The sequence below is a fragment of the Euprymna scolopes genome, chromosome 46, assembly GCF_053919585.1.
Source record: "Euprymna scolopes isolate OS-2025 chromosome 46, ASM5391958v1, whole genome shotgun sequence".
NCBI lineage: Eukaryota > Metazoa > Mollusca > Cephalopoda > Sepiida > Sepiolidae > Euprymna > Euprymna scolopes.
In genome coordinates, this window is record NC_136527.1 from 29,462,219 (window position 1) to 29,606,397 (window position 144,179).

The 144,179-nt window shown below is 32.7% G+C and overlaps 1 protein-coding gene across 1 annotated transcript; it reads right to left on the bottom strand.

Annotated features, from left to right (window-relative positions):
• Nucleotides 1–14,668: 14,668 nt before the first annotated feature.
• Nucleotides 14,669–62,775, bottom strand: LOC145270715 (uncharacterized). The gene is made up of 2 exons (XM_080126327.1): nt 62,557–62,775; nt 14,669–19,404 (listed from the first exon to the last, which is right to left on the bottom strand). The coding sequence occupies exon 2, from the start codon at nt 19,223–19,225 to the stop codon at nt 17,564–17,566; it is 1,662 nt and encodes a 553-aa protein (XP_079982453.1). The 5' UTR covers nt 19,226–19,404; nt 62,557–62,775; the 3' UTR covers nt 14,669–17,563.
• Nucleotides 62,776–144,179: the final 81,404 nt, after the last annotated feature.

The window sequence follows — 144,179 nt, forward strand, 5'->3', positions numbered from 1 at the left end:
GAAGTAGCTGACCTTGTCGCTGGGGAAATAGTTGGTATTGCAGTCCAGGTAAGTCCACAGTAGGCAGTGAAATGTCTTCAACAATGATAAGGTCAGCTCACTCATTCATTAATAATGTCACCTGACCGTTCCATTTTTCAGTGTGTGGGGGTGTTAGTTACATACAAATGACTGAAGTACCTGCTAAAACAGCATTTATGTCGTTACACGAATAGGCAGCAACTGACCTAAAGTTTAATGTCTTAATACGGATGTAACGGACTAGTGGATATATTATATCACCCAGTCGTATGAAATAGGAAAAATGTATTGAATTGAGAAAGAAATGAACAACGCGTTTATTGAAATAAACGAACTAGAATTTATTGGTGAGAGGGAAAGTCTATTGTTGTAGAGAGAGAGAGAGAGAGAGAGCGAGAGTGAGAAAGTCAATCCAGGCCATGGAGAGAGAAAGCGTATAAGGTGTACATACTGTTTGTTGGCTCTTGCCCCACACATAGTACTAAGGGGCGTGAAGCGCACGGGCATGCACCCTGAAAGGGAGTAGTTGGTCCGTCGACTGCTTAGGTATGTTCAATGACATGTCACACACATATTCACACTTAACAGCATATGAACATATGTAATAGAAAGACCACTAGATGATCACACTCCCAACGACATTAACTCTGGTAAGATAACTAAACACTCAATCTTTTATAAATAAACACGTTTTAATATACCATCTCCATTCCAATTTCAACCAATATACAACAAATGCTCATTTTATGATACGACAACGTAACAGCTGTATGGATTGGATAGTCATAATGGATGGTGCATAACTTATTTCCAACTGTTATTTCTGGTAAACATGTTCCCATGATTTGCTGCTACATTCAATATTCAACCTTTTACAGATGGTCCAGTGGAGACATTTACACACCCCATTGTGTCGCATCGCATACGTTTCCACAGCAGAAACTGCTGAATGTAAAGTGGCTGAATCGAAACAGCTCAGGTCTCTTGCTTTTGTAGTTGTTTTCGGCGTCCTTTGCGCATTTGTGCATTTCCTTTAAAGGGGAAGTGACATTGCCCATGTGTGCATACGTGTGCGCACGTTAGCGTGTGTGTATGCACATGAATGTGAGTGTATGTACATGAACGTGAATATATGTATGTATGTGTACATGCACATGTATGTTTGTGTGTGCGTATGTGTATGACAAGAAAAGTGGTTTGAAATGTGAACGCGTTTTTTTATATGAGACTAGAAAAGGCTTGCAGAATATTTCTCAGGAATAAAAATTATGCAGTGTATATATATATATATATATATATATAATATATATATAATATATATATATAATATATATATATATATATATATATATATATATATATATATATATATATATATATATATATAATTTAAATAAAAAATGTTTTGAGCAATTGACTTTTCGTCCTGTTTTTTTTTTTTGCTGTTGGTATAGTTTTTTTCAAAAACGGAGTGTGTTCATAAAAAAGTATTTACTTACACGTGGAAAAAGGCGTTTATACTCGTTTTTTAGGCTGACATTTGTTTGTTTTTTGTTTTGTTTGTGTGTGCTGACATGTGCAACGAGTTGCTTGGATAGTGAAGTGAATTGTTCACTTGGAAGGAAAATTTTTGTTTGTGTCAACGTGGTGTGTACAGTTGCCGGTGTCTTTACAAGTTAGTCTGTGGTAGTGTGTGAACATTGGCTGTACGAGTGCTTGTTGCGCATTCGTTCGTGTTGAACGGGTGTCCAGTTTCCGGTGTCTTTGCAAATGAGTCTGCAGTAGTGTGATTATATTGTCTGTATTGGTGCTTGTTGCACATTCTGTTCATGTTTAATGGAGGTGTCCAGTTGCCGGCTGTCAATGAAACTCGTATTGTTCATTCAACGTCTTTCTATGTGTTAATAGGGATGTCCTGTTATTGTTACTTTGTTGTTGCATCTGCTGTGCGGGAGAGAATGTGCATAGGCCCATGTGATTTTGCTCCTAACGTTTGTTGCAGGGTAATGTAAGGAAACCGTGAAAAATGTTTGTCGAGCTCAAATTTTTCTTTATATTCGGTACGAAGTCGACAGCTCCGTGTTTATTTATCTTAGCCTTATGCTTGTTCATCTCACGTTCGGGTCACCAATTTGGGGTTTTAATGCTTTTAGGGCACAACCTAATAAAATAAATGATTCAATACAAGCTTCTGAAATGACGAACACAACAACTTCAGAAAAGGTAACACAGAAAAGGTTTATTTGCGAGAATGTGATATGTTCCTGGTCAAACGCTGGACTCCAGCTACCTGGTGCTATTACGGTAGTTATTCCCAGTGGAATCGTCGATACCGGTAGAAATACCACCAGGTGGAGAGAGCAAAGAAAGGGTGTCCGTTCCGTTTGGTGTCTCTCTCAGTAAGGATGAGTTGTTATTCTCCAAACCGGATGCTGGCCAATTTCCTTAGGGGATAGAAAGGATCAATGCGCCGTACCCCTGATTAGTCAATATGTGGCCAAATAGCACAGGGGAGAAGCATTGATTTATGAAAAAAATTCTATTTTTTTCTGCTACAGATAGCTTGCATGAACATGAAGAACTATCAAATAATGTAATTAAAAACTTACATGTTTTCTACAAAAAAACACACACACACATACACAAAAAAGGTATTTTAATCGAAGGATCCGGGATTATTTGTTGATTAAATTCAAAATAAAGTTGTAAATTCATGAAATTAAATTTACTTAACACACAGTAGAGTTAAGTTCCAAGATTAACTCTTAAATCGTCTTTTCACTTTTTAAAATATAAACAAATTACAATAATTATAAAAGTTTTTCTTTTTTAAATAATTGCCTATTTTGCTAAATATATATCTTTACACATGTGTGCGTGTTAATTAAAAGGATTAAAAACATAAATAAATCGCGCCCGACTCTCTCTTTAACATGGTAAGTTTAGGAAAAGGTGCTATAAATAATAAACTAGACAAAATAGGGGAAGTCGGGGTAAGTTGAGCCAATTTTCCATTTTGGCTCGTCAGAATCCAAACGACTAATTATTTTGCAAAGATGAGTGTATTATTATAAAATTCTTTTATTTGGGAACATTTTGAAACAAGTTGCAGTTTTCTGCTAGTACACCTAAACCGACCATGTGCTTTACAAAAATGCATATCAAATGGCTCAACTTGCCCCGTCCATGGGGCAAGTTGATCCAACCTCTGGGGTAAGTTGTGCCACACAGGGGTAAGTTGTGCCACGCAAAAATGTGTTGCAAATAAAGAAAGAACAAGCCCAAAATTGTTGCTGTGGTTATAAAACAAATTATAACAATGAAGTAGAAATGTTAATTACAGCGAATGAACCAGCACAAAATTTGAAACATATATCTGAAAGTAAGTTAATGAAGTTGCCACTATGACAAGTCACAGCTGAAAACGAGCTGGCTAGAACAACGGACAGAACTGTCAACACTATTTGGCTGTGGCAGCTTGTAAACAACATCTTCTGCATTGAAACCCGCTTCGTCCTTTGGGTTTGAAACAAACACAGGCTTGTCCGTTCCTACCTTCCCAGCAACTTTTTGAAGGAAAACACCTTCAAACTCAAAGTCCTCCCCGTTAAGAGTGTCAACCCGGCCAATATAGTTTGCAGTTCGTGATTTGCTAGCACATTTGACAACCACAAAGTCACCTTCGATTATTGGGCTATCCAGATCAATATCACCATCAGTCCATCACTATCTGATGACACATCATCAAATTCAAAATCTGAATCATCAGTGTCACTTGAACATGGGGTTTTAGATCTCGGGGGACATGACTTTTTCCCACCAGCATTGAACAAACACTGCTTTGTTTTTGTTAATAGGCTCCTCTTTCTATTTTCAGAAAGGGCTATCAGCTTCTGTCGTTCAGGGCTGTCAGTCAAAATCTTTGAGCTGCCCTTTTTGTGACCACCTCTTTTTGCCTTTCTTGGTGCTGCTTTCATAAATTACTGAATTACAGATGGTGAAATGTATGAACGATGCATGACATCATGTGAGCTAGATGAAACACAAGACCCAGATGCGGATGGTTGCATAAGATCGTTCTTGCTGTTTTTGTGGTCGGACATCATCACTGTGCATGGGCAAGACTGCTCCAAGAACCTCACCTGATGGTCCTGCATCTTCCACAGTAGAATTTGCCTCAAGGCTTTCTGCAGCCACATTTTGCTCACGGTCAGTTAGAAGAGAAGGGGAAAAGTCAATTTCACTAAAGATGTCCCGGTTAAATGGATGAATGCCCGAGGCTTGGAATCCAGCAGCAATGTTCAATAGTGCCATTGCAATCATCTGGGCTTGGTTCACTAGAGCTGGGATTTCATATATTGTTACTGTTTTCCCTGGATTGGACCGTAGCCACCCATCCATGGCTCTGTTGTATGCTGTTTTGAAGGGTCCATACACTGACCGGTCGAGCGGCTGGAGACGATGGGAAGTGTGTGGTGGAATGATCAGTAAGACAACGCCATGAGATCTTGCTGTGTTCACAACATTCAAAGAAATGTGTGTGTCATGGTTGTCGTGGATTGAGAGGATTTTCTTTTCTGGTGAGCATCTGGTGTGCTTGATGATGTGATTTAAATATTCCACAAACACCTCTTCATTCATCCAGCCACTTCGTGTTGCCCTCCCTATGCACTGTGTTGGTCCACCTCTGATGAAGTGATCTCTGTAGTGGACTCTGGGTAAAATGAACAGAGGAGGCACGACTGATCCAATTGCACTCACAGTGTACACCACCGTTACCAATTCCCCGCGTTCAGCTGAGGTGATTGAGCCAACTTGTTTCTTTCATTTTTCTGTGACAACGGCTCCAGGGTTTTGAACGGTGGTGCATCCAGTCTCATCAGTGTTGTAAATGTCACTTGGTGAGAACTTGTACTTGTCCATTATCTGACTGAAGTTGTTGAAAAATTTATCAACAACTGGGCGGTTGAAGGCTGTGGCACGCCTAAAAGATGTTGCTTCTGCCACTCTAATTGCCAGGTTCCGGCGCTTCTTGAAGCCTAACCACCAATCATGTCCTGCTTTTTTCTTACGATCCCAACTTGGTGGCAGATTGAGACAGTTTTTTAGCAAACTCATATGTCAGTGTGCGACATCTTCTCAATGACAAACCATGAAACATGTCTGACAATTGTTTTACGTGGTCAGCCAAATCCCTTTCCATTTCAGGACTAAAAACCAATTGCCGTAAGGAAACAGGTGTGTAAGCAGTCCCTGCTAGTTGACTGTCTTGTTTGTCCATGTACCGCTTCAGTGTCATTCGATCAATGTTAAAGTCCTTTGCAGCACTCCTCACACTCTGACCTCCAGTAACAGCGGCAGCAGCCCGTTCCATAACGTATTTAGGAGTTTGTCCACGATTTGTCTTTCGCACGTAGTGGCGCATGTCTGGTGGGCTTTTTTCTGTGAAACACACAAAAAAGAAAAATGAAGTTAACACAATAAATCCGATAATGATGTAGAATATTACTAGAGTGAACTAGTTGATTCAGAGGAGTTCCTGGCATAAGTCTGGAACATTGAACAATGAATGCCAGAACAGCCGGCATTTGCAGAGAGGCACCTGCCTCTCCTGGCATGTTTATCCAATCAGGCGCCTCCAAATGGAATAACCCACCATGCCTGACTAATTGTAGGCTAGTCCATAATGGTGGAGAGGGGAGTTAAGTGCATTCTTGATTCTACAATGATAATAATAATAATTTTAAAAATAATAATGATAATAGTAATAATAAAAATAATAATTATTATTAGAATAACAAAGCGCATGTACAGCATGCAAATTCCTATCCAAGCACGGCTTACACATCTTAAACATTTACCAGGTAAGCCATAGATCTAATTCTTATACAAGTAGAGCATGTAACTTATACAACATGCATTTTGAATTCACTCTATAACAGGCCTACTGATGTGGTTGCACATTCATCTGTTTCTTGAAAACGTGTAAAAAGACATATGGGGCAAGTTGAGCCAGTGGCACAACTTACCCCATTAGCATTGGCTCAACTTACCCCAGTCTGACCTCATTGCATTGTCTGTTCAAATGCATGCATCTCATGTGTGGTGAATGTAAAAATCTTTTACAGGTATGAAGGCAAGTAATTGAACAAACAACTACCACATATATCTAATCAAACTATTACTACACACAAGAAACATGCACTCACCTCTGTAACGCTTTATTTTACTTTTTTGGCACGAAATCTGATTTTCTTTTACAGCATCAACCTCCGATATTGGTTCAGCAAAACAAAATGGTGGAGGTAAAGTCACGAAATCAGTTGTTTATAGATTGCATACAAACTTGGATTGGCTTAATCAATTGTGGTTAAAAGGGGGTGGCTCAACTTACCCCTATGCTCAATTTACCTCGACTTCCCCTACAGTTTAATCAAGACATTAAAAAAAATAAAAATATCGAAAAATGTTATATTATACGTATCCGTTTTGGACTGAAGATTTAAAAAAAAATTTCACTTTATTTAATCGAGTAGTTTTTTTTTTACAGCGAAAACCACATTTTTGAAGTCAGCTATCTTTGAATTTTTTTTACCACCGGGATATCATTTTTTTTAATTACATTTTCACCCCAAACAATGCACATTGCCACTTTGGTGTAGGGGGCTACTATCAGGGGAAACAACTACTGGGGTACTATGTAGGGATTTGGGGAGCAAGATGTATGTTCACATTGCACTTGAACTTCTGCATGTCAGTACATTTGGGGAAGCAGTGACCTGGAATGGAATTTCAAAGTCTAGCGGTTCTGGGGAAGAAACTACTAGAGTAGAAAGATCTTTTACATCTAGGGGTCTCTACAGTGTGGGGGTGGGATTTTGCAGCTTGTCGGGTCCGTCGAGGGTGCTCACGTCGTGGGGGCACAAGTGCTTGCAGTTCATCAGAGCATTCACCATTAAAATACTTGTAGAACAGGCAGAGGGAGGCAACGTTTCGTCGATGGGACAGAGGCTGAAGCTTAGATGCCAGTTTAGGGCCTATCAGATTTGCGACTCTCTTTTGAACCCTGTCAAGGAGCGAGAGAGCCGATGCACCAGCCCAAATATGACAGCAATACTCCATACATGGGCGAATGGTTGCCTTATAGAGGTACAGGAATAACTCAATTTAAAGCACCGACACTCCCTCCCCATCTTTAATACTAGCTTTTCTTCTTAAAAATCGGACCTTTTGCTTGGTATCATAACAAATTGTTAAAAAAAATGACTTGATGAAATTAAGAGAAATTTATTTTTGGAGAACTTCGTTCTATAACGGATATATACAATATAACCTTTTTTTCGATATTTTCATTTTTTAATGTCCTTATTAAACTGTAGACGTGTTATATAGGAAGGTGTATGAATACGTTCTATAACGACATACATGTTGAATAGTTGGGTTTTATATTTTATCTGTATATTCGTGTATGTGTAAATGCATGTATGCATATACGCCATATGATTTAGTTGATCGTCTAGTGTGTACATTTTTACATTTATGCAACAAAGGACATACTTTTTTAATGAATACTCAAAATTTCAAAGAGATAAGTACATTTACTAAGCGAATACTCATAATAATCAAGAGAAATAAGGAACGATGAAAACGTACACAAATTATTAGATTTTTATTTAAATATCTCTCTCTCTCTTCCTCTCTTTCTCTCTCTCTCTCTCTCTCTCTGTATATATATATGTGTGTGTGTGTGTGCGTGTGTGTTGATGTTTCATGAATTAGCTATACTTATGTCACTGTAACTATTCCGTTTACTTAGTTCTACCAATGTGTATTTTAAATCTGCATCATTTGTGATGTCATCCTGAAATAATACCAAAATAGTTCATCTATGATGAAGATGGGGTTGGCGTGATCCTAAGCACAGAAGCACCCTACAACCACCTTTGCATCAACCGTATACCAATCACACAATGATTATGGTACAGTGCTCCATCGAGGACTGAATATAAAATGGCCGACTTGGATGCTGTTATGATTGCAGAGCACCTGATGACACACACGATCATTGCAGCAGCTGCCTCCAAGTGTGGATTGAGAGACTTTGTCGCTGCAACCCAAATTACCGGAAATGACCTCATCGTTCAACTGCTAGAATGCTGCGATGAATCCTTATACTGCAGGCGGCTCATTAACTGACAAACAGTATGAATCCTCACAATCAGAGAGAAGGACACCATTGTGTCACGTGTTACTCTACACAACATGCACCAGCATCATGGCCCCAAAAAACAGTTCTTTTGGTGCTTATCTTCGGAGCCAAGCTGGAGTGTGCAAATTTATCATCAAGTGTAATATGGAAACTATCCGTCAAGATGTCTTGGCCTTGAGAACATCCAACCGGTGCTGCTCAACCTCAAAAGATGCCGTAAGTTGACGACATCACATCAGTTTCCAGTCATGAGAAACACATTCCTCGTCTGCCACCATTCTCTGTTCTCAACCGCACCATCATCTCCTCCGTACAATGTGTAAGAGTCTCTTCATTAATATAAGGGAAATATGTAGCGTAGCTATACTTGTAATGTTATGTGACTGTAACTAATTTGTTTATTTAGTTCTACCAATCTGTGTATTTCAGATCTTCATCATTTATGATGTCATCCCTAAATAATATAAAAATAGTTTTATTTATCTTTGATGAAGATTTAATTGGCCTAATTTTAAGCACATAACCATCCTACAACCACCTTTGCATCCACCAGTATACCAATCACACAATGACTATGGTACAATGCTCTATCGAGGACTGAATATAAAATGGCCGACTTGGATGCTATTATGGTTGCATAGCACCTGATGACACACACGATCATTGCAGGAACTGACTCCACTGTTGCAGTTGCTGCAAGTGTAGATTAAGAGACTTTGTCACTGCAACCAAAATTACCGGAAATTACCTCATCGTTCACATGCTAGAATGCTGCGATGAATCCTTACACAAGGTCCTGACTAACACTGCAGACGGCTCATTAACTGACAAACCAGAAACAGTATGAATCCTCACAATCAGAGAGAAGGACACCATTGTGTCACGTGTTACTCTACACAACACGCACCAGCATCATGACCAAAAAAACAGTTCTTTTGGTGCTCATCTTCGGAGCCAAGCTGGAGTGTGCAAATTTATCATCAAGTGTTCGAATTGTAATGAGGAGAACTATATAGAAACTATCCGTGAAGATGTCTTTGCCTTGATGACATCCAACCGGTGCTGCTCAACCACAAAAGATGCGGTTGGTTGACGACATCACATCTGTTTCCAGTCATGAGGAACACATTCCTCATCTGCCACCATTCTCTGATCTCAGCTGCACCATCATCTCCATACGACACTAATGTGCAAGAGTCTCTTCAGAACTGTGCTCTATCATCCATCAACCCGATACTAGCGATCACTTGGGACAGAGTTCGGGTTGCTTTTTTTTTTTTTTTTTTACACAGTGATCACCACTTATCAAGGCCCGGAAGCCACTCAGGGATAAGGGTTATTGCAAGTACATCACGTTAGTGAGGATATTTTATGAAGTGTTTAATTAGGGGGGCGGTTCATTAGGAATTTGTTAACATTAGACTTGAAGACATCCAAGTTGTAGTCCGGAGGGAAGCAGGCAGACGGAACAGAGTTCCACAGGCGTGCAGTTCTAAGAAAGAAGCTTTACTCATGAAATCCGTGTTTTGATTTAGGCACAGATATAGAGTGGGGGAAATTTTTCACAGTGGATTCAGCTAGACAGGTGTTTTTCGTGAAAGATTGGCGAGGGGGGACCAGGGATTGGAGTTCAGACGAGCACCTGCCATGAAAATAACGATAAAACAAGGATAGGCTCGCAACGTCTCTTCTGTGGAAGAGGGGTTGCAGGGTAGAGAAAAGGGCACCCCCCACTAAACCACGAAGTCTATTTTGTACTCTGTCAAGGCAGGATAGGCTGTTTTTGGCAGCTTCTGCCCAGATATTGCAACAGTATTCCATCCTTGGACGTACTTGGCTTTTATATAGATAGAGAATTGCATCAGTAGTGAGATATCTTCTGGAGCGGTAGAAGGATCCCACCATCTTTCCTGCGACCTTGGCAACAGACTTGATGTACGTGTTCCATTTCAGATCAGGAGTAAAGGTCAAACCCAGAAGCTTGTCAAAACACGGGGCCTCACCCAGACGAGAGCCATCCATCACAATTGATGCCAGCTGGGGATCAGAGCGTTGATGATGTAAGGATAGGAGTTTGGTTTTGGATGCATTAAAGGTAACTAGCCACATCTTCCCCCACTGAACCACGCGCTCGAGATCAGAGGAGAGAGAATCTGAGAGAACTTCGTCATTTACAGCCTTTGATGTGTTGCCGTAGATGGTCGTGTCATCAGCATAGATGTCAACGAATGATTTAAGTATGTGTTTAGGGAGGTCATTGATGTAGATCAGGAAGAGAGTTGGGCCCAGGATTGACCCCTGAGGGACTCCAGCATTTATATTGCAGGCCTCCGATTTTTGTCCATCTACCACTACTCTTATGAGCCTTACTCTTATGTTGCGATCAACAGAGATGAAAACGGGATGACGCTTGTTGAGATTATCGAATCTGGAATGCCAGAATCGCGCAGTGCATTACCTTTGTCCTTGTTTTTGTGTGGACCACCAGTTTTGTGAGGACCAGCACTTTCGTGAGGACTTTTACACAGTTGACAGTGTTGTTGTATACAAGCAGCAGCATATTGTTATTCTCTGAGACAGGACGCCATTCTGCGATGTTGAGAGCTGAAACATCCATTTCCTGGCCTTGGTCACCTCGGCTATCATGGCCATCAGAAACAACTGCAATCACTACAAGCAAATGATGCCCTTCCAACCCAGCTCACCACCGACACCACCTGCCTCTCCAGCATATACCTTTCAGTGTGTATGTGCTGACTTCTTCCACTACAAAGGTATTAACTACTTAGTCATTGTTGACAGATACTCAAATTGGGCCATAGTTGGAAGAACCTCATGTGGGGCATCTGCTCTAATAGACGCTCCCCGCTACAAAGAATGTCCACCCTATATTTTGTTAACAGCTTTTCAAGTCAAATCTTATTTAAAATTTTGGAAAGTGTTTCTACATGTTTTTAAAATGTTTGTACTTATGATCCTCTGTTCCTTCCTACCCCTTATCTGCTACCAAATTTGAAAAAGTGTTAACAATTTCATGTCTAATTGATCGCTGTCTGGTCAAGAAGTGAGTTCTCATTTTACGTTTAGTTGATAAAGGAAAGTGATGTCCCACTTTTAAATGTTAACTTTTTATAATTTTTTTCAAAATTCCTTCTTTCATATTATCTTCAAGCCCCTACCGTTGCGACTCAAACAAACCGAAACTGTGGTCTTACCATAGTCACTTAGGTGCGGAATCAAAAATATAAAATCCCCTGTTCGTTTTCTAACCAAGGACACTAAATAATGGAAGGACGAGCACGGTACACCTTCCACAAAACTCACACAACTGTGCTTACTTTATTAAAGACTTTCTATCTCATAAATGTTGATTGCTTGCAGTATATGGTCACTGAAACTCTGCGAGAAGTCACCAATGTCGCCAATCCCACTGCAAGTAGTAAATCTCTCCTCCCTTCCCATGTACGGTCAATATTCTCGTTCTCTGGACTTGGAATTATGAAGAGACTTTACGTGGTTCTTAACCATAGCGGATTTACCCCACCACATACTAGGCGCTGACTTCCTATACCATTCATATGTGCAGACGTCGGCTGATAGATGCGAATACGGAACTTTCTGTCACTGGTGTGAAAACTAAAACCCTATCAGCTCTGTCTTCTTCATTGCAATAACGTCCAATAACCCGTACCAGACCTTATTATACTCCTACCGAGAGTTGACAAAAATTTTGTGGTGAGCAAACCCACGCACACCGCATCGAAACCACATGTGCACTTGTGTTCTGACGCCCTTACCGCTTCCCTGCTGATAACCTTAAGGCAGCGAAGGCAGAATTCAACCATATTCTGAAAAACATGCCTGGGAAGATCAAAGTCAAGTATATGTTTCGTTTCATTAATCCATTATCCCAGGCATTATCAACTTATTTCGGATCACAAATGTTATATTACTTATTGCGTGAAGTATGGCGAGGGTACTAAGAAGTCTTTTTACAGCTGCATTAATTTAACATTGTTAGGAGCTTAATTCTGAATAAATGCATATAAACAAATCATCATTTTGTGGTAGTATTTCAGTGTAGTGTGTGTTCCATCGTTTTTGAAAGCTAGAAGGTTTTAACTATATATTAGCTATAAACATGAATCACATTTCACTACAAAATTATTACCAAGGAGTTTCTTACGGTGATTAAATTTTATTTAGTGTATGGATGAGCGTGCTATATTTGAAAATTGCAGAATAAACTTTGCATAATACCTACGTATAGTTTGTAGTGGTGATTAATTCCTTTCTTTTCCACAAGGAAGTTAGTTCTCACAAGAACGTGTTTAAATATTTCTAAACTTCGACAACTGCTTTAAACAGAAAAACACCTCCCTTAATTCTCTATATTTGAACAGTGCATCTGTGACAATTTTGTTAATTTGTGTGAATTTTGGCAAACAGAAATATGCCTCGTTGCAGGTTGCATAATTGACAGTTTTGTTCCCTAGATAAATGCATGAGAAATGTAAGTGTCGGCAAAATGAACTGAGGGGATAAAAGTTTTCAGGCTGAAATCTGAATTGGGATGCAAGACAGGCAAGATATCTGGCTGTCTGCGTCTCTTAATTCCCATCCTTAAGACTAACAAACAAAAACTGATTAAGAAGTAATTAGTTAATTATATATTCGTCTCTCCTCCCATGAAACATTTCTTTTTGAATAAAAACTTTGAAGCCAGCAAATATTTGTTGTGATTTACTACAATGAAGGCCAGAGGTCAAGAACCACGAGAATATAACGGTCAATGGAAAAAAGAAGCACAATATTTAAATGCTAAATAACGTTTGCACATAATTTTTTTTTAAAAATGCCCAATAAAACGTTTTTAATCCAATGTGTAAGTAATGAAAATGTCTCAATTTTATAAACTTTATTTCTCGTTTTCGCTCCTCAAAAAACAGAAAGAAGTTAAGAAATGATTTAAACCAAATGCTATGTAATATCACTGGTGACTTGGATGGGCACGGTTACACAACCTGTTTGTTAATGTTTTCAAGTCAACTGATTTAGATACGAGAGAAGTGTGTAAGAAGATCAGTAAAAGTTCACCCACAGAAAGTATTTTAATCCAATAATAATAAATAAACTATTCTAAGTAAAAACAATCCCAAAAATATAAAGCAACGCACAAACTATAACGTCTACACAACTTACTATGTCGAGGTTGTATATGGCTAATCAGTTTATAATTGTTGAATTTTTCTAGATATCCTGATGCTGCAACAGTAAATGATAATCAGATGTTGTTCAAGACTCTTATGTTCGCAAAAATATAAAATTGTTGACAGGCGTTCAGTACGTAGTGCCGTGGTCTAATTTCTCATATAAGTAGAACACCGAAAATTGTCACAGTTATAAGTTTGTTTTCTAGATAAGAACATCATAGAGTTACACATTTCTTGCATATTTTAAATCAGATATCAAGCTGTATCATTTGGCAAAGGCGTCCCTTTCAAAAACATTTTCAGACATAAAACTGTTAAAATAAGATCGTTCAAGGTGAGGCAAAGTTTATGGCAGAGGATTTCATAGACATCTCCACTTCTGATCTCGAACAATGTGTGTTGTGGATTGGGGTTGAAAGGAGATATTTCCTGATCTGGCCCTGACTCTGGATTTTGATAGCTTTAATATATTTTCTGAAAATTGAAACGTAATAAGCTCCTGAAAATTGTGGATACCGGTTTAAGAAACCTAAAGTTAATACTTCTTCAGTACAGTAATCAACGCGGTTTTGCTTTTGGAAAGTTGTCAGCAACCTATGAATTCATCAGATAATTTACACAGACCCTCCACTTTTAGGCGATCTAGCAAATAGTCAAACATGGATCTTAAAAAAGGCTCACAATGGCTAACAGTTGTCTCATTAATGACAGATGGAGGGCAATAAGACCTAGCTGCTGCTGTTACAGATTTCGTGACATTGGAATTCACAATGTCAACGTTTTACAGGAATATGATGTGACATCATTTCTTTTAATTTCATCAAACTTTCTATAGTGTGTCTTGTGGTGTGCCTGATTGCAAAAATAGAACTGATCACTATACGATATTTGACATGCTCCATTTCACACCTAACTAATTTCAAACACTTGTAAATCAGGAACTAGTTCAGAGTTTTATTTTTATTTTGCAACATGATCCACAGAGATATAAATCATTGCATATGCAACATTTCTACTAGATCAGACATACTTATTGAACCTGAATCGTATTTAAAAAATCTTGCACAATAAAGATGTGTATGAAAATAACAATAATAAAAGGCTAAAACATGAAGTAGATATTTAAACATGAAAACTTGATATAAAATAGTCGTTTTATTGAAATATATTAAATTAAAAAATAAAAGTAAAAAACTGTTAAGACATGACCTCAGCTCTTTTGTGTGATTTTTAAGATTTACATGAGTATAAAAACTTTGTTTTTAAAAGAAAATGATTAACAAAATCAAAATATATTCGTTTCTCACGTTTTTGCATGAGAGAATAAGTTTTTTAGCACAAGAATACCAACACACATAACAAGAATATGGTTTTTAACTTTTTAAAATTTTTATTTTAGTTCTCACTGTGGATGGACGTGTAAAAAAAGCATGCTATATACGTAGTCGTGTGCAACTCCACTTGAAAGAGTGTTGAGTTTTATAGTTGAAAGTATGGAACCAAGTGTCGAGTTTTGGAATTGGAAGTTTGACAACAAATTGCCAAATTTACCTGATAAATAGTTTACCCATGCATTTTAGTTAGTTTGAAGAGATCCTCCTCGAACTTACACATAATTTAATTAGAATATATAGATATTTATAGACAGTTATTATTCCTGCTATCGCTTCATTGCAAACGTTTGCTTTTCTAGAAATTGTGTGTAAATATTTCTTAGGATTTTTCATTAAACCAGTTGGTATATGTCATACACTTTTCTCCTTTCCTTCAATTTTCATCAGACGAAGTTCTCCGAAATCAATAGGCTCCCTACATGGGTCTCACATTTAACTCTATATGAAATGCATAGATATTGAATGTTCTATTAAAGTTCTTTTGTTTTCTGTATGTTTTTGCATATGATACAACAATTGTTCCTTCTATGAAAAGAACCACATACGTCAAAGGAATGTGGTTTGGCTAATCTTAATTTACATTTTTTGTTTAAGCTGGTGATGGTGCACCCTACCGGATGCCAGGCATTGACCTTTTATCTCATACATTTCCAGCAAACAATCATTTTAAGATTCTAACTCAGTTTTTGAGCAATTGTTTGAATCTCTCTTCCACTTCTGGAACTTACACGTGATTTTCTTTTAGAATATATAGATATTTATAGACAGTAATTATTCCTGTTATCGCTTCATTGCAAAAGTTTAGTTATCTAGGAATTTCGTGCAAAAACTTTTTTCATTAAACCAGTATATTTCCTACACCTTTTCTCTTTTCTTTCAATTTTCATCGGTCGAAGTTCTAAGAAATTAATGGGCTCCCTACGTGGGGCTTACACATTTAACTCTATATGAAATAATAAATATTTGAATGTTCTAATAAAATTCTTTTGTATTTTGTATGTTTTTACATATGACACAACAAATGTGCCTTCTATGCAAAGAACCACATATGTCAAAGGAATGTGGTTTGTCTCTTTTTTAATTTAATTATTTTGTTGGCACATCTTACCGGATGCTAGGCAGTCACCCTTTATCTCATACATTTCCACTGGACAATCATTTTATGATTCTAATGTTCCTTTCTGATCAAATGTGTGAATCTCTCTTGTGTATTTGACAGGTAGTTTTTAAAATTCATTTTTCTAATTTAAGTTGCTCCTGTAATTACTGTGGATGGGCGTGTAAGAAGAAAGCATGCTATATACTCAACTTGAAAGAGTGTTGAGTTTATGAGTTTGAAGTTTGGAAACAAGTGTCGAGTCTCGTATAATTATGTTAAAGCACGTAGCTTTAAGAATCATAAAGAGTCATAGCGGATGGTGTATAATATGTTCAACTGCTGTTCCCATGACTTGCTGATATTTTTTACTCTTACTCTTGTAACATAGTATTATTGAAGACATTAACTTCTAAGGTTGTGACTTTCTAATTATTGTCTCTTATAATTATGTCAGGTTTAACAGCTCCATTTCAAGGCATGTAGTTTTAGGAATCATAGAGTCATAGCGGATTGTGTATAACATGTCCAAGTGCTGTTCCTATGATTTGCTGCAGCATTCAATATTCAACATGTTATAGATTGTTATGTGAACATATTTACACATTCCATTTTATTCCATTGTATAGTAGCCATCCTCTTGAAGAACCTAAAAGCTCAATATCAAATGGCTTAGCCTCACTATTTCTGTGTATTTCAAACTGATATAGTCCTTAAAACTTAAACAATCCTGCGTGAATGAATCCAGAAAGTACTTGTCACAATATTGTTTGGCCCATTTTCCCAATTTTCTGTAATGGAAGTTCTGGAGTATTTTTAACAACTCCTTTGAGTGATTTCCGTAGCAGACTTGTTTCCTAATTCGGTCATATTTGTAAAACAGTCTTGATTAAAATAGTTGGCAACTTGCGTGATAGAGGTTGTTCTTCTGGCTCGTTTCATAAGGTTGCAATACAATGTTGAGATATGGATATTGGAAGATTATCAGATACTGTTTCTTGTATGTGTTTTGATATAATGCATCAAATCTCACATCTGTGCAAAAATTTTTAATTTTCTTATCTTTTTAGCATCCAGGCTATAACTTTTACCTCCCTTCAAAAGAAGAACCATATACTTAACAATAATGCGTTTTTTCTGTCTTAATTTTCTTATTATTTTGTTTTGGCTGGGGATGGAGCATTCTACTGAATGCCAAACATTCCCCCCATTAATTTATATGCTCCAACCGAAACATCCCTTTAAGATTCTAACCGTCGCTTCAAGTGCGATTGTTTGAATTAATTTTCCACTTGGTTCACTGATTATATTCGTCAGATAGTTTTTGAAATGTTTTTCATTAGCCTGCTTAATCCCATAATGAGAGGTATGATTGCTACATTCGTAAGACTCCAGTTGCTTTTTATGTCGTACATAAGTCATTGGTATTTTGTTATTTTCTAACTCTCTACTCTGTTAATTCCATATTCTCCTTCTTGTCCCATATCACTATGTCTGGCTTAATAACCACATTTTCTAGGTATGTAGCTGTAGGAATTTCTTAGTCATAGTGGTTAGTGTATGACTTATTTCCAACTGTTCTTTGTGGTACATGTTCCAAGATTTCCTAATACACTGGATTTTAGTTTTTCTAGTGGAGATATTTTTGTCCAGGATGTGTTGTCATATGACTCAACAAAGCTGACTTATGTACAAAAGAAGAACCACATACTTCACAAGAATGTAGTTTATCTCCCGTATGTCTTTTAATATGATACAAAAACTGTGACTTCTGTGCAAAAGAAGAACCACATACTTCACAAGAATGCGGTTTCTCTCCTGTATGTGTTTTCATATGATCAAACAGAGTGTACTTCTGTGCAAAAGAAGAACCACATACTTCACAAGAATGTGGTTTCTCTCCCGTATGTGTTTTCATATGAGTCAACAAATTTGCCTTCTGTGCAAAAGAAGAACCACATACTTCACAAGAATGTGGTTTCTCTCCCGTATGTTTTGTCATATGACTCAATAAATTTGACTTCTGTGCAAAAGAAGAACGACATACTTCACAAGAATATGGTTTCTGCCCCATATGTGTTTTCATATGAGTCAACAAATTTGACTTCTGTGCAAAGGAAGAACCACATACTTCACAAGAATGTGGTTTCTCTCCTGTATGTGTTTTCATATGATCTAACAAATTTGACTTCTCTGCAAAAGAAGAACCACATACTTCACAAGAGTGTGGTTTCTCTCCCGTGTGTCTTTTAATATGACGCAACAAATGTGACTTCTGTGCAAAAGAAGAACCACATACGTCACAAAAATGTGGTTTCTCTCCCATATGTGTTTTCATATGAGTCAATAAATTTGACTTCTGTGAAAAAAATGAACCACATACGTCACAAGAATGTGGTTTCTCTCCTGTATGTGTTTTCATATGAGTCAACAAATTTGACTTCTGTGCAAAAGAAGAACCACATACTTCACAAGAATGTGGTTTCTCTCCCATATGTGTTTTCATGTGACGCAACAAGCTTGACGTATATGCAAAAGAAGAACCACATACTTCACAAGAATGTGATTTCCCTCCCGTATGTGTTTTCATATGGTTCAACAAAGTTGACTTTTCTACAAAAGAAGAACCACATACTTTACAAAAATGTGGTTTCTGTCCTGTATGTGTTTTAATATGAGTCAATAAATTTGACTTCTGTGCAAAAGAAGAACCACATTTGTCACAAGAATGTGGTTTCTCTCCCGTATGTGTTTTCATATGACGCAACAAACTTGACGTATATGCAAAAGCTGAACCACATACCTTACAAGAATGTGGTTTCTCTCCCGTATGTGTTGTCATATGACTCAACAAATTTGACTGCCTTGCAAAAGAAGAACGACATACTTCACATGAATATGGTTTCTGCTCTGTATGTGTTTTCATATGAGTCAACAAATGTGACTTCCGTGCAAAAGAAGAACCACATTTGTCACAAGAATGTGGTTTCTCTCCCGTGTGGGTGTTCATATGACGCAACAACTGTGACTTATATGCAAAAAAAGAACCACACACCTCACAAGAATGTTGTTTCTCTTCTGTATGTGTTTTAATATGATCCAACAAATGTGACTTCTCCACAAAAGAAGACCCACATACTTCACAAGAAGTTGACTTATGTGCAAAAGAGGAACCACATACTTCACAGGAATGTGGTTTCTCTCCCGTATGTCCTGTCATATGACTCAACAAAGTTGACTTATGTGCAAAAGAGGGACCCCATACTTCACATGAATGTGGTTTATCAACCATGTTAGATATATTCCACAAAACGCGTATCTAATGTAGTGTATGATGATAACAAGGCTTGTATATTTTAACTTTAGAAAATGCATATGAATATATTTATAATTTTTTTAAACCTTTTAAAATCACCAATAAAGAAAGCTACTTCTTAGCCATTAATTACTTTCTTTTCGTTGCTGCAAATTCTGAAAATATAAAATAAAATAAATTAAAAGAATAATATTTCATGTGGTTGACTTGAATTTTTTTGTTTATTTTTATTAAAAATTTCCAAAACATCTATTATTAATGAAATTCAAAAAAGAAAATTAGTATAGTTTTATGCAATACTGGTCAGTCAACAAAATTAATTTTTCTCATATTTAACGTTTAATTAAAAATATTTACGTTTCTTCATTTTCGAGATGAGGATTGCTTACTCATATTATTCGAATTTTTCTATGTTACTGTCGATCTTATTCAGGTGTATTTTGTCATAATGGCATAAAAAAGTTCGCACTTATCATTTTTTCAAAAGCTGCAAATGTAAGCTAAATTGAATGTAACAGTTAAAAAATTTGTGTCATTTTTTTAAATTTTACCTATTCACATTTGACTTTTAATTGAAGTATCCTAGTGTTCACGTCAATTCACAAAATTAACTTCAAATTGAGAAGGCATAAAGAAACTGCACTATGGAAAAATGTAATTTAATTTAGAATATTACTGTAACACAAATACAATAGGAACACAATGAACTAGTAAATATTTAGTAATATACCCCTTCTGCAATTTGACAGCCTGCAATCTTTTGCCATTCCTTGAATTAGTCTTCAGTAATACTCTGGTTAAAGGGGTATAATATTTCTCTTTCATTTTTGTCGAAAATTCTAACCGATTTGAAATGTTATCATTATGTAGCTGTAGCTTGATATAATGTCATACGTTTTTGATAGGATTGATGTCTGGAGATTGTGCAGGCCAATTAAAAAATGGAATATCATGCCCTTCAAGTAACCTCTTGACACTGTCAGTTGCGTGAAGGGGAGCATTAACCTACATAAAGATGGGATTATCATCTAAATTCCGGCCAAAGTAGGGTGGAAAATGCCAAGTCAACATATTAATGTACTTGCTCGAAGTAATTCGACCATGCTAGTGAACTATAGGCAATAATAATACGCCTTATTGCTAAAAATCACTTTTGATTAATATGAAAAGTCATGATCTTCAATATATCTGACAGAGCCTAGAAGGAACTTTCTGTTCTTTACAGTAATCATTAATCATTGGCTTGTGTACTGCAACAGAGACTCATGAATTAGATTACACTGTTGTTGGATTTGGGAAACGGTTTCAAATCTGTTTCTGACGCTACGGATCTAGATAGCATTGTCTTCCTGTAAGAAGTAACCCCATGACGACCACATATAGTAACATCATAAACAATGTCAATTTTGGTACTTTTGCACAGTCACTCCTACTGTTATCGAATCACATTTCAATCTATGGCCAATTTCTCGATTAGATATACCAGAAAGGTGAAGATAAGTGAGCTCCTGACAGTCACTAAGAGGAAATCGAGGCATATGGACTCGATGTTACATTGTCTAACCTGGAATGACAACAGTTATGATTAGAGATGCTTTGTTGCCTAAAAGGTGATATTTTAAGCTGGTTTAAAGCTTATTTGTTTTCTTAAGACATTAATTACTTTTCACTGTTTTTCTCAATCTATATTTACTTCATCCTATAAGGGTCAATGGTTTCCTTTTTCCATCAATCTTTCCACATATTACAGCTTTTCATTGTTTTTCTAACCTTAGTGTTAGTGAATGACATGGCTCACATTTGTATTATGTTCCACACCTACATGGAATATCTTAGTCATGATTTTTCCATAAGCGCCTGTACATGCACATGTTCCTGGAGAGTCGAATCACCCTTGAATACTCTCGTGCCTACCTCTCTAGTGGTTTCTCTCAAATTTTCCCTTCATTTTGATATGTATTGTTATTAGTGCATATTGCTTTTGCTCGGTGTTGTAGGAAACAAACTATTATATTGTTTACATTATATAGATTGTAAGAATTGACTGGCTACATAGTTAAAGATATTAAGAAATATTTTGGGTGTTATGAAAGTCTTTTAATGATGTTAACCCCACGTGACATCATATGACTTGGAAAGTAAAAGAGACAAGAATTTAATTCCTTGTAATACGAGGGGTGTACAATAAGTAATACACCTGACCCACGTCCAGTTGTCTGATCTAGCTGAAATTTTGCATGTGCAATGATTTATATCTCTACGCGTTATGTGGCAAATTACAGCTCTGGACTAATTGTGGTTTCTGTTTCACAGGTGTTTGAACTGAGTCAGGTGTAAAATGGAGCTTGTTAAATGTCGAGCAGTGATCCGTTTTTTGTATTTGAAAGGACGCACATCACAAGAGACTTTTGATGAAATGAAAGAAACTTATGGTGATAATGCCCCGTCTTATGACCTTGTAAAACGCTGGCATTGTGAATTCAAACATGGGCGAAAGTCTGTGGAAACAGCTCCCAAACCTGGTCGTCTCCTTCTGCTATTGATGAGGCATCTGTCCGTCAAGTTGAGGCTGCCATTATGGAAGATCGGCGCATTACTATTCGCCAAATATCCCAAGATGTCAAGATGAGTACAGGGTCTGTGGAAACTATCATTCATGACCATTTGCATATGCATAAGGCTCTGCTAGATAGGTTCCCAGGTTGCTCACACCATTCCAGAAATGAGAAAACATCGAGTCCTCGAAGATGAATTTGGATATGTGCCAAGAAGATCAGTCAAAGTTTTTCAAAAGACTGATTACACAGGATGAAACCTGGGTTCATCACTATGATCCAGAGTCCAAAGCCCAGTCAATGCAATGGAAGCACTTGTACTCACCACCTCCAAAGAAGGCAAGTGTGCAGCCCTCCGCTGGCAAGGTCACGCTCATAGTCTTCTGGGACCAGGACAGAGTAGTGATGACAGATTTCCTGGCAAAGGGTACCACAATTACAGGAGTCTATTTTGCTTCGCTTTTGAGGAAATTAAGGGAAGCTATCAAAATCAAGAGGCGGGGCAAGATCATCAAAGGTATCCTCCTCCTGCAGGACAACACTCTGGTCCACAACTCGCATGTCGCCAGATCAGAAGCACAGGCGTGTGGTTATGAAATATCCCCCATCCTTGCCTACTCTCCTTACATTGCACCCTCTGACTTTCATCTCTTCCCAGCAATGAAGTTGTATTTGAAAGGAAACCGTTTGCCATATGCTGCAGCCTTGATTTCTGAAGTCACGTTGTGGTTGGAGAACCAACCTTGGGTGTTCTACAAAAACTGTCTCCAAAGTTGCATCAAACGATGGGAGAAATGTATTACTCTGTGTGTTTCCTATGTAGAGAAAGACTAATAACTGTGCCAAGTTTCGTTGCTATACTCCTATGGGAAGTGGGGCAGGGGCATTACTTATTGCACGCCCCTCTTAGCGTGATGGTGTACACATGCAAATGCATGCATGACAGCAGGTAGCAAATGCACAGGACGATGAGGTTAGTTTATCATAATTGATATTGTCAGTGGTGTAAGGTCAACTTCTTGACAGACACAGGTGTCGAGAGTGATCTCAAAAAGCAGGTCATATATATAGTCAATGACAGCAAAACATACATTTCATTGGCTGAAGGTTTTCACCAGTTATTCCAACAAATATTAAGGGAAACTGAACGAACTGTAAACATATGACAAAGAAGGGTCCTGTGAAGTTGAGGAAAACAAAAACTAAAACAATAAGGTACATGACATTCCATTTTTTACCCTCCTGTTTCTGCTCGAAAGCAACAAATATATATGCATATATCTGATGTGCATAATAAAAATCAGATATATGTGCTCAGAATTTTTTAATCTAATTTTTTCTCTCTTTAGTGTTTATTAAAAAAAATAATTTTGAGTTGTTTTATTTTCTTGTTCTTTCGTCAGTAGCATACTATTGCTATAATAAAGCAGCAGCTATTTTCAAATTTTGTGCAGGGACTTCAGAATTGAAAACAGCAGTAGGGTAGGTTAAAATGGATACAGGACTATATGTAAAAAATAGATTAGCAGAAGGCGCTTATAGTGGGATAGACTGGAGAAGCAGACAATTCAGAAAACAGGTACTGGCATTTTTAGAGGGTTTAAAGGATAGGAGAGTGAAGATGGTTGTGATGAGACACAAGCCACAAGATCTACAAACGGCTTATCAGAAAGCTACAGCAGAAGTTAAATGGAAAATCTGGCTTGATGCAAACTAGGAGTATGAAGACAAGCCCATGGAGGTTTGTCATACGAGACGGCAGATTCTAGTTGAGGCTATGTGTTTAACTAGTCGCCCAACATATGGCGACAGACATAAAAGAGGAAACAAAGTAGAGAGAAAAGGACTAGAATTTAACACGAAAGCAGGGAAAAAGTAGATAGGTGTTACTAAACAAGGGTGTACAAATGGTCATTAATAAATATGTGATACTAAACCATTACTGGCTTAAGAAAACTGAGGTGAGGATATACTTCGGTTTAGGAATGATAAGATTATGCCCATATTAAATCAATAGTTAGGTCAGCACAGAAAATTATTTTAAAACACCAGCATCTGCATAATTAGTGTGGGTTTTAGAAATTGTTGTTTGTAAGTTGTAAGTTTCAATTGCTTATAATGAACAATACCAACCAATCACCTTGAGAACAGGTTGTTAAATAGCTAAGTGGCTTTTAACATTACTATGATTATTATGATTGATGAACAAAAGAATTAAATCCTCGAGAGGGTAGACAGTCAGCTTAAAAATGAAGCTCGCAGATATTGTTATACTGGCTTATCACAATCCTGAGAAAGACAACAGACTGTACACGGATCAGAGGGAGCAGAGAGGTTGAAAAACCAATTTACTTCTTATCCCATAAGCTTAGTGATATGCAGACAAGATGGTTGAGTATAGAAAAAGAAACATACATGATACACTTAATAATTACACGATACACTATGCCCTTAATAAGTTGAATAAATATTTTCATAGTATGAAGGTCACCATCTGTACAAATCACATACCTCTAGAATATTTATTCAATATTAATATTAAGTCGTCTAGTCAATAGTTTGATTCAATAGAGTTATTGGGTTTTGATTTGATTGAGTTTGGACTTAATTATAAAACAAGAGGCAGATGAAGAACGGTAAATCGTCTAAAATGGAACAAAAACTGTTTATGGTGATGGACAAGCTAGTATATTATTTATTGGAACCCGACGGCGAACAATTGTAAAGGTTATATGTACCACAGCATATGGTCACAAAATACACATATAATACAAATAGATAATTTACATATACAAATAGATAATACACATATACAAATAGATAATACACATATAATACAAATAGATAATTTACATTGCATAAGCAAAAATATTTCTGACCATGTTTATTTAAGGTGAATGAATATGTAGACAAATGAATTCCATGCTAAACTAGAAATATAAGCAAGTAATAACCTTGAATGCAGGAGTACAATCTGCTTCTTTTTTTCCTTTTGCAAAACTGGCATTGGATATTTCCGCCCCTTACTTTACAGTTTTGCATAACCAATACATAGTGATGTTCATCAATATGTATAGTGGTTGGCCAATACATAGTGGTGTTCATCAATTGCAACCCCTTACAAGAAGGGTGAAACTGTGGTTCATATGGTCTTGGATGCAATTTTCCTCAGATTCAGGACACCATTCTAGCTGTTCACAGACAATGGGTCCAAAAATGTTAACAAATTGATGAAGAAGGCATTGTAGGACCTCAACATACATCATGTGAGCACATCATTTTATCACCACAAACTAACGGCAAAGTAGAACGTTTTAGTGAAAAGTTGGGAACAATGAACTCTCATGGGATATATACGTTAACGAAATGTTGGTGGCTGTCAGATTCAATGTGAGTGAAATGACGAAATTCTCACTATGCTTTCCAATAGATATATGATCTTGCCCTTACATAATATATTAATGCCTTGTAAAATATGCGAGGGTGATGAGCAACACGAGATCGCTCTACAAGAGATGCATCGATCGTTTGCATTGGAAAGGAACAACATTCTGAAAGCTAGGAAAAACTGATAAAGAGTTCGAATGAGAAAACAAAGTTCATGGATTTTAAGATTGGAGAAAAAACACTCACGTCTCATATCCATCAATCAAGGAACGTGAAAAACCGTTAAGAAAATCTACATTGGCTGCTCTGAGTCGGATAGCAATTCAGCCATGTAATAAACTGATACGCCAATATGGAGGAGTCGACATCAATGGAAAAGACCGGATGAGGAGTCTAGCTTACCATTGATGGAGAGGAGAGTCATGACACATAGCATAATGATAAACTTGCAAATAGTTTGGATGTGATTTATCCCCTATTTGCATCACTTGCAGATGTCAAAGACAAAATAAGGATTTGTTCAGAAAGTTCTAAATAGGTTCGGAGTTTGGAAGTGGGGAAGAGGAACAAGTGAGAGGGAATAGTTTAGCTTGTGTAAGGTCTATATTCTGTTTTTAAAAAAATTCCGTTTCAGGGTTCATTACATTCAGGATACTTTGGGAGGTGAGTGCAGCTAACGACTTCGACACAGTATGCAAAGCGTTAAGAGTGAGTAAAAAAAGATTATAAATTTATTATTAACTCGAGCAGTATGCACACACGGTAGTCCTAGATTATGATAAAACCATTATTTATGATCAATGGGGTCAGGTTGTCAAAATTGATATTTTCAGTGGTGAAAGCTCAACTATTTGACATACACAACTTTCAAAGGTGAGCGCACTGCTAAAAGCAGGTTACATATATAGCCCAGAAGAAAAGCCAAAAGAAGAGAGAAGCTTACAGTCAGCTGACAATCACCATCACACATGTGTGACTCCATCAATCCACCTTCCGGTCCACACCCTCTTTATTTAGAATAAGAGGGAGTAACGAAACAGAAAATAAGTTTTTACATTTTTATATAAAAACGAAATGTACAGATTTTTTCTGCTGATGAAAAATGTACTGTGAAGCATATGTTTCACTTGGTAGCAATGTATGAAAATGATAATTGAGGGTTTACTGTTTCCCCCTAGCACACTACTCAGTCATTTTGAATGAATATCAAACTGAATAAATCTCTTCTGTATTCCATTATTCTTGTTTGACTTAATTTTGAAAGAGTAAAAAAGATGGCAGACATCAGTTTAGACGGATCACAGAGAAAACGGTAAATAACGTGCACCTAAGCTTAATATAAATCAAGTTCCTCGACAAATTTAAAGTCAACTGAAGCATAGTATGCTTCTGAATATACTGACATTCAAATCCTGTAAGAGCCGACAATCAAGCCTTTCTAATCCATACGAGCTAATCAGAGTGCTATTGTGTTGGTTAAGAATATCAGTAGCATATCTCATAGAATATTGGCCCATTTTAACAGTGATAATATCAGTCTAGGACTTACCAGCAATACCCACAGTGGATGTCAATTTTAAAGTTTAGTAAAAGTAGTCATGTATTTTTATTAGAACACTCTTAATACATTTTCTTGTTTTTAATCACATAATTTTTGTGATGGCTAAGAGAGGTGAAATATGAAAGTAAACAACATTTGCCTCCGCTAACACGTTTGATATACCATTAGACTCTAACCATAACCTTAACGCGTTTCATATACCATTAGTCTCCAAACATAACCTTAACACTTTCATATACCATTAGACTCTAACCATAACCTTAACACTTTCATATACCATTAGACTCCAACAATAACCTTAACACGTTTCATATACCCTTAGACTCCAACCATAACCTTAACACGTTTCATATACCATTAGACTCCAACCATAACCTTAACACGTTTCATATACCATTAGACTCCAACAATAACCTAAACACGTTTCATATACCATTAGACTCCAACAATAACCTTAACACGTTTCATATACCATTAGACTCCAACAATAACCTTAACACGTTTCATATACCATTAGACTCCAACCATAACCTTAACACGTTCCATATACCATTAGACTCCAACCACAACCTTAACACGTTTCATATACCATTAGACTCCAACCATAAACTCAACACTAGGATCAATCATGCAGCTACCATTACATTCAGTGAGTAACTCGATTTTATAATGATTGACCTACTGCAAGAGAATTGTTCAATTTACATTTTTGATTGCATATTCTTAATTTTCTCTTCTTTCTCTTGTTCTTCCTTTTTGAAGTAAGCCGTTTAACATAAGATATATAAACGACGCCCTTTTTAGCATGTTTTTCTTTGCAAATATCGAAACCGTCTGCATGGTACAAGTGACCGTCAACCATTTTAGGCTTTCTTTCTTTCCTTTCTTTTTTGTTACATGACCAATCTCTTGAAGCACACACACATGCTAGCCAATAAGTTACGATTTTCCATACACAAATTCAGAACATCTACTTATGAAGCCCCATTTATAATAACTTCCTTTTCATCTATCGCAGCTAATGTCCCCAAAATACAAAATAATTTAATTTTATGTCAACTTCACTTTTCAAAACAGAATTAAAATTAAAGGGTCAATATCACAATTATAGAATCTCCATTATTGCAAGGAAAGAAAAAACAAAAGTTTTTGACATGTAAAAAATACATATAAAAAAAAACATATTGTGATTTGTTCATATCATTTGGACTTTTGTTCTCATCTTAAGTTATTTTTACAATGTTTACACAATAAACAACACATAAGATGAGAACAGTAGTCTTAATAATCTTAATAATACAAAGAATCATTCCTCATCTAAAAAAATCAGAACCATAATATTGTCATTTGTTTAAAAATCATGATTATTTTTTAATGTACCTATTTACTATGCCTCCCCACGGGACAGAGTTAGACACCAGGGTCGTTTTTTAACGTGGAGAAAAGGTACAAAAATAAAAATTGTCTCAATCGTGAAGGATTTCTCCTCCACCATCAAAGTTATTTGTAAGGTTTGTTGAATGTATTTTTTTAGAATAATTAAAAATACAACATAATAAATTTCTTTAATTATCAACATTTTTTAAACAAACGAACAGAAAATTTGATAACTGCATTTCCAAATAAATTAACAGAAAAACTCTTTGGTACACTTACATGTGTAAACAGTTACTAATACAGATTGAAACCACTGGACGAGAATACAAACATTTAATCAAAGAAAGGAGAAAACAACTAAATATCAAAAAAGCTAAAAAAAAAAAACAAAGCTAAATTTGTAAAATTGGCTAAAAAGTCAATGTTTCCAAAATGGGGGATCGATTTACTAGAACTTTGTATTAGAAACAGAACACAACTAAAAAATTGTATATATTTAAATTTTTTTGATAATCTGGTAGATTAGTGACAAGTGCACAGGAATGTACCACTTCCATGCATGCGTTAAGCATTTTTTTTACTTTAAACCAGTGAAAATCATTTAAAATTCATAAATTATTTTCATAATAAATTATAAAGAAGTTTTTCTGGTCAATGTCTAGAATCTCTACCCCTCCCCCAAATCTTTCACGATTACGACATTTATAATTTATCGGAGGTACTGAAAGCGAATATATGCTTTAACAGTGGTGCAAAGAAATAGTTTTAATGATATGACAAAATGTACTTTTTAAAAAGTGGGGTATCACTTTTCATTATAAATTTAACGTAAAATGAGCAATCACTTTATGACACCCTAGTGAGTTGAGCACGAGGACATTAAAGAACAGAAAAAATTGTATACAGATGCGTGTCATTCCTTATGTTATCAGTGGTGACCATTTCTGTATATGCAAGCATAAGCATATTGTTGCCGCAAAGTAGTTTTCTGATTATTAAGCAGTGTAATTTTTTTATGTTATTAGTGGTGGCCAATTTTTTACATTGTATAATATTTGGAAAACAACTTGTTTGTGACAACGTTTAATGGGATATTCGTTTTCATCATACAAAAATCTTACAAAAATAGTCACGTTAAAAGTGATTGTTAAGGTCGAAAGTAACAGTTCACAAAAACGGTGTTCAGGCAGCCCCTTTCCTCAAAAAACATTATCACCGTGTGGCCTGAAAGTAGGTGTTCATTTTGTGCTAGTGCACTTATTGATCCGCGCTATTTTTAAAATAGTATTTTCAAGGTTAATTAAAGTTTAATTATGTCTGTTTTAATTGAATTGTAAGTTTAAATACAGAAAGGTACAGAACACCCTTCTCTCCCCATGTTAAGAATGGTTTTCTAAAACTAACAGTATTTCAGCATGGATCAATAAGTGTACTAGTACAATGTCAAATAGTGGTCCCCACTTTTGGAAAAAGTAATTTCCTCATATCATGAAATCTAATTCTCTGCGCCACTTTTGAAGTATATAATCGTTTTCAGCAAACCCGAAAAACTATAAAAGTTTTTTATTGTAAAGATTTTTTAGAGTTTTTTTTTCTTTACATCAGATTCTAGACATTGGTCGTTGTTTTTTTTTTTAATATTTAAGTATTGAAAATAAAATAATAGATTAATGATAATAATCCACTGAGAAAATTGAAAAAAAAAGATGAAAACAAAAACTATTAAACAATGAAAAACATTTAAGATTTATAGTTTTTTTTGTTTTTTTTTTAAACAAAAAACAACAATAGTTGAAAATATTTCAAAGTTATAAAATTATTTTTTCCTTTCTTAGACGATACAGAATTTATTTATAATTGTTGAAAACAAAAAAAAATCAATAATAAATCAACATTTTGATTATGATTTTTCGCTTAGTAAATGTAGTTACATTTTTAACGTATTCTGCAAATGCGCAAAAATCGATACTAAATTCATGTAGTAATACTTACGTTTTTGTTTTATAATCTGCTTTCGATTAACTTTATCTGTTTTTATAAAGGAAACGATTTTTCAAATGTGATTGACTTTACAAGCTCAAGTTAACATTCAAGATGACGAACGGAAGAGCAAGTTCGCAGAAAACAAAATTTAAGAGGAAAAATAAAAAAAGAAATCATTTCAAAATAGAGCCGATCTATTTGGTGAATATCATGGATATAATTAATATTATTTTATTTAACATTTTAATATTTACATGAGAGAGAAGAGATTACAAGTTTCATTTTTATTATTTTTCTAATTCGTTGCACGTGCAATTTAATGCCGGAAACTGATAGTTTTTAAAGCTGCCTTTTCGCATTTTTATTTATTTATTAATTTTACATTCCTGGTTATTTTTTTAATTGTGTTTGAAAAATAAAAGCCTAAAGTTAATCGGGTGCTTGTGCAGTTCACCAAACACATTAAAAATGAAGATATTGGAAACGAACTTTATTGTACGTGCCTAAAGTTAATATCGATACGGAAAAAAAAAAGATACAAAAAAAAAAGCGTTATTTTTAAAATTGTTTTTACGGCATCGACAGAAACTAACAAATGAAAATAACAAATTCAATTAAATTTAGAAGTTAAATAAATTCCTTGTAAGAATCCCATGAAAGATACTAGTTTTTTGGGACTATTTCAAAGATAATTTGTAAAGTCTTAAGATATTGTTGTACAAAAACAATTAGCCCCCCCCTCCTCCACACCAAGCGCGAGTTAAGTACAATCAAACACCGCATCCGTATTTGTCTTAATTAATAATTAAAACAAAATTAATCATTATTAAAATAATACCATTTTTAGTTATTTTTCTTAATGATCCTGGGTTTAAATTTATATATATATTTTTTGTTTTCGGGATTATAAAAAAAATATTACGCTGATGTTTACACCGTCATTCATACAAGAAAATAGGTACTTGTACAGTTTAATCAAGACATTAAAAAAATGAAAATATCGAAAAATGTTATATTGTACGTATCCGTTTTGGACTGAAGATTTCAACAAAAAAATTTCACTTAATTTAATCGAGTAGTTTTTTTTACAGCGAAAACCACATTTTTATGAGATCGCGTCGTTGAAGTCAGCTATCTTTGAATTTTTTTAACATACAACCGGGATATAATTTTTTTTTATTATTACATTTTCACCCCAAACAAGGCACATTGCCACTTTGGTGTAGGGAGCTACTATCAGGGGAAACAACTACTGGGGTACTATGTAGGGATTTGGGGAGCAAGATGTTGGTTCACGTTGCACTTGAACTTCTGCATGTCAGTACAGTTGGGGAAGCAGTGACCTGGAATGGAATTCCAAAGTCTAGCGGTTCTGGGGAAGAAACTACTAGAGTAGAAAGATCTTTTACATCTAGGGATCTCTACAGTGTGGGGGTGGGATTTTGCAGCTTGTCGGGTCCGTCGAGGGTGCTCACGTCGTGGGGGCACAAGTGCTTGCAGTTCATCAGAGCATTCACTATTAAAATACTTGTAGAACAGGCAGAGGGATGCAACGTTTCGTCGATGGGACAGAGGCTGAAGCTTAGATGCCAGTTTAGGGCCTATCAGATTTGCGACTCTCTTTTGAACCCTGTCAAGGAGCGAAAGACTAGTAGCCGATGCACCAGCCCAAATATGACAGCAATACTCCATACATGGGCGAATGGTTGCCTTATAGAAATACAAGAATAACTCAATTTAAAGCACCGACACTCCCTCCCCATCTTTAATACTAGCTTTTCTTCTTAAAAATCGGAGTTTGCTCGGTATCATAACAAATTGTTAAAAAACTACTTGATGAAATTAAGAGAAATTTATTTTTGGAGAACTTCGTTCTATAACGGATGTATACAATATAACCTTTTCTCGATATTTTCATTTTTTAATGTCCTTATTAAACTGTAGACGTGCTATATAGGACGGTGTATGAATACATTCTATAACGACGTACATGTTGAATAGTTGGGTTTTATATTTTATCTGTATATTCGTGTATGTGTAAATGCATGTATGCATATACGCCATATGATTTAGTTGATCGTCTAGTGTGTACATTTTTACATTTATGCAACAAAGGACATACTTTTTTAATGAATACTCAAAATTTCAAACGAGATAAGTACATTTACTAAGCGAATACTCATAATAATCAAGAGAGTTTGGGAATGATGAAAACGTACACAAATTATTAGATTTTTATTTTAAACTCTCTCTCTCACTCTCTCTCTCTCTCTCTCTCTCTCTCTCTCTCTCTCTCTCTCTCTCTCTCTCTGTATATATATATGTGTGTGTGTGTGTGTGCGTGTGTGTGTATGTGTGTGTGTTGATGTTTCATGAATGTAAGGGAAATATGTACCGTAGCTATACTTATGTAACTGTTACTATTCCGTTTACTTAGTTCTACCAATGTGTATTTTAAATCTGCATCATTTGTGATGTCATCCTGAAATAATATCAAAATAGTTCATCTATGATGAAGATGGGCTTGGCGTGATCCTAAGCACAGAACCACCCTACAACCACCTTTGCATCAACCAGTATACCAATCACACAATGATTATGGTACAATGCTATATCGAGGACTGAATATAAAATGGCCGACTTGGATGCTGTTATGATTGCAGAGCACCTGATGTCACACACGATCATTGCAGCAGCTGCCTCCAAGTGTGGATTGAGAGACTTTGTCGCTGCAAACAAAATTATTGAAAATGATCTCATCGTTCAACTGCTAGAATGCTGCGATGAATCTCTACACTGCAGGCGGCTCATTAACTGACAAACAGTATGAATCCTCACAATCAGAGAGAAGGACACCATAGTGTCACGGGTTACTCTACACAACATGCACCAGCATCATGACCCCAAAAAACAGTTCTTTTGGTGCTCATCTTCGGAGCCAAGCTGGAGTGTGCAAATTTATCATCAAGTGTAATATGGAAACTATCCGTCAAGATGTCTTTGCCTTGAGAACATCCAACCGGTGCTGCTCAACCTCAAAAGATGCCGTAAGTTTACGACATCACATCAGTTTCCAGTCATGAGAAACACATTCCTCATCTGCCACCATTCTCTGTTCTCAGCCGCACCATCATCTCCTCCGTACAATATGTAAGAGTCTCTTCATTGATATAAGGGAAATATGTACCGTAGCTATACTTGTAATGTTATGTGACTGTAACTAATTTGTTTATTTAGTTCTACCAATCTGTGTATTTCAGATCTTCATCATTTATGATGTCATCCCTAAATAATATAAAAATAGTTTTATTTATCTTTGATGAAGATTTAATTGGCCTAATTTTAAGCACAGAACCATCCTACAACCACATTTGCATCCACCAGTATACCAATCACACAATGACTATGGTACAATGCTCTATCGAGGAATGTGAATATAAAATGGCCGACTTGGATGTTATTATGGTTGCAGAGCACCTAATGACACACACGATCATTGCAGGAACTGCCTCCACTGTTGCAGTTGCTGCAAGTGTAGATTAAGAGACTTTGTCACTGCAACCAAAATTACCGGAAATGACCTCATCGTTCAAATGCTAGAATGCTGCGATGAACCCTTACACAAGGTCCTGACTAACACTGCAGACGGCTCATTAACTGACAAACCAGAAACAGTATGAATCCTCACAATCAGAGAGAAGGACACCATTGTGTCACGGGTTACTCTACACAACATGCACCAGCATCATGACCAAAAAAACAGTTCTTTTGGTGCTCATCTTCGGAGCCAAGCTGGAGTGTGCAAATTTATCATCAAGTGTTCGGATTGTAATGAGGAGAACTATATGGAAACTATCCGTCAAGATGTCTTTGCCTTGATGACATCCAACCGGTGCTGCTCAACCACAAAAGATGCCGTTGGTTGACGACATCACATCTGTTTCCAGTCATGAGGAACACATTCCTCATCTGCCACCATTCTCTGATCTCAGCTGCACCATCATCTCTTCCATACGACACTAATGTGCAAGAGTCTCTTCAGAACTGTGCTCTATCATCCATCAACCCGACACTATTGATCAACAGAGATGAAAACAGGATGACGCTTGTTGAGATTATCGAATCTGGAATGCCAGAATCGCGCAGTACATTACCTTTGTCCTTGTTTTTGTGTGGACCACCAGTTTTGTGAGGACCAGCACTTTCGTGAGGACTTTTACACGGTTGGCAGTGTCGTATACAAGCAGCATATTGTTATTCTCTGAGACAGGACGCTATTCTGCGATGTTGAGAGCTGAAACTTCCATCTGCTGGCCTCAGTCACCTCGGCTGTTATGGCCATCCGAAACAACTGCAATCACTACAAGCAAATGGTACCCTTCCAATCCAGCTCACCACCGACACCACCTGCCTCTCCAGCATATACCTTTCAGTGTGTATGTGCTGACTTCTTCCACTACAAAGGTATCAACTACTTAGTCATCGTTGACAGATACTCAAATTGGCCCATAGTTGGAAGAACCTCATGTGGGGCATCTGCTCTAATAGACGCTCTCCGCTACAAAGATTGTCCATCCTATTTTTTGTTAACAGCTTTTCAAGTCAAATCTTATTTAAAATTTTGGAAAGTGTTTCCACATGTTTTTAAAATGTTTGTACTTATGATCCTCTGTTCTTTCCTACCCCTTCCCTGCTACCAAACTTATGATCCTCTGTTCCTTCCTACCCCTTCTCTGCTACCAAATTTGAAAAAGTGTTAACGGTTCTCTGCTACCAAATTTGAAAAAGTGTTAACGGTTTCATGTCTAATTGATCGCTGTCTGGTCAAGAAGTGAGTGCTCATTTTACGCTTAGTTGATAAAGGAAAGTGATGTCCTACTTTAAATGTTAACTTTTTATCATTTTTTTTCAAAATTCCTTCTTTAATATTATCTTCAAGCCGCTACCGTTGCGACTCAAAAAAACCGAAACTGTGGTCTTACCATAGTCACTTAGGTGCGGAATCAAAAATATAAAATGCCCTGTTCGTTTTCTAACCAAGGACACTAAATAATGGAAGGACGAGAAGGGTACACTTTCCACAAAACTCACACAACTGTGCCTACTTTATTAAAGACTCTCTATGCTATCCCATATATGTTGTTTGGTTGATACTGGAGCTGTTTGCAGTATATGGTCACTGAAACTCTGCGAGAAGCCACCAATCACGCTGCAAGTAGGAAATCTCTCCTCCCTTCCCGTGTAGGTCAATATTCTCGTTCTCTGGACTTGGAATTACGAAGAGACATTACGTGGGTTTTAACCATAGCGGATTTACCCCACCCCATACTAGGCGCTGACTTCCTACACCATTAAACCTGATACTGGATATGTGCAGACGTCGGCTGATAGATGCGAATACGGAACTTTCTGTCACTGGTGTGAAAACTATTATTATACTCCTACCGAGAGTTGACAAAAATTTTGTGGTAAGCAAACCCACGCACACCGCATCAAAACCACATGTGCACTTGTGTTCTGACACCCTCATCGCTTCCCTGCTGATAACCTTAAGGCAGCGAAGGCAGAATTCAACCATATACTGAAAAACATGCCTGGGAAGGTCAAAGTCAAGTATATGTTTCGTTTCATTAATCCATTATCCCAGGCATTATCAACTTATTCCGGATAACAAATGTTATATTACTTATTGCGTGAAGTATGGCGAGGGTAGTAAGAAGTCTTTTTACAGCTGAATTAATTTGACATTGTTAGGAACTTAATTATGAATAAATGCATATAAACAAATCATCATTTTGTGGTAGCTTTTCAGTGTAGTGTGTGTTCCATCGTTTTTGAAAGCTAGAAGGTTTTAACTATATATTAGCTATAAACATTTCACTACAAAATTATTACCAAGGAGTTTCTTACGGTGATTAAATTTTATTTGGTGTATGGATGAGCGTGCTATATTTGAGAATTGCAGAATAAACTTTGCATAATACCTACGTATAGTTTATAGTGGTGATTAATTCCTTTCTTTTCCACAACGAAGTTAGTTCTCACAAGAACGTGTTTAAATATTTCTAAACTTCGACAACTGCTTTAAACAGAAAAACACCTCCCTTAATTCTATATATTTGAACAGTACATCTGTGACAATTTTGTTAATTTGTGTGAATTTTGGCAAACAGAAATATGCCTCGTTGCAGGTTGCATAGTTGAAAGTTTTGTTCCCTAGAAAAATGCATGAGAAATGTAAGTGTCGGCAAAATGAACTGTGGGGATAAAAGTTTTCAGGCTGAAATCTGAATTGGGATGCAAGACAGGCAAGATATCTGGCTGTCTGCGTCTCTTAATTCCCATCCTTAAGACTAACAAACAAAAACTTATTAAGAAGTAATTAGTTAATTATATACCCGTCTCTCCTCCCATGAAAAATTTCTTTTTGAATAAAAACTTTGGAGCCAGCAAATATTTGTTGTGATTTACTACAGTGAAGGCCAGAGGTCAAGAACCACGAGAATATAACGGCAAGTCAGGGACATATTTATATCGACTATAAAGGAAAGACCTTGACCACTTGATGGCAAAAACGCACGAGAGAAAACAACATACGTTTATGAAAAGATTGTGTACGAAGTTTGGTTGAATATTAAAACGTAACATTAAGTGTAATTAAAAAGGCCTATATAACTAATGCCCTGGGAAACAAAATCGAATTTTTTCAAATTTCGTAAGCTGGTTAGGCTGAAATTCCAAAAAAGTGTATATCATCACATTGTTATACACAATCTAAAAACAAGGTAAATCAACACACATACATAGTGTCATGCACTATTATAAAATTGTAAATATAAACGTTTTGTTATAAAATTTTGCTTTCCTCAATTTTGTATTTAAAAAAATCTATTTATGTTTTAATTATCACTTATTAACTGAAAACCGTAATATTTATTAAATCTTAATTTATTTTCTTTATAATAAATAAGCACTTCACAATGTGTTCATCCTCAACTAACTCAGTAATGGTCAATGGAAAAAAGAAGCACAATTTTTTAATGCTAAATAACGTTTGCACATAATTTTTTTTAAAAAATGCCCAATAAAACGTTTTTAATCCAATGTGTAATTCATGAAAATGTCTCAATTTTATAAACTTTATTTCTCGTTTTCGCTCCTCAAAGAACAGAAAGAAGTTAAGACATGATTTAAACCAAATGCTATGTAATATCACTGGTGACTTGGATGGGCACGGTTACACAACCTGTTTGTTAATGTTTTCAAGTCAACTGATTTAGATACGAGAGAAGTGTGTAAGAAGATCAGTAAAAGTTCACCCACAGAAAGTATTTTAATCCAATAATAATAAATAAACTATTCTAAGTAAAAACAATCGTTCACATAAATATAAAACAACGCCACAAAATATAACGTCTACACAACTTACTATGTCGAGGTTGTATATGGCTAATCAGTTTATAATTGTTGAATTTTTCTAGATGCTGCCACAGTAAATCATAATCGGATGTTGTTCAACACTCTTATGTTTGCAAAAATATAAAATTGTTATGACAGGCGTTCAGTACGTAGTGCCGTGGTCTAATTTCTCATATAAGAAGAACACCTAAAATTGTCACAGTTATAAGTTTGTTTTCTAGATAAGAACATCATAGAGTTACACATTTGTCGCATATTTTAAATCAGATATCAAGCTGTATCATCTGGCAAAGGCGTCCCTTTCAAAAACATTTTCAGACATAAAACTGTGAAAATAAGATCGTTCAAGGTGAGGCAAAGTTTATGGCAGAGGATTTCATAGACATCTCCACTTCTGATCTCGAACAATGTGTGTAGTGGATTGGGGTTGAAAGGAGATATTTCCTGATCTGGCCCTGACTCTGGATTTTGATAGCTTTAATATATTTTCTGAAAATTGAAGCGTAATAAGCTCCTGAAAATTGTGGATACCGGTTTAAGACACATAGAGTTAATACTTCTTCAGTACAGTATGGTAATCAACGCGGTTTTGCTTTTGGAAAGTTGTCAGCAACTTATGAATCCATCAGATAATTTACAGAGACCCTCCACTTTTAGGCGATCTAGCAAATAGTCAAACATGGATCTTAAAAAAGGCTCACAATGGCTAACAGTTGTCTCATTAATGACAGATGGAAGGCAATAAAACCTAGCTGCTGCTGTTACAGATTTCATGATATTGGAATTCACAATGTCAACGTTTTACAGGAATATGATGTGACATCATTTCTTTTAATTTCATCAAACTTTCTATAGTGTGTCTTGTGGTGTGCCTGATTGCAAAAATAGAACTGATCACTATACGATATTTGACATGCTCCATTTCACACTTAACTAATTTCAAACACTGGTAAATCAGGAACTAGTTCAGATTTTTTTTTTGCAACATAATCCACAGAGATATAAATCATTGCATATGCAACATTTCTACTAGATCAGACAAACGAAAGTAGGCCATTACTTATTGAACGCTCTTCATATTTAAAACAATCTTGCACAATAAAAATTTGTATGAAAATAACAATGACAAAAGACTAAAACATGAAGTAGATATTTAAACATGAAAAATTGATATAAAATAGACGTTTTATTGAGATATATTAAATTAAAAAATAAAAGTAAAAAACTGTTAAGACATGACCTCAGTTTTTTTGTCTGATTTTTAAGATTTACATGAGTATAAAAAACTTTGTTTTTAAAAGAAAATGATTAACAAAATCAAAATATCATATTCGTTTCTCACGTTTTTGCATGAGAGAATGACAGTTTTTAGCACAAGAATACCAACACACATAACAAGAATATGGTTTTTAACTTTTTAAAATTTTTATTTTAGTTCTCACTGTGGATGGACGTGTAAGAAGAAAGCATGCTATATATGTAGTCGTGTGCAACTCCACTTGAAAGAGTGTTGAGTTTTATAGTTGAAAGTTTGGAACCAAGTGTCGAGTTTTGGAATTGGAAGTTTGACAACAAATTGCCAAATTTACCTGATAAATAGTTAGTTTACCCATGCATTTTAGTTAGTTTGAAGAGACCCTCCTCGAACTTACACACAATTTAATTAGAATATATAGATATTTATAGACAGTTATTATTCCTGCTATCGCTTCATTGCAAACGTTTGCTTTTCTAGAAATTGTGTGTAAATATTCCTTAGGATTTTTCATTAAACCAGTTGGTATATATTTCATCGGTCGAAGTTCTCAGAAATTAATGGCTCCATATGTGGGGCTTACACATTTAACTCTATATGAAATACATAAATATTTGAATGTTCTAATAAAATTCTGTGTATTTCAGATCTTCATCATTTATGATGTCATCCCTAAATAATATAAAAATAGTTTTATTTATCTTTGATGAAGATTTAATTGGCCTAATTTTAAGCACAGAACCATCCTACAACCACATTTGCATCCACGAGTATACCAATCACACAATGACTATGGTACAATGCTCTATCAAGGACTGTGAATATAAAATGGCCGACTTGGATGCTATTATGGTTGCATAGCACCTGATGACACACACGATCATTGCAGGAACTGCCTCCACTGTTGCAGTTGCTGCAAGTGTAGATTAAGAGACTTTGTCACTGCAACCAAAATTACCGGAAATTACCTCATCGTTCACATGCTAGAATGCTGCGATGAATCCTTACACAAGGTCCTGACTAACACTGCAGACGGCTCATTAACTGACAAACCAGAAACAGTATGAATCCTCACAATCAAAGAGAAGGACACCATTGTGTCACGGGTTACTCTACACAACATGCACCAGCATCATGACCAAAAAAACAGTTCTTTTGGTGCTCATCTTCGAAGCCAAGCTGGAGTGTGCAAATTTATCATCAAGTGTTCGAATTGTAATGAGGAGAACTATATGGAAACTATCCGTCAAGATGTCTTTGCCTTGATGACATCCAACCGGTGCTGCTCAACCACAAAAGATGCCGTTGGTTGACGAGATCACATCTGTTTCCAGTCATGAGGAACACATTTCTCATCTGCCACCATTCTCTGATCTCACCTGCACCATCATCTCTTCCATACGACACTAATGTGAAAGAGTCTCTTCAGAACTGTGCTCTATCATCCATCAACCCGACACTATCGATCACTTGGGACAGAGTTCGGGTTGCGATCAACAGAGATGAAAACAGGATGACGCTTGTTGAGATTATCGAATCTGGAATGCCAGAATCGCGCAGTAAATTACCTTTGTCCTTGTTTTTGTGTGGACCACCAGTTTTGTGAGGACCAGCACTTTCGTGAGGATTTTCACACGGTTGACAGTGTTGTTGTATACAAGCAGAATATGGTCATTCTCTGAGACAGGACGCCATTCTGCGATGTTGAGAGCTGAAACACCCATCTCCTGGCCTTGGTCACCTCGGCTGTTATGGCCATCAGAAATAACTGCAATCACTACAAGCAAATGGTGCCCTTCCAACCCAGCTCACCACCGACACCACCTGCCTCTCCAGCATATACCTTTCAGTGTGTATGTGCTGACTTCTTCCACTACAAAGGTATCAACTACTTAGTCATTGTTGACAGATACTCTAATTGGCCCATAGTTGGAAGCTACAAAGAATGTCCACCCTATTTTTTGTTAACAGCTTTTCAAGGCAAATCTTATTTAAAATTTTCGAAAGTGTTTCTACATGTTTTTAAAATGTTTGTACTTATGATCCTCTGTTCCTTCCTACCCCTTCTCTGCTACCAAATTTGAAAAAGTGTTTACGATTTCATGTCTAATTGATCGCTGTCTGGTCAAGAAGTGAGTGCTCATTTTACGTTTAGTTGATAAAGGAAAGTGATGTCCCACTTTTTAATGTTAACTTTTTTATCATTTTTTTTCAAAATTCCTTGTTTCATATTATCTTCAAGCCGCTACTGTTCGACTCAAACAAACCGAAACTGTGGTCTTACCATAGTCACTTAGGTGCGGAATCAAAAATATAAAATACCCTGTTCGTTTTCTAACCAAGGACACTAAATAATGGAAGGACGAGCACGGTACACTGTCCACAAAACTCACACAACTGTGCCTACTTTATTAAAGACTTTCTATCCTAAGCATGTTGCTTGGTTGATACTGGAGCTGCTTGCAGTATATGGTCACTGAAACTCTGCGAGAAGCCACCAATATCGCCAATCACGCTGAAAGTAGGAAATCTCTCCTCCCTTCCCATGTAGGTCAATATTCTCGTTCTCTGAACTTGGAATTACGAATAGACTTTACGTGGGTCTTAGCCATAGCGGATTTATCCCACCTCATACTAGGCGCTGACTTTCTACACCATTCAACATGATAGTGGATATGTGCAGACGTCGGCTGATTGATACGAATACGGAACTTTCTGTCACTGGTGTGAAAACTAACACCCTCTCTATCAGCTCTGTCTTCTTCATTGCAATAACGTCCAAGAACCCGTACCAGACCTTATTATACTCCTACCGAGAGTTGACAAAAAATTTTGTGGTAAGCAAACCCACGCACACCGCATCGAAACCACATGTGCACTTGTGTTCTGACGCCCTCACCGCTTCCCTGCTGATAACCTTAAGGCAGCGAAGGCAGAATTCAACGATATACTGAAAAACATGCCTTGGAAGGTCAAAGTCAAGTATATGTTTCGTTTCATTAATCCATTATCCCAGGCATTATCAACTTATTCCGGATAACAAATGTTATATTACTTATTGCGTGAAGTATGGCGATGGTAGTAAGAAGTCTTTTTACAGCTGGATTAATTTGACATTGTTAGAAGCTTAATTCTGAATAAATGCATATAAACAAATCATCATTTTGTGGTCGTATTTAAGTGTAGTGTGTGTTCTATTGTTATTGAAAGCTAGAAGGTTTTACTTATATATTAGTTATAAACATGAATCAAATTTCACTACAAAATTATTACCAAGGAGTTTCTTAGGGTGATTAAATTTTATTTGGTGTATGGATGAGCGTGCTATAGTTGAGAATTGTAGAATAAACTTAGCATAATACATACGTATAGTTTGTAGTGGTGATTAATTCCTTTCTTTTCCAAAAGGAAGTTAGTTCTCACAAGAACGTGTTTAATTATATCTAAACTTCGACAAGTACTTAAAAACAGAAAAATACCACCCTTTATTCTATATATTTGAACAATACGCCTGTGACAATTTTGTTAATTTGTATGAATTTTGGCGAGGGTTAGACTCGTCCATCTCAGGATAAAATGTCAGCAAACAGAAATATGCCTCGTTGCAGGTTGCATAATTGAAAGTTTTGTTCCCTAGATAAATGCATGAGAAATGTAAGTGTCGGCAAAATGAACTGAGGCGATAAAAGTTTTCAGGCTGAAATCTGAATTGGGATGCAAGACAGGCAAGATATCTGGCTGTCTGCGTCTCTTAATTCCCATACTTAAGACTAACAAACAAAAACTGATTAAGAAGTAATTAGTTAATTATATATCAGTCTCTCCTCCCATGAAACATTTCTTTTTGAATAAAAACTTGGAAACCAGCAAATATTTGTTGTGCTTGACTACAGTGAGGGCCAGAGGTCAAGAACCACGAGAATATAACGGCAAGTCAGAGACAATATTTCAATCGACTATAAAACAAAAACGTTGACCACTTGGGGGAAAAACGCAAGAGAGGAAAAAGCATACGTTTATGAAAAGATTGTTTACATCTCACAAGGCTAACAGTTGTCTCATTAATGACAGATGGACGGCAATAAGACCTAGGTGCTGCTGTTACAGATTTCATTATATTGGAATTCACAATGTCAACGTTTTACAAGAATATGATGTGACATCATTTCTTTTAATTTCATCAAGTTTTCTATAGTGTGTCTTGTGGTGTTCCTGATTGCAAAAAGAGAAGTGATCACTATATGACACTTGACATGCCCCATTTCACACATAACTAATTTCAAACACTTGTAAATCAGGAACTAGTTCAGAGTTGTACTTTGCTACATGATCCACAGAGATATAAATCATTGCATATGCAACATTTCTACTAGATCATACAAACGAAAGTGGGCCATTACTTATTGAACTCTCTTCATATTTAAAAAATCTTGCACAATAAAGATTTGTATGAAAATAACAATGACAAAAGGCTAAAACATGAAGTAGATATTTAATCATGAAAACTCGATATAAAATAGTCGTTTTATTGAAATATATTAAAAAATAAAAGTAAAAAACTGTTAAGACTTGACCTCAGCTATTTTGTGTGATTTTTGAGATTTACATGAGAATAAAAACTTTGTTTTTAAAAGAAAATTATTAACAAAATCAAAGTATCATATTCGTTTCTCATGTTTTTGCATGAGAGAATAACACAGTTTTTTAACACAAGAATACAAGCACACATAACAAGAATATTAATTTTAACTTTAAATTTTTTTTTTATTTTAGTTCTCACTGTTGATGGACGTGTAAGAAGAAAGCATGCTATATACGTAGTCGTGTGCAATTCAACTTGAAAGAGTGTTGAGTTTTATAGTTGGAAGTTTTGAAACAAGTGTCGAGTTTCTGAATTGGAAGTTTTGACAACAAATTGTCGAATTTAACTGATAAATAATTAGTTTACCCATACACTTTAGTTAGTCTGAAGAGATCCTCCTGGGACGTACACACAATTTAATTAGAATATATATATATATATATATATATATATATATATATATATATATATATATATATATATATATATATATATATATATACATACAGTTATCATCCCTGTTATCGCTTCATTGCGAAAGTTTGCTTTTCTAAAAATTGTGTGCAAATATTCCTTAGGATTTTTCATTAAACCAGTAAGTATATTTCATACATTTTTTCTTTTGTTTCAATTTTCATCAGTCGAAGTATTTAGAAATCAATGGCTCCCTACATGGGGCTCACATTTAACTCTATATGAAATGCATAGATATTGAATATTCTATTAAAGTTCTTTTGTCTTCCGTATGTTTTTGCATATGACACAACAAATGTTCGTTCTATGCAAAGAAACGCATACGTCAAAGGAATGTCGTTTGGCTAATTTTAATGTTTTTTTTAATCTGGTGATATCGCACCCTACCAGATGTCAGGGATTCACCCTTTATTTCATACATTTCCAGTAAACAATCATTTTAAAATTCTAACTCTGTTTTTTTTTTCGTTCATCAGGTATATTTGCCAGATAATTAAAAAATTTCTTTTGTCTAATTTCAGTTGCTCCTATAATTACTGAAATAAACCCTTGAGTTGATGTATGTCAGCTCCGAACATGCTGCCTTACCGAGTAACATTGTGGCAATTAAGGCCCCCATGATGGACAGGTTGTCATCATTAACGGCACGTAACTGGTGCCTAGTGCGCAGCAGATGTTCAGAAGTGCATCCAAGATTGTTTAATAAATCTACACCAACTATACTTGTCTGAGCTCCCCTGTCTGCCAAAGCAGGCAATCGGACGGGTTGGTGTTTCATATTTGTATGTCTGAATCGTCCAAGGTGTTGGTGGGCCTTTGTATCTAATGTGATGGTAATATTAAAAAATGGAGGTTGCTCTGGTCGGCCTGGTGTGAACTTGTTGTTGGTCCATGCACCATGCGGGATTCCTTCTTCTTCCTCTAGTCATTCAGGTTGCACAGTCATTGTCGATATGAATGAAGAATCTTCATTCTGGTTGTCATTTGGGTAGTCTCCCATTATGGCATTTGACGATGCTGTGCTGTGGCACATAGTTTAGAAGTGGTTTTCTTTGCCACATTTGTGGCATGATTTGCCCCAAGCGGGGCATTGTCTTCGTCCTTTTGGGTGTGTCTTGTGTCCACAACCTTTGCCTTTGCCATCGTTATGTCTCGTCTTATTTAATGGTAGAACTTTTTTGATGCTGCAGATTTAAATTGGGCCACTTGTGTGATCTCTGCTGGCCGGAAGTGATTTGATGCTCTGGCGGTATATTCCAGAGTAAAGAGGCGTCTACTTAAATCATTCAGAGTTGGCAGGGACGTAATCTCTGGTAAAATTTTGCTCTGGTGGGAGATGTCCCTTAATCTGGCAATGATTTGAGATTTGGTCATGTCCTCAGAAAATGACATTGCACATTGCTGGTTGCCACAATTGAAAGCGCAGAGTATCGCTTGTGATTTCGACTGGGAAATAAAGAACAGGATAGTCTCCCCATCACTTTGCTTCATTACAAAGAATTGCTGACGGTATACCTCAGGATGGACGGTTTTCACTGCGACGGATTTAATATATTCTAGCAGTTGTTCCTCTTATTCAGGGCATCCGGACCAACGAAGTTGAACAACATTTTGTTTACAGATGAACTGGATACAACTCGTAGCTCATTTCGGATTTCTGTGGGGTAAGTTGCGTCATCTCTTTATAAAGAAACCATGCATCCTTAAAAACGACCCATTTGTTGTCTGACGAGTCAGGTTCTATCATAGGTCACCCGAATTTCACATGTGAATGGCGCGACAATGGGGTGGGGGCGTGTTGCTCGGTGGACAGAAAGCGTGCCATAAGGTTCGTCATTTGTTCTTGCATGTCAATTTGTTGTTGTTGCATTTGTAACATGAAAGAAATTGGGTCGATTTCTGTGTGTTTTGATGAAGCTTCGTTTGTGTTAGACATATTTTTGTGTTTAACTAGAATGTCAAAGTGTATAGAATATGTATAGTGACTGGATATTAAATAAGTGGATATTAAAAAAAAAACAAAAAAACAAAGAATAAAAAGAATACAGTTTACCACGTGGTAAGGGTACGTCCTTTATCGTTCGTACGTATTTTTAGGTTTCTTATTTAGGATGGGTCGTTGTATGTTTCCTTTGTTTCTAAGTATTTGTTTTTATCCGACTCCTGACACCATGTATAGTTATGGGGGAAGGGCCTCACTCATAAGGGAAAGACAAAAAGACACGGTAGTTAATCTCGATAAGCGACATACGTGTGTACCTTTATTGGGTCCGCCATTACAGTGCTTTTTCTCTCTCCTTCCTGGAGAGCTCGGGTCAAGGGCACATAACTCAGTATTATGTTTACAACATCAAGTTCCGCTTTTTGATACAACTTAGAGACGAGCTATTATTTGTCGTGGAGGCCGGTAAGAAACCTGTCAATATTACCATTTACTTTACTGAATATCTTTGAAATAGTCCCAGAAAACTAGTATTTATTTTTCAAGAGTATTTTGTATCAGGTAATATTGACAAGTTTCTTCGTAAACGAAAAGAAACTTCTTCCGTTTTTTTTTTTTTTCAATTATTTTTTCTTTCTCTTCATTTGGAGGGGAGCAAAGATAGCGCCATTTATTGGTTTTGGAGGTCCACCAAAATAAAAACAAATAAAACTGTTTGGTTTCATTTGAATTATAAGTCACTTAGAATAAATAAATAAATGAAATGGGATAAAGATCTTCCACCCTCAAAAAAATAATTTGAAATTTTTAATTAATGTTTTTGGTTGCACTGAAAACGAAAATAACGTTTTAAATTCAGAAGACAAATAGTTTCTAAGGTATGAAGAAATTACAGTTTCAAAAAGTGGCGGATCATTTTTCTATATTAATTTAATCTAATAGACCAACGAAAAACCTACTTTTTCGAGTGTGCTGAAAACGAACATCGGTACTTGTACAGTTTAATAAAGACATTAAAAAAATGAAAATATCGAAAAAGGTTATATTGTACGTATCCGTTTTGGACTGATCTCCAAAAAAATTTCACTTAATTTGATCGAGTATTTTTTTTTTTTTTACAGTAGAAAAACATGTTCTTTGAATTTTTTAAATTTTGTTTGAATTTTTAGGAACGCCACGGAGAGATAACTCAATTTAAAGCGCCGACACTCCCTCCCCATCTTTAACACGAGCTTTTCTTCCTAAAAATCGAACCGTTTGCTCGGTAACATAACAAATTGTTTTTTCGATGTAAAAAAAACAAAAAAACAACAACAAACTATTAATTGATGAAATTAAGTGAATTTTATTTTTTTCTCTGAGAACTTCATTCCATAACGGATGCGTACAATTTAAACTTTTTTTCGATACTTTCATTTTTAATGTCTTGATTAAACTGTAGAAGTATCTGAACATCTATTACATTTAATAAATGAGGAGACAACTCAGTTCGAACTATCGATGCCTTATAATGGATAAAATCAAAATTTCACGCTACTGAAAAGATACTTTTCCGCACGTTTTATGTAATGTAACACGGCGGCCATAGGCAATTTTTGTACCGAATAAAAGCATTAAAATACATTAAAATACATAACTTATCCAGGTAGGTAGAAGAGTAACTCATCTTGCTATGCCACTTTTTTGGTTTGCTGGCTTCTCTTAACAAAACTCCCAAAAACGTTGAATTATTTTAAATTATTTTGAATGCACCTAATATTTATTTATTTATTACAAAAAATTGTTCTACTTTAATTTCTGTTGCGGTGAAAAGTGAAGATACAGAGGAAAATAATTAAAACTAATTATTGCAGTATTTTTTTTTTTTTTAATAAAGGTGGGGGGGGGGCGGAATAGTTTCGTTTCGTTTCCGTAGGATATGATTTCATGTTTTCGTTATTACTTCAAGTTCTACTTCTTGATAGAACTTTGAGACGAAGAATTGTTCGTCGCAGAGGCCGGTAAGAAACCTGTCAATATTACCTTTTATTTTACTAATTTTTTTCACGTGTAATTTTTTACATTTAATCTCTTTAATTAATTTTTTCTCGTATAGATTAACTTTAGATTAATCTTTTAAACACAATCAAGAAATACTCGGAAATCTATATAAAAATAAATAAATAAAAATACGAAAAGGCGGCAGTTTCCGCTATTAAATTGCACGTGCAACGAATTAGAGAATTAATAAAAATGAAACTTGCAATCTGTTCTCTCTCATGTAAATATTAAAATGTTAAATAAAATAAAACTAATTTTATCCGTGATATTCACCAAATAGATCAGCTCTATTTCGAAATAATTTCTTTTTTTTTATTTTTCCTCTTCAATTTTGTTTTCTGCGAACTTGCTCTTCCGTTCGTCATCTTGAATGTTACGTCGAGCTTGTAAAGTCAATCACATTTGAAATATCGTTTCCTTTATAAAAGCAGATAAAGTTAATCGAAAACAGATTATAAAACAAAAACGTAAGTATTACTACATGAATTTAGTATCGATTTTTGGGTATTATTATACAAACACCGTGACAGCGTTAGGGTTAGGGTTAGGTTTAGGATTAGGGTTAGGGTTAGGGTTAGGGTTTAGGGTTAGTGTTAGGGTTAGGGTTAGGGGTAGGGTTAATTCGCTGTCACGGTGTTTGTATAGTTTTACCGATTTTTGCGCATTTGCAGAATACGTTAAAAATGTAAGGGAGATAACTACATTTAGTAAGCGAATAATCGGCGGGCGCACGTATGTGTATTTTTTTATTTTCATCATTTTTATTTTCATCTTTTCATCGGATTATTATCGAATGGTCACTAATCTATCAGATTTTGTTTTCAATACTGACTTAAATATAAAAAAAAATTGGGTTTGTATTACTGTACACATAGAGTCAAAAAACAAATATATAACAAATCAAAGGTAAGATAAGTTACTTTTCTACCAAACTGGATACATTTTATTTTTTTATTTTTATTCAATGTAACATGTTTATTCAGCTCGAAAAACATGCAGTGTTTACCGATGTATTGGAAAATTCAAAATGGCGCCCGACACTCTCTTTAACATGGTAAGTTTGGGAAAAGGTGTTATAAATAATAAACTAGACAAAATACTATTAAAAAAACACCGAATATATGTCAACTTATGTCACGGTAACATATAACGTATATAACGAATTTCTAACAGTATTTTGTCTAGTTTATTATTTATAACATCTTTTCCTGAACTTACCGTGTTAAAGAGAGTGTCGGGCGCAATTTTGAATTTTCCAATACATCGGTAAACACTGTATGCTTTTCGAGCTGAATAAACATGTTGCATTGAATAAAAACACGAAAAATATATCCAGTTAGGTATAAAGTAACTTATCTTGCCTTTGATAACATTTATTTGTTATATATTTGTTTTTTCGTTTTTTGACAACTTTTTCGAATCTATGTGTACAGTAATACAAACCCCCCCAAAAAACGGCCAATACGTAATTCTTTATGTTATCATTGGTGGCCAATTCTGTATGTGTTTTCACGTACAGAATTGATAACATTTTTCTTGATTTTTTTTAATTTCCCTGTATCTTTATTGAAACATGAAATCAGAAAAAAAGCAAATAATCCTAATGAAAATGTTGATTTATTGCTGAAAATTTTTCGCTGTAAATTGTTTTTATTTTAAACTGACTTAAACTTTATCGATTACCAAAAATAAATAAATAAATAATTTTATAAATGTAATTTTATATGTTTTTAACTGTTTCACAAGTTTAAAAAAATCAAATTTTGTTTTCAGTAATGACTTAAATATAAAAAGGTCAATTTCTAAAATCTTTCAAAATTACAAATATTCTTTAGAATGACGACTTTTAAAGGTTTTCAAGGATACTGAAAATGAATAAATACTTCAAAAGTGGTATAGAGAATTCGTTTTCATCACATGAGGAAATTATTTTTTCAAAAAGTGAGGATCACTTTTCTATATAAATTTAATGTAAAATGAGCACCCACTTTCTGGCCACATGATGATATTTGGGGAAGGGGCTGCCTTAAAGCCGTTTTGGTAAATTGTTACCTACTTTCAACATTAACAGTCATCTTTACCATGACGAATTCTATAAGTTTTCGGGGATGCTGTAAACGAATATCACATTTAAAATTGCCGCAAACAAGCAGTTTTATGGATATTAAGCTAAATAATTCTTTATGTTATCAGTAGTGGCCACCATTCATAACATAATTTACATAGCTTAATCAGTAAACTTATTATTGTCTTGTTACCTCAATTTTTATTTCCAAGAATAAGTTTCTTTTTTTCTTTTATTAAATGCATCTGATAATTTAAAATTAACATCGGTAGATGACACTCGATGACTTCGATGCTCGAGTTTATAAACAAGAAACAATTTCTTTTGACTTTCTTATAATCTTTTCTTTCATAACTTCTTCCTAACGCTTCGCATGCTCTGACAAAATGGTTAACTGAAATCATCTTCCAAAGTGTCACGTATAGAACAAACCCTGAGAAAAGAATATTTTTTAAAAAAAGAATATAGATCTTACCCAACCTAAACAATTCCCTCCCACTGGTTCTTCCCCACTTCCAAACTCTAAGCCAACTCTACGCCTTTCCAAATGGATTCTATTATTGTGGTTGACAACACAATTGATGCAAATGGGAGATAATTTTTGTCCAAAATATTTGAAATTTTTGATGTCATGCTATGTGTCCCGTTGATGTTGACTTCTCCATATTGGGATATCAGCTTGTTCTGTGGCTAAATCACTATCCAACTTATTGAACTTTCCTCAATCAACGTTGCCCACACTTGTTCTTGTTCTCTATCAGTTTTTTCCTAACTTCCTGAATGTTATCCCTTACCAAACCTTACACTGTATAACTTTCAACCTGAGGTTGTTCTCATGTAAACTGGCTAGTAGTACTCTATCTATGTGATCCAAGTGACTTTCCATAGAATCTTAAAATATAAAAACATCATCCAAATACAGTAATGCATAATCTTTCTGTCTGTCTAGAACTATGGACATTAATTCCTGGAAGACCACAGGATCATTTGCAAGTCCAAACCGCATCACATTAAAGTACCCAGACTTTAGATCTAATTTGCAAGGTATTTTGCTGATCCTAGCGATGCATATATTTCATCAATGACAGTTAACGCTCAGACATACTTCTTTGTGACGTTATTTAAAGTTGTAAAATCTATGAAAAATCTTTTATTAACATCCTTCCTTTCTAGTAACATTATCAGAAAACTCAATGGACTATTGGATCTTTCAATTACATCTGCTTACATCATTTCCTCGATTTCAGAATCTTTTTTTAAAATTACGTTTTCACCCTAAACAAGGCGCATTGCCACTTTGGTGTAGGGGGCTACTATCAGGGGCAGCAACTATGGGGTGGCTACGTTGGGATTTGGGCAGCAAGATGTCGGTTCACTTTACACTTGAACTTCTGCAGGTCAGTACAGTTGGGGAAGCAGGAACTTGGAATGGAATTCAAGAGTCTAGCGGTTCTGGGAAAGAAACTACTGGAGTAGAAAGATCTTTTACATCTAAGGATCTCTACTGTGTGGGGGTGGGATTAAGCTGCATGTCGGGTTTGGCGAGGGTGTCTACATCGTGGGGGCACAAGTGTCTGCAGTTCGTCATAGCATTCACCATTAAAATACTTGTAGAACAGGCAGAGGGATGCAACGTTTCGTCGATGGGACAGAGGCTGAAGCTTAGATGCCAGTTCAGGGCCTATCAGATTTGCGACTCTTTTTTTTTAACCTTGTCTGGGAGCGAGAGACTAGTAGCAGATGCACCAGCCCAAATGTGACAACAATACTCCATACATGGGCGAATGGTGGCCTTGTAGAGGTACAAGATACTTTCAGGTGTTAGTAGTTTTCTTGCACAGTAGAATATTTTTTTGTTCTAGCAGTGTTCAATACGGCCATCTCAGTATGGGCTCATGCATTCAAGTTTGTATACACATCTCCACCATATCGATTCTACCCAAGTCCTCATTCTCCATAACAAACCCTATTTTGCTTCAACAACGTATGAACTTCGGCATGGTAATCTTGGTAATGTTACCAGCCACACTAGACTCAGCAATTTGGCAGCCCTTCTCAATGTGACTTTTTGTTGGTGTTGTTCATTATGAGAAATGGAAACTTACGTGACCCTTCAATCTTTACCACTACATTAGTTACTGATACTCTGCTAAGATTGCTAATGAATCCACTATTTGTTCTATCTCATATTTTAATCCTTGACCATTTGTAAAACCCACACGAGCCATGCATGTATGCAGATGCTGTTGTTTTAACATAATTTCCTGTGCTAACTGAACTATATATGAAATATGAGCATCATCTTCCAGAGCTATATACTCATCAAATATTCTTATCACTCCTAAATCTGAATACATCCTCATTGCTTTTTCTTGAGCCAGTAATGATATAGTATCACATTTGTGTTGCAGCAGAGAAGTATTGGTGGATAGACTGACCTGCTATCTCTATCTTACAATTAATGGGGACCCATTAGCTGTTCTTAAACTTTTTTCTCACATAGTTCAGGTCATTGTCTAAGTGCTTTAAAAAACTGTTATTTATTACTGACACCTCTGCTCTCATATCCACCAGAATTCTTCAACTTTCTCCCACTTCTAATTGAAACAGAATTTGATGTGCCCATGTTACCAACTATGTGCATTGGTATGCCCTTGTTCCAGTTGTCGGGCATTGCATTAATGAAGTATCCCTAGTTTCCACAGATATGTTTCTTGCAGAATTTCTGTATGTTGCCCACCTCTGATAATTAGTAACAACTAATTATCTACCTGCTTCTTTCCTTCTCTAGTTTAAAATACTGGTCCTTAATTCTCTACTTGTTTTTTTTTACGTCTGTCTCCATGTTTCGGGAAACTGCCTGGATTCATAGCCTCAACTAGAATCCACCATCGTATGTGACAAAACTTCATGGCTCGTCTTCATACTTCTGGCTTGCGTTGAGTCAGATCTTCCATTTAACTTTTGCTAGGGCTTTCTGATAAGCTGCTTGAAGATCCTGTGGCTCATGTCTCATCACAACCATCTTCACCTTCCTATACCCCTAACATATGTTGCAAAGTTGATTTTTGTCACCAAGAAAAATGTACATTTTGTTTTTGTATAAAAATATACAAACTTATATTTTCTGTTTCATTACTGCCTCATATGAGTGCACCTAGCTAGAGATGGAGAGTGTGGACTAGGAGGTTGGTAAATGGAACAACGATTGTGTGCTGTTGATTGCCGACTGACTGTAGGCTTCTCGTCTTTTTTCTCTGTGCTATATATGTGACCTGCTTTTTGCTCACGTTTGACCATTGTATGCGTCAAATAGTTGCCATTTCACCACTGACGATATAAATTCTGACAACCTAACCCCATCATTTAGTGCATTTGCTACCAGCTGTCATTCCTTCATATCTTTTAATATGTAAACGGTATGTAAACTTCAATTGTCACAATCTATATCATGTAAACAAAGTAATATTCTGTGTCATACAACACAGAGCAAAACAATATGTACTAATAACAATATCAAAATTAGGTGGAATGTTTTAGAAAACAATCCACCAGAGAGCTAGACACAAGATATTATTCAAGAGTGATTCAACTTTACAGAAACATGTTGTGCATGTCAAGCTGCTTATTGAAAAATCATGACTTAGTGCTTTCATGTAAATGTGGAAAATTACAGAAACATGGAGAAAGAAAACCTATCTTTATTCGAACAATGGGATAAAGTATTTAACATATGGAAACCATTAATTATAAATAATATATATACATATAGTAAATATTAGTAAGATGTGTCTATACATATATATATATTTATATATATATATATGTATAAAAATTTAATTTTTAAATTAATTTTGGTTTTAATATTAAAAGCACTTAATATAAAATTTTTAATTGATTTTAAATCTAATATAATTTAATTTTAAAGTTAATAATATAATTTAATTTTAAATCTAATATAACTTAACTTTAAATCTTATATAATTTAATTTTAAAGTTAATAAAATCATCACCATCCAATAAATATAAAAGGGGGGTTCACAAAACGAGAGTAAAACATGAACTCGTGATGAATATATATTTCTACTTCTGGTTATAAAATAGATGAGTATTGGCTGAAGAGAGCTTGATATGAGTATCTAAAACGGTCATAATTATCGGGTTTGAAACCGACGGTACCAATGACTTGTGTCATCTAATAATTCTCAGTAAATAAAAAATATATATCAATACACTCTTATTTTCGGATTAAGCACTCTGCTGGATTTCTTTTTCCAAAAAAACTAATTATAATATGTAGTAATAAATAGTGATAACAAAATAGTTCCTAAAATTTATACAAGGATTGTCTGCTAGGACCCGTGGTGCTACGGTTAGAGTATGTGGTGAATTCACTTGTAAGTTAAATACCACTGAACATTGAAGTTTCAATCCTCAGTAATATTTAGAATATTTTTTTACCAATACAAAATCATGCAAATCTCAGGTATTAAATAAATGGTTCCATTCAGAATTATGTACAGATTGCAAAGTGCAAGAGAAAACTTCCCAAGTTGGACAAAATACACCAGATCGTAGATAGAAACGTTGCTAAAATAACACCCAAGACGAAAACAGTATTCTGAAGAATCCAAATAATATGAATAATGAATCCGCATCTCTAAAATGAAGAAATGTAAAAAAAATTTTAGTTAAATATTTGAAAATAGAAACAGATTTATTTTGTTATTAAAACAGCATTGAATATTCATTTTGAATATCATTAATAAATGTTTTGGATATTTTAAATAAACATCAGCATAAATTCAATTTTACGACATGAAATGTATTTTTTTCAAATTTGTTTTATATTTCCAGAACAATTTGAAATTTATGAGATTGTCTATCATAATACACTTCACTGCATTAACTTTTTCTGAATACATGTGCAAGCAAACATGGGAGAGAAACCACATTTTTGTGAAGTATGTGGTTTTTCTTTTGCACTGAAGTCAAATTTGCAGAGTCATATGAAGAGACATATGGGAGAGAAACCATATTCTTGTAAAGTATGTGATTCTTCTTTTGCATGGAAGTCAAATTTGTTGAGTCATATGACAACACATACTGGAGAAAAACTTCATTTTTGTGAAGTATGTGGTTCTTCTTTTGCACAGAAGTCAAATTTGTTAAATCACATGAGGAGACATACGGGAGAGAAACCACATTCTTGTGAAGTATGTGGTTCTTCATTTGCATGGAAGTCAAGTTTGTTGAATCATATGAAAACACATACTGGAGAGAAACCACATTCTTGTGATGTGTGTGGCTCTTCTTTTGGACAGAAGTCACATTTGTTGACTCATATGAAGAGACATACGGGAGAGAAACCACATACTTGTGTAGTATGCTGTTCTTCATTTACACAGAAGTCAAATTTGTTGCGTCATATAAGAACACATACTGAAGAGAAACCACATTCTTGTGAAGTATGCGGTTCTTCTTTTGCATGGAAGTCAAGTTTGTTGAATCATATGAAAACACATACTGGAGACAAACCACATTCTTGTGACGTATGTGGTTCTTCTTTTGCACGGAAGTCAACTTTGTTGAGTCATATAAGAACACATACGGGAGAGAAACCACATACTTGTGAAGTATGTTGTTCTTCATTTGCACAGAAGTCAAATTTGTTGCGTCATATAAGAACACATACTGGAGAGAAACCACATTCTTGTGAAGTATGTGATTCTTCTTTTGCATGGAAGTCAAGTTTATTGAGTCATATGACAACACATACGGGAGAGAAACCCTATTCTTGTGAAGTATGTGGTCATTCTTTTGCACGGAAGACAAATTTGTTGGATCATGTGAAAACACATACAGAAGACAAACCACATACTTGTGAAGTATGTGGTTCTTCTTTTGCATGGAAATCCAGTTTGTTTAATCATATGAAAACACATACGGGACAGAAACCACATTCTTGTAAAGTATGTGGTCATTCTTTTGCATTGAAGACAAATTTGCTGAATCATGTGAAAACACATACGGGAGATAAACCACATTCTTGTGAAGTATGTGGTACTTCTTTTGCACAGAAGTCAAATTTGTTGCGTCATATGAAAACACATATATGAGAGAAACCACATTCTTGTAAAGTATGTGGTTTTCTTTCGCAAGGAAATCAAATTTGTTAAATCATATGATAACACATCTGAGAGAAAGACCACATTTTTTTGACGTTTGTGGTTCTTCCTTTGCACAAAAGTCAATATTTTTGCCTCATATGAAAACACGTACGGTAGTTTTATGGAGCAAGAAGGAGAATGTAGCAATCGTAGTTGAAGTAAGCGTCTCTAATGATGCTAGCCGTAACAGAGAAGTGAGGGAGAAAATAACAAAATACCAAAGACTTATGTACTACATGAAAAGAAACTAAAATCTTAAAAAGGTATCAATCATACCTGTCATTATAGGAGCAACCGGACTAATGAAAAATAATTCTGTCTGGTTAATATACCTGGTGAACAAACCATATTTTTGTGAAGTACTTGGTTCCTTTGGACGGAAGTCAGATTTATTGCATTATATGCTAACACATATGGGAAATAATATCTCATGATCTTCCAAATTTCATACCTCAAAATTGTATACCAGCATCACAAAGAACCAGTAGGACAACCTCTATGACATAGTCAGTCAACTATTTGGCACAAGACTGTCTTACAAATATGACAGAATCAGAAAACAAGTCTGCTACAGAAGTGACTAAAAGTCTTTAAAAATACTCCAGAACTTTCATTACAGAAAATTGAACAAATGAGCCGAACAATAGGATGACAAATATTTTCTGCATTTATTTACTTTGGGCTTTTTAAATAAATAAAGAAGGTTTTATAGACTGGCTTACAAGAGGATAGCGCAACTAATATCAGGACAAAATTATGATGAGCCATTTTAATTAGATGAAGGATCTCAGCATGACAAGTGTAGTTTGTGCAACAGAAAAGTTAGTTTGAGCCATTTGACATTTGCTAGAAATACAATGGATTGTGGTAATATATCCACATCATATGTAAAATGTTGAATATTGAATGCTGCAGCAAGTCCTAGGAACAACAGTTGGACATATACACCATCGAGTATGACTCTACGATTCATACAGCTACATGCTTAGAAAATGGAGCGTTCTACATTTTGATATCATGTGTGACAATAGCTACAATTGCATTTAGCTATACAATATAACACTGAGATACGGCATTAAAAATTAGTAACAAAATACAGTACAGTATGAATTTATATATATATATGTATATATATATATATATATATATATATATATATAAATTCATATATATATATGATATGCAAATTTTCGGCGTTGGTTCCTGCCTAACTGCATTGAAGTTGCCACCGACAATAATAATTTTATGTTTCAACATAGATATGATGAGAAAATAGAGAAAACTATTTAAACGAAATACCAGGTTTTCATACAACATATACACCATTGACGATGACTGTACGATTCCTACAGCTATGTGCTTAGAAAATTAGGGTTTTATGTATGACATAGACAAGAAACTGTAATCTTTAGAAAATCTGTATCCCAGTACTTATGGGAGGAACTTAAATTAGACAAAAATAATTTTGAAAACTACCTGGCAAATATACCTGGTGAACCAAGTGCAAGAAAGATTTGCATAAAAAGAACATTTGTTGTGTCATATGCAAAAATATACTGAATACAATAGAACATACAAATATTTTTGTATCTCTTATAGAGTTCAATGTGTGCTCCAGGTAAGGAGCCGTTGATTTCTGAGTACTTCGACTTATCAGGTTATTTCGACACTTCGTTTTTAAAAACTTCCAATTCAAAAATTCACCATTTTCTTATTAAAACTTGCAACTCCAAAAATCTCCACTTTGTTTTCAAAACATCCAAATCAACAAGACACCTTGTTTTCAAAATATCCCAATCCACAAGGCTCCCTTTTTTTCAAAACATCCAAATCCACAAGACACCATGTTGTCAAAACTATTAACTCCACAACTCAATATTCTGTTGTCAAAACTATTAGCTCCACAACTTGACATTCTCTTGCCAAAATGTCCAACTCCAAAATTCAACACATTTCAAGTTTACTTACACATGCCTACATATGTAGCACATTTTCTTTTAACTCGTCCTCTATTCTGTACACATCTTTTTTAATTCATCTGTTTATATTTCTTCTTTTTATATTATTGTTACACAACCGACCCTTTGAAGCACATAAGCATGCTAGTTAAGTAAGTTTCTATTTTCCCTACAAAGACAAATAAGAAAAACTAAAATGCCATATTTTCGTAATGTATGTGGCTTTTCTCTGGCGAGAGAAAATAATATGATCCTTTGATTTAGTTAATAATATTCTTTAAAAAAACAATTTTTTTATTCTTATGTAAATCTTCAAAATGAAAGAACATACAACTTTTATGTCGAGGTCACGTCTTAACAGTTTTTATGAAATCAGCTTTAGACAAACATGTGAACAACCATTATAGTCCTTCTTTCTATTTTTTGTTACACAACCTACCCTTTGAAGCACACACATATGCTAGCCAAGTAAGTTTTGATTTTCCCTACAAAGTAAAATAAAAACTGAAAATATTTTTTTGTAAAGTAGTTCTTCTGTTTATATGAAATCAGCTTTAGACCCACATGCAAACACACAATTGTACTGTTTTGAGATTTTGTGAATGTCTAGCATCTGGTAGTTTGTTCCATTCACAAATAATAAAATTTTGAAAAAGTTAAAAACCATATTTAGGTATTCTTGTTATATGTGTTTTATTATTTTGTTAAAAATCTGCGTTAATTTCTCCTGCAAAACCGATAGAAAAGAATTTGATACTTTGATTATGTGAATAATTTACTTTTCAAAACAAAGTTTTTATTCTCGTGTAAATCTTTAAAACCACCCAAATGAACATACATGCCGAGTTCATGTTTTAATAGTTTATTATTTTGTTTTTAATTTAATACATCTCAATAAAACGTCCAGAAGCGAAAATGTGTCAATATCCATATTTTACCAAAGTAGTATTCACTCTAGGTGTGTTAAACCGGTATCCACATTTACAGAAGTTTATTAGGTTTCAGTTTTCAGAAAATATATGTAAACTATAAAAATCAAGAGGTTGGGCCAGCTCAGCAAATATCACACTGATGCCCAACACACATTGAATATTTATAAAAGGTACAAAATACAGATTCAAATCAAAACATAAGCGGCCAACTGTTAATTCATGAAAAAAGAGATAACAAAGGTGAAAAATGAAAGGTATTTTTATACTTTCTTCTCTCAATTCAGGATCATTACATTTCACCATTGAAAATAAAACATTTGCACGAAACATTATATTGGATATTTTTTAATGTAATACTCTTAATCTCAATAGACTGCTTTCTAATTTTGTCAATAATTCCATAAACATAAGTTCGTAGATATTGGAATTTATGTCACACCAGCAAATAGCATAAACATTAACACTAAAATTTATCAAACTTTATAGTTTGGTTGAAAGATTGTATGGGAATGCTCCACGAGTCATTAGACACATGAACCTGATGGCCAATGTTAACCAACTTGCCTGGTTTAACGGCGCAATTTTCCACGATACAAATCAAGGGTTCACCTTACTTCTACAAATACCAATTGTATAGTCATAGAGAAGTCTTTGCTCACAAGTAAGGCTATCCATATCTTCCATTTTAAAGTGAAACTCCATAGGATGCCGAATAGTGGAAAAAGATATTTGTAGTAAATTATGTTTAAATAGAGTTTTGAATGGAAGTTCATTTTGTTGTAAGGAGCAACCAATAGTCTGAAGATTTCTTTTTTTTTTGTAAAAGTTAAACAAGTCCACCTTCACAGCCAGTATTCGCATTTCTATTGTCAACAAGAACATCCTTAATTGTGCTCACACTTTTAAATTTGTGTAAAACATCGGTCACTTGCTCCACAAGAACATTATCATTTGCAACAATATCAGGAAGACCTCTGTGTGTAAAATATTTAGTCTGCTTTGTGATTGTCAAGTGGTGTTCAGGTCCCTTAGTTTTTTTCAGAGTATTACTTCCATTTTCCTCCATTGCTTCCTTGTAGAGTACTGTGGCCTTGTCTGTCCTCCGAAAGATTCTTCACATTTTCATTTTGTTTTTCATTGAATTTCTTTTGATTTTAGCTTTCCTCTATGCATTTTTCAATTATCCATATAGATATTTTTAGATCTATATTAGGTATAAGAAGACACATAGCCTTAAATCCAAGAGCAAAGCATTGGCGAGGTTGGATCCAATATTAGACGATATAAAGCCTAAATAATTCAAAAGAATGCCTTGGAATTTTTGTTAACTTGTAAGGTAATTTAGGAATACTATATGTTTATAATCCTCTTCATCATTTGAAATAGAGGAGTAGGAATGGAAAGAAACGTCATCCTGAACATATGATGTTGAAGTTATTGGTGATATCTTCATATTCTTTTGTTGCTTTAATCTCTCTTCTTCTTTTCTAATTTTTTTATGGCAGTTCTTTCTATTAGTCCAAGCTGGAACGTACACGTGGCCCCGAGTTTACGTCTCTGAACCTGAAATATCAGATTTTATTAATATTGAAAATACAGTTTAACAGATTGAATTAAAAATTATTTTACATGTCAAATAAAATAGGAAAATGGCTTTCAATATTTATTTTAACTGTAGAAATTCATTTATTTCAAGAGTTGTACAATTTAGATATTATGTTTTTTCCCTTCATAATGAATTAAAAACAAAATAACTTACTTTTTGTTTAAGAGGGCAAGTGCAGATGATATGCTTAGTCTGGCAATTTTCTTTGTCGCATTTTACATTAATATTGTCACAGCTAAAAATGGACAGCTTGCATGAATATGATGAGATATCAAATAATGTATTCAACTTTTCCTTCCAGCAGGGAGAGATTTCCTATTTATTTGTTTTCTAAAAGCATAAAATTTTCACATTGTTAACAATACTATTTTCATTTATCAAAGGCAAACGAGGATTGACAGCCTTCCAAATATCTATGACATCGTTTGCTATTCATTTCGAAATGTCAGAACAAGAAATGTAAGGATAAGTGTTCCTCAAAATATATTGGATTATTGGTACTCTTGGTTCAAGCTCAACCGGCAGTTAGCCGAGCAAAGTAACAGATGCAGACAAATTAAATATTGTCGGAATTAGCATACCGACGAGTAGGGGGGGAGAAAAGACGGTTTACGTCATTCAGATTAGCATCCTCAGAGCTCCTATATGTCAGGGGCGGCTATTTACTGACCTTTGCACATCAGACAAAATTGTTAGTAGACCAAAATAGTCTACTTTACCCCTTCCTATTGCTTTATATAAGCATGATTTTATGGTCTTGATAGACCTCTCCCAACTACCACCGTACCAAGGTGAAAACAGTGCAATTGAGCAATGTTTTAAGTCATATGGGCTAAATCTTTCCTTGAATTCGTCCGCTATCATGCCCCGGTTAATGATTCTGGCAGCAGCGTTAAATGTGCGACCATTATCTGAATAAAGGTGTGTAGGGATTCCATTCACGTTCGTGAACCTAATGAATGCTTGAATAAATGATTTTACAGTCATATCCGGAACCAGTTCCAAATGTACAGCCCTAATACTCATACATGTAAATAGAAGAATGTACATCTTGTAGTCTTTTTCTTGTCCTTTAACATAGATATGGCTGGTAAAATCCACGCCGGTATGTAGATAGGGCCTGGCAAAATTTACCTGAGAGGCTGATAAGTTGGTCGAATTTGGTATTGAAAAGGAAATGACATTATAGCGTTTACATTTCACACAAGTACTAAACATATTTTTAACAGCCTGTCTGGCTTGTGGTATCCAGTAACCTGCCAATCATATTTCATTCAATGTTGTAGCCAAGCCTAAGCGTTGGCTTCTTTGGTGATATTCTTGAATAACCATTCTTGTTAGATACTGCTCTTTTCCTAATAAAATAGGATTTTGGACATCATATGAGTGATATTCCGATTTTCCCATTCTTCCCATCGATCGTATAATGCCTATGTGGTCCAAAAACATATCCAAATTCTTCACCAGTTTAGGCATACACATTACTTATTTATTGATTGTGAAAAAAAAAAGTGGATTTATTTCTGCCGGGTGGCACCGTCATTTACAGAGGAGTAGATTTGTTTATTGTGCATGAGACGTAATTTTCCGGGGTTATTTCTATATTTTTATTTTATGTATGTGAGGATATGCCTTATCGAGATATAAAAAGTTGTATTATGCATTGTATTCTTTGGCGGACATCGTTTTTACGCACGTGCGCGCGCTCCATAAACAAATCTACGCGCGTACTAAAGATGGCCGCCAAAGAATACAATGCATAATACAACTTTTTATATCTCGATAACTAATTATTTCTGCAAAATTGCAATGCGATTTTCGTATTAAGCATGGCCGAAAACCTTTAAAAGTCATCATTTAAAAGAAAATTATGGAGGTAGACCTAATCTGAAAATTTACCACAAAAACAATCAACAGTGAAATATTTTCAACGATAATAATCCAATGAAAAAAAGATGAAAATAAAAAATACACATACGTGCGCCATGTAGTAATACTTACGTTTTTGTTTTATAATCTGCTTTCGATTAACTTTATCTGCTTTTATAAAGGAAACGATTTTTCAAATGTGATTGACTTTACAAGCTCAACTTAACATTCAAGATGACGAACGGAAGAGCAAGTTCGCAGAAAACAAAATTAAAGAGGAAAAAAAAATTATTTCGGAATAGAGCCGATCTATTTGGTGAATATCACGGATAAAATTAGTATTATTTTATTTAACATTTTAATATTTACATGAGAGAGAACAGGTTACAAGTTTCATCTTTATTAATTCTCTAATTAATTCGTTGCATGTGCAATTTACTGGTTGAAACTGATATATTTTAAAGCCGCCTTTTCGTATTTTTATTTATTTTTTTAATACAGATTTCCGATTATTTCTAGATTGTTTTAAAAGATTAATCTAAAGTTAATCTATACGAGAAAAAATTAATTAAAGAGATTAAATGTAAAAAATTACAGGTGAAAAAAAGTTATAATGAAAACTGTTATCACGTTGGGGTAATCTCCAAAAATACCGTTAGGGCTTACAACATGGCCGCCAGAAGAGTCAACAAAAAACTGCGAATAAAATATATAAAACTCGTAATTTCTGTTTTTAAAGTGGGTTGTCAATTTTCTTTATGAAATATACTTCCAAAATAAACTATTACAGTCGTTTAAAACATAATAGAAGTATTATTTTTTATTTTTTAAAAACAATGTTTACAAAATGTCTACGAACGTGCGTAGAAATTCAATTTTCTTTATGAAATATACTTCCAAAATAAACTATTAAAGTCGTTTAAAACATAATAGAAGTATTATTTTTTTATTTTTTAAAAACAATGTTTACAAAATGTCTTTAATAACAATTCACCGTTTTGGGGAATTTTATTAAGAGGAGCAAACAAAAAAAAAGTGACAAAGCAAAATAATTTACTCTTCTACCTACCTGGATAAGTTATGTATTTTTAATGCTTTTATTCGGTTTTATAAGTTACTCTTCTACCTACCTGGAATAGTTATGTATTTTAATGCTTTTATTCGATTTTATAAGTTACTCTTCTACCTACCAGGATAAGTTATGTATTTTAATGCTTTTATTCGGTTCGATAAGTTACTCTTCTACCTACCTGGATAAGTTATGTATTTTAATGCTTTTATTCGGTTCGATAAGTTACTCTTCTACCTACCTGGATAAGTTATGTATTTTAATGCTTTTATTCGGTTCGATAAGTTGCTCTTCTACCTATCTGGATAAGTTATGTATTTTAATGCTTTTATTCGGTTTGATAAGTTGCTCTTCTACCTACCTGGATAAGTTATGTATTTTCATGCTTTTATTCGGTTCGATAAGTTACTCTTCTACCTACCTGGATAAGTTATGAATTTTAATGCCTTTATTCGGTTCGATAAATTACTCTCCTAGCTTCCTGGGTAACTTTTGTGTTTCAATGTATTTAATTTATGTATTTTAATGCTTTTATTCGATACAAAAATCGCCTATGGCTGCTGCGTTACATTACATGAAACATACGGAAAAGTATTTTTCAGTAGCGTGAAAATGTATTTATTATGAGGGCTCGATAGTTCGAACTGAGTTGTCTCCTCAGTATTATTATCCCTCTAAAAACATTACCAGACCTCCCCCCAACTGTGTCCATGAAGTTGGTTCTGATTCTACTTTTAATTAATAAGTTTTGACACTAAAATTTCTTCGTAATTTGGAAACTTATTAACATATTAATTTTAAACGTTATTCACATATTAATTTAAAACGTTATTTACGTATTAATTTACAACGTTATTTACATATTAATTTGCAACGTTATTTACATATTAATTTTAAACGTTATTTACATATTAATTTACAACGTTATTTACATATTAATTTTAAACGTTATTTACATATTAATTTTAAACGTTATTTTCATATTAATTTTAAACGTTATTAACATATTAATTTAAAACGTTATTTACGTATTAATTTACAACGTTATTTACATATTAATTTTAAACGTTATTTACATATTAATTTTAAACGTTATTTACATATTAATTTACAACGTTATTTACGTATTAATTTTAAACGTTATTTTCATATTAATTTTAGATGTTATTTAGATGTTAAACTTAAACGTTATTTACATATTAATTTCAACGTTATTTTCATATTAATTTTAAACGTTATTTACGTAATCATTTTAAACGTTATTTGTTTGTCAGAAATGTCTAGTGTTACTGGCGGCTCACACATTCCATTTACTGATAAATCAATTAAATTTGTCCAGTGTAAAGCTTTAAAGTTGATCACTGAACATTTTTTCTGTCTCTTCTTGGTTTGCTTTCCTCTTCTGAAAGAAAATAACAATAATTCGTTTAAGTTTTAAATATAATCTGTACTGCCTTAATATATTTGAAATAGGAATCTTTAAAATGTTATAATAAATCGGCACAAGTAATTCAACCAGTTTTTCATGAATAAATATTAATTTACCAAGTTTTACCTACTTTTCTAATGTCAAGTCAACAACTGTCATAAACATTAACAATGAAATTTATCAAACTATATAGTTTGGTTGCAAGGTTCTGTGGGTATGCCCCAGGAGTACATAGACACGTTAGCATGATGGTCAGTGTTATCCATCTTGGCTGGTTTAACAGCGCAATTTTACACAATACAAATCTATGGTTCACCTTTCTTAGAGAATCTTTGGTAACAACTAAGTCTATCCATATTTTTCATTGCAAAATGAAACTCCAGAGGATCCCCAACAGTTTTCTAACAGTGTAACAAGTTCTCTTTCACAGCCAGTAGTCACATTGCTATTTCTTAATAGTACTTACACTTTTACACTTGTGTAAACCATCAACCACTTACTCCACAAGAACATTATCATTTGCATCAATATCAGGAAGAACCCTGTGTGTTAAATATTCACTCTCCTTTGATGACTCCTTTGTGATTGTAAAGTGGTGTTCAGCTCCTTTTTTTCAGAGTATTACTTCCATTTTTCTCCACTGATTCCTCGTCGTGTGTCTTTGTTTTTCCTCCCATCTACTCCAATACAAACAAGATTCTATACATTTTCATTTTGTTTTTCATAGAATTTCTTTTTATTTTAACTTTTGTTCTATCAATTTTGCATTTATCCATATAGATATTTTAGATCTATATTAGGTATAAGAAAACTCATATCCCTCAAATATTGTTTTAGACGTATACTAAGTATAAGAAGGCCCATAGCTATCAAATCCAAAAGAAAAGCATTGGTAAGGCTGACTCCAAGATTAGATGATATGAGAATATCTTGGAATTTTTGTTAAATTATGAGCTCATTTTGGAAGACTATCTGACTGTTTATAATTTTCTTCTTCATCAGTTGAAATAGAGGAGTAGGAATCGAAAGAAACATCATCCTGAACATATGATGTTGAAGTTATTGGTGATGAAATCTTCATATTCTTTTGTTGGTTTAATCTCTTTCCTTTTCTACGTTTTTATCTTTTAAATATTCACGGTTTTCCACAGAACCTGAAATATCAAATTTTATTAATATCAAAACACAGTTTAACAGATTAAATTAAAAATTATTTTACATGTCAAATAAAATGGAAAAATGGTTTTCAAAATTAATTTTAATGTAGAAATTAATTTCTTTCAACATATGTACAATTTATAAATTATTATGTTTGTCCCATTTCACAATAAAAAATAACTTATTTTCTGTTTCAGACGGCAAATGCAGATGATGTGTTTAGTCTGGCAATTTTCTTTTGTTGCATTTTACATTAGTATTGTCACAGCTTAAAATGGGCAGCTTGCATGAACATGATGAAATTTCAAATAATGTATTCAACTTTTCCTTCCAGGTTTTTTGAACATCAGGGAGAGATTTTCTATTTATTTGTTTTCTAAAAGCATAGAATTTTCACCTTGTTAACAATACTGATTTCATTTAACAAAGACAAATTAGGATTGACAGCCTTAAGCAAAAGAGGTAGATTAAAATCAAGTCAGGAACGACACGAGGAATTCTAGCTGAGTTGCTCAAGAATTACAGACAATAAATTTGTCAACTTAATTCTTTCTATATTTCAGTTAGTGAGAGGGAAACCTATCCTGATACTTTCCCTAAACAAGACTATTGTACTTATATTTAGTAGAATACTTAATATTTCGTATCTGTTTTTTTTATGGAAAGTAGATAATGCATTGCGGATTCCATAACTCTTGCTTCTCCTAATTTGTCCCTTAGTCCTCGTTTGGAACGAGAGATTTTTCTGACAAAGGAAGGAGAAAAAGCTGTATTCTAAGTCGGCAGAATTTTGCGTTTGCAGTAGCCTCGATGTCGGAAATTTTTCTGTTTCTATTTCTATCCTTGCAACCATGTCATTAGTAAGGGTGCTGGAGGTAAACGTTTTTCTGGATTGACGTTATCCGCCTGATAATCAGTGACCCGAAACTTGGAATAACCACTAAGGAGGCCGTCCTATAAACAGGTGTGAAGTACTGGGGCTGCTGTATTGCCATTTTGTGAATGGATTCTGAACCATGCAGTAGCTTTTGGTAGGGCTTCTCGATGCCATATTAGTGGGTAATTGTTACGGCTTTATCTTATCATGGTCTGCAAAAATATTTCTTCACTTTTTTCTTCCTTAGTTTCCCTCTCTGGGTTGCTCTAACCACGTCTGTCGACCTATTCCACAAAACCAAAGACTCCATCATGAAAAGTATCCAGAAAAAATAGACGATTAAACTCAGAACTCCAACTTCCAGCGTAGACACCCACTACAAAATCTCCTTCTCTAACTTAAGATCTACGTTGCAACCTTCCAGAGGTTGACAACCAATTGCGAAAGACCAAAGCTGATCTATTCTTCCTAAGCGAAACTGGCATTGGACCGACTATTTCCCTAGATGTGTTTGTAATTAAAGCATATTCTAATTTAATATCCAAATCTGTCCCTCGAGATTGGCAGGGGCATGAGGTATGTGCCTACATTAGGGATGGCTTTCTATGTGGTAGATACATCTCCAGAGAAGACCCTAAATTGTCCTATCTGTGCTTTCAGACTGCACTTGCTCACACCACCGCGTTTATATTTGTCCTCTATTGACCCCATAACTTTGGAGTTAGTATATTTAAGAGCATATTTGAGAAAATTGACCACATCATGTTGCTCATTCTTCGGCTAATATTCACGGCTGTGGAGATTTCAATGTTCACAATGTGATGAAGGGGTATAGTGTATCGATACTCTATGGCTGACTCGGATAGCTTTCGTACATTTATATCAGATCTACCTCTTCGGTCCATGTTTAAATAGAATGTGTCCTCCATAATAGCAGGCCTGACTGAATGGTTAATTGTAGGTATAGACCGATTCATACCCTCCAAGAAATTCCAGCAAAAACCTAACAGCCATCCCTGGTTTTCTGAATGATGTGCTGCTGCCATTGCGCACAGAAATAACTTTTTCTGTGGCTTCTAATGTAATAGATGTACTGAGGTTAAAGCCAGTTTCAGGACTACCAGCCACCACTGCAAAACAGTAATAAAGAACGCGAGCGAGTTGTAAGCTCAGTCCATCAAAGTCTTAAGTAGCTGAACAGCAGCTTGTTTGCCACCAATTTTGGCAAAAAAATAACACGGTCCTGAATAGAAGCGTGTGCTATGTCCCAACCATCATCAATGGACTTGAAGTAATCCCGTCAGCATCGGAAAAAGCCAAACTCTTTGCCAAAACCTTTGCAGCTAATTCTCCCCTATGCGATCAGGGCCGTCAACCACCTCCGTATTTACTCCTGTGTTTGAAAACATGTTATGCGACATACAAATATATGTGCATAATGTTGTCAAACTAATAAAATAACCTGATTTCAGTAAAGCAACCGGTTCTGACGGCATTCCTATTATAGTGCTGAAAAAGCTTCAACCAGAACTAGCTCCCATACTTACAAAGTTATTTTAACATTGTCTTAAGGAGAATTGATTTCCATCACCCTGGAAGACCTCATCAGTAGGCCCCGTATTTAAAATTCAGGTTATCGTTCATCTCTTTTTCAATACAGACCAATCAGTCTCCTGTGCGTCATGAGTAAGTTGCTACAATTTGTGTTAAGTAGTCAACCACCTCAGTGTCATGCAATATGGTTTCCGTTCTGCTAGATCTACAGCTGATGTGTTGACAGTTATATCTCATAGTGTAGCATTGGGAATCCCAGCTTAATTGCTATATAGGAAGTTTTAGAAATAGAAAATTATGTGAGTATATTTTCATTTCCCATCAGCGAGTTGGCAGGATCACAAAAGGTTAGGTTTGACAGGTATCAACCGAGAGAGAATGCACCGGAAATTAGGGATGACACGGGAATTATGGTCGTAGGCTTCCGGTTAACGACCACATGGGCTAAGAGTTGGTTTTGGGCAGCAGAGAATGCAGATCGGAGATTCGGCTCTCTTACAACCAGGGTCCGAGATATAGGCTTTCCTTTAATAAAAGATTGAAGCTTCAGACCATCTTGTCATTAATGCATCTGTCTGCAGCGACCACTTCCAAACGAGATGGCAAACCAGCGACCAGAAGGCATCATCCGCTGGCCAATGGAACCAGGTATGTACGCATTATACATGGCGCATACACGTCTTGGGGACTTTCAAGGCAAGAAACAGCGTAAGTATAAGAACACACCCACACACACATAAGTAAGACCATTGATTGTAACGATGTTATCGTTTCGTTTCGTTACAATCCTAGTTTTGTAACAACGTTATCATTTCATTTCATGACAATCCTTGTTTTATAACAACCACGCATGCGCACTGGAAATAAAGTCCTCTTTGTTTTATATTTAAAACTAACAACATGCGTCTTTTCGTTTCTCTCTATTAATCAACCACACAACACGAGCTAACTCAGCGTGACATGGTGACAGCGGCGAGATAAAGGGAAAAATAAAATAAAACAACGATAAAAATAAGACATTATATATTTTTTTCTCTTTTCTTTTCGAACCAAAACTTCCTAAAACACACACACACACACGCCCGTTGAAGCTCGCAACAATACTACTACTCTGGCTAATATATCGATACCAGTTCCCATTCTCGACTGGGACTCGCCTAACACTGCAGAGTCATTCAAGATATTCCAACAACGTTTGGAACTTTATTTCACAGCGAAGGGAACTAAAGAAGAAGAGAAAGTGCCTATCATTCTACTCGCAACTGGCGAGGAAGGAATTCGTAGATACAACAGTTGGTCTATGTCAATCGGAGACCGGAGAGACGCCAACAAAATTTTCAACGCATTTTTGGAGCAGCTGGAACCGGCAACCAACCACCGTATATGTAGGCTCGAACTCAGTAGATACCAACAAAAACCTACCGAGACGACCGACATATTTCTAAACAGGTGTCGCTTACAGGCGAAAAAATGCGATTTCACAGCCCATGAAATGAACGAACGTTTAGTAGAAATACTGATAGCCAACACGCCCATACCAGACTTACAAAAAGAACTGTTGAACAAGCCGAAGGGCTAAACAATAGAAGAGGCTGTGAAATTAGCACGCACATATGAGGCTTCAGCCGTGTATATAAACAAAATACACCAACTACATGGCCTGTCACAGATAGACACCATAAATCGCAGTGGTCGCGAACGCCAGGAAGGCAACAGAAATACCAACAACTTGTGTAAAAATTGTGGACGGGACCACCGTTTTGGCAAGGGGCATTGCCCTGCCAAGAACGACATATGCAGCTCCTGCGGGAAAATGGGCCATTGGGCCAAATTGTGCTTCTCAGCGAGACTCAGACCCAGGAAACAAGAAAAACCCTGGCACAAAAGCCGCAGCCAGCCAAGGCACAGACAACATGGAACAGGCCGAAAAGTCGACAGCGTTGCTGAACATGACGACCGAGCCACAACAAAACTACACGCGGCGATGGAGCACCTCACATTCAGCACTATTAACAGTGAACATCCACTGCACAAACAAAAAACAACACAAAATGAAGCATTTGTCAATATCAACGTTATATTGACAGACCACCCAGGTACGCACAGCCTCAAACTGAAGGTTGACACGGGTGCACAGGAAAACACACTACCTTTACGCATATTCCGCAGTATGTGCCCCTCCGCCATAAACGAAGACGGAAACGCAATACCTGGATCACTAAACCCAACGAAATGCGTACTGACAGCATACAACAACACTGAAATAAAATGCCATGGCACCACAAACATCAGGTGCAAATACAAGGACTCTTCATGGCTCAACACTCAATTTTATGTGGTCAACACTCCAGGACCAGCTATACTGGGCCTGCCAACATCTGTAGCCTTCAACGTTGTGACAATGAACTGTGCCATATCCGTTTAGCAACAACCTATCAACAGCATAGATGATCTGATGCGTTTATACCCCGACAGATTCGACCGCATTGGCGAGTTCAAGAAAACACACAAGCTCACTGTCAACCCTAACACTCCATGCCACATAGACGCACCAAGAAGAACGCCAATAGCCATGCGGGAGAAGATCAAGGCCAAGCAATCTAGGACAACACCCGAAATTGCATTATTGCACTGGAGCTGCACACCTATCTCAAACGCCATACCCAGCCCCGCACAGCTACTCATGGGTAGACGAATCCAATCCCCAATTGCAACAAAAATAGAAAACAACCACCAAGATCAGGATCAAATATATGATGCTTTTAAACAAAGGCAACACAAGCAAAAGAAATATTTTGACCAGCATGCGCTCAAGGAAGACCTACCATCATTATATCCTGGCCAGAGGGTAAGAGCACAAAACCCTACACACGGAAACTGGGACTTAGCAACCGTAGCTTCTCAAGCAGATGGTCCCCGATCATATCTCCTACAAACTGCAAACGGATATATGCTACGGAGAAACCGGCAGCATATTAGGAGTGCTCCAATAAGGCCAACACCACCACAAACGCCAAAGCATGTAACATTTGCAGAACCACCTGCATGTACAACTCAGTCTCCACAAAGAGACTCCCAACAATACACTCGCAGTGGCAGGATGGTACGACCACCATCAAAAATGAACTTGTGAACATTTTCTAGAGAAGTATAGCAAGCAATTCATGGAGCAGAATAATCCCCTGCTTCGCTGTAGCTATTCAGGCAGTCTAGCCTGAATTAGCCCTTACCTTTTATCATATATTGAATATGCTCAATATCATAATCTTCATATTGGTAAAGGTGGGATGTAACGATGTTATCGTTTCGTTTCGTTACAATCCTAGTTTTGTAACAACGTTATCATTTCGTTTCATGACAATCCTTGTTTTGTAACAACCACGCATGCGCACTGGAAATAAAGTCCTCTTTGTTTTATATTTAAAACTAACAACACGCGTCTTTTCGTTTCTCTCTATTAACCAACCACACAACACGAGCTTGTCATTAATGCATCTGTCTGCAGCGACCACTTCCCAACGAGATGGCAGACCAGCGACCAGAAGGCATCATCCGCTGGCCAATGGAACCAGGTATGTACGCATTATACATGGCGCATACACGTCTTGGGGACTTTCAAGGCAAGAAACAGCGTAAGGATAAGAACACACACCCACATACGCATAAGTAAGACCATTGATAAGAACACACAGACCTGTAAAAGTAAAAGCAATCATAACAAGATAGTGACAAGAAAAAGTAAAAGTCGAACGATTTGAAACAGAAACGTTTAATAATAATAAAATAATAAATTAAATAAAATAATAATAATAGTAATGAATAAAATAATAAATAAAATAAAATAATAATAATAGTAATAAATTAAATAATAAATTAAATAAAATAATAATAATAGTAGTAAATAAAATAATAAATTAAATAAAATAATAATAATAGTAATAAATAAAATAATAAATAAAATAAAATAATAATAATAAATAAAATAAAAAATAAAATAAAATAATAATAATAGTAATGAATAAAATAATAAATAAAATAAAATAATAATAATAATAGTAATAAATTAAATAATAAATTAAATAAAATAATAATAATAGTAGTAAATAAAATAATAAATTAAATAAAATAATAAATTAAATAAAATAATAATAGTAATAAATTAAATAATAAATTAAATAAAATAATAACAATAGTAGTAAATAAAATAATAAATTAAATTAAATAATAATGATAAATAAAATAATGAATTAAATAAAATAATAATAATAGTAATAAATTAAATAATAAATTAAATAAAATAATAATAATAAATAAAATAATGAATTAAATTAAATAATAATAATAGTAATAAATAAAATAATGAATTAAATAAAATAATAATAATAATAATAATAATAATAGTAATAAATTAAATAAAAAATAAAATAATAATAATAATAGTAATAAATTAAATAATAAATTTAATTAAATAATAATAGTAATAAATAAAATAATAAACAGGACAGCAAACATTTACGGTAACAACAGGATTAGTGAATCTATAGAAGAAGCCTTCCTTTCTAAGGCAATTTCCCTTGACATATCAAAGGCTTTTGATAGGGTGTGGCATAGAATTCTACTCCACAACAACTCCAGCTACAGTATATCTGGAAACGTCTTTTCAATTATTAAATCATTTCTCTCTGCTAGGTTCATAAGAGTAGTGGTTGATGGGCAAAAATCTGAAGCTCACAGAATTAATGCTGGAGTCACTCAATGATCCATCCGGGGCCCAACTCCCTTTCTGGTCTACATCAATGATCTCCCAAATACCATTCTAAGATCATTTGTAGACATTTATGCTGACGACACTACCATCTATGAAAACACTTCAAAGGTCGTAAACGACCAAGTTCTCTGATTCTCTCTCCTCTGATATTGAGCACGTGGTGCAATGGGGAAAGAGGTGGCTTGTTAATTTTAATGCATCTAAGACCAAACTTATTTCTTTCCATCATCAACGCTCTGATCCCCGTCTGACATCAATTGAAATGAATGGCTCTCATGTTGAGGAGGCTCCATGTTTTGACAAACTTCTGGGGTTGACCTTTAATCCTGATCTGAGATGGAACACGTACATCAAATCCATTGCCAGGGCTGCTGGGAAAATGATGGGATCGTTCCACTGTTCCAGCAGATGTCTCACTGCTGATGCAATTCTCTACATGTATAAGAGCCAAGTGCATCCAACGATGGAGTATTGTTGACACATCTGGGCTGGAGCTGCTAAAAGCAACTTGTCCTGCCTTGACAGAGTTCAAATAGGACCGTAGATGAATGAATTATTATTATAATTATTTTCATGGCAAGTACTCCTCTGAACTCCAATCTATGGTCCACATACGAAAAACACTCGTCTAGCTGAAACCACTATCAATGATTTCCCCCACTCTTTATCTGTGCTTAAACCTAAACATACATTCCATGAACAAAGCTTCTTTCTTAGAACAACTGCACACATGTGAAACTGTTCCGTTTTCCTGCTTTCCAACTGACTACAATATGGTTGTCTTCAAGTCCAATGTGAACAAATTCTTGATGAGACATACCCTTAAGTAAATTTACCAAATTTCCACTCCTAACGGTGACTGATATTTTCCCCTTGACCACTGTGACTGTGCACTCATTAACACTTATCCTCGAGTGGCTTCCGGGCCTTGATAAAAAATACAAATCTATGACATCCTTTGCTATTACTTTCGAAATGCCAAAACAAAAAAGGTGGGGATAAGTGTTCATCAAAAAATAACTGTATTGGATTATTTGTTTATAAGTTGGGGATCAGTTTATTCAGCGATGATGGAAAACCTGCAAATTTAGTTGTACTTTTACTACGAGTTGTTTTGTTTTTTTATTAAAATATGTGCAGAGAGACTACATATAATATCAGAAAATAAACGGTATCATTAGTGTTGGTGTTGTTGTTTTTTGTTATTGTTGTTGTTGTTTTTTGTTATTGTTGTTGTTGATAATGTTTGTTTTTTTTAGAAAACTGAAAATAAATTCCGAAATTCATTAAATTAGAAATATTGTTTATTTACCAAATCGTCTTTTCACTTGATAGACATAAAAAACATTTTTTTTTTAATATTAAAAAATTACAATGATTATGTGCGTGTGTGAATTAAAAGGATTTAAAATATAAACAAATCGAACTTACTAAGGGAGATAATAACTTCCGGTGAATGCCGGAAAAATATCCAGTAAATAAAACGTCGTTTAGTAAATCGTTATTTGTATTTTAAACTAAATATTTTATCGTGGTTTATTTTTTGTTTTTTGTCATTTCATTTAACTTAATATGAAAATGGATAATAAACTTTAAAATACCAATTATTGAATGGATTTTATTATTTCCTTTTCTTCAGTTTTATTTTTATGGATACATGTGTCCAGTGACACCGATATGATGACTAAAATCGGAAATTATTGTCTTTTTAAATTCAATTGCTAAAAAAAAAATGCAAATTTTAGAAAAAAATATTTTGTGTGGTAATTTCAATTTTCTCTGAATTATTTTTTTTTCACTTCAAAAATCAACCGATCCTTTGAGGTTTTAAGAACTAAAAAAAAAAAAAAAAAAAGATAACGCATGAATTTCTGTTGACTTTTTTTAATAAATAAAGCATTTAACATGGGGAGGTTGGGGGTATCTATTCCGAAAATCGTTCTTAACATGGGGAGGTTAAGGATGTCCATTCTAAGAGCCGTTCTTAACATGGGGAAGTTGAATGTGTCCATCACGAAGGACGTTTTTAATATGGGGAGTTTGGAGGTGTCTATTCCGAAAGCCGTTCTTAACATTGGTGTCAAGAAAGAAAATAAATTCGTAATTGTTTTGGTTTCCACGCATACACATTACTTATTTATTGATTGTGAAAAAAAAAAGTGGATTTATTTCTGCCGGGTGGCACCGTCATTTACAGAGGAGTAGATTTGTTTATTGTGCATGAGACGTAATTTTCCGGGGTTATTTCTATATTTTTATTTTATGTATGTGAGGATATGCCTTGGTGGAAACCTTCTATTAATCGGAGATCTCGTTAAATTTACTTTTACCGTTCCTGCAGATACTCTACTACTTTCGACTTCAAGAGATTCCTGCAGTCCTGCAACCTCGGTCCTAAAAATTGATAGATGCTGATTATGAATAGGTGAACACAGAGTCACACACATAGAAGTGAGTGACTCCACGGTCAGTTTTTACAAATTGGCACCACTTCCATGAGTTGTATAAGGTCAGAATTAAAAGAAAAATCGTTATACCTTTTGTACATTCATGTGTGCCACGTTTGTACAGTGGTAACGTCACCAGCTTTGAATGCTACAATTTTGCTTTCGATTTCGATTGTAGCTGATGTCATCCAAATACTTATTTTTATTACTTCTGACATCACGACTCTATAAAAATATATGGGAAGTTTTAACAAATTAAAATATTATATTTAAACGTATTTTATGAATGGGCAAAACTTGGCAAGCCCCAGCCCCACCTCCTCCCATTAATTATAAAATAAAATGAACTTTCTAGAGATTTTTACAAGAAATTCATTTAACTTCTAAATACAAATTAATTTGTCAGTTTCTGACAAATTAATTTGTCAGTTTCTGCTCTGAAAATATTTTTTATTATATTTTTTTCTTTCGCGTGTAATTTTTTGAATTTAACTTTTTAATCATAATAAAAAAAAATCGGAAATCTAAAAAAAAAAAAAAAAATACGAAAAGTAGTATCAGTTTCCGCCATTAAATTGCACGTGTAACGAATTAAAGAATTAATAAAGATGAAACTTGTAATCTGTTCTCTCTCATGTAAATATTAAAATGTTAAATAAAATAATACTAATTTTATCCGTGATATTCACCAAATAGATCGGCTCTATTTCGAAATGATTTATTTTTTTATTTTTCCTCTTCAATTTTGTTTTCTGCGAACTTGCTCTTCCGTTCATCATCTTGAATGTTAAGTTGAGCTTGTAAAGTCAATCACATTTGAAAAATCGTTTCCTTTATAAAAGCAGATAAAGTTAATCGAAAGCAGATTATAAAACAAAAACGTAAGTATTACTACATGGCGCACGTATGTGTATTTTTTATTTTCATCTTTTTTTCATCGGAATATTATCGAATGGTCACTAATTGATCAGATTTTATTTTCAATACTGACTTAAACATAAAAAAAAGGTCAATACGTAATTCTTTATGTTATCAGTGGTGGCCAATTCTGTATGCGTTTTCACGTACAGAATTGATAACATTTTTCTTGATTTTTGTTCTTTAATTTCCTTGTGTCTTTATTGAAACGAAAAAAAAAAGCGAATAATCCTGATGAAAATGTTGGTTTATCGTTGAAAATTTTTTGCTGCCGATTGTTTTTGTTTTCAATATTGACTTAATCATTTAAAAAATTCAATACAAACAATAGTTTTCTAAAAAGAAAAAACAAATTTTTTATAAAGTTTATATGTTTTTAACTGTTTCACAAGTTAAAAAAAAATCAATTTTTTTTCACTAATGACTTAAACATAAAAAAGGTCAATGTCTAAAATCTTTAAAAATTACAAATATTCTTTACAATGACGACTTTTATAGGTTTTCAAGGATGCTGAAAATGAATAAATACTTCAAAAGTTGTGCAGAGAATTAGTTTTTATGACATGAAGAAATTATTTTTTCAAAAAGTGAAGATCACTTTTCTATATAAATTTAATGTAAAATGAGCGCCCACTTTCTGGCCACACTGTAATATTTGGGGGAGGGGCTGCCTGGAAGCCGTTTGGTAAATTGTTACTTTCAACCTTAATAGTCATCTTTACCATGACGAATTCTATCGGTATTCGGGTATGCTGAAAACGAATATCACATTTAAAATTGCCGCAAACAAGTAGTTGTATGGATATTAAGCTAAGTAATTCTTTATGTATCCAGTGGTGGCCACCATTCATAACATAAGGAATTACATTGCTTAATATTTAAAAAGAAACACGTTATTGTCTTGTTAACTCAACTTTTTCTTTCCAAGAATAAGTTTCTTTTTTCTTTTGTTAAATGCATGGTGAATATCGTCTGATAATTTAAACTTAACATCGGTAGATGACACTTTATGACTTCCATGCTTGAGTTTATAAACAAGAAAAAATTCATTTCTTTTGTCTTTCTCATAATCTTTTCTTTCATAACTCATTCTTAATGCTTCGCATACTCTGTCAAAATGGTTAACCGAAATCATCTTCCAAAGTGTCATGTATAGAACAAACCCTGAGAAAGGAATATTCTTTTAAACACAGAATATAGATTCTACCCAAACTAAAGAATTCCCTCTCACTGATTCCTTTTCTCCACTTCCAAACTCTGAACCAACTCTAGGCCATTTCAAATGGATCCTATTACTGTCTTTGACATCCGCAAATAATGATACAGCAAATAATTTGTGTCAAAATTATTTGCAATTTTCGATGTCATTCTATGTGTCATGATTCTATGATCCATTAACGGCTTCTCCTGTTGATGTTGATTCCTCCGAATTGAGATATCAGCTGGTTTTGTGGCTCAATCACTATCCGACTCATTGACCTTTCCTTAAGTGACATTGCCCACAAATGTTCCACATGCAACTTCTGTGGTTCTTATAAAAAAACAGATCTCCAATCTTAAAATCTACTGAGTTTATTTTCTTATTCTTGTTCTCTATCAGTTTTTCATAACATCCTGAATGTTATCCCTTACTAAAGTAAAAGATCCGTTCATCTCTTTTAGAGCGATGTCGTGTTGCTCATCACCATAGTATACGCTACAAGGCATTAATATATTATCTAATGGCAGGATCACATCTCTGCTGTAGAGCAAGTAGTATGGTAAGAATTTTGATAATTTTATCATTTTGCTCACATGAAATCTGACAGCTGCCAACATTTGGTTTATATATATATATATATATATATATATATATATATATATATATATATATATATTGCTTAACTGTCATGCATCATCCTATGAAATCTTTCAATTAAGAAATTGTGATAAACTGATGTTGTTACATGATTATGTTGAGGTCCTTCAATGCCTTCTTCATCACTTAGTTTACATTATCTGTTAACAGCTGGGTTGGTGCTCAAATCAGGAGAATTTCATCCAACAACAGATGCACCAGCGTTTCTGGTATTTTATTAGAAACCACAAAAGCCTCCAGCCAACCAATATACGATATCAATGAAAGTCACTATGTACTGGTTACCCAAAAGTGTCTTTGGGCCTGAAAATATCCAATGCCAGTTTTATGAAAGGAAAAGGAGGCAGATTGCATTTCTGCATTTGAGGGTGTTGCTTCCTCAGATCTCTGGTTTGGCACATTTGATACATTTCCTACGTATTCATTCACCTCCTTAAATAAACACGACCAGAAATATTTTTTGCTTAATTGTGTGAAAAGTCTATAACCTTATCAATAGTTTGTTGTCGAGTTGGGACAAGTAATACACTATCTTGTCCATCTCTATGAACTTTTTTGTTCTGCATCTTTGAATCTAAAAATTTAATTATCTTTTTCTGGTTCCCTAATTAAATAAAAACCCAACAACGTAGGATGGCCATGCGATACTGATGAACCCTCAAGCTTCTGATATGTTGAAAACTATTTTGGCTCAAACAAAATGATTCAAGTAATTGCTATCATCTATTTCTACCAGGATTCTCATTGTCTGAACATGCTCCAATCGCATGATTGGGGCATCTGTGTACATTCTGTAGTCCTCACCATCAGGATAAGCCAGTATAACCATATTTTGTTTTCCTTAGAAAAGATTTCTCTCTTATCAATCTTCTTGCTGACCACACTGCCTTTTTCAGTTCTCTACATCATCCATCCACCTCCTGTAGCCACCGTCTTTTCTATTTGAAAATAGCTGCTACTCCATCATAACAATAGCAAATGCTACTGATGAAAGAACAAGATAAAAATACAACTCAGAATCAATTTTTGTTAAGATGGAGAGTGTGGACTGCGATGTTGATTTGTTTTTGTATAAAAATATAAACAATTTTATTTTCTCTTTCTCATACTGTGTCATATGTGTGCCTAGCTAGAGATGGGGAGTGTGGACTGGGAGGTTGGCTGATGATTATGCGATGCTCATTCCTGGCTGACTCTCATCTTTTTCCTTTTTCTATGGGTTATATATGTGACATGCTTTCTGCAGGTGCGCCTACCTTGGACACTTGCATGCGTCAAATAATGAGCCATGTTATTCACTAACAGTTAGGTTACAAATCATTGAATATATAGTATAAGGGATAAAAATCTGTTTAAATGTGTGTATGTATATATGTATGTCTCGCAAAAAAGTTCAAGAGGCAACGGATTTTCTTTTCAATTGTCTAGCTTTAATTTATACCTATGTCACTTTCGATGGACACAACATCTAACACGTTACATTTTCTTTTCCTCCTTCGCGGTACAGGTTTGAGCCTGCCTGCCTACTACCACTTTTTGTGTTCGCAATTTTCCTTTGTTGTTTTTGCTCAACCAACACTTTTACACACACCTCAACTTTCTTTTCCACCTTTGCATCACCAGTCTGCACCTGCCTGTTTATTACAACTTCATTATTTTTGCACAACGCACACCTACAAACACCCGGGCAACGCTGGGTACACAGGCTAGTTATGTAATAAAAAAGAAATTATAGATGGAGGTGAACGTGGAAGCAAGTAGTAGTTTGAAGAGAAGCTTGTGTTGTACTCAGTGCGTTGATGTGTTGCCGTGAGTGTGTGTTGTAGGTTCTTTAATATCAGTGCGTTGATGTGTTGCCGTGAGTGTGTGTTGTAGGTTCTTTAATATCAGTGCATTGATGTGTTGCCGTGAGTGTGTGTTGTAGGTTCTTTAATATCAGTGCGTTGATGTGTTGCCGTGAGTGTGTGTTGTAGGTTCTTTAATATCAGTGCGTTGATGTGTTGCTGTGAGTGTGTGTTGTAGGTTCTTTAATATCAGTGCGTTGATGTGTTGCCGTGAGTGTGTGTTGTAGGTTCTTTAATATCAGTGCGTTGATGTGTTGCCGTGAGTGTGTGTTGTAGGTTCTTTAATATCAGTGCGTTGATGTGTTGCCGTGAGTGTGGGTTGTAGGTTCTTTAATATCAGTGCGTTGATGTGTTGCCGTGAGTGTGTGTTGTAGGTTCTTTAATATGTCAAAGAATGCCCGTGGGAATAAATGTGTTTGAAGAGAGATATAGCTAGCTTGTAATAATCATGTCCAGCCCAGCCGATGTTTGCTGATAGGCAGACCAGCGAGAAAAAGAATTAAAAGTTTGTGATTTCGTTTTCTATATACTCAATCATGTGGCTGAGAGCTGGCTTGTGATTGGACAAGCCAGCAAGACAATGAATTTCAAATCTCGACGTTGTGAGAAGTAGTCTCTGCATGTACTAGCGGGTGTCAGATGCTACAATAGTATTTAATATGATGTAGGAACCATTAATTGTATATATGTATGTTGTACACAGTGCGTTGATGTGTTGCGGAGAGTAAGTGTGTGTTGTAGGTTCTTTAACATGTCAAAGAATGTAGGTTCTTTAACATGTCAAAGAATGTAGGTTCTTTAACATGTCAAAGAATGTAGGTTCTTTAACATGTCAAAGAATGTATGGTCTTTAACATGTCAAAGAATGTAGGTTCTTTAACATGTCAAAGAATGTAGGCTCTTTAACATGTCAAAGAATGTAGGTTCTTTAACATGTCAAAGAATGTAGGTTCTTTAACATGTCAAAGAATGTAGGCTCTTTAACATGTCAAAGAATGTAGGTTCTTTAACATGTCAAAGAATGTAGGTTCTTTAACACGTCAAAGAATGTAGGCTCTTTAACATGTCAAAGAATGTAGGTTCTTTAACATGTCAAAGAATGTAGGTTCTTTAACATGTCAAAGAATGTAGGCTTTTTAACATGTCAAAGAATGTAGGCTCTTTAACATGTCAAAGAATGTAGGTTCTTTAACATGTCAAAGAATGTAGGTTCTTTAACATGTCAAAGAATGTAGGTTCTTTAACATGTCAAAGAATGTATGGTCTTAAACATGTCAAAGAATGTAGGGTCTTTAACATGTCAAAGAATGTATGGTCTTTAACATGTCAAAGAATGTAGGGTCTTTAACATGTCAAAGAATGTAGGGTCTTTAACATGTCAAAGAATGTAGGTTCTTTAACATGTCAAAGAATGTAGGTTCTTTAACATGTCAAAGAATGTAGGTTCTTTAACATGTCAAAGAATGTAGGGTCTTTAACATGTCAAAGAATGTAGGGTCTTTAACATGTCAAAGAATGTAGGTTCTTTAACATGTCAAAGAATATAGGTTCTTTAACATGTCAAAGAATGTAGGGTCTTTAACATGTCAAAGAATGTAGGTTCTTTAACATGTCAAAGAATGTAGGGTCTTTAACATGTCAAAGAATGTAGGGTCTTTAACATGTCAAAGAATGTAGGGTCTTTAACATGTCAAAGAATGTAGGCTCTTTAACATGTAAAAGAATGTAGGCTCTTTAACATGTCAAAGAATGTAGGGTCTTTAACATGTCAAAGAATGTAGGTTCTTTAACATTTCAAAGAATGCCCGTGGAAATAAATGTGTTTGAAGAGAGATATTTATAGCTGGTAATAATCACGTCCAGCCCAGCCGATGTTTGCTGATAGGCAGACCAGCGAGAAAAGGAATTAAAGGTTTGTGATTTCGTTTTCTATATACTCGGTCACGTGGCTGAGAGCTGGCTTGTGATTGGACAAGCCAGGAAGACAATAGATTTCACATCTCCAAGTTGTGAGAAGTAGTCTCTGCATGTAGTAGCGGGTGTCAGCTGCTACAATAGTATATAATATCATGTAGGAACCATTAATTGTATGTATGTATACATGAATAAGTAGTAAAAAGTGTCTAGAAACAAAACAGTTATGCAAATTCATACTAGGATTGTCTGCTAGGACCATAGTGCTATTGTTAGAGTCCTAGGTAAATTCAGTTGTAAGTTGAAGTTTCAATCCTCATTGAGAGTTAAAATAGAATTTAAAATTATTTACCCAGTCATCACTACCAATCAAAGAACATACTAATCTCATATACTAAATAAAGGGTTCAACTCAGAATAATGTAAAGATTTCTGAGTTCAAGAGAAAGTTTCGCAAGTTCGACAAAATACACCTGAATAAGATAAGAGTTAAAATAGAAATTTTGTGAAAATAACAGATAAGATGATAACATTATTCTGAAGAATCCAAATAATATGAAAAATCAGTCTTCACCTACAAATTAACAAAAACGTAATTATTTTTAGTTAAATATTTCAAATTTTGTTAACTAACCAGTATTTAATAAAACTATACTTATTTTTTAAAAATTAATTAATAATAAATGTTTTGGATATTTTTAATTATTCTTAGTTAAATTTAAAAAAATAATAATATTGTTAACTAACCGGTATTTAATAAAACTATGCTCATTTAAAAAAAAATCATTAATAATACATGTTTTTTCTATTTTTAATAAAAATCAACATAATAAATTCAATTTTGCAACATGAAATGTATTTTTTCAAATTTATTTTATCTTTCCAGGTTTTGAAAAAATGAAAAGAAATTACTTACTGGATAAGAACATGAGGGACAAACCACATTCTTGTGAAATATGTGGATCTTCTTTGGCAGAGAAGTCAACTTTGTTTCGTCATATGAAAACACACACGGGAGAGAAACCACATTCTTGTGAAATATGTAGTTCTTCTTTTGCACGGAAGTCAACTTTGTTGAATCATATGAAGAGACATACTGGAGAGAAACCACATTCTTGTGAAGTATGTGGTTCTTGTTTTACATGGAAGTCAACTTTGTTGAATCATATAAAAACACATACGGGAGAGAAACCACATTCTTGTGAAGTATGTGGATCTTCTTTTGCACGGAAGTCAACTTTGTTGAATCATATGAAAACACATATGGGAGAGAAACCACATTCTTGTGAAGTATGTGGTTCTTCTTTTGCAGGGAAGTCAACTTTGTTATGTCATATGAAAACTCATACGGGAGAGAAACCACATTCTTGTAAAATATGTGGATTTTCTTTTGCACGGAAGTCAACTTTGTTGAGTCATATGAAGAGACATACAGGAGATAAACCACATTCTTGTGAAGTATGTGGTTCTTCTTTTTCACAGAATTCAACTTTGTTGACACATATGAAAATACATACAGGAGAGAAACCACATTCTTGTGAAGTATGTGGATCTTCTTTTGCACAGAAGTCATATTTGTTGAGTCATATGAAAACACATACGGGAGACAAACCACATTATTGTGAAGTATGTGGGTTTTCTTTTGCATGGGAGTCTAATCTCTTGACTCATATAAAAACACATACGGGAGAGAAACCACATTCTTGTGAAGTATGTGGTTCTTCTTTTGCACAGAAGTCATATTTGTTGAGTCACATGAAAACGCATACGGGAGTCATATGAAAACACATACGGGAGACAAACCACATTATTGTGAAGTATGTGGATCTTCTTTTGCATGGAAATCTAATTTGTTGACTCATATACAAACACATACGGGAGAGAAACCCCATTCTTGTGAAGTATGTGGTTCTTCTTTTATACAGAAGTCGAATTTGTTGAATCATATGAAGAGACATAATGGAGAGAAACCACATTCTTGTGAAGTATGTAGTGATTCTTTTGCACAGAAGTCAACTTTGTTGACTTATGAAAACACATGAGAAACAAACCACATTTTTGTGAAGTATGAAGTTCTTCTTTTGCAGGAAAGTCAACTGTGTTGCGTCATATCAAAACACATACGAGGCATCTCTAATGCACTGTAATTGATTTTTTTCTTTTTTGGTATCGATTCTTAAAAGCATTTAAACGCACTTAAAACCATGATATATTAAAAATATAAGTTTGTTTTTAATTGAATTTCTTTTTATTTTAGTTTTTGCTATATCAATGTTATGTTTATCCAAATAGATATTTCCGATCTATATTCAATTTTACATTTATCGATATAGATATTTTTAGATCTATATTCAATTTTGCATTTATCCATATAGATATTTTTAGATCTATATTCAATTTTACATTTATCCATATAGATATTTTTAGATCTATATTCAATTTTACATTTATCCATATAGATATTTTTAGATCTATATTCAATTTTACATTCATCCATATAGATATTTTTAGATCTGTATTCAATTTTACATTTATCCATATAGATATTTTTAGAGTTATATTCAATTTTACATTCATCCATATAGATATTTTTAGATCTATATTCACTTTTACATTTATCAATATAGAAATTTTTAGATCTATATTGAATTTTACATTTATCAATATAGATATTTCAGATCTATATTCAATTTTATATTCATCCCTATATATATTTTAAGATCTATATTCAATTTTGCATTTATCCATATAGATATTTCCGATCTATATTCATTTTACATTTATCCATATAGATATTTTCAGATCTATATTCAATTTTACATTTATTCATATAGATATTTTCAGATCTATATTCAATTTTACATTTATCCATATAGATATTTTCAGATCTATATTCAGTTTTACATTTATTCATATAGATATTTTTAGATCTATATTCAATTTTACTTTTATCCATATTGATATTTCCGATCTATATTCACTTTTACATTTATCCATATAGATATTTTCAGATCTATATTCAATTTTACATTTATTTATATAGATATTTTCAGATCTATATTCAATTTTACATTTATCCATATAGATATTTTTAGATCTATATTCAATTTTACGTTTATCAATATAGATAATTTTTGATCTATATTCAATTTTTCATTTATCCATATAGATATTTTAAGATCTATATTCAATTTTACATTTATCCATATAGATATTTTTAGATCTATATTCAATATTACACTTACCCTTATTGATATTTTAAGATCTATATTCAATTTTACATTTATCCATATAGATATTTTTAGAGTTATATTCAATTTTACATTCATCCATATAGATATTTTTAGATCTATATTCACTTTTACATTTATCAATATAGAAATTTTTAGATCTATATTGAATTTTACATTCATCAATATAGATTTTTCAGATCTATATTCAATTTTATATTCATCCCTATATATATATTTTGAGATCTATATTAAATTTTGCATTTATCCATATAGATATTTCCGATCTATATTCATTTTACATTTATCCATGTAGATATTTTTAGATCTATATTCAATTTTACTTTTATCCATATTGATATTTCCGATCTATATTCACTTTTACATTTATCCATATAGATATTTTCAGATCTATATTCAATTTTACATTTATTCATATAGATATTTTCAGATCTATATTCAATTTTACATTTATCCATATAGATATTTTTAGATCTATATTCAATTTTACGTTTATCAATATAGATAATTTTTGATCTATATTCAATTTTTCATTTATCCATATAGATATTTTAAGATCTATATTCAATTTTACATTTATCCATATAGATATTTTTAGATCTATATTCAATATTACACTTACCCTTATTGATATTTTAAGATCTATATTCAATTTTACATTTATTCATATAGATATTTTTAGATCTATATTCAATTTTACATTTTTCCAAGTAGATATTTTTAGATCTATATTGAATTTTACATGTATCAATATAGATATTTTTAGATCTATATGCAATTTTTACATTCATCAATATAGATATTTCATATCTATATTCAATTTTACATTTATCCATATAGATATTTTTAGATCTATATTCAATTTTACATTTATCAATATAGATATTTTTAGATCTATATTCAATTTTACATTCATCCATATAGTAATTTAAAGATCTATATTCAATTTTACATTTATCCGTATAGATATTTTAGATCTATGTTCAATTTTACATTTATCAATACAGATATTTTTAGATCTATATTCAATTTTACATTTATCAATATAGATATTTTTAGATCTATATTCAATTTTACATTCATCAATAGAGATATTTTTAGATCTATATTAAATTTTACATTTATCAATATCGATATTTCAGATCTGTATTCAATTTTTTATTTATCCATATAGATATATTTAGAACAATATTCAATTTTACATTTATCCCTATGGATATTTTTAGATCTATATTCAATATTACACTTATCCTTATTGATATTTTAAGATCTACATTCAATTTTACATTTATTCATAAAGATATTTTTAGATTTATATTGAATTTTACATTTATCCATATAGATATTTTTAGATCTATATTCAATTTTACATTTATCCATATAGATATTTTCAGATCTATATTCAATTTTACATTCATCAATATAGATATTTCAGATGTATATACAATTTTACATTTATCCATATAGATATTTTTAGATCTATGTTCAATTTTACATTTATCAATATAGTTATTTTAAGATCTATATTCAATTTTACATTTATCCATATAGATATTTTAGATCTATATTCAATTTTACATTTATCAATATAGATATTTTTAGATCTATATTCAATTTTACATTTATCAATATAGATATTTCAGATCTATATTCAATTTTACATTTATCCATATAGACATTATTAGATCTATATTCAATTTTACATTTATTAATATAGATATTTCAGATCTGTATTCAATTATTCATTTATCCATATAGATATTTTTAGATCAATATTTAATTTTACATTTATCCATATGGATATTTTTAGATGTATATAAAATTTTACATTTATCTATATAGATATTTTAAGATCTATATTCAATTTTACATTTATTCATATAGATATTTTTAGATCTATATTCAATTTTACTTTTATCCATATAGATATTTTAAGATCTATATTCAATTTTACATTTATCCATATAGATATTTCAGATCTATATTCAATTTTACATTTGTCCATGTAGATATTTTTAGATCTATATTCAATTTTACATTTATCCATATAAATATTTTTAGATCTATATTAAATTTTACATTTATTCATATAGATATTTTTAGATCTGTATTTAGTTTTGTATCTATCAATATAGATATTTTTAGATCCATATTAAATTTTACATTTATTCATATGGATATTTTCAGATCTATATTCAATTTTACATTTATCAATATAGATATTTTAGATCTATTTTTATCCATATGGATATATATACATTTATCAATATAGATATTTTTAGATCTATATTCAATTTTACATTTATCAATATAGATATTTCAGATCTATATTTTATTTTACATTTATCAATATAGATATTTTAAGATCCGTATTTAATTTTACATTTATCAATATAGATATTTTACGACCTATATTCAATTTTGCATTTATCAATATAGATATTCTCTCTTTCCAACTCACGTGTCTCATTAACCCGTCGTGTGAAAGAGGATAAGATGAAGGCTTCATACAAGTTTCTCTCACTGTCACAAAGTTTCATTGGCTCAAGTAATTGAGAATTAGGTACCAACAAATGAATCTCAGTTTTTTTTTATCTATGTACGTTTAGCCACCCATTAGACTTAGAGATGGAAAAACATGTCAAAATAAATACATTTTATTGAAATGGAAATACAAATTCCATTAAGATATAACTACTACAGATGAATTCCTTTCTTACAACCTATACATTTTTAGTAAGAAATGCCAATTTCCACAATTATGTTGGTCTGTAACCTGACAGCAATTATGACGATAAGGCATAAAGACACTCTTCAAAATAATCATGAAATTCCCGGAAGTGAACACCATACAACATTATCTAAAGCAAGATAAAAACGGCCATTTACAAAATTAATTCTATTCAAAAACTTAAGACAATAAAAGATAGAAAGGAAACTTTTCGGATGGCAAAATAATTGTTTGAACGCTTGACAACACTTTCATATATTTATATACGTTCAAAACAAGCATGCAAAACATGTAAAACAAAGTAATAAAATAAAATAAAATGGGAATAAAACAATAATAAAACAGTTCTATCAATAGAATGAAGATCGGATTTTTTCACATGTCTACCACAGCAATATTAGACACAAATATTAATTTATATAAAAATCCAGCTTCACAAAATTTGCCCCTAATCTGATTCACCGAAAAGAGATAATATGTTCCAATTTAGCACATAGCCTGGTCGGAACTCTTAGCAGTTCTTCAAAATCGTAACTATTAAGATTAAAGGCAATATATATTCGCCAGCCAGCTATCTTACAGCTGCTGCCGATTTTCTCACACATGCTCTGTTACACTGCTACAGAATTTTTTTTACCTATTTTGTAAAATAAAAACAAACATGAAAATATATAAATATGCATACATATAAAAATATATACATATGCATACATATAAAAATGTATAAACTTAATAGCATCTTATATAGAAATAAATATTTTATTTTACTTCATTCTTATTGTTTTAATTTGTAAGAAAAAATCATTTTCAACTGAACCTCTTGTGTATTAGTGAAGAATATTTTTTAATTAAAGCAATGCTAGTTTTTTTAGAACTCATTGTGTTCCTTAGAATTTAAAAACTTCTTTTCAAGGTTGAAAAATAATTTTTTTATCTGATGTAGTCATATGAAATTTCAAGAAGATTTCATCAGTTTTGTAATTTCACTATAATAGACATGAGGGGAAAACGAATGTACACATATTCAAAGTTGTAGCAGAGGCATTAGAAAACTACGTTCAGTTTGTAGAGGAATGGAACCGCAAATGGATCAAAACGTAATGCTACTAAGACTAAGTTTTTTCCTTTAACAATTATAAATAAACTTCCCAAAACGATTGCCATAAGAAAAAACATGTTACCTTACAACCAATTTTTTCAAACTTTTCGGCCTAACATTCCCATATATCCTATATCTTTACAAAGCCACAATTCGCCCATGCAGAGTATTGTTGCCACATCTAACTTGATCGTCTTTATCTATTATACATGATCCAAAACAATGTCTCACATCGAATAGGTTCTGTCACATCGCCGGATGTTGAATATCTGTGCCTGTTTTGTAATTTCTTCACTTGTCGGTACTCTGATGAAATAGCACTTGTTAATCCTCGATGTACAAACTCCCGAATGATGTGAAAAGCAGAAAATCCCACTGCTTCACCGTTGACACCTCTAGGTGCCGACACTCCTTATACTGTAATAGTTTTCTCTCGACTTTTGAACCCCCTTCCCATGGTCTCTGATTCCCTGAGTATACTGACATGCAGAAGTTTAACTGTAATGTGAACAGGCATCTCACTGCTAAGTTCTCAACAATCCCATGTAAGATATCCCAATTAGTAGGACCTTACGTCCAAGTAACAATGCGCCATGTTTGGTGTATAAAAGAGTATAAAATGTCTCATTTTACAGGAATGTTTCCTTCCTTAGTTTTAGTTTAAAAAATGTTTCGCATGAGGGGCGTGGAGTATATGGAGTGTCGCGCACTTAATAGTATTAATGAATGAGGAGGTGGAGGATTGAATTGTATTCAGGATAGAAATTAAGATTATAATTGTTGAGTTAACTTTAAATGGAACAACAGACATGACACCGAATAATTGTATGGTGGATAAATTGGGTTAAATGGGATTTATGGAGGAGGGAGAGGATAAAGCAGTAAAAGGATGGGATATTACAGAGAAGATTGAGGTGGTGGGGGTGTAGATGTTGCAGTAATTAATGGGGCAAAATGGTTGTAATTAGTGTAGAATTTAGCAAATTTATCAGAATAGTATCAGAAGAAGTTTTAGAAAGGTGGAAAGTGGCACAGCTGTCTTTATTAAATTGCGAATTGGAGGCAAAATATCGGAAATACGAAAGAAAAACTATGCCAGATAATTCACAATTCTTCGCAATTTGTCTCTTTATGTCTGTTGGGTAGGGCATATTTATTATAGCTTTTACTTTTTAAGGATCAGGATGTAAACCCTCATTTGCTGTCATGTGTCCCAATAATGATGGAGTCACACATTAGTTTTTGTTTTGCATTCAGTTGTATTCCACATTCACGATATCTCCACAACAGCTTTCTGTTTTAATGAAGAGAATGATGGTCTTAATTGTCGGCACAAAAATTTTGCTGCCATGTGCTTCTAACTTGCTTAAAATACATACACTGATTGAGAAGCCTCTGTTACCAACTTGACTGCTCGTTCCACGCCTTGAAAATGTGAAGAAAAATCCGGCAAGTTACACTTTTTATAGGTGCCTTAGTTAATAATGAATTTTGTAATTGTTTGCCAGAAATGCCTATTGTTAGTGACAATTTTGCTGCCATGTGCTTCTAACTTGCTTAAAATACATACACTGATTGAGAAGCCTCTGTTACCAACTTGACTGCTCGTTCCACGCCTAGAAAATGTGAAGAAAAATCCGGCAAGTTACACTTTTTATAGGTGCCTTAGTTAATAATGAATTTTGTAATTGTTTGCCAGAAATGTCTATTGTTAGTGACAATTTTGCTGCCATATGCTTCTTTGTCAGAAATGTCTATTGTTAGTGATATTTACTGCTTTAAATCACTGTTCCAGTCTTTTATGAAAAAATAATTTTAGTTTAAATTCTAAATACAATTCGCACTGCCTTAATATATTGGAAATTAGAATCTTTAAAATGTTTCAATAAATTAGCACAATTCAATCAATTTTTTATGAATAAATATTAAGTTACTTAATGAATAAATATTAATCACATTTCACCATCGAAAATAAAACATTTTTTATAAAGTAATGCAAAGGCATTATATTGGATATTTTTAATGTCAAACTCAATAGGTTGTTTCCAAATTCTCTTCACTATTAAGTCTGTTCTTCTGTTTAAACTTGTATGATATTTTTAATGTCAAACTCAATAGGTTGTTTCCAAATTCTCTTCACTATTAAGTCTGTTCTTCTGTTTAAACTTGTATGATATTTTTAATGTCAAACTCAATAGGTTGTTTCCAAATTCTCTTCACTATTAAGTCTGTTCTTCTGTTTAAACTTGTATGATATTTTTAATGTCAAACTCAATAGGTTGTTTCCAAATTCTCTTCACTATTAAGTCTGTTCTTCTGTTTAAACTTGTATGATATTTTTAATGTCAAACTCAATAGGTTGTTTCCAAATTCTCTTCACTATTAAGTCTGTTCTTCTGTTTAAACTTGTATGAAACATCAGCCACTTGCTCTGCACGGAATGTACAATTTGCACCAATATCTGGAAGAACCTGGTGTGTCAAATATTCATTCTTCTTTGGTGTTTCCTTTTTGATTGTCAAGTTGTGTTCAAGTCCTTTGCCTTTTTTCAGAGTATTACTTCCATTTTCCTCCACTAATTGCTTGGAAAGTAAGGTGTCTTTGTCTGTCTTCCCATCTATTCTAATACAAAGAAGATTCTACACATTTTCATTTTGTTTTTCATAGAATTTCTTTTTATTTTAACTTTTGCTCTATCAATTTTGCCTTTATCCATATAGATATTTTTACATCTATATTAGGTATAAGAAGGCCCATAGCCCTCAAATCCAAGAGCAAAGCATTGAAGATACTGACTCCATGATTAGATGATATACCACTCCTGACTAATTCAAGAGAATACTTTGGCATTTTTGTTAAATTATAAGGCCATTTGGGAAGACTATATGACTGTTTATAATCTCATTCTTCATCAGTTGGAATAGAGGAGTAGGAATGGAAAGAAACATCATCCTGAACATATGATGTTGAAGCTATTGGTGATGATATCTTCATATTCTTTTGTTGGCTTAATCTCTCTCCTTCTTTTTTTACATTATTTATGGCAGGTCTATCTGTTGCTCCAAGCTGGAACGTACCTGTGGCTCGTATTTTACCTCTCTGATCTTTTTAAATATTTTCCCCAGAAACCTGAAATATCAGATTTTATTAATATTAAAAATACAGTTAAACAGATTAAATTAAGAATTATTTTACATGTCAAATAAAATGGAAAAATGGCTTTCAATATTTTTTTTTACTGTAGAAATTTATTTCAACATTTGTACAGTTTAGATATTCTGTTTCAGAGGACAAATGTAGTCTGGCAATTTTCTTTGTTGTATTGTCACAGCTTTAAATTTACTTTTATTATATATTTTGCAAATTTTTATCAACAAAAATTGTGTTTTTTCAAGAAAAGGTTAATTTTTTACCGCAAATTGTTAGGTGAAAGCACTTTTTTTTCAAGAAAACTTATGTTTCTCGTTTCTTAAAGAACATTGGCAATAAACAGTTCTTTTTACTTTCGAAATAGATTTTTTTTATTAAAATGATTTTTCGTAAATTGTTAGGTGAAAGTACAGAAATTTTTTTTTCAAGGAAATTCACAATTTATATTTGTCAACAAATATTAAAAAAATACACAGAAAAATGTAAAAGATTAATCCGAGGATAATTTGCTGATAAGTTTTTTTTTTGTTGTTTGTTTTCAGAGAATGGTAAATAAAGTTCGATATATCTAAGGCTTTTGACAGGGTATGGCACGATGGTCATCTACGGAAAATCAGATCCTATGGTATAACTGGAAGAATACATAATGTAACTAAATTCTTCCTAAGTCAGAGAAGAATCCAGGTTGTCCTCGATGGTTGTAAATCTAAACAATATGATATAAATGCGGGAGTGCCTCAAGGATCTATTCTGGGACATTTACTATTCCTAATATTCATAAATGACCTCACTGATAAATTGTCTCTGAGATGGGTATATTTGCTGATGACACCATGCTCTATAACAGGCAAGAGAGGAAATTAATGAACACATATCTAAGGAAATGGCAGAAACACTAGAGGATGACCTCTAATCGGTAGTAGAATGGGGACGAAAATAGATGGTCACATTCAATTCTGCCAAGACTAAGCTTGTTTCCTTCAATAATTACAAGAAACTTCTACCACCAATCGCAATGGCCAAAAACACATTACCTGAAAGTACTTCCCTTTAAACTCCTCAGCCCAACATTCACAGGGAACATGAATAAGAACAGATACATTGAGAGCATAGCTGCGAAGAAGGTGGGCTCTCTCTACTGTGCTAGAAAGCTACTTACACCTGAAAGTATCCTGTACCTCTATAAGGTCACCATTTTCCCATGTATGGAGTATTGTGGTCACATTTGGGCTAGTGCATCTGCTATATCGACGAAATGTTGCCTGTTATACAAATGTTTTAATGGGAAATGCTCTGACGAACTACACGCACTTGTGCCCCCTTGATGTAAATACTCCTAACAAACACGACAAGCAGCTAAATCCCACCCCTACACAGTGGAGATCCCTAAGTGTAAGAAAGCCTTCTACTCCAATAGTTTCTTCCCCAGAACTGCTAAACTTTGGAACTCCCTTCCGCGATTCTGCTTTCCCAACTCTACTGACATGCAGAAGTTCAAGTATAATGTGAACAGACATTTTGCTGCTCATCTCCCCGATAGTAGCCCCCTACATCATGATATCCCTGAAATTTATCTCCCCGATAGTAGCCCTCTACATCAAAGTGACACTCTGTCTTCTTTGGATGAAAATTAAATTTTTAAAAATGCGTCGTTTCTTGTTTTGATTGAACTCTCACGGTGGGTGAGGGGGGGGGGCTAATTAAGATATTTGTTTACGGGTCTTTTTTTATTCAATATCTTCAGACTTTATTAATTATCTTTTAGGTACGGGCAAAATGAATGCCGATGCTCAAAATGTATTAACATTTTGACCCCTCCCTTTACTTAAAAATTCTCCCAAAATCAGCGAATTAACCAATTTTAATGAAATTTTCAGTATTTATCAAATAATGATCGCGGAAAATAAAGAACCAATTACTTTATTTAAATCTTAGTGAAAATGTTTAAACAAAACTACCTTTACTAAAGTTATGGTTTTCGGTAGTAAATAAAAAAACGCAAGAATTTATTTTTGCGTTTTTTTATATAAATAAAGCATCGTAATTCGTAAGAATAAAATAAAAAATAAAATAATTTTTACAGGAACATTACAAAAAAAGCTCCTGATGTCCGTATTAATGAATTCGACATAACTCGACGAAAAATGAATTTCTCGAACTACCGATATTACCATTAAATTAAGGATTGTTTATTGAATATTTTCACACACACACACACACACACAATTATAATAGCAAAAAATATTTCTAGTTTTTTGGGTTTTTTTTAATTACAGATTTCGCATAATTTTTATATGCAAGATTTTAATAATTTCCTTGCTCGCAAGAACGTGAAACTTTCGGCGTAACATAGTTTTTATACAATCTCAAACAATAATTAAAAAAAAAAATAATGTAAAAACAGGAACATAAAAATAATTGAATTAAAAAATGATAAAAATTATACAAACGTTCAGAATAGGAATATACGGATGACCATCTGGGAGGAAAAAAAATCTGACCTCCCTACCTCCTTTTACTATCATGACTTCATTTTGAAACAGCGTTTTGATTCGCTGAAATTTTGGCCTTCCGTATATTCGTGTTTACAACCTTTTATTGGTTGCGTTTTGCCGAACGGCATAATTACTTGCTTTTTGAGGGCTAATTAAGCTGTATTTTGTATAAACAATGTTTTTTTATTTATTTGTCTAATTCAATATCTTAGGACTTTATCTTTGAAATAGACCCAGAAAACTACTATTTATCTTTTAAAGGATTTTTCAAGAATTTATTTAACTTCAAATTTTATTTGAATTGGTTAGCTCGCCGTGAAAACATTTTCATAACATTTTTTTTTCCACGTATATAAATATTTTTTCTTTAGAAAATTAACTTTAGTTTCTAATCTTTCAAATACAATTAATTTTAGAAAATTAACTTTAGTTTCTAATCTTTCAAATACAATTAATTTTAGAAAATTAACTTTAGTTTCTAATCTTTCAAATACAATTAATTTTAGAAAATTAACTTTAGTTTCTAATCTTTCAAATACAATTAATTTTAGAAAATTAACTTTAGTTTCTAATCTTTCAAATACAATTAATTTTAGAAAATTAACTTTAGTTTCTAATCTTTCAAATACAATTAATTTTAGAAAATTAACTTTAGTTTCTAATCTTTCAAATACAATTAATTTTAGAAAATTAACTTTAGTTTCTAATCTTTCAAATACAATTAAAAAGTAGAAAATTAACTTTAGTTTCTAATCTTTCAAATACAATTAATTTTAGAAAATTAACTTTAGTTTCTAATCTTTCAAATACAATTAATTTTAGAAAATTAACTTTAGTTTCTAATCTTTCAAATACAATTAATTTTAGAAAATTAACTTTAGTTTCTAATCTTTCAAATACAATTAATTTTAGAAAATTAACTTTAGTTTCTAATCTTTCAAATACAATTAATTTTAGAAAATTAACTTTAGTTTCTAATCTTTCAAATACAATTAATTTTAGAAAATTAACTTTAGTTTCTAATCTTTCAAATACAATTAATTTTAGAAAATTAACTTTAGTTTCTAATCTTTCAAATACAATTAATTTTAGAAAATTAACTTTAGTTTCTAATCTTTCAAATACAATTAATTTTAGAAAATTAACTTTAGTTTCTAATCTTTCAAATACAATTAATTTTAGAAAATTAACTTTAGTTTCTAATCTTTCAAATACAATTAATTTTAGAAAATTAACTTTAATTTCTAATCTTTCAAATACAATTTAAAAGTAGTCGGAAACCTACAAAAATTATGATAAATCGGTCTTCAAAACTTGGTTTAGGCTTTCATTTTTCAAACACACACAAAAAAAATATCAGCAATCTAAAATAAATAAATGAATAAATAAATAAATAAAAATACGAAAAGTTTCAGCCATTAAGGTGCACGTGCAAGATTAAATAAAATAATAATTATTTTATCCGTGATATTCACCAAATAGATTGGCTCTATTTCGAAATTATTTTTTTTTTCATTTTTCCTCTTCAATTTTGCTTTCTGCGAACTTGTTCTTCCGTTCGTCATCTTGAATGTTAACTTGAGCTTGTAAAGTCAATCACATTTGAAAAATCGTTTCCTTTATAAAAGCAGATAAAGTTAATCGAAAGCAGATTATAAAACAAAAACGTAAGTATTACTACATGGCGCACGTATGTGTATTTTTTATTTTCATCTTTTTTCATTTTGCCATCGGATTATTATCGAATTTTGATCATTATCAGATTTTGTTTTCAATACTGACTTATGTTACATAAGGGACGGAGAAGAAACGGATTTGGGTTGGACCCTTTACTTGAGGGATACTGGTACCCTGGTGATGACGTGTCCATTTTACTAATGAAGAGAAGTTTACGACGACGAGAGAGAGAGATATTACAAGTGTTAAGAGACGAGAGAACGGGATCCAAGATCCCTTAAACCGTCTGTCTAGTGGTTAGGACACTTGTGTATTTATGTGTTTATATATAGAAGTTCATACCTGGTTTTGCTGCTCTGGGAGAGTCTTCATCTGGGTGGAGCTCTCTTGCTGTTTTCGCCGGAATACACAAGATGAAGACAGATGTTGGGTTTTCAACCTTTTATTCTCCCAGGCATGATCTGCAGATGTCGTCATCGATGGTCTCCACTGTGGGTACCAACCACGTCCCACGTCTGGGGCGCGCATCTCCCCCTTACTTAGGAGAGAACCATTTTAGACTTCTGCTCGGCTCGGCTTTTTCTGAGAGACTCAACGTTTCACCAACCTTGCCACGTAGCATCACATGACATCCGGTTAGATGAAACGTCACTTCCTGCAACGTGGATTAACTACAAAAATATCTCTGACCTCCTCCCACCCTCTCCCTCTCTCTCTCGATCTACTATCTAATAGAGACACAGAGAGAGAAAATAGAGAGAGTATGAAAGAGCCAGAGAGAGAGAGAGAGAGAGAGAGAGAGAGAGAGAGAGAGAGAGAGAGGAGAGATGCTCTTTAACACTTAAACATTAAAAAAAAACGGCCAATACGTAATTCTTTATTTTATCAGTGGTGGCAAATTCTGTATGCGTTTTCACGTACAGAATTGATAACATTTTTCTTGATTTTTTTTTCTTTAATTTCCCTGTGTCTTTATTGAAACATGAAATCAGAAAAAAATGCCTGCCTTATTAAGTGGCCATAAAGTGAGTGCTCAGTTTACATTAAATTTATTATGAAAAGTGATCCCCCATTTTTGGAAAAACTTTTTTTTTATATCATGAAAACTATTTCTCTGTGCCACTTTAACAGTATATAATCGTTTTCAGCATCCCCAGAAAACTTGTAAAAAATGTCATTGTAAAGATTTTAGGGGGGGGAGTTGGAAAGATTCTTGACCAAAACAACTTATGTATCATTTATTAAAAAAAAAAAAATTCACTGATTAATATGTTTAAAGTAAAAAAAAAAAAGAAAAAATGCTCGAAGCACATATAGTTGTGTATTTTTTTTATTGTCACCTTAAAAAATCTTTTTCAACGGATTATTATACAATGGTCACTAATCTACCAGATTATAAAAAAAATCAATATTTTCCATTTTTTAAAAGGTGTGCTCTCTTATTTTTAGAATTTTAGAAACATCGACTTTTAAGGCAAATTTCGTGAATTAAGCTTTTTTTTTTCTTTTAGTCTTTTTGGAGTTTAATTGTTGTTTCCCCCGTTCTTTACTTGAATGTGTATAAGTTTGCTGTTAATTTATTTGGAAATGCAGTTATTAAATTTTTTGTTCGTTTCTTTAAAGAATGCTGATAATTAAAGAAACTTTTTGTATTGTATTTTTATGTTCTCCCCAAAATACATTCAACAAACCTTACAAATAACTTTGACTTAATTTTAAAAAAAATAATCATGATTCGTAAACAAATTACAATATTACGGTTCTGAATGTTTTTAGATGAGGAATGATTCTTATTATTATTTAGATTATTAAGACTACTGTTCTCATCTTGTTTTTTTTCTCACAATAATGAAATTGCATAATTACTTACTATATTGTGATAGTTGACTTTAACTTTAATTCTGTTTTGAAAAGTGAAAACGACATAAAATGAAACTATTTTGTATTTAGAGGGACATTAACTTTAATAGATGAAAAGGTTGGAGTTATTATTAATGAGGCTTGCATAAGTGAATGGTATGAATTTGTGTAGGGAAAATCATAACTTACTTGGCTAGCATGTGTGTGTGCTTCAAAGTGTTAGTTGTTTTTCAGCCGAAATTATCAAATTTAGCTTTTTGATATTCAGTTGTTGTTTTCTGATTTCTTTAATTAACTTAATTAATTAATTAATTTAATTAATTCTCATTGATATGTAGGATCGATGTATTAGAAATGTCGAAAAGGAGAAAAGCTTCGCTGTAAAATTGGTATGGACAGAAATGAAATATAAATGTGATGAAAACCGTTAGTTCTATAGCAGCAGCACCGACACCTCACGGTTGGATTCTAAGGGTATATGAAACGTGCTAGAGGAGGCAAATGTTGATTCCTTTCATATTTCACCTCTCTTAGCCATCACCAAAATTATATGATTAAAAACAAGAAAATACATTAAGACGATTCTAATTAAAATACTTTTAGCAAAACTGTAAAATTGAAATTCACTATATTATGAGTATTGTTGATCAGCCCTAGTGTGATATGATAATTGTTACAATGGACCAAACTTCTAGGGAATATGCTATTGATATTCTTAACCAACACAATAGCACTCAGATTAGCTTGTATGAATGAGGAAGGCTTGATTGTCGGCTCTTGCTGGTTTTAGTGTCAGTATCTTCAGAAACATACTTTGCTACAGTTGACTTTTAATTTGTCGATTTATATTAAGCTTAAGTGCACGTTATTTATCGCTTTCTTTCTGATCCTTCAAAACCGATGTCTGCCATCTTATTTACACTTTGGAAAATTAAGTTAAACAAGAATGATGAAAGTCAGAAAAGATTTATTCAACTTGATATTCATTCAAAATGACTGAAAAGGGCGCTAGGGAGAAAACGGCTAACCATTAATTATCATTTTCATGCATTGCTACCAAGTGAAGGTATGTTGCACAGTCGAGTTTTTGTCATCCAGAAAAAATATACTCGTACACTTCATTTCTGTATAAAGATGTAAAAACTTACTTTCTCTTATATACTGCCTTATATGCATGCAGCCAGCTAGACATGGAAATGTGGACCGAGAGATATTTTGTTTTATCTGAGTCCTCTATCATTTTTTCTTAGCTATTTGGATATTATTAAGTAAAAAATAGATACATCTATTCTAGAGCGATCGTGTGTTGCTCATCACCGTAGTATACTCTACAAGGCATTAACATATTATCTAATGGCAGGATCACGTCTCTGTTTTAGAGCAAGTAGTATGGTGATAGTTTTGTTATTTCACTCACATGGAATCTGACAGTCGCCAACATTTGGTTTATGTATAAAAGCCATGACTGTTCATTGTTCGCTAAAATGTCATACATCATCCTATGAAATCTTTCTATTTTTCGTTACTTTAGGGAAAATAAAATGATGTGGTCACATGATGTATGTTGAGGTCCTCCCATGCCTTCTTCATCACTTTGTTAACATTTTTGGACCCATTGTCTGTTAACAACTGGGGTGTTTCCCTGAATCTTGGGAAAATCTCATCCAACAATAGATGCACCACCATTTCTGCCTTCTTATTAGGGATCACAATAGCTTCCGGCCAACCAGTACACATATCGATGAACGTCACTATGTTCTAGTTACCTGAAACTGTAGGGCAGGGCGTGGAAATATCAAATGTCAGTTTTGCAAAAGGAAAAGGAAGCAAACCGCACTTCTGCATTTGAAGTTGTTGCTTCCTCAGGTTTCTGGTTTGGCATGAAATACATTTGCCTGCATGAAATTCATTCACCTCCTTATATGAACACGGACAGAAACACTTTTGCTTATTGGTGTGAAATATCTTTTCCACGCCCATGTGACCATTATACTGCACTAACAGACTTTTTCTATGATGGGACAGTACATATAACCTTATCAATAGTTAATTATTGGGTTTCGACAAGTAATACACTATCTGGTCTACCACTATGAACTATTTTTGTTCCATTTTAGACGATTTACCATTCTTCATCCGCATCTTTAAATTTAAAAATTTCCTTATCTGCCTCTTAAATCTACACTCGAAAACATAGGACGTTCGGGCCGTACTGATGAACCCTCAACCTTCTTTTATGATGCAAAACCATTTGAGTTTATCGCTCCTACCAAGTAATTCCTACCATATATTTCTACGTCATTGTCTCAGCTCGAATTCACGATGCATGACAAGAAATCCACACAAACATTTTACTTCCATTTCAGGTACTCTCTGGTGCAGTTATATGCAGCCATACTAAAAAAGCCGACGTCTATATCTTCCTATTCGGTATAGGCAAGTTTATAAATATTCTAGTGGTCTGTGATCAGTATAGATAAGAAACTTTGCACTATGCAAATAGTGAGTCAACTTATAAAGGGCGTAGTGTATCGTGTATGATTCTTTTTCTATAGTCGACCATCTCGTCTGCATATCACTAACTTTATGTCATAACAAGTAAATTGGTTTTTCAACCTCTTTACTCTTCCTCTGATCATATGACAATTTGCTACAGACATTCACCATTCCTCTGATCATAGACAATTTGCAACGTTTTTAGGCTATCGAAGGAAGTCCTATTGGAACCTTGCATATTTTCTTGTCAAGCAAACTAACGGCTCACTTGTCTTGGAAATTTTTTATAAATCGTTGATAATAGGATGAAATCTCTTATTTTTATTTGTCTGTATAGCCTGTTTACTTACTTTGAACCCCAGATACTGTACTTCTCTCAAAAAATCCTCCCACGTTATGGCTTTCAATAGATACTGTATTTCTCTCCTACACTGAAATAAATCCTGCTGGCAGGTTAACTGTTTTCTCTTTATCGTTCTTACTTTATTATACCTGCCAGTACCCTGTCTTTAGATCTAATTTTTCAAATATTTTGCTGAGATCTCAATTCTATCGAAAACGTATGGCATTGCCTCAAGCAACAGCAACACAAACCTTAAATCTGGAAAAACTTTGGACAAAAATTGAAGAGAAGTGGCATGCCTTTCACCAGAGTATTGCCACAGACTAATTCAAGGAAAACCTAAAAATTGCAGACTGTCAAATTGCAAAAGTGCCGTGCTACTAAATATTAACTAGTTCATTGTATTCCTGTTGTGTTTTTGTTGCATTAATATTCTACAAATCTCTTATTTTTATTTGTCAAGGTCTAGCTCTATAGCCTGTTTACTTACTTTGAACCCCAGATACTGTACTTCTCTCAAAAATTTGTGTTGCATTAATGTTCTAACAATTTCTAATGTTCTAACAATTTCTAATGTTCTAACAATTTCTAATGTTCTAACAATTTCTAATGTTCTAACAATTTCTTATGTTCTAACAATTTCTAATGTTATAACAATTTCTAATGTATTAACAATTTCTAATGTTCTAACAATTTCTAATGTTATAACAATTTCTAATGTTCTAACAATTTCTAATGTTCTAACAATTTCTAATGTTATAACAATTTCTAATGTTCTAACAATTTCTAATGTTCTAACAATTTCTAATTTAAATAACAATTTCTAATGTTATAACAATTTCTAATGTTCTAACAATTTCTAATGTTCTAACAATTTTCAATTGCACAGAGTTTCTTTTTATCTTCCTGATTAGAAGCTAATTTTTAAAAATTGACGTGAACACTATGATATCTCAATTAAAAGTCAAATATGAAAAGGTAAAAGTGTAGAGTAATAAAAGGCGAATCAAATGATGTATACGTTTTTTAGACAGTTATATTTAATGGCTTAAATTTGTAGTTTGTTTTAAATTTCAAGTGCGGACTTTTTTGTGGCATTATATATATATATATATATATATATATATATATATATATATATAATGCGTAGTAAAAAGTTTTGATAACGTTTAAAAACAAAATACTTCCTAAAATCTATACTAGGATTATCTGCGAGGACCCATGGTGCTATGGTTAGAGTACTTGGTAAAAATCAGTTTTAAGTTAAATACCTGTGAACAGTGCGACTGAAAATAAACTTTAAATCCCATATGATTTGTAGCCGATGCTGTGAGATGAGAACAGTATTCTGAAGAAACCAAATATGAAGAATCAATCCACTAATTTCTAAAATGAAGAAATTTGAACATTTTAGTTTTAATATTTGAAAATAAAAACAAGTTAATTGCATAAAACTATACTCATTTTATTTGGAATTTTTATGTTGTGAATATTTTTAAGAAAAATTAACATAATAAATTAAATGTTTCTACATGAATTTATTTTTTAAAATTTATTGTATATTTCCAGAATTTGAACAGAAATCCATTAGTGGATGAGAAGGACTTTTCTTCATTGGTGATTGAAAAAGTTTTAAATTAATTCGAAGTTAATTCAAAGAAATGTTCTACAGTTGAAATTATTAGCGTGCTTATTATCATACACTAAATTCAATTTTTGTTGAATAAGACGCAACCAAACATGGGAGATAAGCATCATTCTTGTGAAATATGTGGTTCTTCATTTGCACGGAAGTTAACTTTATTGAATCATGTGAAAGTACATATGGGAGAGAAACCACATTCTTGTGAAGTATGTGGTTCTTCTTATTCCCGGTAGTCAGGCTTGTTGATTCATATGAAAACACACAGGGGAGAGAAACCACATTATTGTGAACTATGTGGTTCTTCTTTTGCATGGAAGTCAGGCTTGTTGAGTCATATGAAAACCCATACGGGAGAGAAACGGGAAAAATACCTACCGACTGAACTATCCCAAGAATATATTGATAGGGATGGTTCCCTGGACTGGCTCAAAAGAGGATCCCTCCATTACGACCAAGAGAGGTTGATATTGGCTGCACAGACCAGGGCCTCATGACAAACGCCTTCAAAAAGATGTGTGGTCTAAGCAACAATAATAAATGCAGGTTCTGTAGCACTGAGGTTGAGAGTGTGGGCCACCTGATTTCTGGTTGCAAAATCCTACTTGGAGACGGTTATTATACAGATCGCCATAACGGAGTTTGCAAATACCTTCACTGGAAGATATGAAAGAAACTCAACATTCAGTGTAGTAAAAACTCCTGGGAACATATACCCGAACGAACAGTTGGGAATGACAACTACACTATTCACTATGACTACATAATCCCTACTGCTACATATCTTGAAAACGCAGCTGTTAAACCAGATATAGTGATTTGGGACTGAGCAAACAAAAAAGCGACCGTAATAGAGGTCAGTGTACCCAATGATACAGGGCTTAACAGAGTTGAGAGGGAAAAGATTACAAAGTATCAAGGACTTATGTATGATATGAAACGAAATTGGAAATTAAAAGACGTTTCAATTATACTAGTCATCATAGGAGCAACTGGGCTTATGAAAAAGAACTTTAAAAAGTACATAGCAAGCATACCCGGTGAACCAAGTGCAAGTGAAATACAAACGATTGCACTGAAAGGGACGGCTAGAATCCTGAAAAGATCTCTTGGTTGGACTCACTAAAATAGGGGTAAATGTCAGAAATACACTAAAGCTTTCCATGAAAAGAAAGTTGAAGAATGGGCCAACCAACAACGGGCCAAGTATTTTCTGGACGAATATAACCAAGACTATATTGATAAGGAAGGGTCTATAAGCTGGCTAAAGGATGGATCGCTCCACTATGACCAGGAGAAGTTTATAATAGCTGCCCAAGATCAAGGCTTGATGACCAATGCGTTTAAAAAAATGAGTGGTCTTAGCAAAGACAACAAATGCAGGTTCTGCCACACAGAAGTAGAGAGTTTGAGCCACCTGATTTCTAGCTGTAAGGTTCTGCTAGGGGACGGCTACTATACAATGCGACACAATGAAGTATGCAAATATCTCCACTGGACGATCTGCAATAAGTTAAATATCGAATGCAGTAAGAAGTCATGGGAACATATACCCGAAAGAACAGTCGGAAACAAGTCATATACCATCCACTATGACTATACAATCCCTACAGCCACATAGCTAGAAAACGGAGCTATAAAACCCGACATTGTAATATGGGACAAGAAGGAGAAGGAAGCAACCTTGGTGGAAGTTAGTGTCCCGAATGATGCTGGGTTAAACAGAGCTGAGAGGGAAAAGATTACTAAATACCAGGGTCTTATGTATGACATGAAAAGAAACTGGAACCTTAAGAAGATCTCTATCATTCCAGTAATTATAGGAGCAACCGGACTTATGAAAAAGAATTTTACAAACTATCTTACAAATATACCAGGTAAACCAAGTGCAAAGGAGATTCAAACAATCGCACTTAAAGGACGGTTAGAATCTTAAAAAGATCTCTCGGTTGGAGTGTCTAAAATAGCAGGTGTATGTTTGGCATCTGGTAGGATGCCCCATCCCTGGCTTAAACAAAATGATAAGAAAAATGAAAAAATAGAGAGAAACTTGAATGCCTACTAGACACTATCCTCGAGTATCTAAGGTCTCTCTGTACAGGGGTTTGTCAGAACAATCTGATATGAGATACTTTTTCCATAGAAGTAAACCCTGACCAAATATTCAAAATCACATAGTATTCGCAGCCCAAATAAGATCTCCTCACTATGGCTAACCCACATTAGCTTTTACGAGGAATGGTGCACCTTCTCCAAGTGATATTACCTCAAGTAATAGCAGGAAGCTGGATATTCCACCAGATTAGATAAATTCTTGTCCTGAAATCCATGGTTAATTGGGGAGAGGAAAAGTATGGTCTCAATTTCTTTACTAACTCAGTTTAAGAGATAAAGAATATCTATGTATCTATGTATCTCAAGTGTTCGCCCCAGGTAGTTGGCCCCTTGATTTCTGAGAACTTCGACTGAAGTAAAATAAAACAAAAAAAGAGAGAAACACTACACTATTCACTATGACTACATAATCCCTACTGCTACACATCTAGAAAACACAGCTGTTAAACCAGATATAGTGATTTGGGACAGAGCAAACAAAAAAGCGACCATAATAGAGGTCAGTGTACCCAATGATACAGGGCTTAACAGAGTTGAGAGAGAAAAGATAACAAAGTGAAATACAAACGATTGCACTGAAAGGGACGGCTAGAATCCTGAAAAGATCTCTTGGTTGGACTCACTAAAATAGAGGTAAATGTCAGACATCTGGTTGGATGTCTCATCCCCTAGAAGAAAAAGTTTAAGAAAAATAAAAAAAACCAGAGAAACCATATTCTTGTGAAGTATGTGTTTTTCTTTTGCGTGGAAGTCAACTTTGTTAAATCATATAAAAGCACATATGGGAGATAAACCACATTCTTGTGAAGTATGTGGTTCTTCTTTTGCATTTAAGTCGAGTTTGTTTAATCATATGAAAACGCATACAGGAGACAAACCATATTCTTGTGAAGTATGTGGCTCCTCTTTTGCACGGAAGTTTACTTTGTTGAATCATATGAAAACACATGCGGGAGAGAAACCACATTCTTGTGAAGTATGTGGTTCTTCCTTTTCACAAAAGTCAACTTTGTTGAACCATATCAAAACACATGCGGGAAAGTAACCAAACTTTTGTTAAGTATGGGTTCTTTTGCACATACTTAACTTTGTTATTATAGGTGCTACAGCACTTAGAAAGAAGAATCTGAAGTCCTACCTAATATTCCTTGTGAACCAAGTGCAAGAGAAATCCAGAAAATTGCACTCAGGCTGGTTTCAATAAAAAGTAGGGGAATGTTGGCAGCTTGTTTGGCTGCCCCATACACAGGATTCAAAGAAAGAAAATAAAAAATAAAGAAACCAAATTCTTGTTAAGTATGGATTCCTTTGCACATATTTTACTTTGTTCAGTGCTACAGCTAAATACCTTTAAAATGGGGCTATTAACTTTTACATAGTGATATTGGATCAGAGGGAGTAAGTAGCAACTCTAGTTGAAGTAAGCAAGCCTAATGATGCTGGCCTAAAAATAGAAGAGAGGAGAAAATAAAATACGAAAGCCTTATGTACGACATTAAAAGAAACTTACGTACGACATGAAAAGAAACTGAAATCATACCAGTCATTATAAGCGCAACCAAGTTAATGAAAAATAATTTCAAAAACTATCTTAAGAGAAATACACACAATACCACTTAAAGCGACGGTTAAGATCTTCAAAAGATCTATCTTTTGGGAATTACTAAACGAATAGAGAATGCTTGGCATCCGGTATAATACCCCACCCCCAGAAAAACCAACGTGATATGAAAATGAAAACAAAAGAGATAAACCATTTTTGTTAAATATGTGGTTCTTTTGCACAGAAATTCAATTGGTTGAGTCATAAAAAATATAAACGGGAAACTAACTACATTCATGTTATGTGCTTCTTTTAACAGAAGTCAAATGCATTGCATCATATCTTAATACATTCGGGAAACAATATCTGATGATCTTCCAATATGCCACAAAAACCAGCATCATGAAGCAAGAGCCAGCTTGACAGCCGCCATAAAAAAAACAGCCAACCATTTTTCCCAAGACTGTCTTACAAATATGACAATCAGAAACCATGTATGCTACGGAAACCACCCAAAAGATGTGTTAAAAGTACCCAAGAACTTCAATTACATGAACATTTAAATATTTATTTATCTCATACAGAGTTCATGATGGAGCCCTTCGTAGTGATCCCCTTGCTTTCTAAGAAATTCTACTGAATAATATGGCAGAAAAAGAAAATAGTATATGAAATATACTAACTTGCGTAATGAAAAATCTTAAGAAATGTTTAAGAAGACCAACCTTGTGCAACTAAGCGATCACTGGGATAATAACTCCATAAATGTGCCTTCGGATATGAATATATGTCTTAAGATATTCATGTTGTAAGAGATAGCATATTGGAGACATAAACAGGGTATATATATAAAGAGGCAGAGGCAGTTCTTATATATAACGACACGTATATATATATATAATACAGGAGAGCCGACGGCTTGTAATACACAATGAGAGGCGATTTGATATATATATAGATAGACCGAGGGGTTGGCATTTATACTTTTGACAGATCTGTTAACGGGAGTGTCTCTATAACATTTATACTTTGACACATATACTTTCTAACACATTTTTAGATGATTTTATCAAGGTTCTTATAACATAAATGGACAATACCTTTTCTGTTGAATCACAACACCAAGACGCATATACACAAAGATGATGACGTCCTTTATTTCATGACCGGTCCATAATTTCCTTGACGAAGTCAAAGTTTCTTTACATGCCTTTTTCTTCTCTAATCTTTAGCTTCCAAGTTTGACGTCAGCAGCCATTTCTGACCTCTCTCTCTCTCTCTCTCGGCTCTTTCTCCCCGACTCTTCTCTTCTATTCTCTTTCCCCCAGACTGCATCTAAAACTCTACCTATATTGAGAACTCGTCACGTCATCGCATGATTAAACGTGTGCTCATAAAACACGTCTGATGACATGCGTCACGTTGCCAAACTTGATATGACTCCGAGTTCAGTAACCTATTTTTAAAATAACCTCTTTACAAAATATGTTTATGATTTCAATTAACGATTAAATTCTTTATCTTAATTATAACAGAACAATTTTCATCATTACATTCCTTTTCAAATAACTGATATGTAAGCTAAACAATTGCAATTCCACATTTATTATTTCAATAACATTCTGCATTTATTTTCACTTATGATTGGAATTTTCAATTCCAAATCTAGCTTTGCAAGTCGAATCCTTGACTATCCTATTTCATATTTACATTTAACTAATTCCCTATTTTTTTAATTACATGAAAAGGGGACAGCCCTTTATCATGCAACACCCGACCCTCACATGAACTAAACTAACAAACAATTAACACATGCTGCTTTTCAAATTTTTTATATAGAGAGAAATTATTCATGGGAGAAAAGGCAAATAAATATTACGCCATAATCAGTTTTTCTATGTTTTAAGGATAGGAATTGAGAGACGCAGTCAGACATCTTCCTACATCGTTTCCAATTCAGACTGCATGGAAACTATTCTATCCTTAAACACGTGATATACTTATTTGCCATATCATGTGACACTTGCATTTCTTGTGCGTTTATGTGAAAACAAAATTTTCAAATATCTCACCTGTAGCGTGACATATTCCATTTGCCGACAGGTTTTCCTTAGATTTACGACTGTAATTCTCGTAAAAATTCATACAAAATGACAAAATTGTTAGAGGCGCACGGTCATAATATATAACATTAAGAGTGTTTATTTGTCAGTTTATAACAATTGTCAAAGGTTTGGAATATTTTGAGTTAATTCGTTCTTGTGAGAACTAACCTGCCTTTGGAAATGATAATAGGAATTAATCACCACTACAAAGTATATGTGGGTACTATTCTATGTTGTTTATTCTCTAATCCTCAAATATAGCACGCCCATCCATTCTGCATTTGTCCATATGCCTCACATTTATAATCAGAATCTAACTTTCCAAAAATTGAACAAATACTGTGGTAGAAAAGAAACATATTTGCCCTCTGGCAGCAGGAGTTTTTCCTGCGAGTAGATCATCTGCGACAGAACATACTGAAATACTACCAGAAAAATCTGATTTGTTTCTATGGCATAAGTTCATTCATAATCAGAAATAAGCTTTGAAAATGTCAAATTAATTAAAGACAATGAATAGATGCGAGAGGAGGGCAGGAGTGATGTGAAGGCGAGATGAATGCAATAATATAAACGTGATAATGAAGATGGGGAAGCAAACAATAATATAAAAAGAAGGGGAGAGTGGGGGAAGAGTAAGATGGTGAGGTTGAGAGGAAGGAAGGGAGAAGAGGATGAAGTTGGCGGAAAGGAGCGAGGGAGGGAAAAGAAAACAAAACAGCTGGCATCAATTGTGATGGATGGCTCTCGTCTGGGTGAGGCTCCGTGTTTTGACAAGCTTCTGGGTTTGACCTTTACTCCTGATCTGAAATGGAACACGTACATCAAGTCTGTTGCCAAGGTCGCTGGAAAGATGGTGGGATCCTTCTACCGCTCCAGAAGATATCTCACTACTGATGCAATTCTCTATCTATATAAAAGCCAAGTACGTCCAAGGATGGAATACTGTTGCCATATCTGGGCAGGAGCTGCTAAAAACAGCCTATCCTGCCTTGACAGAATACAAATTAGACTTCGTGGCTTAGTGGGGGATGCCCTTTTCTCTACCCTGCAACCTCTCTCCCACAGAAGAGACGTTGCGAGCCTGTCCTTGTTTTATCGTTATTTCCATGGAAGGTGCTCGTCTGAACTCCAATCTCTGGTCGTACCCTCTCGCCAATCTTTCACGAAAAACACCCGTCTAGCTGAATCCACTGTGAAAAATTTCCCCCACTCTATATCTGTGCCTAAATCAAAACGCGGATTCCATGAACAAAGCTTCTTTCTTAGAAGTGCACGCCTGTGGAACTCTGTTCCGTCTGCCTGCTTCCCTCTGGACTACAACTTGGAGGTCTTCAAGTCCAATGTTAACAAATTCCTAATGAACCGCCCCCTTAAGTAAACACTTCAGCAAATCTCCTCACTAACGTGATGTACTTGCAATAACCCTTATCCCTGAGTGGCTTCCGGGCCTTGATAAGTGGTGATCACTGTGTAAAAAAAAAAAGATGGGAAGAAAGAACAGAATATATATATATATATATAATGACACCCCAAAAAACGGGCCCAGCTCTAATTAGGGCCCTGTCTCTTAGTGTTTTGTCCGAATGAAATGAAACTTTGGTCATAACTAGTTTATTATATTCAAAACATCACATCAAAACACTAGTGTCCTTGGCCTTTTTTTCTCTGTCATTAGAAAAACCAAAGAGAAGCACGACCGTAACCTGAGAAAATTAATGGAGACTTCCAAGACTGCTGGCCTCACATTCAACAGCGGCAAATGTGCAATAAATTAAAAACAAGTCAGATTCTTTGGTGTTATCTTTGTTGAGGATGGGATATACCCAGATCCCCAAAAAGTGGAGGAAATAATATCACTCCCGAGCCCAACTAATGTTACCGATTTGTAGAAGTTACTAGGGATCATTACCTACATGGCACCTTTTATTCCGAGGTTTTCAGACCTCAAAGCAAGCCTCAGGGAGCTCTTAAAAAAGATGCTAACTACCAATGAAACAATAACCACCAGAAGTGACTGCAGGAAATAAAGGACATAATATGCAAGGAGATGCTACTCCGATACAATGACCCATCAAAAAAAATCTACCATACAAGTTGATGCATCGTCCAGAGAGTTGGGAGCTGTACTAAGAGAACAAGCATATAGCTTTTGCCTCAAACTCACTCACTGAAACCGAGCAGCGCTATGCCAATATCGAGCGTGAACTCCTTGCTGTCGTATTTAGCTGTGAACGCTTTCAAACATATATCTACGACTGCTCTTTTGAAGTTAAGAGTGACCATAACCCCTTGGGAATGATCTGCCTCAAAACCTAACAGCAACACCCCCTCGACTTCAACGTATGCTTCTGAGACTCCAGGAATACGACATAATCATAAAATATCGACCGGGCAATGAAATGCTACTAGCTGATGGATTATCTAGGCTACCCAACGAAAGGAACAAACAGGTCATAAACCTAGACATCAAAGTGGACAGATCGTAAAATATACAAAAAAAACCTGTTTACTATTGTCAATTTCAATATAGTTTCATTGATATTTCTAATTCTTTTTTTTTTGTAAAAAATATGTTTTCTACTATTGTCAATTTAAGTATAGTTTCATTAATATTTCTAATTATTTTTATTTTTTTTTGTAAAAAAATATGTTTTCTACTATTGTCAATTTTAATACGGTTTCATTATCATTTCTTTCTATCTTTGTCATTTTATTTATAAAATTACGAGCAAATGATTCAATAAAAAAAGATCTAAACTGCTAAAAATATTTTTTTCATCCTTTAAAACAATTATTTAATAAAAAACAATATTGTTTTCTAATATTGTCGATTTCAATATTTCATTTTATTGATGAAATGACGCCAATTTCACTTCCTAATCAATTGGTATTCTTATTACCAGTGAACACGACTTATGTCCCATTTTTTCTTCATATTTTAGTTTTCTTCAACTGCAAGAGGGCCTTACAAATGAAGATATTGAAAAAGCACTATAGTGTAGGTGCGTAATGTTAATACGGAAAAAATTACATGTGAAAAAAAATTACTTTCGAGTTTTCCGGGCCTAACTGCAAGACTGCCGAAAAAATTACATATGAAAAAAAGTTAATCTGAAAAATGTATTTATGTCATCGGCAGAAACTGACAAATGAAACTTAATTTAGAGTTAAATAAATTCCTTGTAAAAATCCCTTGCAAGATAAATATTAGTTTTCTGGGACTATATCAAAGAAATTATTAAAGTAAAGTCTTAAGATACTGAATTAAAATATAAAAATCACCTTAACAATTTTGTTAATTTGTATGAATTTTGGCGAGGGTTAGAGTCGTTCATCTCAGGATAACATGTTGCCAAATAGAAATATGCCTCGTTGCAGATTGCATAATTGAAAGTTTTGTTCCCTAGATAAATGCATGATAAATGCAAGTGTCGGCAAAATGAAATGAGGAGATAAAGTTTTCAGAAAAGTGTGTCAGAAATTTCGTGAAAAATATTGAATAATTCCACCCCGTCTTTCGAAGCTTATAACTCATCGAAAAATATAATTCAAGCCCTAATTTTTTCCATTAAAGGTGCAAGGACCAAGGTTTCATTGAAAATAAAACAACAACAAAAAAACAAAACAAACAACGTGTTTTTTTTAATAAAAGGTTTTAAACTTCGGACTTTACATGTAAATTTCTAAAAAAACACTACTTTTTTGTTTTAAATTTGAATATATTATTTATTGATCTTTTATCTTCAATTTGTGATATATAAAATTTTGGTGAGTAAATTAATTATTTATAATATTTTATAGACATTTCAAAATGGGAGGCGTTAATTAATTTGACCCCCTGTCTTTCCAAGCTTATAACTACTTGAAAAATGTAATTCAACCCTAATTTGTTTTTCAATTAAAGGAGCAAGGACCAAGGTTTCATTAAAAATAAACAAAAGAAAAAACAAACAACGTGGTTTAGAAAAAAGGTTTTAAACTTCGGACTTCACAGGTAAATTTCTAAAAAAAACGCTACTTTTTTGTTTTAAATTTGAATATAGTATTTATTGATCTTTTATCTTCAATTTGTGATATATGACACTGATGAGTAAATTGTTTACTTCTTAATAGACACTTGAAAATGGGGGGTGAATTTAAAAAAACGTGTGTCTAAAATATATTCGGTATATTGGAAAGAGCATGAATTTTCACATTGACCCTGTAAATATCGTAAAAATTGAATCAATAGAAACATTTTGATAGATTTTTAAAGTTTAAAAATTGAAAAATACTGAGCTCGTAAAATTCAATTAATTTCATTACTGTTTTTTTTAATAAAAAAAATATTTCTATTACTTTTTCTACAATTTTAATAGTTTATTTTGGAAGTATAATCCATAAGGAAAATAAACAACCCACTTTTAAAAGAGAAATTACGAGTTTTTTATATTTTATTCGCAGTTTCGTGTTAGGGGTGTCAAAACTTCCTACTAAAATTCTGATACACCTACTGAATCGCAGAGCGAGACAGACAAAATATCTGGTTGCCTGCGTCTCTGAAATCCCATCCTTAAAACTAACAAAGAAAAACTGATTAAGAAGTAATTATATATTTGTCTCTCCTCCCATGAACAATTTCTTTTTAAATAAAACCTTTAAAACCAGCAAATATTTATTGTGCTTTACTACAGTGAGGGCCAGAGGTCAAGAACCACGAGAATACAAACGGCAAGTCAGGGACAATATTTGAATCGACTATAAAACAAAGACTTTGATCGTTTGAATGTGAAAACAAAAGTGAGGAAAAAACATGTGTTTATGAAAAGACTGTGTACGAAGTTTGGTTGAATATTAAAATGTTACATTAAGTGTAATTAAAAAAAACCCTGTATAATTAGTGTCCTGAGAAACAAAATCGGATTTTTTCAGATTTTTTAAGCTGGTTGGGCTGAATTCCCCCCCCCCAATGTATATCATCACACAGCTATACATAAACTAAAAAACAAGATAAATCAACACATGTACACAGTGTCATGCACTCACATATATCACTTACGTGCGCATATTATTCACACTATGAACATATTGATTCACACATCTACAAAGCTTTGTGATTACTTACTTTGCTTTCGGTACCAAACACGAATTTTAATAAAGAACTTTAACATTAATGATTGAAATTAACTATTATATCTTATAAAATTTCGCTTTCCTCAATTTTTGATTTAAAAAAACTATTTATGCTTTAATAATCACTTGTTAACTGATAACCGCAATATTCATTCATACTAAATTTATTTTCTTTATAATAAATAAGCAATGTGTTCATCCTCAACTAATCCAGCAATTGTCCATGGAAAAAAGAAACACAATTTTTTAATGCTAAATTACATTTGCATATAAAAATAAAAAAATGCCCAATAAAACGTTTTTAATCCAATGAAAATGTCTCAAATTTTAAAAACTTTGCTTCCCGTTTTCGCTCCTCAAAGAACAGAGAGAAGTTAAGAAATGATTTAAACCAAATACTATGTCATATCGTGGGGTAATTGGATGGGCGCGTTTATACGACCAGTTTGTTAATGTTTCAAAGCTAACTGATTTACATACGAAAGAAGTGTGTAAGTAACTCAGTAGAAGTTCACCCCCACAAAAAATATTTTAATCTGATAATAATACATCAATTATTCTAAGTAGAAAGATTCGTTTACATAGATATAAAATAGACCCACAAAATATAACTGCTAGACAACTTACTATCTACGTCGAGGTTGTATATGGATAATCAGTTTATGATTGTTGAATTTTTCTCGATATCTGATGCTGAAACAGTAAATGATAATCGGATGTTGTTCAACACTCTTACTTTTTCGTATGACTTGGAAGGAGAAAATGTCCCTAAAAATGTTCGTAAATAATATTGTTATGACATAATGCCGTGGTCTAATTTTTCATATAAGTAAAACAGCGAAAATTGTCACAGTTATTATTTTGTTTTCTAGATAAGAACATCATAGAGTTACACATTTCCCGCATCTTTTAAATCATCTGGCAAAGGCGTTCCTTTAAAAAACATTTTCAGGCATAAAAATGTGAAAATAAGATGGTGCAAGGTGAGGCAAAGGTTATGGCAGAGGATTTCATAGACATCTGCACTTCTGATCTCGAACAATGTGTGTTATGGATTGGAGTCATATCTTGCAGGGGGATATTTCCTGATCTGGTCCTGGCTCTGGATTTTGATAGCTTTAAAATAATTTCTGAAAATTTAAGCGTAGTAAGCGCCTGTAAATTCATTAAGACACCTGGAGTTAATACTTCTTCAGTACAATATGGTAATCAATACGGTTTTGCTTTTGGAAAGTTGTCAGCAACCTAGGAATTCATCAGATAATTTTCACAGACCCTGCACTAGTCATAAGCTTTTTAGCGATATGGCAAATAGCCAAGCATGGATCTTCAAAAAAGGTTCACAATAGCTTACAGTTGTCTCATTAATGACAGATGTATGGCAATAATACCTAGGTGCTGCTGCTTTTACAGATTTCATGACATATTGGAATTCAATGTCAACGTTTTACAGGAATATTATGTGACATCGTTTCTTTTAATTTCATCAAGTTTTCTATAGTGTGTTCTGTGGTGTGCCTTATTGCAAGAGAACTGATCACTGCATGGCACTTGACATGCTCCATTTCACACTTAACTGATATCAAACACTTGTAAATCAGGAACAACTTGTTCAGAGTTGTACTTTGCAACATGATCAACAGAAATATAAATCATTGCATATGCAACATTCTACTAGAGCAGACAAACGGAATTGGGTCAGGTTCATTATTTATTGAACGCTCCTAGTATTCAAGATATCTTGCACAATAAAGATTTGTATGAAAATAACAATGTTAAAAGGTTAACACATTAATTAGATATTTAAACACGAAAACTTGTTTAAAATAGACGTTTTATTGAGATATATTAAATTTAAAAATAAAAGTAAAAAACTGTTAAGACATGACTTCAGTTTTTGGGTGGTTTTAAAGATTTACATGAGAATAAAAACTTTGTTTTTAAAAGAAAATTATTAACATAATCAAAGTATCATATTCGTTTCTCATGTTTTTGCGTGAGAGAATAACACATTTTTTAACACAAGAACACCAACACATAACAAGAATATGGTTTTTAACTTTTTAAAAAAATTATTATTTTAGTTCTCACTGTGGATGGACGTGTAAGAAGCAGGCGTGCTATATACGTAGTCGTGTGCAGCTCAAATTGAAAGAGTGTTGAGTTTTATAGTTGGAAGTTTGGAAACAAGTGTCGAGTTTTGGAATTGGAAGTTTTGACAATAAAGTGTCGAATTTACCTGATAAATAATTAGTTTACCCATACATTTTAGTTAGTTTGAAGAGATTCCCTTGGAACTTACACATGATTTAATTAGAATATATAGATATTTATAGACAGTTATTATCCTTGTTATCGCTTCATTATAAATGTTTGCTTTTCTAGACATTGTGTGTAAATATATTTAATTTTTCATTAAACCAGTCATACACATTTTTCTTGTTTCAATTTTCATCAGTCGAAGTATTCAGAAATTAATGGGCTCCATACATGGGGCTCACATTTAACTCTATATAAAATGCATAGACATTTGAATGTTTTATTATAGTTCTTTTGTCTTCCGTATGTTTTTTGCATATGACACAACAAATGTTCCTTCTATGCAAAGAATCACATACGTCAATAGAATGTGGTTTGGCTAATTTTAATTAATTTTTTTTCTTTAAGCTGGTGATATCGCACCCTACCGGATGCCAGGCATTCACCCTTTATCTCATACATTTTCAGCAAACAATCATTTTAAGATTCTAACTCTGTTTTTGAGGAATTGTTTTAATCTCTCTTGTACTTGGTTCACCAGGTATATTTGCCAGGTTGTTTTTAAAATTCGTTTGTCTTATTTTAGTTCCTCCTATAATTACAGAAAAAGATTTTCCAAAAATTCCATAAACCTCGTATTTTGTTATTTTTTACTCTGACTCTTTTTAACCCAGTATTATTGAAGACATTAACTTCTAAGTTTGTGACTTCTGTCTCATATAATTATGTCACGTTTAACAGCTACGTTAGGAATCGTAGAGAGTCAGAGTATAAACATGCCCAACTGCTGTTCCCGTGACTTGCTGCAGCATTCAATATCCAACATGTTATAAATCGTCATGTGGATATATTTACACATCCCATTGTATAATAGCCACCCTCTTGAAGAACCTGACAGCTTAATAGCAAATGGCTCATCCTTATTATTTCTGTGTATTTCAAACTGATATAGTCCTTAAAACTTATATAGTACTGGGTGAATTATTATTTCTATTTCAAACTTATACAGTCCTATGTGAATGCATCCAGAAAATACTTGTAACAATATTGTTTGGCCCATTTTTTCCAATTTTCTGTAATGAAAGTTCTGGAGTATTTTTAACAACTCCTTTGGATGATTTCCGTATCAGACTTGTTTTCTACTTTTGTAATATTTGTAAAATAGGCTTGATTTAAATGGTTGGCCACTTGCGTTCTTTTGAGACATGGATATTGGAAGATCATCAGATACTGTTTCTTCTGTGTGTTTTCATATAATGCATCAAATCTCATACCTGTGCAAATATTTTTAATTTTCTTATCTTTTTAGCATCCATGCTCAAAATTTTACCTCCCTTCAAAAGAAGAACCATATACTTAACAAGAATGTGTTTTTTCTCTGTTTTAATTTTCTTAGCACTTTGTTTTTGCTGGGGATGGAGCATTCTACTGGATGCCAAACATTTTCCTATTAATTTAGTTGCTCCAAACGAAACATCTTTTTACGATTCTAACCATCCTTTCAAGTGATATTGTTTGTATTCATTTTGTACTTGGTTTACTGAGTATATTCGCCAGATAGTGTCTGAATTTTTTTTATTAGCCTGGTTGATCCTATAATGAGAAGTATGATGGATACATTCGTAATATTCCAGATTCTTTTAATGTCGTACATAAGTCGTTGATATTTTGTTATTTTCTCCCTCTCTACTCTGTTAAGGCCAGAATCATGAGGAACGCATACTTCAACTAGGCTTGCCACATTCTCCTTCTTGTCCCATATCACTATGTCAGGCTTAATAGGAAAATTTTCTAGGTATGTAGCTTAAGAATTTCATAGTCATAGTGGTTAGTGTATGACTTATTTTAAGCTGTTCTTTCTGGTACATTATTTGCTACTACATTGGATATAAAGTTTTTTTTACAATTTTCTAGTGGAAATATGTTTGTCCCGTATGTGTAATCATATGACTAAACAAATTTGACTTCTTTGCAAAAGAAGAACCACATACTTCACAAGAATATGGTTTGTCTCCCGTGTGTGTTGTCATATGACGCAACAAATGTTACTTCTGTGCAAAAGCAGAACCACATACTTCACAAGAATGTGGTTTATCTCCCGTATGTGTTGTCATATGAGTCAACAAAGTTGACTTATGTGCAAAAGAGGAACCACATACTTCACAAGAATGTGGTTTGTCACCTGTATGTGTTTTCATATGACTCCACAAATATGACTTCCGTGCAAAAGAAGAATCACATACTTCACAAGAATGTGGTTTCTCTCCTGTATGTGTTTTCACATGACTCAATAAATTTGACTTCCATGCAAAAGAATAGCCACATACTTCACAACAATATGGTTTGTCTCCTGTATGTGTTTTCATATGATTCAACACATTTGACTTCTGTGCAAATGAAGAACCACATACTTTGCAAGAATGTGGTTTGTCTCCGGTATGTGTTTTCATATGACACAGCAAAGTTGACTTCTCTGTAAAAGAAGAACCACATACTTCACAAGAATGTGGTCTTTCTCCCGTATGTGTTTTCATATGCTTCAACAAATTTGACTTTCGTGCAAAAGAAGAACCACAGACTTCACAAGAATGTGGTTTCTCTCCTGTATGTGTTTTCATATGACTCAGCAAATTTGACTTCCATGCAAAAGATGAACCACATACTTTACAAGAATGTGGTTTCTTTCCAGTATGTATTTTCATATGATCCAACAAATGTGACTTCCGTGCAAAAGAAGAACCGCATGCTTCACAAGAATGTAGCTTGTGTGCCATGTTAGATATATTCAACAAAATTGAAATGAAGAAATGTATAATCATCTAAAATCTTTTTTAAAATCACCAATGAAGAAAAGTCCTTCTTATCCATTAATTTCTTTTCATTGTTGCAAATTCTGAAAATATAAAATAAAATTAAAAAATTATATTTTATGTGGTTACCTTGAATTTCTCACGTTGATTATTATTTAAAATATCCAAAACATCTTTTATTAACGAAATTCAACAAAGAAAATGAGTATAATTTTATGCAATACTGGTCAGTCAATAAAATCAATGTGTTTCTTATATCAAATATTTAATTAAAATCTTTGCGTTTCTTCATTTTAGAGATGAGGACTAATTATTCATAATAATTGGATTCCTCAGAATACTATTCTCATCTGGGGTGTAATTTTCACAATGTTTCCGATCTTATTCATGTGTATTTTGGGGAACCTTTCTCTTGAACTAAGAAATATGTACAGAATTATTTAGTACATGGTATATTGGTAGCAATATATATATATATATATATATATATATATATATATATTATTGTAGCAATATATATAATGGTAGCAATATATATATATTATGATAGTAATATATATATTATGTTAGCAATATATATATATATTATGGTAGCAATATATATATATATATATATATATATATATATATATATATATTATGGTAGCAATATATATATTATGGTAGCAATAGATATATATATTATGGTAGCAATATATATATATTATGGTAGCAATAGATATATATATATATATATATATATATATTATGGTAGCAATATATATATATATATATATTATGGTAGCAATATATATATATAATGGCACCATAATGTTCGTACTTATCATTTTTTCAAAAGCTGCAAATTACAGCTAAATTGAATGCAACAGTTTAAAAAAACCAACACCTCATTTGAGTAATCTTTTATTCCTCTATAATTTTATCTTTTCATATTTGACTTTTAATTGAAGTATCCTGATGTTCACGACAATTTACAAAATTAACTTCAAATAAAGAAACTGCACTGTGGAAAATTGTATTTGAATATAATTTTAGAACATTACTGCAACACAAATACAACATGAACACAATGAAATAGTTAATATTTAGTAGTACAGTACTTCTGCAATTTGACAACCTGCAATATTTTGTGCATTACTTTAATTAGTCTTCAGCAGAAACTCCGGTGAAAGGGCATTGCATTTCACGTTCATTTTTGTCCAAAATTCTTCTCGATTTGAAATTTTGCTATTGTGTAGATGTAATGTCATATGTTTTTGATACGATTGAGGTCTGGAGATTGTGCAGGCTAATTAAAAAATGGAATATTGTGCCCTTCAAGTAATCTCTTGACACTGTCAGTTGCGTGAAGGGAAGCAGTATCCTGCATAAAAATTAGATAATCATCCAAATTCCGGTCAAAGTAGGGTAAAAAAATGCTCTGGAGATTGTGCAGGCTAATTAAAAAATGGAATATTCTTGACTGTCAGTTGCGTGAAAATTAGATAAAAAAATTCAAATTCCGGTCAAAGTAGGGTAAAAAATGCTCAGTCAACATATTAGCGGACTTGGTCGAATACATTCGACCTTGCAAGCGAATTATAGGCACTAATAATATGCCACACATACTGAACCTCAACCAACTTGTAGCGTTGAAACTGTGTACCTAGGATTAAATTCTTCATCCTCCCCTCGACTGATGTAGTGCCTGCAATCAGTGCCTTGCATATTGGATTTTTGTTCATTGCTAAAAATCACTATCGAGTGATATGAAGTGTCATAGTCTTCAATGCATCTGACGGAATCCAGACGGCACTTTCTGTTCTTTACAGTAATCATTGGCTTGCATCTTGCAACAGAGTCTCATAGATTAAATTCCTCATATCTGTTCTTAATTGTAGAAAGAGAACACTTTTTAGCAAGATTACACTGTTGTTGAATTTGTGAAGTTTGAAATCTGTTTCTGACGTTGCTATCTATAGCATTGTCTTCCTGTAAGACCAGATTTAGGCGCATCATGTAAAATGCCAGATTTTGTTGCAGTCACTTGTGCCGTTATCTAATCACCTTTCAATCTGTGGCTTATTTCTCGATTAGATATACCAGAAAGATAGAGATTTGTGAGCTCCTAACGGTCACTTAGAAGAAATCGAGGCATATGGACTAGATGTTACGTTACCTTACCTGGAATGACAACAATTACGATTAGAGATGATTTGTTGTCTAAAAGGTATTTTAAGCTTATTTAAAGCTTAGTTGTTTCCATTTATTACTTTTTGTTCTTCTTCTCAATGGAGGATAAATTTTCTTTATTTCTGTTCAATCTCTAAAAAGAAAATAGTCTCAAATCTCAAGTCTTCTACTCTAATTATTTCTTGGTTTCCTTTTTCCGCCATAACTGATTTTTAAATCTCTCCACATATTACAGCTTTTCAATGTTTTTCTAACCTTACTGTTATTGAACAACATGGCTCACATTTGTATAATTCTCAACATCTACATGGAATCTCTTAGTCATGATTTTTCCAAAAGCGACTTGAATACTTTTGTGTTTTGCTCTCTGTTTCTCCTCAGTTTGATATGTATTGTTATTAGTATAGATTGATTTTGTTCGGTGTTGTTTACATTGTATTGATTGTAAGAATTAACTGGCTACATATTTAAAGATATTAAGAAATATTTGGGTGGTATGAAAGTCTTTTAATGATGTTAACCTCACATGACTTGGAAAGTAAAAGATAAAAGAGTATAGAATAAAGGTGCAAACGCATGCATGACAGCTGGTTGCAAATGCACAGGACGATGGCGTTAGTTGATATATTTCATTTGCTGCAAGTTTTGACCAGTTATTCTAACAAAGATTAATAGAGAACTGTAAGCATACGACACAAGGGTTCTATACAGCTGAGGAAAACAAAAAATAAAACAATAAGGTACATGACATTTCATTTTTAAACTCCTGTTTCTACGAAAACCACAAATATATATACATATATGTGATGTGCATAAGATAATAAAACAGATATATATGCTCAAAAGTTTTTAAGCTAATTTTTTCTCTTTCGTGTTTCTTAACAACAAAACAACTCAAAATCAATTTTTATCTTTTTCTTTCGCCAGTAGTATACTATTGGTATTATGAAGTAGCAGCTATTTTCAGCTTTTGTGAAAGGACTGATTTCAGAATTGAAAAAAGGAGTAAGGTTAGATACAAATGGATATATGCAAAAGATAGATTAGCAGAAGGCGCTTATAGTGGGATAAACTGTAGAAGCAGACAAGTCAGAAAACAGGTACTGGGATTTTTAGAGGGTTTAAGGGATAGGAAAGTGAAGATGGTTGTGATGAGACACAAGCCACAAGATCTTAAAGCAGCTTATCAGAAAGTTATAGCAGAAGTTAAATGGAAAATCTGGTTCGATGCAAACTAGAAATATGAAGACAACCCCATGGACATTTGTCCCACGAGACAGCTAGTCGCCCAAGATATGGAGAAAGACGTAAAAGACGAACCAAAGTAGAAAGTAGAGGACTAAGATTTCAAACTAAACTATGAACAATGCACATAGAATTGATTAGAATTGAAGGAAAAAATTATAGAGGAGCAGAGGTTTCAGTAATAGATATGTGATACTAAACCATTACTTGCTTAAGAATAATGATGTGAGGATTTACTTTTGTTTAGGAACGATAAGAATATTTGATGAGTATATAGCTCTGGAAGATGATGCCCGTATTTAATCAATAGTTAGATCAGCACAGAAAATTATGTTACATGCATGATTTGTACAGGTTTTAGAAACTGTTGTAAGTTTGTAAGTTGTAGGTTTCGATTGCTTATAATGAACAATACCAACCAATCACCTTGAGAATGGGTTGCCAAATAGCTAAGTGTAGAGTGGCTTGTAACATTACTATGATTATTATGATGAACAAAAGAGTTAAATCCCCGAGAGTCAACTTAAAAAAGAAGCTTCAGATATTGTTATACTGGCTTATCCCAATCCTGAGAAAGACTACAGACTGTACAAAGGGAGCATAGAGGTTGAAAAAACAATTTACTTCTTATCCCATAAACTTAGTGAAATGCAGACAAGATGGCCGACCATAGAAAAAGAAGCATACATGATACACTTAATAATTACACGATACACTATGCCCTTAATAAGTTGAATGAATATTTTCATAGTATGAAGGTCACCATCTATACAAATCACATACCTCTAGAATATTTATTCAATATTTATATTAAATTCGCCTATACAGAATAGGAAAATACAGAGGTGAGCTTTGAAGGAGAAGGAAAATGTTTGTGTGGATCTCTTGTTATGTATCGTGGATTTGAGCAGAGTCAATGACGTTCCCTAGTAGAAATAGATGGTGAGAATTACTAGGTAGGTGCAATAAACTCAGATCATTTTGATTCAATAGAGTTTGCATCATATAAGAAGGTTAAAGGCTCATCAGTATCGCACAGACATCATACGTTATTGGGTTTTGATTTGATTAGGGAACAAGAGGCAGATAAGGACATTTTAGCATTTAAAGATGCAGATGAAGAACGGTAAATCGTCTGAAATGAAACAAAAACGTTTATGAACGAGGTAGTGTATTACTTATTGCAACAAATGACAAACAATTGTGAGGATTATATGTACCACAGCATATGGTCACTATATATATATATATATATATATATATATATATATATATATATATATATATAGTACTGGCTTCCTTCCGTGAAATTTTTGTGATAAGAGTTGCTCAATCCTCAACCACACTTGTGTCAACATTGTTAAATACAAGTAGAGGTTCAGGACGACTGGAAACAATGCCGAGATAAGCACATACAGCACCTAGAATTCCTGAAGGTCACTAATCTGGTATTAGCCAGCCTCAACGTTGCTTAACTTTGGTGATCTGTCGAGAACTGATGTGTCAATGTGATTATGCCGTATATATCACTCGATTTCATGATGATTGACCTACTGCAAGAAAATTGTTCAATTTGCATTTTTGATTGCATATTCTTAATTTTCTCTTTTTTGAAGAAAGCCATTTAACGCATTCTTTTTTGAAGAAAGCCATTTAAGGTATAAAGTTGGCTGTGGAAAGAGAGAGGGAAGAGAAAGAATTTTTGTTAATTTCTCATGATTTGAGGAGAATTTGGGGGGTGGGGAAGAAACCATTTTGATGATTTTGCGCATATTTTTTTATGATTTGAAGGGAATTTTTTGTGGGATGGAAACCAGAAATCATTTTGATGATTTTGCAAATGTCAGAGAAATGATGCCCATTTTAGTACGTTTTTTTTCAAAACTAGAATCAGTCTGTCTTGCACAATTGTCAATAATTTTAGGCTTTCTTTCTTTCCTTTCTTTTTTGTTACATGACCAATCCTTTGAAGCACACACACATTCTAGCCACGTAAGTTACGATTTTCCAAACATAAATTTAGAACATCTACTTATGAAAGCCTCATTTATAATAACTTCCTTTTCGTCTATCAAAGTTAATGTCCCCAAAATACAAAATAGTTTAATTTTATGTCATCTTTACTTTTCAAAACAGAATTAAAATTAAACGGTCATATAATAATCCAGTAAGTAAATATGGAATTTCCATTATTGCAAGGAAAAACAAAAAATGTTTTCAACAAAAGTTATTTTTACAATGTTTGCACAATAAATAACACTTTAGATGAGAACCGTAGTCTTAATAATCTAAATAATACGATGACTCATTCCTCATCTAAAAAATTCAGAACCGTAATATTGTAATTTGTTTAAAAATAATGATTATTTTTTTTAATTTAGTCAAAGTAAGGTTTGTTCAATGTATTTTTGAGAGAACTTAAAAATACAATATAATAAGGTTCTTTAATTATGAATATTTTTTAGACAAAGAAACAGAAAATTTGATAACTGCAGTTCCAAATAAATAAACAGGAAAACTCTTTGGTATACTTACGTGTGTACATAGTTTCTAATATATCGATCCCTCATGGGAGATCGATTTACTAGAATTTTGTATTAGAAACAGAGCACAACTTAAAATTGTAAATATTGAATTTTTTTTTAATAATCTGGTGACAAGTATACAGAAGAATACCACTTCCATGCATGCATCGAGCATTTTTTTTTAATTGAAACCAGTAAAAATCATTTAAAATAATTTTTTGTTGTTGTAAACTATAAAAAAGTTGTTCTGGTCAATGTCTACAATCTCTGCCCCCCACACCAAAAAAACTTTCACGAGTATCACTTTTAACAGTGGTGCAAAGAAATAGTTTTCATGATATGAAAAATGTACTTTATGACAACTTAGTAAGTGGAGCAAACGGTTTTTTTTATCTTTTAATAAAGCCCGAGGACATTAAAGAACAGAAAAAAGAGAAATATCTGTATGCAGATATGTGTCATTCCTTATGTTATCAGTCGTGACCATTTCTGTATGTGCAAGCATATGCATATTTCTACACAAAGTGGTTTTCTGATTAAGCAGTGTAATTCCTTATGTTATCAGTATTGGTCAATTCTTTACATTGTGAAATATCCGAAAAATGACCTATTTGTGACAAAGTTTAATAGGATATTCGTTTTCAGCATACAAAAAAACCTATAGAAATCATCATGTTACAGGTGATCGTTAAGGTCGAAAGTAAGTAAAAATTTACCAAAACGGCTTTCAGGCAAAATAGTATCACCATGTGGCCTGAAAGTGGGTGCTTATTTGGTGCTAGTGCACTACTTTTTTAATAGTATTTCCAAGTTTAATTAAAGTTTTATGATATCTGTTTTATTAAATTGTATGGTTAAAGTACAGAATAGGTACAAAACACCCTCCTCTCTCCATGTTAAGAATGGCTTTCTAAAAATAACATTATTATTTCAGCATGGATCAATAAGTGCACTAGTACCGCTCATTTTACATTAAATTTATATTAAAAAAAAGTGATTCCCACTTTTAGAAAAAGTAATTTCCTCATATCATGAAATCTAATTCTCTGCGCCACTTTGGAAGTATATAGTTGTTTTCAGCATACCCGAAAAACTATAAAAAAGCTTTATTGTAAAGATTTTTTTTCTTTACCTCAGATTGTAGACATTGATCGTTGTTTATGTTTAAGGATTAAAAATAAAATCATAGATCAATGTTAATAATCCACTGAAAAAATTGAAAAAAAGATGAAAACAAAAACCATTAAAAAATGAAAAACGTAAGATTAATTTTTTTTTAAACAAAAACAACGTTAGTTAAAAATATTTAAAATTAATAAAATTACTATTTTCTTTCGTAAACGATGAAGAAGTTTTTTGTTTTTTTTTACATTCAAGTGAATATTGAAAACAAAAAACAATCGACAGCGAAAAATTTTTTTAACAATAAATCAACATTTTCATTAGGATTATTCGTTTAGTAAATGTAGTTATCTCCCTTACATTTTTAACGTATTCTGCAAATGCGCAAAAATCGATACTAAATTCATGTAGTAATACTTACGTTTTTGTTTTATAATCTGCTTTCGATTAACTTTATCTGCTTTTATAAAGGAAACGATTTTTTAAATGTGATTGACTTTACAAGCTCATTCAAGATGACGAACGGAAGAGCAAGTTCGCAGAAAACAAAATTGAAGAGGAATAATAAAAAAAAAAATAAATCATTTCGAAATAGAGCCGATCTATTTGGTGAATATCACGGATAAAATTAGTATTATTTTATTTAACATTTTAATATTTACATGAGAGAGAACAGATTACAAGTTTCACCTTTATTAATTCTCTAATTCGTTGCACGTGCAATTTAATGCGGACACTGATAGTTTTTAAAGCCGCCTTTTCGTATTTTTATTTATTATTTTTAAATTTTTGTAGATTCCAGTTTTTTTTTGTATTGTGTTTGAAATATTTAAGCCTAGAGTTAATCTGGTGCTTGTGCAGTTTACTAAACACATTAAAAATTAAGATATTGAAAAAGAACCATAGTTTATATCTATACGGAAAAAATACACATGAAATGTTTTTATTCATTAGAAACCTGACTTGACTTGAAAGATTAATTAGTAAAGTAAAATCTTAAAATAGTGATTTTAAAAAAATACACCTTGTTTGTGCCGAAATAATAATAATAATAATTAGACCCCATCTCGCCCAAGCCAGTACAATCAATCAATGCACCCGTAATTTAAAAAAAAAAAAAATTGCTCATTATTAAAAATAAGGTACTTATGCACTTATTGATCCGTGCTGAAATATTAACGTTATTATTTAAAAAGCCACTGTTAACATGGAGAGGGGAGGGTGTTTAGTACCTATTCTGTACTTTAACCTTACAATTGAATAATAATAATAATAATAATAATAATAATAATAATAATAATAATAATAATAATAATAATTAAAAAAAAAATAAATATATAAATAAAAATAAATTAAAAAAAAAACAAGTGCATTAGCACCAAATATTTTTTATTGTTAACATCTACAATGTTTTATTTTTATATAAAAAAGCAAACATGTATTCATGAGTTATTTTTTTTATTTTTAATTCTTAAAACATTAACTTTAGTGGTTTACAAAAAATAATATATTTTCAGTAAAATTTAAAAAGAAATAACGAGTTTAGTATTGTTATATTATGAATTTAGGAAAACTCGTCCCGGGAAAACTCGTCTCGGGAAAACTCGTCTCGGGAAAACTCGTCTCCGGAAAACTCGTCTCGGGAAAACTCGTCCCCTTTCGCTAGGTAGGAAAACTGGTCCCTAATTGAATAAATATCGATTGAAAACACATTTTATGATCGTTCTTGAAGGAGATATTGTTTTTTAAAATAAACTATAGCCCCCCCCCATAATATTTAAAAAAAAATATTTTTACTTGTTTAATGTTTTTTTTTTTAAAAATAAAATCGATTTTCTAAGTGTCCGTTTTCTACCTAACTGGCTAAGTTCTTAGTGGTTTAACTTATTTTAAAGCGTTTAGTATGTTCATACAAAGTTAATTACAAATTTTTTTTGTTCTTATTTTAACGATGTTTTTTGGAGTCATAAAAACAATAAAAAAAAAAACAAAACCCAAAAATTAAAAAACAGGGAGCGATTCGATTCTTCGTTACGCTTTTGGTTTTGTTTTTTAATTATGATAGTTCTTTGTTGTTATGTTTTTGTTTTCTGTCATAAATGCACTCATGCATGCGTTATTTAAAATTATGATTTTATCAATTATCAACATTTATTGTCGTCCTGTCAAATTTTGCAAAAATTAACTAATAAATTAAAAACGAAATATTTTTTTGGCGCGAGAGATGCCATGTGCTAACAATCTCTCGTTAACTCATTTTTAATTTTTTTAATTTTTACTTCAAAATTCTAAAATCAATCATTAAGAGAGAAAGTAATCACTAAATAAATTTATTAATCAATTTTATTGAAAACTCTGCGATCGTTTATCAAGAATCTTTTTAATTTCATTTTTTGTTGGTTGCTTTTCGAAGGGAGATATAGGTTTTATGCCCCCCTCTCTCTCTAAATTATATTTTTTAAAATATTAAAATTTATTATTTTCTTTTTAAAACCAAATCTCCCTTCGTAATTTCTTTAATTTTCTATTTTTTAGCGATTATCAAGACCCCCTAAGATGTGATATACTGATATACCGGGCATTATTTCTCGTTCTCCCGTAACACTCGACCGACATGTTTTTTGTTTGTTTTCTGTTTTTTTTTTTCTTTACCAAATAAACGATTCCAAATAAATTAAATAAACAACATAGTCGGCGAGGTAGAAAAATCGATTTTACCCTTTTATAAACAACAGTATATAAGTAAATTCTTTTTATATTAATATAAAAAAATATGCGGTCTCGTTTATGAACATAATAAACGCTTTTATTAAAAACACAAAAAAAACATTAAACAAGTAAAAATATTTTTTTAAAAATATTATGAGGGGGGGGGGCTATAGTTTATTTTAAAAAAACAATATCTCCTTCAAGAACGATCATAAAATGTGTTTTCAATCGATATTTATTCAATTAGGGACCAGTTTTCCTACCTAGCGAAAGGGGACGAGTTTTCCCGAGACGAGTTTTCCGGAGACGAGTTTTCCGGAGACGAGTTTTCCCGAGACGAGTTTTCCCGGGACGAGTTTTCCCGGCACCGTTATATTATGCATAAGCGTATGGTCTCGAGAAGGAACCAGACAAACAATATGTGTATAAATTTTTAAATGATTGATTTCTCAATCGTTTATTTAAAGAGGCAAACTTAAAGAGAAGGTAAAAACAAACAAAGCGTTCAAAGTTCGTAAGGATGTGAGAATGTTCAGGAAAGAAGGTTTTTGGTGTAAAGTTAATGTTTATAACTTCTTAGGAGAGAAAAGTTGGGCGCTAGGATGATTCAGCATGAAATGAGAATGTGAGTGTTAATTCTCGCTGTTGGTGTTTCCACGTGGAGAGGTTGATGGATGCGCGAACATGGTTTTAACCTCGATAATTATGTGAGCCGATAATTATCCCATGCTGGTTGAGTGGTTGTTGACTGAAGCTAATAAAATTGTGAATGTAATCTAGTCGGTGTTGGTACGGCTGCAAAGGTGTATCAGAATTTTTGTAGGCATTTTTGACACCCCTAACACGAAACTGCGAATAAAATATAAAAAATCTCGTAATTTCTCCGTTAAAAGTGGGTTGTTTATTTTCTTTAGTGATTATACTTCCAAAATAAACTATTAAAGTTGTTTTAAAAATAATAGAAATATTTTTTTTTAAAAAACAGTAATGAATTTTCCGAACTCAATATTTTTCAATTTTTAAACTTTAAAAATCTATCAAAATTTTTCTATTGATTCTATTTTTACGATATTTTCAGGGTCAATGTGAAATTTTATGTTCTTTCCAATAAACTGAATATAATATTTTAGACAAACGTTTTTTTTTTAATTTACGCCCCCCCCCCACTATTTTGAAATGTCTATTAAAAAGTAAAAAATTTATGTGCCAAAGTTTTATATATCACAAATTGAAGATAAAAGATCAATAAATAATATAGTCTAATTTAAAACAAAAAAAGTATTGTTTTTTAGAAATTTACCTGTAAAGTCCGAAGTTTAAAACCTTTTTTTTAAAAAAAAACACGTTGTTTTTTTTGTTTTGTTTTTTTTAATGAAACCTTGGTCCTTGCTCCTTTAATTGAAAAAAAAATAGGGCTTGAATTGTATTTTTCGAGGAGTTATAAGCTTGGAAATATGGGGTGGAATTATTCATTATTTTTCACGAAATTTCTGACACACCGGTGTTTATATGCTTAGGCGTTGTGTTTTATATTTTGGTTTTGGTTTTTGCTGTGCGGCTTTCTGTGGCGGTTTTATTTGTTGAAGTAAGGTGCGAGTTATTCTAATGATGTGTATATCTAAAGAAATGGGATTTGGAGTTGGCATGTGTGTTTATTGAGTTCATTTGTATTGACTCGATGAACAGATTTTTCTTATCGTCGCCATTGTTGTTGCCGTGCAGCTGCTACTGCTTTTCTGGTTTATTCATATGAATATTGAGGGATATGCAAATATAATAATGCTCCCCCAGATCTCAATCAGTCTCTGAAATGCGCGGGGAATTGTCTTTCTTGCTGAGATCTTTGATAGGAATGTGTCGTAGCCGTGGATCTATACGTCAGATATGGTGTATCTACGTCGTGGTGCCTGTTACTGCGGATGTAGTGGTTGCTGTTGCTTCGGTAATGGTTGTAACTGCTGCCATGATGACTCTGGTCGTATGCAGCTGGGGATTGACCCGCGATGACCGATGGGGATGATGGGGATTGACCCGCGATGACTGGTGGTGCTCCGCTGGAGCTGCTGGGGATTGACCCGCGATGACCGGTGGTTTTCCGGTGGGGATGTTGGGGATCGACCCACGATGACCGGTGGTGTTCTGGTGGAAATGCTGGTCTTGACAATGGGGGTGGTGGTGGCTACTGGATGGGGCAAAGTTCACGGCGTGGCTTATATTGGTCTGGCGATGGCGGTGACGGCGACGTATTCACTCTGTTGTTGATGGCGATGACGCTGGTGACGTATTTCTTGTGTTGTTGATAGCGATGACGAGGGCGACATATTTGCTGTGTTGTTGATGACGATGATGACGGTGACGTATTTGTGTTGTTGATGGTGATGATGACAGTGACGTATTTGTTGTGTTGTTGATGGCGATGTATTTGCTGTGTTGTTGATGGCGTGAACGGTGACATATTCCAAGGACCGTGAGACTCCTGGTAACGTAGGTAGAATTCTGTTAGTTTCGCAGTTTGCTCAATGTGTCATCTGCATGACTGTTAATCCGAAGGAGGTCACATGTGATTTTCGGTGCTGATTGACTCTCGTTGGCGTAAAATTCGTAGGAGACCGAGTTGTTTAATTGTTGATTTTTGAGCGATTATTGGCAAAAAATAATCGGTAATTTTGAGAGACCAGTATCGTTATTTCTTAAGGAAGTCCGTGGATATGAGTGGTTGATTTATCGCCTTTATTTACAGGATCTGTCAGCTGCCGTCAGGATACGACGGAGCCGATAATTATCCCATGCTGGTTGACTGACTGTCTCTGGCTTGACTGACATTTTGTCGCGACGGCTACTGTTTTTATAATGATGTTGCGGACGTAGGTGAAGACACAGGGCAAATTGATAATTAGCTTATATTTTGCTATCTTAATTGTGTTTGTTTATCGTGCTATAATTTGTTGTAGTGAACCGTCTGTTTTTTGTATGTATGCATGTGTTATATCGATTTGAAGCTAATAAAATTGTAAATGTAATCTAGTCGGTGTTGTACGGCTGCATTGTTATGTGAATTATATATTGGTGTTTATATGCTTAGGTGTTGTGTTTGCTGTTATGTTTGTGTTTTATATTTTGGTTTTGGTTTTTGCTGCGCGGCTTTCTGTGGTGGTTTTCTTTGTTGAAGTAAGATTCGAGTTATTCTAATGATGTGTATATCTAAAGAAATGGGATTTGGAGTTGGCATGTGTGTTTATTGAGTTCATTTGTATTGACTCGATGAACAGATTTTTCTTATCGTCGCCATTGTTGTTGCCGTCGCTGCTGCTTTTCTGGTTTTCATGTGATTATTGAGGGATATGCGAATATAACAGTATATTCTGTGATGATTAATATATACTGAAAAGGGACTGCCAAAATTCGCTACACAATTAGGTGTGTCAGAAATTTCGTGAAAATAGTGAATAATTCCACCCCATCTTTCCAAGCTTATAACTCCTCGAAAAATGTAATTCAAGCCCTAATATTTTTTAATATTTTTTTCAATTAAAGGAGCAAGGACCAAGGTTTCATAAAAAAACAAACAAAAAAAAGAACGTGTTTTTTTTTTTAAAGGTTTTACACTTCGGACTTTACAGGTAAATTTCTAAAAAACAGTTCTTTTTTGTTTTAAATTTGAATATATTATTTATTGACCTTTTCTCTTCAATTTGTGATATATAAGACTTTGGTACATAAATTAATTATTTACTTTTTAATAGAAATTTCAAATTGTGAAGCGTGAATTATTCGACCCCCTGTCTTTCCAAACTTATAACTCCTCGAAAAATGTAATTCAAGCCCTAATTTTGTTTTCAATTAAAGGAGCAAGGACCAAGGTTCCATTAAAAAAAAGAAAAAAAAGGAAAAACAAATAACGTGTTTTTTAAAAAAAAGTTTTAAACTTCAAACTTTACAGGTAAAATTCTAAAAAACACTACGTTTTTTTTTGTTTTAAATTTGAATATATTATTTATTGACCTTTTCTCTTCAATTTGTGAGTAAATTAATTATTTACTTTTCGGTGAGTAAATTAATTATTTACTTTTTAATAGAAACTTTAAAATGGGGGGGCATGAATAAAAAAAAACGTTTGTCTAAAATATTATATTCAGTTTATTGGAAAGAACATAAAATTTCACATTGACCCTGAAAATATCGTAAAAATAGAATCAATAGAAACATTTTGATAGATTTTTAAAGTTTAAAAATTGAAAAGTATTGAGTTCGGAAAATTCATTACTGTTTAAAAAAATTTCTATTACTTTTAAAACAACTTTAATAGTTTATTTTGGAAGTATAATCACTAAAGAAAATAAATAACCCACTTTTAACCGAGAAATTACGAGATTTTTATATTTTATTCGCAGTTTCGTGTTAGGGGTGTCAAAAATTCCTACAAAAATTCCGATACACCCCACCCTATATGTAACACGATGTAACTTTATTATAAATTAATATTATCAGTAAACCGTTTGTACCATTTAAAAGAAGAAGGGCAAAATAAACCAGTAATAATTAAAAAAAAAATTTGTCATCGAACGAAAATAATGAAATTGCGAGACGAAAATAGTGTTTACATAATTGGTGCTTTAAAATAACGTTCCCATGTAGTAGACATTCCGAACGTGAAAACATACCCGTTTAATAAATCAAAAATCAAAATTTTCGATTGTTATCCGTTTTAGAATGAAATTGCATACAAAATGCAGTTTCCGTAAAATATAATTAATTATTTTTAAAAGTTAATTGTAGGCATAGACCAATTCATACCATCTAAAAAATTTCAACAAAAACCTAACAGCCAGCCATGGTTCTCCCCAGAATCTGCTGCTATCGCGCACAGAAATCAATTTTTCCATAGCTACCAACGTAATATATGCACTGAAACTAAAGCTGCTTTCAGGTCTGCCAGCAACCACTGTAAAAGAGTAATAAAAAATGCAAGAGAGCTATATGCCCAGTCTGTTAAATCCAACGTAGCTGATCAGCGGCTTGGATCCCACCAGTTTTGGCAAATAACAAATAGGATCCTGAACAGAAGTGCGCGTTCTATACCAACCATTATCAATGGACCAGAGGTCATCTCGTCAGCGTCAGACAAGACCAAACTATTTGCAAAGAACTTTGCAGCTAATTCTACCCTATGCGACGAAGGCCATCAACTCCCCATATTTCCTCCTATAACACAGAACAAGCTGGGTAACATACAAATATCCGTGCATGAGGTCGCCAAGCTAATAAAGAACCTTGATTCCAGTAAAGCAACTGGCCCTGATGGCATCCCAATTATAGTGTTAAAAAAGCTTCAACCAGAACTTGCTCCCATACTTACGAAACTATTTAAGCGCTGCCTTAAGGAGAAGTGCTTTCCGACTCCCTGGAAGACCTCTTCAGTTTGCCCTATATTTAAGCATTCAGGTGATAAGTCATCTCCCTCTCAGTACAGACCAATAAGTCTCCTGTGTGTTATGAGTAAGTTGCTGGAATCCATATTAAATAGAGAAATAGTCAACCACCTCAGCAGGAATAACCTTCTTAGTGACACACAATATGGTTTCCGCTCTGCAAGATCTACCGCAGATGTGCTGACGGTTATATCCCACAGGATAAGTGAATCTCTTGACAAAGGCTTTCTTTCTAGGGCTCTTGACATATCAAAGGCCTTTGACAAGGTATGGCATAAGGATCTACTTCACAAGATTTCCAGCTACGGTATAACGGGAAATGTTTTCTCAATCATTAAATCATTTCTCTCCGATAGGTTCATAAGAGTAGTGGTCGATGGACAAAAATCGGAGGCCTGCAATATAAATGCTGGAGTTCCCCAGGGGTCAATCCTGGGCCCAACTCTCTTCCTGATCTACATCAATGACCTCCCTAAACACATACTTAAATCATTCGTCGACATCTATGCTGATGACACAACCATCTACGACAACACATCAACGGCTGTAAATGACAAAGTTCTCTCTGATTCTCTCTCCTCTGATCTCGAGCGAGTGGTTCAGTGGGGGAAGATGTGGCTGGTTACCTTTAATGCATCCAAAACCAAACTCCTATCCTTACATCATCAACGCTCTGATCCCCAGCTGGCATCAATTGTGATGGATGGCTCTCGTCTGGGCGAGGCTCCGTGTTTTGACAAGCTTCTGGGTTTGACCTTTACTCCTGATCTGAAATGGAACACGTACATCAAGTCTGTTGCCAAGGTCGCTGGAAAGATGGTGGGATCCTTCTACCGCTCCAGAAGATATCTCACTACTGATGCAATTCTCTATCTATATAAAAGCCAAGTACGTCCAAGGAAGGAATACTGTTGCCATATCTGGGCAGGAGCTGCTAAAAACAGCCTATCCTGCCTTGACAGAGTACAAAATAGAATTCGTGGCTTAGTGGGGGATGCCCTTTTCTCTACCCTGCAGCCTCTCTCCCACAGAAGAGACGTTGCGAGCCTGTCCTTGTTTTATCATCATTTCCATGGTAGATGCTCGTCTGAACTCCAATCTCTGGTCCCCCCTCCCCAATCTTTCACGAAAAACACCCGTCTAGCTGAATCCACTGTGAAAAATTTCCCCCACTCTATATCTGTGCCTAAATCAAAACGCAGATTACATGAGCAAAGCTTCTTTCTTAGAACTGCACGCCTGTGGAACTCTGTTCCGTCTGCCTGCTTCCCTCCGGACTACAACTTGGATGTCTTCAGGTCCAATGTTAACAAATTCCTAATGAACCGCCCCTTAAGTAAACACTTCAGCAAATCTCCTCACTAACTTAATGTACTTTCAATAACCCTTATCCCTGAGTGGCTTCCGGGCCTTGATAAGTGGTGATCACTGTGTAAAAAAAAAGATTAAAACGATTAAAATTCCATTATTTCAAAATGTTCTGTTACAACATAAGTTTTCAATTAATTATGTTTTAATTTTTTTTAATATTAAGTTTTTACATCAACATGGCTCTTGTCAGGTATTTTATCGCCAGATTATAACAGATTTGAAATATTATTGCACAAATGTTAAGCATTTTGTAGCCCCCACCTCAGTTTTTGTTCGTCTCGTTTTACCGAATGAAATATGGAAGCCCGTAGTTACCAACTGAATGTTCAGTGAAAATGTATTTCATATTTAATATACAAATGTCTATAATATTATTAATTATTGAACTGTGTAAATCTTAAAACTTAACAAAATTATAACAAAGATTAATTATTAATTGCAGTGTGAAGAAGATAAAGAAAGGTTTTAAAAAACCATTAAGTCGCTTCTGCTTTTCCATAGTTCGTATAGTTAACATAAGTTTGACGTCACGGGAACATGCGCTCCGTTTTTCACATTGTTTTAGGGATACCAAGGGATTAAAATGTTTATGCATTTTGGGTATCGGCCATTCATTTTTGCACGTACATGAGTTTAAATCATCTGAGCCCACCATCGGATTAGAGTCTTTGCTAATAAATCTCACTTCACTTTTCCACACACTTCACGGAGCAAGCACACGCTACATAATGATTCAGTTACGCCACTGTATTAACCCCAAAAACCTAAAAAAACAAATACTTTAAAATTCAAAGAAGATTTTATGAAGTACGTAGCTACGGCTACAACAAAATGCGTAGCTGTGACTACAATCTCCTGCGAAACTATGCATGTGAAAATATGACTAGCTTTTCCGGCCACCATTTTCAGGCAATAAAGCTGCGGCATATTCTTAACTCAATATCAGCTTCATGTTATCTCTGATTCTCGTGACTTAACATGGTGTCATTGGATTTCTCTCTTCGGAATGACCCATATACACTCAGTGAACACTTCCAACTCATGTTCGGCAAAAACCCATGCAGTATAATACTCTAGACTCTTGTCTTACATACACCCTTGTCTCCATACGAGAGAGAAATTTATTGGATCACGTGGATTTCAACAAGCTTGGAATTTTGACAAAACCTATTCATCGATAAACATGGCATATGCAATTCCACCACTAGCAGTGTCAGAAACTGACATTAAAAAGGCGTGATAAAAAATTGAATAATTCGACCTCCTATCTTTCCAAGCTTATAACTACTTGAAAAATGTAATTCAAACCCTAATTTGTTTTCAATAAAAGAAGTAAAGACAAAAAATAACAGTTTTAATTGCAAATTATGCAATATTTGTTTTTTTAATCGGTTTTCTTTAAAAAAAGATTTAAAGAAAATCAGCATATTTTAACTTGCTTCGATAAAATATATGCATATAGAAATGCCAAAAAATGACTTACCTACAAAAAATACTATCTAATTGGTAGTTCCATTCTTCATTGTTAAGAATGTATCCATATTTATATTTGAAATTCCATGTATTTTTTTAAATAAAAGAATTTTTTTAAACAACTATTTGAAAAGCCAGCACTTATGTAAGCATTATTACGGTGTTTAACCAACCGCCAAACTAGTGTTTCTTTTTGTTTTGAACTACGGATGAACAAAATGAGGTAAAAAAAAACACACGTTCGCGTTAGCTGTCTAGCCTTGTGCGTAAAGAAATTTGTGCCTCCATAGGTAAAAACTAGTCACATTTTACTTATAAAAAAAAACTGAAGATTTTCTTTTTTCTTTTTTCAAAGAAATACATGAGTTTTTTTATTTAATATATTTTATTCACACTTTATGGAGTGAATTTCTTTTTAATATCTAAAAAAAACATTGAATGAAATAGAAATAATTTTCGTAATAAAACGAAACTTTCTGTGCAATATAAGATTATAAGGTTTCACTTAAAAAATCAAGATTTTAGAGTTTGGACTTTACAGGTAAATTTGCAAATAACTGTATTTTTTTGTTTAAAATTAGCTTATTTTATTTATTGAGCTTTTATCTTCAATTTTTGAGGTAAAATTTGAGGTAAGAAAATTAATTATTTTCATTTGAATAGACATTTTTTTAAAAATCTTTTTTTTAATATTATATTCGGCTTATTGGGAAGAGCATTAAAGTTCACATTGAACCTGAAAAAATCACCAATAGAAAAAATTTGATAGATTTTTAAAGTGAAAACATTGAAAAAATTAACTCGTAAAATTCAATTGATTTTATTACGTAAACAAAATGGCTGCATAAATGCGCGCATGCACTTTGTAAACACTGTTTTTGTTTAAATAAAATATAATATTTCAATTAATTTTTTAAACAACTTTAATAGTTTATTTTGGAAGTATATTCCAAAAAGAAAATAAACAACCCACTTTAAAAAGAGAAATTACAAGTTTTTTTTAATATTTTAGTCGCAGTATTTGTTAGGGCTGTCAAAAATTCCCCCAAATTCTGACACACTTATTTCACCACGAGTAAAAATGGAAATGGATGGCGATTTGTGAGAAAACTGGGCGTTTTTCAAACTAACATGGGAGAACTATGCAGCCGTGGCAGAAATTGGGAAAAAGCAGCAAACGCACAAGTAGATGTTGCTTTCTTAATCTTATTTTAAATGCAAGGAATGTCTTCAAATATATATTTTTTATATTTTACTTAATTTATTTATAAATATATTTATTTTAAATGCAAGGAATGTCTTCAAATATATATTTTTTATATTTTACTTTATTTATTTATAAATATATTTATTTTAAATGCAAGGAATGTCTTCACATATATATATTTTATATTTTACTTTATTTATTTATAAATATATTTATTTTAAATGCAAGGAATGTCTTCAAATATATTTCTTTTATTTTACTTTATTTATTTATAAATATATTTATTTTAAATGCAAAGAATGTCTTCAAATATATATTTTTTATATTTTACTTTATTTATTTATAAATATATTTATTTTAAATGCAAGGAATGTCTTCAAATATATATTTTTTATATTTTACTTTATTTATTTATAAATATATTTATTTTAAATGCAATGAATGTCTTCAAATATATATTTTTTTTATTTTACTTTATTTATTTATAAATATATTTATTTTAAATGCAAAGAATGTCTTCAAATATATATTTTTTATATTTTACTTTATTTATTTATAAATATATTTATTTTAAATGCAAGGAATGTCTTCAAATATATATTTTTTATATTTTACTTTATTTATTTATAAATGTATTTATTTTAAATGCAAGGGGTGTCTTCAAATATATATTTTTTATATTTTACTTTATTTATTTATAAATATATTTATTTTAAATGCAAGGAATGTCTTCAAATATATATTTTTTTATATTTTACTTTATTTATTTATAAATATATTTATTTTAAATGCAAGGAATGTCTTCAAATATATTTTTTTTATATTTTACTTTATTTATTTATAAATATATTTATTTTAAATGCAAGGAATGTCTTCAAATATATATTTTTTATATTTTACTTTATTTATTTATAAATATATTTATTTTAAATGCAAAGAATGTCTTCAAATATATATTTTTTATATTTTACTTTATTTATTTATAAATATATTTATTTTAAATGCAAGGAATGTCTTCTATTATATATTTTTTATATTTTACTTTATTTATTTATAAATATATTTATTTTAAATGCAAGGAATGTCTTCAAATATATATTTTTTATATTTTACTTTATTTATTTATAAATATATTTATTTTACATGCAAGGAATGTCTTCAAATATATATTTTTTATATTTTACTTTATTTATTTATAAATATATTTATTTTAAATGCAAGGAATGTCTTCAAATATATATTTTTTTATATTTTACTTTATTTATTTATAAATATATTTATTTTAAATGCAATGAATATTTTCAAATATATTTTTTTTATTTTACTTTATTTATTTATAAATATATTTATTTTAAATGCAATGAATGTCTTCAAATATATATTTTTTATATTTTACTTTATTTATTTATAAATATATTTATTTTAAATGCAAAGAATGTCTTCAAATATATTTTTTTTATATTTTACTTTATTTATTTATAAATATATTTATTTTAAATGCAATGAATGTCTTCAAATATATTTATTTATTATATTTTACTTTATTTATTTATAAATATATTTATTTTAAATGCAAGGAATGTCTTCAAATATATATTTTTTATATTTTACTTTATTTATTTATAAATATATTTATTTTAAATGCAAAGAATGTCTTCAAATATATTTTTTTTATATTTTACTTTCTTTATTTATAAATATATTTATTTTAAATGCAAGGAATGTCTTCAAATATATATTTTTTATATTTTACTTTATTTATTTATAAATATATTTATTTTAAATGCAAGGAATGTCTTCAAATAGATTTATTTTTTATATTTTACTTTATTTATTTATAAATATATTTATTTTAAATGCAAGGAATGTCTTCAAATATATTTTTTTTATATTTTACTTTATTTATTTATAAATATATTTATTTTAAATGCAAGGAATGTCTTCAAATATATATTTTTTATATTTTACTTTATTTATTTATAAATATATTTATTTTAAATGCAAGGAATGTCTTCAAATATATATTTTTTATATTTTACTTAATTTATTTATAAATATATTTATTTTTAATGCAAGGAATGTCTTCAAATATATATTTTTTATATTTTACTTTATTTATTTATAAATATATTTATATTAAATGCAAGGAATGTCTTCAAATATATATTTTTTATATTTTACTTAATTTATTTATAAATATATTTATTTTAAATGCAAGGAATGTCTGCAAATAATTTGTTTTTTATTTTACTTTATTTATTTATAAATATATTTATTTTAAATGCAAGGAATGTCTTCAAATATATATTTTTTATATTTTACTTTCTTTATTTATAAATATATTTATTTTAAATGCAAGGAATGTCTTCAAATATATATTTTTTATATTTTACTTTATTTATTTATAAATATATTTATTTTAAATGCAAAGAATGTCTTCAAATATATTTATTTTTTATATTTTACTTAATTTATTTATAAATATATTTATTTTAAATGCAAGGAATTTCTTCAAATATGTATTTTTTTTATATTTTACTTTATTTATTTATAAATATATTTATTTTAAATGCAAGGAATGTCTTCAAATATATATTTTTTATATTTTACTTTATTTATTTATAAATATATTTATTTTAAATGCAAAGAATGTCTTCAAATATATATATATTAATATTTTACTTTATTTATTTATAAATATGTTTATTTTAAATGCAAGGAATGTCTTCAAATATATATTTTTTATATTTTACTTTATTTATTTATAAATATATTTATTTTAAATGCAAGGAATGTCTTCAAATATATATTTTTTATATTTTACTTTATCTATTTATAAATATATTTATTTTAAATGCAAGGAATGTCTTCAAATATATATTTTTTATATTTTACTTAATTTATTTATAAATATATTTATTTTAAATGCAAGGAATGTCTTCAAATATATATTTTTTATATTTTACTTTATTTATTTATAAATATATTTATTTTAAATGCAAGGAATGTCTTCAAATATATATTTTTTTATATTTTACTTTATTTATTTATAAATATATTTATTTTAAATGCAAAGAATGTCTTCAAATATATATTTTTTATATTTTACTTTATTTATTTATAAATATATTTATTTTAAATGCAAGGAATGTCTTCAAATATATATTTTTTATATTTTACTTTATTTATTTATAAATATATTTATTTTAAATGCAAAGAATGTCTTCAAATATATATTTTTTATATTTTACTTTATTTATTTATAAATATATTTATTTTAAATGCAAGGAATGTCTTCTATTATATATTTTTTATATTTTACTTTATTTATTTATAAATATATTTATTTTAAATGCAAGGAATCTCTTCAAATATATATTTTTTATATTTTACTTTATTTATTTATAAATATATTTATTTTACATGCAAGGAATGTCTTCAAATATATATTTTTTATATTTTACTTTATTTATTTATAAATATATTTATTTTAAATGCAAGGAATGTCTTCAAATATATATTTTTTTATATTTTACTTTATTTATTTATAAATATATTTATTTTAAATGCAATGAATATTTTCAAATATATTTTTTTTATTTTACTTTATTTATTTATAAATATATTTATTTTAAATGCAATGAATGTCTTCAAATATATATTTTTTATATTTTACTTTATTTATTTATAAATATATTTATTTTAAATGCAAAGAATGTCTTCAAATATATTTTTTTTATATTTTACTTTATTTATTTATAAATATATTTATTTTAAATGCAATGAATGTCTTCAAATATATTTATTTATTATATTTTACTTTATTTATTTATAAATATATTTATTTTAAATGCAAGGAATGTCTTCAAATATATATTTTTTATATTTTACTTTATTTATTTATAAATATATTTATTTTAAATGCAAAGAATGTCTTCAAATATATTTTTTTTATATTTTACTTTCTTTATTTATAAATATATTTATTTTAAATGCAAGGAATGTCTTCAAATATATATTTTTTATATTTTACTTTATTTATTTATAAATATATTTATTTTAAATGCAAAGAATGTCTTCAAATATATATATATTAATATTTTACTTTATTTATTTATAAATATGTTTATTTTAAATGCAAGGAATGTCTTCAAATATATATTTTTTATATTTTACTTTATTTATTTATAAATATATTTATTTTAAATGCAAGGAATGTCTTCAAATATATATTTTTTATATTTTACTTTATCTATTTATAAATATATTTATTTTAAATGCAAGGAATTTCTTCAAATATATATTTTTTATATTTTACTTAATTTATTTATAAATATATTTATTTTAAATGCAAGGAATGTCTTCAAATATATATTTTTTATATTTTACTTTATTTATTTATAAATATATTTATTTTAAATGCAAGGAATGTCTTCAAATATATATTTTTTTATATTTTACTTTATTTATTTATAAATATATTTATTTTAAATGCAAGGAATGTCTTCAAATATATATTTTTTATATTTTACTTTATTTATTTATAAATATATTTATTTTAAATGCAAGGAATGTCTTCAAATATATATTTTTTATATTTTACTTTATTTATTTATAAATATATTTATTTTAAATGCAAAGAATGTCTTCAAATATATATTTTTTATATTTTACTTTATTTATTTATAAATATATTTATTTTAAATGCAAGGAATGTCTTCTATTATATATTTTTTATATTTTACTTTATTTATTTATAAATATATTTATTTTAAATGCAAGGAATCTCTTCAAATATATATTTTTTATATTTTACTTTATTTATTTATAAATATATTTATTTTACATGCAAGGAATGTCTTCAAATATATATTTTTTATATTTTACTTTATTTATTTATAAATATATTTATTTTAAATGCAAGGAATGTCTTCAAATATATATTTTTTTATATTTTACTTTATTTATTTATAAATATATTTATTTTAAATGCAATGAATATTTTCAAATATATTTTTTTTATTTTACTTTATTTATTTATAAATATATTTATTTTAAATGCAATGAATGTCTTCAAATATATATTTTTTATATTTTACTTTATTTATTTATAAATATATTTATTTTAAATGCAAAGAATGTCTTCAAATATATTTTTTTTATATTTTACTTTATTTATTTATAAATATATTTATTTTAAATGCAATGAATGTCTTCAAATATATTTATTTATTATATTTTACTTTATTTATTTATAAATATATTTATTTTAAATGCAAGGAATGTCTTCAAATATATATTTTTTATATTTTACTTTATTTATTTATAAATATATTTATTTTAAATGCAAAGAATGTCTTCAAATATATTTTTTTTATATTTTACTTTCTTTATTTATAAATATATTTATTTTAAATGCAAGGAATGTCTTCAAATATATATTTTTTATATTTTACTTTATTTATTTATAAATATATTTATTTTAAATGCAAGGAATGTCTTCAAATAGATTTATTTTTTATATTTTACTTTATTTATTTATAAATATATTTATTTTAAATGCAAGGAATGTCTTCAAATATATTTTTTTATATTTTACTTTATTTATTTATAAATATATTTATTTTAAATGCAAGGAATGTCTTCAAATATATATTTTTTATATTTTACTTTATTTATTTATAAATATATTTATTTTAAATGCAAGGAATGTCTTCAAATATATATTTTTTATATTTTACTTAATTTATTTATAAATATATTTATTTTTAATGCAAGGAATGTCTTCAAATATATATTTTTTATATTTTACTTTATTTATTTATAAATATATTTATTTTAAATGCAAGGAATGTCTTCAAATATATATTTTTTATATTTTACTTAATTTATTTATAAATATATTTATTTTAAATGCAAGGAATGTCTGCAAATAATTTGTTTTTATATTTTACTTTATTTATTTATAAATATAT

Excerpts from the sequence above, each read along its gene's own strand:
- LOC145270715 (XM_080126327.1), bottom strand. The coding sequence starts at position 19,225 with ATGGTTGATAAACCACATTCATGTGAAGTATGGGGTCCCTCTTTTGCA.